The sequence below is a fragment of the Amblyomma mixtum genome, chromosome 9, assembly GCF_055824585.1.
Source record: "Amblyomma mixtum isolate Tamu chromosome 9, ASM5582458v1, whole genome shotgun sequence".
In the NCBI taxonomy this organism is placed as follows: Eukaryota; Metazoa; Arthropoda; class Arachnida; order Ixodida; family Ixodidae; genus Amblyomma; species Amblyomma mixtum.
Genome location: NC_143020.1, coordinates 123,362,919 through 123,492,336, shown reverse-complemented (window position 1 = coordinate 123,492,336; position 129,418 = coordinate 123,362,919). Strand labels below are relative to the sequence as shown.

The 129,418-nt window shown below is 48.2% G+C and overlaps 2 protein-coding genes across 4 annotated transcripts; one reads left to right on the top strand and one right to left on the bottom strand.

Annotated features, from left to right (window-relative positions):
- The first annotated feature begins 36,136 nt into the window (after positions 1-36,136).
- On the top strand, positions 36,137-85,235 carry LOC149331070 (uncharacterized). 3 transcript variants are annotated; one of them, XM_089561805.1, is made up of 5 exons: positions 36,137-36,456; positions 66,657-66,765; positions 67,851-67,961; positions 83,987-84,166; positions 84,890-85,235. In XM_089561805.1, the coding sequence occupies exons 3-5, from the start codon at positions 67,932-67,934 to the stop codon at positions 85,025-85,027; spliced, it is 348 nt and encodes a 115-aa protein (XP_089417931.1). In that variant the 5' UTR covers positions 36,137-36,456; positions 66,657-66,765; positions 67,851-67,931; the 3' UTR covers positions 85,028-85,235. The 3 variants fall into 3 exon arrangements, 2 of the variants coding, with proteins under 2 accessions (XP_089417931.1, XP_089417932.1); XM_089561806.1 differs by lacking the exon at positions 84,890-85,235 and having other exon boundaries at positions 83,987-84,254; XR_016285770.1 differs by lacking the exons at positions 36,137-36,456; positions 83,987-84,166 and having other exon boundaries at positions 66,433-66,765.
- On the bottom strand, positions 63,090-118,013 carry LOC149331069 (uncharacterized). The gene is made up of 3 exons (XM_089559547.1): positions 117,926-118,013; positions 117,007-117,119; positions 63,090-63,763 (listed from the first exon to the last, which is right to left on the bottom strand). Exons 1-3 carry the CDS (start codon positions 118,011-118,013, stop codon positions 63,623-63,625), a joined length of 342 nt encoding a protein of 113 aa, XP_089415673.1. The 3' UTR covers positions 63,090-63,622.
- Positions 118,014-129,418: the final 11,405 nt, after the last annotated feature.

Here is a 129,418-nt window from a genome sequence, read left to right as displayed (position 1 = left end):
AATGATTGTATAGATGAAGATTCACTTTGTATTTTTGTATAATCAACGAAACATTTTGCTTTTCATGTGTCACGCCCCAGCACTTTAACGGCCCCACGGCCAACAGTATTTTCAAATAAATAAATAAATAAAATTCCTCGTGTGCGCGCAGTCAGCGCCATATGAAACGTGAATAAGGCATTGAAAATGGAAACAGCAAAACAAGAATATTTTAGCCGAAGGAGAATGAACACTACTGCACTTTGTTTTTGCATTGATAGTGCGACGACCATATATCACGGAAATTTCAACGAACCCAGCCTGTGTTTCTTCTGCAGAGTATAATATTTTTGTGTTCTCGAGCTCGCTTTCCAGTTATCCTGTTCGCGTTTCATTTGACGCTGACTGCACATTGTTATAAAGCTGCCCCCTTCACTTTAAGTTTTAAATGCATTAAACAATGCTTGTTTCAACAATGCAGAATAATAAAAGCAAAATAAAATTCAATCAGTAAATATATGAAGGTCAAATGTTTAGGGGAATCCCCCAAGGTGGAATAGATTTGTAATAAGGGAGTAATTACTCATTTACATCCATTCGAGCGCAGCCATACGGCTACAAAGGAAAGCTATACAGATTTCTCAGAAAATTTGCAGTTAAAGAAAAATTCGTCCTTGTCCGGGGTTCGAACCCGGGACCACCGCTTCACCGGAGCAGTCGCTCTACCAATTGAGCTAACCGGGACGGCAAGCTTATGGTAGGGCGAGAGCGAATTGAGCGAATTGATATATGAAAATGTTCAATAAATAAATAAATAATAAAACAAACTCGAAGTTATGCCTCCCCCAGGGGTGGAAGTGCTGCGCCAATTGCGCCATGCTGCGCCAATTTGATCTCCTGCGCCAAGCTGCTCCTGAACGGAAATTTATGCCCATTGCAAGTAGTCTGAGCCAAATTTAGCTGAGCGCTATTGTCGGCTGGGCAACACTGGGCACTCGCTACGAAACGGACGCAACCGCATTCGCATCGACAGTTGAGTTCGCGTGGTTGTCGGCGCGGCTGTCACGAAACGCCTGTACAAGCATGAGTAAAAATAAAGAATTTTAGCTAATATCTGGTAATATAACTTCAGCTCGGCCAGTATTTGTAGCTTACCTTGCATAGTAAGCTGTATTTATTGTACGGACATTGAGATGCCAGGTTCACTCGCATAATTTGGGCATTTCAATAAATTAGGGCTCCAAAAAGAGACGCGGAGATTTCTCGAACACATACTAAAAAAACTCCATCAAGGTCATAATGCACAGACGTTGACCCCCCACTTGCACCCCTCACGGGTCAAAAAAAAAAAAAAAATCCATATTCAGGTCGACACAACCCCTGTCCCTGCGGGATATGAGGCCGCATGCGGAGCTCTAAGCAATAAACGTGCAATGATACAATCGCAGAGCCAGCAGTCAGGAGCCAGCGGAGATAAACGGCGCTAAAACTGCGTCCTCGCGATAGGCCCGGCTGACTAGCAGCAAATCGAACCGTGTTTAGGATTCCGGACACCTTGTCCTGGAAAGCAACCGCCATCACGAGTGGGCCGGGTAAACAGTGCGCGAATGTAATTTTCTTTGCCGGAGCTAATTTAACAAACTAGTTACGAACGTCTTACACGTGGAGCTGCCAGGGAATGGGCGCTACCCGTCGTGCTCGCACCTCGCACGCAGCAGTAATGACATTCCTTTGGCTTGGCCTGGCCAATTACGTGGTTGCATATGTTTCTCTATGGTTACATCTTCATAGCGGTATTAGCATCAGGGTAGCGTGGTCGGGCCAGAGAAGGGATGAGGAAGGCAGGAGACGGGGTTACGAGGAGAAAACAAGGAGGGACAGCTTTATACAGGAATATTTACATTATTTACAAAAAGGATAACTCAGCGTCGCCACCACGTCGCGGCTGTTTCTGCCGCTGCTGCTGCCAGCCCCCGCCGCATCTTTGGCCTTCGCCGGTCAGGGAAGTTCGCTACCTTAATCCACTTAGGCAGGAAGGGTGGGGGCATCCCAAACACTACAGTGGCCGTGGCCGGCGTCCCCTCGCTGCTTGCACCTTTCACAGCCGTACGCGGTAATGCGTTCGCACCGATCTACAGCCTGCCTGACGTGCACCCGCGTGCACGCTGGTGCATTTTTTTTCATATATGTTAGGGTAATAAATTCTGTGTGCGCATTTACGCGAGGGCGCAAGTTATGCGAGTAAATAGGGTAAGTTGATTTAACAAATCTTCTGATTGGGCTAGATGGTGCATAGCTTATTTTGAAACGAAATCAAGCGCACAACAACACGCACACAAGAGAGGAAAGACACAGGACAGGCGCTAACTTCATCTGATTTATTTGCAGGTAAGAGAGCAGATTATATACATAAATGGAGACATGCGCAGTAAAGAAACACATCGTCGGGTTCACAATGCGTGCTCAAGATACCTGTACTCTGCTCTCTTACCTGCAAATAAATCAGATGAAGTTAGCGCCTGTCCTGTGTCTTTCCTCTCTTGTGTGCGTGTTGTTGTGCGCTTGATTTCGTTTCAAAATAAAAAAAAATAGGGTAAGTTGGCCCCCTCCTTGTTGGTTTGGCTGCGGCAATTTTCCGAATTTTAAAATCCACCGGTTGGCGGCTATTGATTTTTTTTTCGGTCCTGACATCTTATACTCGAGATTCTGCTGCACTGTTTTAACGGTTTGCTTGTGGCTGTTAAAAGTTATGCAGAACTGAAAGGCTTTAAAACCAAGCAAGTCCTGTCGCTCGAATTCTCGGCGCAGTGTTATGTGACACAATCAGGCGAACAGTGCAGGCCCTTCTTCTTTATACTCCTCACTGGAATGATGCAATTAGGTGGATTGAGTGGGACGAATTTTGTATCAAATCTATTTGTGTACTTGTTACTGTGGTGAGCGAACTGACACTTGTTGCTGGTTTTGTTTTTAATCTTTAACGGTAAGGTCTTTGTATTTTATATGGCAGTAGCGAGTTCTAGTCAACTTTGCTTGTAGTCATTACATATACTGCAAGCTAATTACCACCTGTGATTCATTTTTCACTTGTTTTCTCTTATACATACAGTAGTAAACCAGCCTGAAACAGTTTACCTCCATTGTCTCGGCTAATACTTTACCACTAGTGCCATAGCCATATATGTGGTGTTTTTGCAGTCAAGTGCTCTGGATTTGTTTAATACAAATAAAACTGTCCCCATTATGTTGTTTTTTTTTCTGAACTGAAATTGATAACAGCTAATGTAATGCAGCTACTGCTTATAGTAGGTGCCACATTTTTTTTTCATGAAACCTAGCGAATATCTTCGAAACAATTGTTTAATTCATTCTGGCCTGTGGGATCCCTTGATCAATATTTATGCAGTTTTTGGACTAGTTTCAAACAAGATTGCTCTCAGTCGCATTTAAATATCGCCAGTCTGCTCCAAATGCTCTGAAATAGCTTACAAATTGCTCCAAACCTGCTCCAAAATTTAACTTTTGCTGCTCCAAAGCTGCTCCAAAATAACACTTTTGCTACTCCCGTGCCTGCTCCAAAAAGCTGGAGCCTGCTTCCACCCTTGCTCCCCCCTCAAAAAAACACGTCCCGGAGTCCCTGGTGGCAAGTAATGGTAGTGATGATGGAGGTGATCCATGCGGTGTTAATGGTGTAGTAAGTGTGATCCTCACTTGGCTTCCAAGGTGGTCACTGACGAGAACCATGTCGACAAAGCAGAGGGTGCAGTAGATCGTGTAGATGACGCCCGCCCAAGCCTCGACTTGATCTGCCGCGATGTGAAAAGAAGTGTAGAGTGCATTGCACAGCATCATCACGAGACAGGCAGAGGAGGTCAGAATCGCCGGAGCCCAGATGTCGTTCATTGCCGTCTTGAGCCTCTTTATCTTGCACACATTGGTGCGAACTGCTTCAATGCTGGCCAAGGCCATTCTCTCAGCAGTGGCAGACATTAGCGCCGTTAATCTCTGGCATTCTTCAAAGCACGCAACCTGCTCTTGCACGTACTGCGCCAGTACCTCACAGAACCGCGTCACTGCTAAATACATGAAAGACTCGTAGAATGCGAAGGAAAAGGAGCTACATATGGACATATATCTGAGGACGGGATGCCAGTCCTTGGCGCTCGAAGAGAAGCTTCTGAAGTGTACGACCACCGCGCTGCACAACGTGGTTACCAGGCTCGCTAGCACGGCCAGTTTCAACAGCATGTTAAGCCAGGAGCGCCCACGGATTAGGGACCGATAGGCAAGAACGTAGCCATTCGACCTCTCGAAAGCTGCCGCGTCCCTCAAGAATTCTAGGAGCTTCGTGCACCCGCAGGCCAAGCAAACAAAGTTCACGAGCATCTTAATGGCAGCGACTGCATGAGATACGACGCCCAGTGATTCGGTGAACTTGCAGATCCAATTTCTGCGGCACTCGGATGCTTCTACGATACTGCTTCCATTGAAGAACACGAGCATCGACAGCCAAGCAGCTGAGTAGAGCGTGTAGAAGCTCTTCAAGGTGGCCGTTGCTTTGTCCAGGGACCTGTGACTTAGGTTCCTTATGAACAAGCAGCCGAAGAAGCGACCCAGCCTGGCGTACCAAATGAAACTCCGGACCATGAGCGATTGCGATTCTTTCTCTGGTTCCGCAATGCAGTGCTCCGTACGGACCATGCTCGGGGAGTGTGCATTGTCTTCAGAGAGTATAGTCTTCACTCTGATGTCGTTGCCTGAAACAGGGTTCCGAAATTAACTCTGTGTGTGTGTGCGAACATGGCGAGAAATAACTCGGAGCAAAACGGCAAAGTACTCACAGTCGAAATAAACTACTGCATGTGCTTTCATAAAAGCCACACGACTGTGGAAACCATTGGCTGCTGGTTTCGTCCTACTTCTAGGACGCTCACGGACGCTCAATACGTGAGCAGGATTTGTTCTCTTTTTTTTGGGGCATGCCTTAGCCGAGAACGAAACACTTCCATCGAGAACAACACGCTAAATATGGCTAACAGGCTAGGCATTACTGAAAATTGTTTGGCTTGGTTTGGTTTATGGGGTTTAACGTTCCAAAGCAACTCAGGCTATGAGAGACGCCGTAGTGAAGGGCTCCGGAAATTTCGACCACCTGCGGTTCTTTAACATGCACTGACATCGTACAGTACACGGGCCTCTAGAATTTCGCCTCCATCGAAATTCGGCCGCCGCGGCCAGGATCGAACCCGCGTCCTTCGGGTCAGCAGCCGAGCGCCATAACCACTGAGCCACTGCGGCGGCTGAAAAAATTATTTCCAATTGAAAGCGCAAGTAAATAATTCAGGTAGAAACAACGGGCATTCATCTTCCTATACAAGAGTGTTCGCTGGCTCAGATGGTGTCGCAGTTCAATTATGTATTTTAACAAGCTCAAGTAAGTGGATCTTCGTGAAGTCAATTAATAATCGGTTCGTCGCCTCATGAACAGCACGTTTCACGAGCAGTTACTCTGCATAAAAGAACACTAGGCCAGAAATGCTGAAAATCCGTTGTCCTGGGCAAACAGATCGCAAAAACAATAATGGGTGCGTGTGCATGTACAGGGGCGGCCAAGATTACTCGGAGCCCGTTTCTACGCTCGAACTCTTCTCGCAAGTCACGTAGTGAAAAATGAGGTTTCCACCATGTTTTTGCACATCCTGGCGCATCTCAAAGTCAAAGTAGAAGTCAGAAGTCAAAATCTACATTCATGCCCCCCAATTTGTCGAACTATATTCGTCTGGCAGCCTCTGAGTAGTAGTATACTTATTCTTCCTTCCAGTCAAAGCCGCTCATTAATAATGCTACTTAGCGCTCCAGAATGTATGCCCCATGTCGTGTTTTCAGTTCACGTAAGTGAAGTTGCAGCGTAACAGCGTGCTCCGCAATGTTCCGACTACAGTTCACTAGAAATAAAGTGAGCTCAATTAACACATTTACTGAGCATGATATGAACAGCAAAGTGCGTTTGTACCTTCCCTGCCGTGTGCTGCATGCGGTGGCTGCGGAAAACATTTAAGGAGTTATGCAGGGGTAAAGTAGCCAGGCTATTCCCAGGAGCTAACCAGGAGAGTTTTTACTTACATTTCAAGAGCTCCATCGAGACGTGAAGCAGCTGCTTCGAAGAACGCTCCCACTGAAGAGGAAACGCGTAGGGCAACCGAAACTTGTAGCGCCGCGGAAACACTTCGTCGTAAGAAGAAACTAGGTTTGTTTTCCTGAAAATTCGACCGGAACGAGCTTCACTGAGCCGGGACAGCTAAGTTATACGCGATGACAACAGCTCCGGTAAGGTAAAGGAAAACCACGAAGCTCGTGCGTAAAGAAATTATAAACGTAATCGGACAGCGCGGTGCAATGTATCACGAGAACAAAGAAGTTTGCGCCACCTCTGTTTACGCAAGCCGCAGTGTGTGATCACTCAACTTAATAGGCAAATTTGGAGTCTCAAGTTCGCCTTCTCACGCGATGCTTTGCCTCATTTACTTCCAAGCCGTTGGCCGCTGTTATCGCTGCTTCGCATCTTCCGAGAACTGCGCTCATAATTACGCGTCTTGCATGTACTACCACGGGTTTCCGTGCATGCAGACTTCTAATATAATGCATGACTGATATATGCACGTCTATTTTGAATTCAGCTACTCGATAACAGGGAGTGTCTCTCTAAAAGAATTGCGGCTCACAATGTTACTGCCGTGTAGAAAGCAAGTCCACCTCACACGAAGGAGGCCGCGCGGTACGACGTGTGTGGGTCACAGCGGAAATTCGGCGCTTGTGATGAAAGCACCAGGCACGACAGGGGCGGAAGCGTCGCGCGCCCGCATTGTATCAAATTTCCTTCATATGATTTGGGATATGGGCGTATGGGCCCGGTTGAGAACAACAGGTCGATGACAGCGGAAGAGTAATTGGGTATTTGCGGAAATGAAAACAGCCTGCGCTGAAAAACTAAGGACAAAAAAGACAAGCTAGTAACAGCCAGGAGGCGGGACATGCACAGCGCCAGGTTTCTTCAGGCCATAAAGCGGATAAATGCAACGCATGCAAACGAAAGACATCAAGAAGATGTAAAGAGGAATATTAAGGAAAAAAGAAGAAAAAACTTGGAAAGAGCTAGAGTTCAGACTACTTCATAGCACTGCTTCATAGTGGTACGCCAGTAAACAGTTGTTTGTTTGCGCTAGGCCAGTTAACGTCGTCGTCCCGCTTAATAAGTTTTGTGTGGCTTACGGCCTTAGTCCGGCATAAAGACGTCCTAAAAAAGTATGGCACATTGCATGGATTAACAAAGAGACAAACAAAACAGCTCAGCCCTCAAAGCATAACAGTCTGCGCGCACTAAATATCGGCATGAAAAATGTAAGCGCAGGCATTTTATCTCCTAGACACCAGAGTGTACTGTAGCGACCAAAATATTACTTTGTGCATGTTCTCGGAAAAAAGTTTGTTCCAGCTCAACACCGCTACACAGTCGCGTAGTATGGTTACCAGCGGATAGAGAGCACGCTCATCCCCTCATACCTTGACACATTTAATTCGACTGGATTATATATGAATGCGCCGAAATCATATTTTTTTCGCACACTACCGTCGTGTAAACTTCTGATCGTGATAGTACGTTTTGCAACTGTCGCACATATTAGAGGCGACAATTTTATTATATTTTCTCCCTAAAGACCACATAGCATTACCTAAGGGGATAGTCGTTTCGGTGTTAACTCCTTCGAGAACTCGCGACTAAATAATATTCTTACAGGAGCAAAACCTTTGCTCAAGGTCGGTTCACCCTATAGGCGTACCAAGTCAGTTCCCGATGGCATCCAACCGACCCAACTTCCACCGCGTTCGCACTTCTACTCATTCGTCTTCGCTCGTCCGGGACAATATGTTGCATTTGCCGAATTACAAATTGTTTTCATGTTGTAAGAAGAACAAAAGATATGCCTATCGGGCGCATACTACAAGATCATATGCGTCTGGTGTCCGCAACCACGTAAAGAAAACACCTCGCAAGACCTATAGGCTCTGCCGCCACAGCACTTCTGCCACGCCAACCAGCTCAAAATTTTAGGAATAAGCAGTTAGTCTACCTTGAGGTGAATAAATCAGGTTTGGAAATTCAGTGGGCACATTCAGTGTCCAATTTTTTTAAATGTTACTTTTGGCGTACCACTGAACAACATTAATTCCGTTTGCACTTCTTGCAAGGACGCGTCATGTGTATTAGTTCTTTGTGCAACACTTGTGCAACACTTTTTTTATATATCAGGCACGTAATAATATTAGGGAGACATGGCAAGCCGTATTATTCTCATGTAATTCGAGGCGGGATCCTGTACACATTTGCTGCGGCATGCCGAGAGGAGTTGTGCGCCGATCGTAACCGCCTTACAAACGTTTGTTCAGTGGGAAATTAGGAGCAGAATATCTTCAGACACTGGTTTGCTACGAGGATTCCCCCAAATGGACTTGTGAAGAGATACAGCTAGTGTAAATATATACGTTAGCTTCAGTCACTAAAATGTTCACTAATTCATTTCATTTAATTAGGAGATTGAAGACAGCAATTACCCTCTGACTTTGTGTCCACTTGGGCGCATAATCTACGCTCAAAAACGGATTTCATATTCTCGTGGTGGTATATAGGTAAAAAAAATACTGAAATTTTAATTTTGAACACCTTGTATATCAGACCGCAGGGCTCCTTTGTTTGCATGAAGAGCTATCTTGAAATTTTATGGTCAGCTTTAGATTCTTTGAAGAGTGCTGGGTACTGAATAAATCGAAGTAAAGTAAAATGTAGATACTCAGAAAAAGCCAGATATGTAGCTTTCAAGTGCCTTTTTTTTTCTTGTGTACCCTCCTCTTTGCGTCTCTGCCGCAGTGTTTCTTTTTTTTTTTTTTAAATCGAGGTGATTAGAGCCATTAGCTAGTTTAGTTATACTATATGATGCTGGCTTCCAAAATTCGTGATCACCACTGTACTGAAAGCAATAGAATGTGACACAAAGCGAAATAGGAAACCTTAACATTTGTCCTCTCTCCCTTTATCACATTCGCATCATTTCAATGTACTGGTAAAAATGTGTTTGCCAGAGCATACAATTTCGATTTTCTCGTTGCAGCATCTGTTTTAGAAACATCACCGCAACCGAAACATCAGCGTATAACCAAATTCAGAATAAAATGAGTGTTTATTATGTGGGCAGAAGCCTGTGGGGCAGAAACGTGGAGGCTAACAAAGAGGGTTCAGCTTAAGTTAAGGACAACGCAGCGAGCTATAGAAAGGAAAATGATAGGTGTAACGTTAAGAGATCGGAAGCGGGCGGAGTGGGTGAGAGAACAAACGCGCGTTAATGATATCCTAGTTGAAATCAAGAGGAAGAAGTGGGCTTGGGCAGAACATGTAATGCGAAGGCAAGAACGGAGTGGATTGCAAGAGAAGGCAAGCGTAGCAGGGGACGGCAGAAAGTTAGGTGGGCGGATGAGATAATTTGTGGGAATACGGTGGCCGCGGCTGGCAATGGACAGGGTTAATTGGAGAGACATGGGAGAGGCCTTTGCCCTGCAGTGGGCGTAGTCAGGCTGATGTTTATGATTATGATGAGAAATCATTCACAAAAAGCAGAAAATGGGCTGCAGGCTCTCTTTATTACGCTGAAAGCTTCCATACAGGGTTATATTAAAAACACATTGATATCCTAGTGAGGCATTGTTTGGAAAGTGAAACGAACTTTTCATAATCGATAGGCTTTGCGTGCGAGCAAGAACTAGTCTGATTACCAAAGCAGTATGCCGAAAGATGTGAGAGGTCCAGCGGTGATGACCGGTGGTTGAGGTGGCCGGGATCATCCACCTGTTCCTGTGTCGTGCTTGAGGTCTGCACCAGGATTACCTGCCATCTGTGAAAAAGTAGGCGCACCTACGTGACACGACAGAAGTGCACAATTCAAGTCTCCTGCCCAGTATACGTAAACTGGTTTGAAAATTGAACCTGAAGAGAGTTATTGGCGCTGACGTACGTCACGCGCACAAATCGATGTTCAGAGCCGCCGAGATGGCTCAGTGGTTTTGGTGTTCGGCTGCTGACCCGGAAGACGCGGGTGCGATTCCGGTCGCTATGGTAACAGTTCGTTGGAAGCCAAATGCTAGAGGACCTCATACTGCTCAATGTCAGCACCGCAGGTAGTTGAAATTATCCAAGGCCCTCCACTACGGCGTCCCTCATAGCCTGAGTCGATTTGTGACGTTAAACCCCATAAAATCAAAAACAAAAATTGGCAGTGGCTTAGCTCTGGTTAAGCCTGGATACACAAGCGAGAAGCTGCAGTTATGCTTTGTTTGACGTCATGGCTGTCGCAGTTCGCGCTCAATGCACTGGGAGCACCACGATAACGGTGTAGGCAAGCGCGCTATATAGCCCTCCTTCCGCATGCGTAGTAACTGTGGTAAACACGCGGCTGCAACGAAAGGTCAAACGGTGGCGAGAAGGCGAACGCGCAGTATTAGCGGTGGTGAGGAGGCGGCGCACAGGCGCAGTAGCACGCGGCTGCGCTAAAGCTGCGCCGAAAGTATAGTTCATGATTTTAGTTTCGATACCTGGGCGCCGCCATGTTTCTTTTACTCCAGCGCCGCCTACCGCCGACGCCATCTTGGACTGATAATTTGCAGCCGGTGGGCTGCAGACGAAGCAGCGTGCGATCTCTGAAAGTGTCATTCGCCCGTTTTATTCCTGCCAAGCCTAGAAATTTTGGGTGGGCGTTCGCCTCGTGTCCATCCTCGTGTGTGCTATGCCATTAGCTCCTGCAATAACCAACTGGGAGCAAGCGACCATTCCTCGACGCAGCGAACGATCAGCATCGGTGAGTGCCATGCTCGCAGTTCACGCGTGCTTTTTTGTCGCCGGTTGCCTGTAGGGCGAATGCGGCACGGTGTTGCATGTTAGAAAAAACGAAAGCAAAATGTGTTGAAACACAAGATCGCGGAGAGCAATGAATATCTAGTTTTTCGTGGAGCGCAGTTTTTTATGAACGTTTTCGCTGCCTGCTTGGACATGGCGAGTGTGGCAGTTTAGATGCTGAGCTTGCGACAGAGTACCCCGTTTACGAACTGAACATTTTGGAAACAACGAGTACATGACCGAAACAAATCCACTTCTGATGATTAGAATGTTTGTTTGCGGAGATACGCGCGATGAAATTGAAATTCGGCCCCTCCTGCCGCTTGCGTAGGGCTGTTCGTACTAGAGCACTGCACGGGCCTCAATCTGAGGCCCGAGCCCTGCCCGGGCCCGAGACCTGGAGCCCGAGCCCGGCCCAGGCCCGCGGCTTCAAGCCCGGGCCCGGCCCAGGCCCGCTGAATTATCGCTCTAGCGAGCCCGGCCCGGCCCGTGAATCCCGCAGTGAAGCCCAGCCCGGGCCCGGCCCGGCCCGGCCCGTTTCACAGTAACGCTTGAGGGATACTGCTCACTCTGAGCAAGTAGACCGCTACTAGACCGATAAGAAACTGGCCGACATTGGTTCGGAAACCACAGTTTGGCTTGCAGAAAGTTGGTTCTTTTTAACCCAGAAGGAATTTATTAAAGGGTCAGTCTACTCACCGAGATGAGTGTATAAATAATGGCATATTCTGGTAGTTGGCACCCTATAACATCAATAACGAGGGGTCTGCGCCCGGTTTAGGCAGGAATTTATATTTTATTTCGGCGTTAAAAGTCGCGTAAAAAAGCATGGTGGCGACCCCAAACGTTCATTTTGTTCAAGAAAGTGGTAGTCTTTTTTTGTAGAAGCAGAAGTGAATATACTACGTACCATTTGTATGCCCCAATGTCAGAGAAACGCACGTTTTCTTCTAGTAAACTGTAGAAGGCGTACCGCTCGCTTTTTCTGTAAATCACATGAATATTTATAGTTACACGTACACAAAACGCAGGCACATTCCCACTTTTAGTTCAGCGTATGCTAGCAGAGACGCAAAAATAAACTCAGCCTATAGTGGCGCCATCTGGTCGTCAGGACGGGAACCATTGCTGTAAACAAACCGACTCTCCACTTAAGCCTAGGAGCGGCAGAATCATCACTCTAATTATTAAAATAAAGCAAAATTGTCTCTTATATGTTTTCTTATAGGCGAGATGAGACGAAGCGAAAGACAGGCGCCCCATTTATGGCCAGTGAACGCACTGAAAAAGGCAGCAACAACGAGAATTCAGTCCGAAGCGAGAGGTCCGGCTTCGACGGGCGCCGCCATGTTTGTCGCCGCGCTGCGGAAATTCAGATGGTTGCCAGATGAGACTACCATCTCATACAGATGTGTTCCCACATTAATAAATTCTGTTTTAAAATGTTCTACCGCACTCCTTGGCACCACAGCTGGCTAAACGGTAATTTGAGTAAAGAGCTATCGGTTGCCGCAAAGAAAATAGGGTCGATAAAATTCAGTAGACTGACCCTTTAAGAGTAATGTTCGCAGGCCCTCTTTTGGACAGTGATTTCGTGTAGGTGCGCAAAGATGAACTCGAAAGTTCCGAGAGCCAAATGAAAAGGGCTGCATACGCGCGTAATAGACTACTTTGCATTCCCCCATGATTTTAATCACTTATATTTTGCTGCCAGCGAAGTATAAACATTAAAGCTGCCTAGCAAGCAGTAGTATGACATTTTTTTAGTGAACGCGATCTCACAGGTTGGACACGTAGCCGAACTGGTCGCCTTTCAGCAGAACCGAAAACCTATAAAAGGCTTGAGTATTTCACGGTGTGTGTTTTGAAGGCTGTAAGCGTCCTAAACTAATATGTCCTTCCCGAATGCATTTCTAATAGCGTATAGATATGTTTTGGGATGACGAACGATCAATGGCCAATTAAGAGCGGTTGAATTTTACTCTTACTGGTGGAGCAGAACATAACGCGCAAACCATACGTGATAACTTACAGGGCAAAACACTTGTCATGTCAACAAGGCTGAAGAAGCGAGGAGGGATAGAGGTGGTTATGAGATGAGATTTACAAACTCTCGAGAGCTTTTTTGGCTATTTCATTAATGAGACGTTACGTTCAGCTGATCAAAAAGAAAACTAAATGCGCTTTAGTTTACGAATTTTCTCACATGAGAAAAATATAGCTATGAAATAAAAGCTATGTTTTTGGGGCTTAAGGGCCCAAAGGGAGTCAAGCTGTGAGAGACACCGAAGCAGAGGGCTCCGGATCATTTCGACCACCTGGGTTTCTTCAACGAGCATTGATACTACAAAGTGCATGGCTTTCATGCTTGGCGCCTAAATAGAAATGCGGCCGCCGAGGCTAGGAGAAAACCCTGGTACCCTGGCTCAGTAATCAAGCGCCTTGACCACTAAGCCAGCACGGCGTGGAAATAAGGAAATAAATAAGTCAATGAATAAAGCTTGGTTTTTTTCTCACCGCGTACTATAACCCATAGCTCATCCGTATCACTGCTCCAATGCCACAGTTGTGTACTTCACTCTGCAATAGTGACTGAATAGTCGGACACCACCCGTTTCTATACGGACCCAAGCCTGGCTAGCGTCCGCAGCGTCCGCAGCTTTAAGCCCGAGCCCGGCCCGGGCCCGCAACTTCAGGCCCGGGCCCGGCCCAGGCCCGGTAAAAAAGATCATGTCCCGGCCCGGCCCGGCCCGCGGGCTGGGCCGGGCCCGGGCTTTCGGGCCAGCCCGAGCCCGTGCAGTGCACTAGTTCGTACTACGAGCGATGCAAGCCAGTTGACTGAAAGCAATTCGCATTCTCGCCTTCTCCGCTCCCGCCAGTACTCACTGGTGCACAAATACCAGAAAATGTGCAGTTACACGATCTAATAGGTTGGTACGCTAATGGAACGCTATTACCACTTACATTTACAGGCAGAATCGCCGCACCTGTGTTGAGAATTCCAATCTCAATCGGGTCGGGGCACTGCTCGAGTCGCTGCATTTGTTGTATCTCTGGCACGGTTATGCATAGTGTGGATTTTTTTACAGTGCATTCGATGCGATTTAAGTCGAATAATTTATTACAATGCGTGGCAGAGTTTACCGTCCTGTGCATGCCGTGTATTTTTTCATCTTACGTTGCCATGGCTGCTGTTTTTCTCTTTATCCAGTTGGGTAAAAGTTTATGTCGCCGCTTCTATTCATGCCATGCTGTGCAAATTAAATTAGTATATTTGCACTAACGACGTGTTTATTTTTTTCAGGTGGCGATCCCCACACCCTCCCGATATTGACGATCATGTGGGGCGGCGAATTGAAGTGGCCAAATTTGTGAAGTCCTCACATAGTGCACTGCTGAATTAAAAGAACTTTGCCAAGGCCGTCCAAATACATGATCTCTTAAAATTATGCACAGATTGTAGTTTGGTAACCCAGGCGCTGCGCTTCGTTCCGCGCCCGATATTAGGCACAGGCAGTGGGTTTGTTTCTGTCTGCATTTCGTTCACAAAGTGCGCTAACGTTTAAGCTTTTTGTTGGCGCAAGTATTTTTTGTTCAACTACGCCCACTGTCAATACAACTCGGGACCGGCGGAAAAGCGGTGAAGAAATGGATACCGCAGACATGCTGAGACCTTCACATAACATGGTGCACGTAAATACTTTTTCTACTTTGTTTTTTTCTACTTTAGTCGACTATTTCCGCAACCGACAATAAAACAGTGATGACAAGAAGACGTTGGTGTTTCGTACAGCATTGCTGCTTTTGCTGTACAGACGCAAGCACGCGCTTGACCGGTAGCTAAGCAGCCGCGGACGTTGCTCCGCGCGCCGGATTATCAGCCCAGGGGAGGACGGCAACAGTGGGGTGTCGCGCAGCGCACGTGTTTGAGAGTATTTCTCCCTCTCCTGCCCGCTCCTCGTAAAATGGTGTATAGCCGAAAGGTCAGGCGGCGGAGTCGGCGACGGCTGCGGCCACCTGCGCCGCGCGTGACGTCACTCGGTTCGCGCATGCGCAGAACTCGCCATTCGCTTTCACGGCATACGCGAAGCTTGGCTCCGACCCTCGTAGTGAAGCTTTTCGCTTCAAAACAAATCAATGTTCAAACTGTTCCCTGAACTCGCCGCGAATGTTTGCACTTACCGCGACAAGGAGCGAGCGATCAAGCCGACAGAAACCAGCAGCACTGAGATACATTTCTTCAGGACTGATAACGTCGTGAAGGTAATGAACCTGCGAAACGAAAAGACAAGGTTACCGAGTTCATGATATTTTGGTACGGGTTATCGAAAGCGCCCTATACTCGCCTGGCGGGAGTAGCTTTCAGTTGAACCGAGCATGCTCAGTGCCTTTGTGGCATCTTTCAACTTCTGTGCCTGAGCCAGATATGAGAACGCAGAGCAATAGCAGAGAAAACAGCTGTTATTCCCATGCTGCAAAAGATAATCGCACATTTTCTTTGCCTTAGAATAAATTAAAACTTCAGATGCCACCAAAGAGTTGCACCGATACAGATTGCGAACACACTCCGTTTCCACAAGGTGAGACATCCAACTGGCTAATAACGTTCAGAGGATTCCTTGGGTCCGTGCCAATGGTGAGTTGTTCAGAGGAGCACAAAGTGGATACAGATGCCACTGCTTTGAGAGCGCCTCAGCAGCTATCCATGCTTCTGGAGCGCCTCACTTCTAAGCCGCCCAAACGAACGAAGGTTCGCCTTGGCAAGAAATGGCTCCACGTTCCGACCTTCAAGGAGTCCGAAATATTGCCACGTATCATTGTAGTGTCCGCGCAAGGCCGCAGGAAAAGGGTGTTATAATTTTTGTTCGTGACGCGAGAAGTGACCGGACTAATCTCGATTGATCACAGCCATGAAGAGCTGCATCTACGTGTTTTTTTAGATAACTCTAGATGATCTCGACCTGTTATCTCGAAGCTTCCTTGCCGGCTTTAAATTGAGCGATGACGCGAGCGGCGGACATTCGTAGTTCGACGACTGACGAGCACGTTTGTTGCTTACGCCGCCGCCGAGTGATTCAGTTCTTTAGCGGGCGCAAGTCAGCCCAAATAAAGAGCTTCGTTTCCAAGACTGGTTGGTGTCTTCCTGACCGCTGGACTGCCGTCACTACAACGTGACATTTAGTGGAGGTGCTAGGTACCCTTCTATGTTCCGGACACCCCCTACAAGTCGTGACGCCAGCCCTCTGAGTCATTCACCGCAAGACCTGACTCCAGTCCACCGCGCAAGCCAACGCCTGCTAGGGGACGCACCTGCATCCCCAGGATTCCGGCCCATGCGCCTCGGTTAGAGTTCCTGTATATGCTCCCGCAGAGTAACTCTAGCCTCGGTAAACCGGTCGCGCCATCTCGCGACAGCGGCGGCGCGGCGGCGCGTAACTGAATGGCGATGAAAAATAAAAAATCAATATCTCGTCACTCATAACAGTTACAAGGGAGCTCTGATCGTGAGGGGTTAAATACCTCATAAAGTTTCTTTTAATAAAGTTTCATCACTGTGGCTTAAATATTGCGTTTACCCTGCGCGATGAGATATGGTCGCATGATGCCTATGACGAGGTCGCGAAAAAAACCCCACTTGTCCTCACTTGATCACTCACCGCTGCCATGATTTACAATATATCGGACTGCTCTAGGAGCTGTAGGTAGCGAAATGTCCCATCTTTTAATAGATGTAAAGTATTTTACATTTTAAAGAGGCAGAATTTTTCCCTGGCTATTTTTCTATTCATCATGCATCCTCAGCATCGGCAAGAAACGTGTGGCGCCCTCTCTCGGTGCGTTTGGCTAGGCGCACGTCTACGCTTTTTTTGCTTGCTTTAAGGAGATCAAGTCACGCCTTGTGAATGCGCGCTTTTATTAAAAGTGTCCCAATCGGATGTAGGCACACAAACATGGGCCGCCACAAGAAAGTGCTCGCCATGTATGGGTATTATAGAGGATTATAAGCAAACTCCGGAGCTTTACAGACACATTTAGTATTGCATACGCATACAGTGGCTACTTGAGGATGAGTGATAGTGGAAATGCGTGCGCATTAACTATACAAAGCCACGAAACTTAGGTATTAGCCCATTAATCGCTACATCTTAAAGCTCAATAGCGTTCAGCTCTTCGAAAGTTTAGGCGATGCGGTCAAAATGCAGCAGGGATGCGTTGAAATCAGTGTACCTCTGTAGTCTCTTTATTGAATATAAAGCTATTTCTGTAAGGGTACAAGCCCAATCAAGCCGAATTCGTTTGGCTTCTTGCTGTACTCCTGTCATCTGTACATATATAGACGCCCATAAGCTTGTACGTTGCAAGTACTGCAGGATTCTATGCAAGAAACCTGGTGCTCCGTTTCGTGCCTGTTTCACTACCTCATTAGGCACTTTGTCCAGTGTAACAATTCGTAGTGTGGTAATTCACAGCATTTCTTCTAGGTTGTTAAAGTGCCTCCAGTTATTCGATCATTCGCCGTAGCTAAGGGCTTTGCCATTGCCGTAACCGCTGCTAATTTCCGCGTTCATGTCAAAAGTGTGTGCAAACTATGAAGCAATAACGAAGAGTTCATAGAACGGCATGTTGTGAGCTATTCTGACAAATCTGCCATTTGCTGTGCAGGAAGCTACGCCTTTTCCCAAAGCTGCAACCCAGAGGCAAATCCAATTAAAATTTTATGACTATAATTTGCATTTATTTGAGAAGTAAACGCCAGCCAAATAAGTTCTTGTAGGATAACACGACGTTTCAAAGCCGGCTCTGTTTCTGCTTTAAGGCGGCACCTGGGCGCTCCATCCGGGCCACTTGCGCAATGCGCCGCTCGCGCTGTCCATTAGCGACAGGACGCTACGTGCACGCGGCCTAGAATATGCAGTTAATTTACGCGCGTTGTAAATGTGTACAACAATGCTTAGGCACTAGCTTGCGAGCGGCGCGAACTTGATACTTTTTTGTATTTTGTGAATTGTGTACAAAGCTTCCCCGTCTTTTCTGCCGGTCGCTTTCCTCCGTACTTTTCCTCACTATCCTCTCCCTGTGACTTCCGCCGGCTCTGAATTCCGTGAATTCCACCGGCTGCAGCTCTCGTGCTTCCTTTTTGTATTTTTTTGTCAGTAAACGATTACTACTACTTCTTGAAGGTGCGACTGCGGGTGCGTTGCGGAGCCTTTTTTAAGCCCACATAAGGTCGACCGCAGGGTCACGGAGCTTAAACCGTGGATGTAGGAAAAGGGAGTGGTTCCCAGAAAACATTCAACATTCTCCTCCGTCATGACTCAGGTCAGCGCCGCTGGCCTAACGCGCCGCGCGGCCTCCGCGCTGAGTCGAAAACGACGACGAAGCGGCGGTGGGCTCTCGAGGCGCGCTTGTTCTGTTCGGTGTCCTGGAACCTGGCGCTGTAATTAAAAGAAGGCTCCCAGTCTTGGCTTCTTCCCGACGCCTATCTCCACGGCCCCTCTGGTCGTGACACTGGTGGAGGTGCGGCCGATGCTCCCTACTCCTGAGGACGACTCGACACGCCCGCCTCTTGTGACCACCCCTGTCCATCGTGCCAGCCGGAGGATCCGAGGCTTGTCCCCCGAGGCCCTCCCTTTTGTCGATGAGCCCTCGACTACCCCTCCACTCATGGCGACGCCAATACCCGCCCTGCCTCCGACTGTCCCTGCAGCCAGCCCCACCTATCTCACTCTTCAGACCCCACGAACGCCTAAGCCCTTTCGCGGTGACCTGTTTGAAGATGCCGAAGATTGGTTGGCGCACTACGAACGGGTTGCGACCTTCAACTGCTGGGACGCCGCTACAAAGCTGCGTAACGTGTACTTTAGCCTTGAGGACTCTGCGCGCACATGGTTCGAAAACCGTGAGGCTACTTTCTCGACGTGGCAGGACTTTCGACGTCAGCTCCTGAGTACGTACGCCAACAGTGACCGCCGGGAGAGCGCGGAGCGCACCCTGTCCTCTAGAATTCCGCTCCCCAATGAGGGTGTTGCCATGTACGTCGAGGATGTGACGCGTCTTTGTCATCGCGCCGATCCGGCAATGCCTGAAGAAAAAAAGCTGAGGCACCTCATGCGCGGCGTTAAAGACCAGCTCTTTTCCGGCCTCGTGCGGAACCCGCCCAACACCGTCGCGGAGTTTCTGGCCGAGGCCGTCCACATGGAGAAATTGCTGTAGCAGAGATCCCAACAGCACGCCCGGCAACTGCGTCCGTCGTCGACACTGTCAACGTTGGACCGATTCGACCATGATCCCAGGACGAATCCGGACTCCCTTCGTGAACTCATCCGTTCAGTGGTTCGCGAGGAGCTGCAGCACCTTCAAGGAACCTTTGCCCCTCGCGTCGATTCCGTCACCAGCGTCATCCGCGAGGAAGTCCGGCAGGCCCTCAGAGCACCAGACGCTGCAGTTGTGCCGGCGCCGCCACCGACTCCATACGATCCCGCGCCGTACCCGACTCCGGTCCAGCCAGTCACGTACGCGGACGTCGTGCGCCGCGCGGCCCCATCTCCTGGGCCTTTGCCTTACACCGCACCATTGGTCGCGGTGCACTCTGCTCAGCCTACTCCTTACTGGGCGGATCGGCGCCAGGCACCGCGGAAGACTGACCTCTTGCGCACCCCGGATCAACGACCGCTCTGCTATCACTGTGGTGAGGCCGGCCATCTCTACCGGCGGTGCCCCTATCGCGAAATGGGACTACGCGGATTTTCTATCGACAGCCCCCGTCCACGGCCTGGAGAGCACCCTCAAGACATCGCCGAGTATGTCACCCGCCAGCGCAGTTCGCCGTCTCCTCCGCGCCGCGAGTCGCGATCGCCTTCTCCACGCCGGTCTTCCCCCCTTGGGCTCCGTTTCGCCTCAGGACAACGCGGTTCCTCGAGCCCTCGTCGGAAAAACTAGCTCCGGCGGCCTTTGGAGGCGAGGCCGCCGAACGCCGATCCGCCGCAAAGCTTCCACCGCCGCAGCAACCGAACAGCCCCGACGTCGGATGCCGCAACGCTGCGCAGTTTTCCCCGACGCGCCTTTCGACTCGCCGCGATGCCCTAACCCCAATCGCCGACCCGCTTCCGCCGCCGCACCGACCCAATCGCCCCGACGCCGAACGCGCATCGCCGAAGAGTTTCCCTCTACCCGCCGCTTGAATCGCCCCGATGACGCAACCCCAGTCGCCGACCAGTTTCCGCCGCCGCACCGACTGAGTCATCCACAACAGCCATCGACGGGCCGCGCTGAACGAAGGGTCTCTTTGGATATCCCTGTTCTCGTCGACACAAAGGAGGTTAGCGCGTTGGTCGATACGGGCGCAGATTACTCTATCCTTAGCGGACAGATTGCGACGGCCCTGAAAAAAGTGACAACACCCTGGGACGGCCCCGACATACGTACGGCCGGCGGACATCTTGTCGCACCACTCGGTATGTGTGCGGCCCGGGTTACGGTCCAAGGCTGCACATTCGTTGCCACTTTTCTCGTTCTGCGCGAATGTTCTCGCGATGTCATCCTTGGCATCGACTTTCTTCGCGAGCACGGTGCTATCATAGACCTCCCGAATCGCTTGGTGACATTTTCGACCGCAATGGCCACAGAAGAACCTGCGCACCAGGGTTCTCGATCCGCCCTGCGAGTTGCCGACGATACCGTTACGGTGCCACCACGTGCCAGCATTCTCGCAAGAGTTACCTGTGACGAGCCACATAGGGGACTGCGGGTTGTAGAGCCTAATGTCTCCCTCGTACTCACTAAGGGAGTTGTGGTGGCACGAGGCCTTGGATCCCTTCATGACGGTTGTACAGAGGTCCTTGTCACCAACTTCTGCAATGAGCATCGACATCTTTTTCGTGGCACAGCCATCGCTTACGTCGACTATGTTCAGGAAGTGGCCGAATGCTTTGCTTGCGAGGAGGGCACACCTGGAGCTGACACCGAAGCGGTCACCAACGTAGACATCAATCCAGGCCTTCCACCCGCTGAAAAGAGGCAACTCCAGGACCTCTTGCGGGAGTTTGGTGCGTGTTTCAACACCTGGAGCTGACACCGAAGCGGTCACCAACGTAGACATCAATCCAGGCCTTCCACCCGCTGAAAAGAGGCAACTCCAGGACCTCTTGCGGGAGTTTGGTGCGTGTTTCAACACCTGGAGCTGACACCGAAGCGGTCACCAACGTAGACATCAATCCAGGCCTTCCACCCGCTGAAAAGAGGCAACTCCAGGACCTCTTGCGGGAGTTTGGTGCGTGTTTCACGTCGTCGTCTAAAGTGCGACAAACGTCGATAGTTAAACACCGCATTATCACGCATGAAGGAGCACGACCCATCCATCAGCAGCCCTATCGCGTGTCCCCTCGTGAGCGAGATACTATCCAAACACAGGTAGAAGAGATGCTCACAGACGGCGTCATCCAACCGTCAAGCAGTCCGTGGTCGTCTCCTGTCGTGCTCGTGAAAAAGAAGGACGGGACACTACGATTCTGTGTCGACTACAGGAAGCTGAACAGTGTGACCAAGAAAGACGTGTATCCGCTCCCGCGTATCGACGACTCCCTCGACCGACTTCGTCAAGCCAAGTACTTCTCTTCGGTCGACCTCAGAAGTGGTTATTGGCAGATAGAAGTTGATGAGAGGGACCTTGAGAAAACCGCCTTCATCACACCGAACGGGCTGTATGAATTTCGCGTCCTCCCATTCGGGCTCTGCTGTGCTCCTGCCACGTTCCAAAGAATGATGGACACCGTGCTAACAGGTTTGCAGTGGCAGACCTGCCTTGTTTATCTTGATGATGTCATCATTTTTTCCGCAACGTTCACGGAACATCTGCACCGTCTCAGGACTGTCCTCGAAGCCGTTCGATCCGCCAACCTCTCCCTCAAACCAGAAAAATGCCACTTTGGGTTCACCGAGTTGAAGTTCCTCGGGCACGTCATTAGTGCTGACGGAATCCGAGCTGACCCAGAGAAGCTTGCTGCCGTTGCTGCCTTTCCGGTCCCCATCCACAAAAAAGCAGTCCGACGCTTTCTGGGCCTGTGCTTCTATTATCGCCGCTTCATTAGAAATTTCGCCCAGCTCGCCAGCCCTCTGACGCTCCTAACCCGTGATGACACGTCATTTTCCTGGGGCAACGAACAGCAGGCTGCCTTCGACGAGTTACGACGCCGACTCCAATCACCACCCATCTTGGCACATTTCGACGAAGATGCCGACACAGAGGTGCACACGGATGCGAGCAACGTCGGACTTGGCGCTGTTCTAGTTCAGCGGCAAAGCGGTGTCGACAAAGTAATTGCCTACGCCAGCCGCGCACTGTCGCGCGCTGAGTTGAACTACTCTACCACGGAAAAAGAATGTTTAGCGGTAGTCTGGGCCGCCGCTAAGTTCCGCCCATACCTGTATGGCAGACCGTTTTGTATCGTCACCGACCACCACTCGCTGTGCTGGCTGAAAAATTTAAAGGACCCTTGCGGCCGCCTCGCACGTTGGGCATTACGCCTGCAGGAATTCGATTTCACCGTCACCTACAAGTCAGGCCGGAAACACACCGACGCTGACAGCTTGTCCCGCGCTCCCGTCGAACCTCCCCCACAAGACACCACCGACGATGATAGCTTCCTTGGAGCGGTCAGCACGTCTGAGCTCGTTTCCAGACAGCGTGCCGACGCCGAGCTGCGTCTGCTCATCGATCATCTCGAAGGTGGGTGCCCTGAAATACCACGATACCTCGCTCGTGGACTGTCGTCGTTCTGCCTGCGGAGAGGAGTGCTTTATAAAAAGAACTCTGCCTCAAATCCGACAACTTACCTGCTCGTCATACCGTCTTATCTACGGGATGAAGTCCTCCTTGCCTGCCATGATGAACCAACTTCCGGCCACCTTGGAGTTACACGCACCTTGTCCCGAATCCGGCAGAACTATTACTGGCCCAACCTTACTTCAAGTGTAAAGCATTATGTCCGGACATGCCGGCAATGCCAGCGGCGGAAAAAACCCGCGATCAAGCCTCCTGGACTGCTTCAGTTCATCGAGCCGCCACAAGTACCATTCGACAAAGTTGGCATGGACCTTCTGGGGCCATTTCCTCTCTCGTCGACCGGCCACAAGTGGATCGTAGTCGCCACAGACTACTTGACCCGCTACGCTGAAACGAAGGCCCTGGCGCGAGGTACTGCCGCCGAAGTTGCCCACTTCTTTATGCACGACATCGTGCTTAGACACGGCGCCCCATCGGCCATCATTACTGACCGAGGCAAGGCGTTTTCAGCCCGACTCCTACGTGACATCTTAGCGCTTAGCCATACTGCTCATCGACCAACAACAGCGTATCATCCCCAAACCAATGGCCTAACAGAACGGCTCAACAAAACATTGGCGGACATGATCTCGATGTACGTCGACGTTGAACACAAAACCTGGGATGAGGTCTTGCCTTACGTCACCTTCGCATATAATACTGCGACGCAGGAAACCACCCAGTTCACCCCGTTCCGTCTCGTGTATGGCAGAGAGGTACGCATGATGCTAGACGCCATGCTGCCGTACGGCGACGCAGAGCTCCCCCCTGAAGCAGGCCACTTCGTGGAACAAGCAGAGCAGGCCCGTCAGCTGGCCCGCTTGCACATCAAGGACCAGCAATCCGCCGATGCCCGACACTATAACCTTCGGCACAGGGACGTGCACTACGAACCGGGAGACCACGTGTGGGTGTGGACACCAGTGCGCCGGAAGGGATTGTGCGAAAAGTTTATAAATAGGTATTTTGGCCCGTACAGAGTCCTGCGCCGCCTGAACGGCGTCAACTACGAAGTTGTCCCCCATGGAACTGTGATCGTCGGCCCTCAGCGCCAACGGCCTGAAATTGTGCATGTAGTGCGCTTAAAGCCGTACTTTTCGCGTGACTGAGCGCTGTGTTCACGCTGTGTTTCTTACCTTTTTCCCCTTACCCCACGTGTGACCTTGACTCTCGCCGCATCTCATCTAGCGCACATTGTGTAGTTCACCTCACCCATATTCTTCTTGTTTTTGCTCCTCCTCCTCTCACTGTACATACCCCATTCCACATCGAGACGATGTTTGCTTTCGCGGGGAGGGAATAATGCCACGCGCCTAACGCGCCGCGCGGCCTCCGTGCTGAGTCCAAGACGACGACGGAGCGGCGGTGGGCTCTCGAGGCGCGCTTGTTCTGTTCGGTGTCCTGGAACCTGGCGCTGTAATTAAAAGAAGGCTCCCAGTCTTGGCTTCTTCCCGACGCCTATCTCCACGGCCCCTCTGGTCGTGACAAAATTTTACATGTTTTGCGATGAAATGTCTGCGTGTCAGTCTTTTATCTCTATGTACATAGCTGATAAATGTGTTTAAAATGTGCCCATAATGTTGAATAAACAAACGTTGCCGCATAAAATCAGCAGTCTGAAACTTCGTCACAGCGCATTTTTAATGTTCGGAAGGCGTACGAGGCTAGCAGACGTTAAAAATAAAAAAAAGTCTTGGGTTCAACGTAGCTTGATCCTAGTTACAGCTCTATTAAGCATGGCCTCCATTGTCTGAAACCAAATTTCATGGTCAAAGGTCAAGGCCAGGTACCAAGTGGTCAGTCATGTGATCACATGGTCATACTACCGTAGCTTGGGCCATACCACCACGCAGTCAAGTTCGGTTTGACCTTGTGACGCATTGAAGGTCGTTGTCTTATCCGCATTGAAATCGGAAGCTGCACCCCAAGGAGCAGAGTTCCCACTCTAAAACGCAGTGTGTGTGTGGTTCCTTGTGCGTGTTTGCTACACTAATTTATCCACCTTCTCAGAGCGAAGACAGCGTAGATGAAACAAAAAAAAATGACGCGCGATGATCAAACATCTAATGCGACAATTCTGGTGGGTGATGTTGCCTAAGCTGATGCTTCGGCCACCCGGGCCGGCTGTTTCGCAGAGACAGTAGCACTGCATCCGCTGCAATAAATTACTACAACGGCTTATCAACGAACACGAACAATTCAGTGAACAGCTACCCCCGCTGCTACGTTCCGGCAGATGTTTGGCTTTGCGAGCACGGCGTTCACCCGCTAGCCCACGTTTAGCAGGCGGCGGCTCCGTATACGGACCGGCCACGGCCAAGGTAGCTAGCTGGTACGGATGTTTCTCTCTTACTCTTGCGATCATCATCATCATCAGCCTGACTACGCCCACAGCAGGGCGAAGGTCTCTCCAATTAACCCTGTTCTTTGCAAGCTGCGGCCACTGTGTCCCCGCAAACTACTTCATCTCATCCGCCCACCTAACTCTGCCGCCCCCTGCTACGCTTGCCTTCCATTGGAATCAACTCCGTTGCCCTTAAAGGGCAACTGCACCACTTTGAGAATTTCGCAATGTTCAAGAATTCAAATCTGTATGGGCTGTAGGCAAATCATACTAAGTTTTGTTGCACTAGTATTTCAAAACGATGACGCAATCAATTTTGCGCTTCTCCAGAAAGCACTACAGGAATGCGGGGAAATTCAGTGGGGTGTCACGGAAGGTATGATTTCAAATTACTGCTGCCGTCAGCCAAACCCTGCCGTGCCTCGTTGGATGCTGCCAAACAACGTTCGGCGGACTGTGCCTTCGATTGCGTCGGTTTTTGCTTCAAAGCAGGCGTTTGTGCGTTGTAAATGTAGTGATACCTTCGATGACGTCATCATGCCCCCCCCCCCCCTTTCCCCTCCCCCATTAGGCGTTGTGCGCTGCGGAGAAGCTTTAAGGCTGTCGCTGTTTGAATCGTCGATGACGAAACCACTTCAAATGCTACCCCCAAAAGGACTTCGCATGCTTTACCTGCAAGTTTCGCACATTCGACCCTCTTAATCTCGTCGATTTCTAAAACCTCTGTAGTTGCCCTTTAAGGACCAGCGGTTATCTCGCCTACGTGGACGACGCCGAAGGAGCTTCACGCCACCCACCGCGCAACCTCTGCTCTGAACCGCAAAGACGAAGCAGCCACGTACTCGTGAGGAGTGTATCGTCCTTGAGTGGGACAAGAATGAACAGCCAGGTTGCCAAAAAACAGTGAACCCCCTCATTTATTGTTCGGTGTTATTTATACCCGAAGGTGGAAGGCGGTTAGTGCACGCAGAGGGCGAGGAAAATACGTGGCACTGCACAGTACTGTAATGATCGGAGGCCCAGCCAGCGGAGAATGGCGAGCCAGTCAGGCGCCGTCAGGTAAACGGCCGAAAGCGCTGCTGTTCGGAGGAGACGAAAGAGACACTGCCTGGGGGCGGCTTCTGGCGACGGTGTTGGCGTGGACAAAGGCTCTAATCCCCTTCGCCGGCGATGCTGAATGCGGCTCTGGTGCCGGACTGCGCTCCTGGGGACTGGCAGCGGAAACAGGCGAGCCAATCGGGCGCCATCAGGCCACTTTGGCCGAAGCGCTGCTGCTCGGGGAAGACAAAAGAGACACTGCGTGGGGCAGCTACTGGCAACGGCGTCGGCGTACACAAAGGCGTCTAATCCCCTTCGCCGGGGAGGCTGAGTGCGGCGCTTCTCCCGGACTGCCGTGGACCGACGGACGAGACCCAGTGGAGACGACGGCGGGGCGACGGCGCCGCCAACTCAGTGCCCGCGTGCGCCCTGAGGAGCCGACAAAGCGGAGAGGCGACACGGCTGATTTGTCCCTCCCACCGAACTGAAGAGGTCACCGGTGAGCGGTCAGCGCTCGCGTCCCCATCAATCAAGGTCATCACACAGCAGCAACGACCTTTGGGCCTGGTCGGCCCGCGGAAAACCAACAGTTCGCGACTGAGAGACGCCAAGTTCCTCCTTGCCTGTGTGTGTGTGTGTCTGTGCGGTGTGCGCGGCCACGTGAGGAGGGCGGAGCCTAGGAAGACGCTGGCGGCCCATTGGACGCTCAACCAGACATCAGATTCCCTAGCCGGATGCCTGGGGAATGTGAACTGCATTTAAGTAGCAATCTGTGGGGTGCCAAGGATCCTCCCCCATTTTCTGACTTTGGTCTCCTTGCTACTGTACATGATGTAAAATAAACCTTCAAGCTTGCTATTCCTCCCGAAGGCTTCTCTCCGTAGTCTGCTTGCTTCGCCCTAATGCGGTGAAGACCCTGGTCCCGATCCCCGAGCACATCAGTACCCAGATAACTTGCAGACCACGATCTGGTATGATACATCCTCCGGCTCAACTGTTCAGCACCAAACTCGACATCGTTGGCTTGTCTGCCGGAATCGCTGGTAGTAACGCAGACGCTCCGGTGGCCGCATTTGTTGTGTCGTCCTTCGCGGTGGTTGGACCGATGGCCGCTGAGTTATTTAAGCCGGATTGCCCGTTGCCAATGCCTCTTTATGCTGCAACGAGAGCGTCGGTGTTGTCGGTGTAGGCGCAGTGACTGTTGTCTCCAGCCCTTGTGACGAACTGATATTACACCGTTCCCTCGTTGCCAAAAGGTGCCGCCGGTTGCGCCGAAGAGCAGCACCGTTTTCTGTGCGCACATAAAAGGCTCGTGGCCGGACCGGTCCAATCACGTTTTCTTTCCGTGCCCAGGACTTTCCATTCAAACGCACCAAGTCGTTGCTGAGGCGAGGTACAGCGCACTCCTTGCGACTTATCCGGCTGCGTGTCTTCACCTGTATCACCGGCATGGGATTGAAGTCCGGCACTGGTGTGCGCAGCCGCCTCCCTTGCAGCAGCTCGCCTGGAGACCGGCCATCTTCGGTGGGACTGGCCCTGTAATTCAACATGTCCATCCAGAAACACTCATTTGCCGCTTTCGATTTCATCAGAATCCGCTTCACGATTTGCACACCCTTTTCTGCAAGCCCGTTAGGTTGGGAATATTCCTGGCTAAATTTAACATGCTTGCAATCATAAAGCCGTGCAAAAAGAAAAAACTCGTCAATGCTGAACTGTGGGAAAAATTAACATGCAGAAAACGAAAGTAATGTTCAACAGTCTACCAAGAGAGCAGCAGTTCGCAATGGGTGGCGTGGTGCTAGAAGTAGTAAGGGATTATGCCTATGTAGGGCAGGTAGTGACAGCTGCTCTGGATCATGAGAGGGAAATAATTAGGAAAATAAGAATGGGGCGGAGAGCATATGGCAGGTTCTCTCAGGTCATGGATGGCAGTTTACCCATATCCCCCAAGAGAAAAGTTTACAACCGCTGTATCTTACCGGTATTCACCTATGGGGCAGAAACTGGGACGCTAACAAAGAGGGTTCAGCTTAAGCTAAGGACAACGCAGCGAGCTAATAAAGGAAAATGATTGGTGTAACGTTAAGAGATCGGAAGAGGGCGGAGTGGGTGAGGGAACAAACGCGGGTTAATGACATCCTAGTTGAAATCAAGAGGAAGAAATGGGCTTGGGCAGGGCATGTAATGCGAAGGGAATGACAATATCACACGTGAACTAAATAGTATTATTCATACATACGCATGCTCTAACAATATCACTTTACCCACACGAGTAACTCCATCTACTGCTACTTTGCTAGACATTTGCGTCACAAATGTATTACTTCCTGAAACTGTGTCTGGTGTGCTGATCAATGACATTAGTGATCATTTGCCGGTTTTCTGTTTTCTTCCTGCTAGATTATATAAACCTAAATTTTCTGTGATAACATATAAGACTAGAGATATTAATGAAGAATCTTTAGATAGATTCAAATCACTGGTTGACGATGTTTCCTGGGACACCATATACGAGATGACCGATGTAAATGATGCCTATGAAGCTTTTCTTCATAAATTTTTGGCATGCTATGATGAAGCTTTTCCGCTGAAGGAGAGGAAGGTTAAAAGTAAGAAGTTTAGAAAACCATGGATAAATAAAGCATTGTATGATAAAATTAAAACCAGGAATAAAATGTACAATAAATTTATTGAAACTAGAAATACTGATCTCTTTGCTGAATACAAAAAATATAGGAACAAACTAAATAAAGAACTGAAGACAGCCAAATCCGATTACTATGTTCAGCGCTTTTCGGCAATACGCAGTGACTCTAAGAAAGTGTGGTGGCAAGTAAATAATTTGCTGAATAGAAAAACTCGGTCTGAATTATCAGAAATAGTTACAGCAAACGTAGTATTGACTGACTCTGATTTAGCAACAGCAATGAATCAGTTTTTTGTTAATGTGGGCAATGCTGATTGCACTGACCCAATCTCGTGTGAAACGCACTCAAACCTAATAACACCATTATCAAACTCTATCACCTTCTATTCTGTAACTCCCACTGAAGTAGCTGGTTTAATCAGAAACTTAAAAGACAACGCATCGGCAGGGCATGACGATATTAAGGCTTCTCCCGTGAAACACGTGGCAACGTCCATATGTGGTGTCTTAACGTACATTGCTAACCTTATGCTTACAACCGGCACGTTCCCAAACTACTTAAAAATAGCTCGTGTGTGTCCCGTACATAAGGGCGGAAACAGAAATGAAATATCAAATTATCGGCCGATCTCTATATTGCCAGTGTTATCTAAAGTGTTTGAGGGAGTAATAAACGTTAGGCTCGAAAGCTTTTTTCATAAATACAATATTATCACTAGCTCGCAATATGGATTCAGGAAGAAAAAGTCTACAGAACAAGCATTGTTAACCATTAAAGAGAAAATAATTGATAATGTTGAATGTCGGAAATACACACTTGGTTTATTTCTTGACTTTCGAAAGGCCTTCGACTGCGTTCAGCATGACATTTTATTACAAAAACTGGCGGATTATGGAGTGCGTGGTATACCTCTTGACTTATTAAGAAGTTATTTGTATAACAGGCTACAGTATGTGCAAGTTCATGATTGCTCTTCCACTAGTATGATTATAAAACAAGGTGTTCCCCAAGGATCAATTCTGGGACCATTATTATTCATAATATATATTAATGACATAACTAATATTCCTGATTCACCCGATCTAATGATGTATGCTGATGACACAAATGCCTTTTTTACAGAATGTTCTTTGCCTAGATTAGCAATAAGGGTCAATGATTATTTAAATAGGTTAGAGAATTGGTTAATGGCAAATAAACTTGGCCTGAATCTCACGAAAACCACATACATAATATTTAGACCCATCAACTCTACTGTACAATGTGCTGTAGTTATAAAATACAAAAACAATATCATAGCACAAGTGTCCAACCACAAATTTCTAGGTGTTTGGTTCAATGAAAACCTTTCATGGAATGTGCAAGTTTCAAATTTAGTGAAAGATCTCAGTAAAACTGTAGGATGTCTTTACAAAATTACTAACTTAATACCAACTTGGCTCAAGATTTCATTGTATTATGCTCTTTTTTATTCCAAAATATCATACTGTATTCTTGTTTGGGGAACCACTGGATCCGGTAACTTTAATAGGTTGCTTGTTCTCCAGAAAAAAGCTCTAAGAGCCATTGAAGGCTATTATGGGAGACCGCGAGATATACCTACAGAACCATTATACAAAAAACATGCTATTCTACCAGTACAACAAATTTATTATTTTCGTTTACTGCAGTATATTCACCATAACAGATTGTATGCCACTCTACCTGACAGACCTGCCATAATGTACCATCTGAGAACACGAAAAAAACTTGCGCCCATCACTCGGACTAACTACGGGAAACAGAAATTAACTTTCCAGGTACCATTTGTCATCAACCAAACTTCACTAGAACGGGAATTCTCGTCATCAACTAAGGTATTTAAAAAATGTATAAAAAATATTTGGAAGAGAATCCTGTTTAGTTTTTTGGCCTATACTTGCTATAATATATGTTTTTGACTAGTCTTTGCTTACATGAAAACGTCCTGCGGCATAAAATTTGTCAATTCATGCTTGTTTATGTCATATTGTTGTTATATTATTTGTTGTCATTGATGTATTTAATTCATGCTTGTTTATTCATATTGTTATTTTATTTGGTGTGATTGATGTATTCAATTCATGCTTGTTTGTGTCATATTGTTGTTGTATTATTTAGTTTCTTTGTCCTGCATAGGCGCTAAAGGTGTGTGCTGCCGCCTGTATCGGGGAGCCAAGGCCTAGTCAGGCCTACCGCCTTTTGCTTTGGCTTCCCCTTTCATTTTTGAAAGAAAATAAACACCAAACCAAACCAAACCAAACCAAACCAAGATAACCGCTGGTAGCTAATATATCTGTGGCATTCGGTTTGCAGCCTTCGGGCTGCGGCCGTGTATCTGTATTTTTCAGCCAGCGTCCGTTCCGGCGGACGCGGTTGTTGCGACGCGCGTCTTTGCTCTGTCCTCTTATCTTTCAACTCTCTTCTATCTGCACGTGGCAGCGGTGGTGGCTCGGCTTGAGCCAGTTGGCAGGCCCGCGCAATTTCCTTTTCATGCTTCTCTCAGTCGCAACCAACTAACCAACCCTAAGGGTAACTGAATGGATACCAAGAGAAGGCAAGCATAGCAGGGGGCGGCAGAAAGTTAGGTGGGCGGATAAGATCAAGAAGGTGCCGGGGATACGGTGACCGCAACTGGCGAAGGGCAGGGTTAATTGGAGAGGCCTTTGCCCTGCAGTGGGCGTAGTCAGGCTGATGATGAATCTCTCGATCACCGAACTGGCTGTCATGTCGGGCAGCAACTTAACACTTCTAACTTTGAAATCACGGTAGCGCAGTCTTCCTCGCTTTCTTCAAGTTGTTGAAAACGTCCAAGCCTTCCTCACCCGCAACGCTGAGCAGCAGGACCGTCTTTGACGCCTCTGATCTTGGTTTGTCATCGCATGCCATGGCTCGAAGAAAAAAATTCGTACTTCCGACGAAATAGCTTCCAATTCCGTCCTCCGTCCGTTGTCAAACGCAGGGGTTCCGACTGCCTTACTTGCTCCATTGCATCCCACTTCTGGCGCCATGTATCGTCCTTGAGTGGAACGACAAAAGTGAACAGCCAGGTTGTCAAGAAACAGTGAACGCCCTGATCTATTGATCGGAGTTATTTATACCCGAAGGTGGAAAGGGGTCAGTGCACGCAGATGGCATGGGAAAAGCACGTGGCAATGCATAGCACCCAGATGATTTGCAGGCCACGATTTACGATCTGATATGATACAAGGAGTGCTCCAGCTGGTGCTGTGACGGTAAGCTAAATTAAGTCCATAGCGGGTAATCTCAATGTAACGGCTTTTCGTGTAATGTGATCTTTCTTACGGTGTCAGTCCGACTATATCAAGTCGACGAGGGCTGCGTCACCGCCGGAAGCGGTCTTGCTGGAGCCAGGGTGAAAAAAAAAAAATGCCCGTGGACCTATTTACCTATTACATTTACCTATTATTATTAACCAATTTACATGGTTAGCAATGCGATTGCATTAAAAGCTGGTGGCGTGTTTACTGAAAGTGACGTAACTTCTGGCTGGGGACGTCACTTCTGTCCAGTGGAAATGTTCCCGTCTTGTAAAGTCAGTTTCCTCCAGCCAATAGGAATGCTGCTGTAGAAGCAGCACTGGTCTCGCGCAGCACCGGTGGCAGCGGCCGTCCATGAAGACAACACCTAGCAGCATCCTGCCTGGGCTCCCTCCTCGCGCTGGACCCTCGCGTATGTTCCTGCTGGCTCAAGGCAGCGCATTGAACCGCGACACTACTGCCACTAAATCAGTCCATGTTTTCCTCATCACGGCCTCATACTTGTTGACGCGACTCTCCCCTATGGTGACGTCAGTTCCTTCCAGCCAATTGGAATGCTGCCGTCTGGTGAAGTCGGTTCCCTCCAGCCAATGGGAATGCTCCCGTCTGGTGACGCCACTTCCCTCCAGCCAATGGAAACGCTATGGTCTTGTGAAGTCACTTCTCTGCAGCCAGTGAGAATCTTCATCATCATCAACCTTAATACGCCTACTGCAGGGCAAAGGCCTCTCCAATGTCAGTGGAAATGCTCCCGTCTTGTCACGTCGGTTCCCTGTAGCCAATGGAAATGCTCCCTTCTGACGACTTCACTTACCTCCAGCCAATGGGCATGATCCCGTCTTGTGACGTCACCTCCTTCCAGCCAATAGCAATGTTCCGGTCAGGTGATTTCAGTTCGATCTCAAAATAGGAGAATTTTTTTACCAGCGAAGCATTTTAAAACTCGCGGGCGATCATACGATGTGACGCTGAAAATGGGCGTTCGCAGTATTGTTTGTACATTTCATTTTTACATTGCCGCCTTCACATTGCGTCTTTGAACTTGACTTCGCCTCCGTTTTCGTTCCGCTTCTGCGTGAGCTTCTGGTGGGTGAAGGTTTTTCTGACCGCTCACCCATCGGCGGATGTTGGTGAGCTCCATTTACTTTTAACGCTAACGCTCCTGTTTTGTAGAAAATCCGGCTTCGTCGTTGGTGTCCTCGTCGGCACCACTTTTTCGCCCAGGCCCACGCCGTTGGGTGGGTGGGTGGCGCTTCTGGAAGGTGGCGATTTCTCACCCCGAGGCTTCAGCCCACCACCGTTTCGCAGGGAATGTCGCAAAGCAGTGGCGTCCCTTCCGGCCGAAGAGTTCTTCATAAACGTCTTCATGGACAACATACATACAGTATTTCTCAAAAATATGCAGCCCATCACCGCGAAGCGGCTGCTTGAGCCGATGGTGGCGCCCGTCTCCCACGCGCACTTGGCACCTGGGTATGGAGCGTGAGGGTGAAAGACTTCCGCGCTCTTGGGCGGGCGAGGAAGTCTGAGTCGCGCTGGCTGGACGACAGTAAGTGCGGCGTTCGCGTTATTACTTCGTTCGCAGCGCCTGTGCGGGGGCGCTTGCATTGGTGCACAGTGGAGACTGACCTTCGGGCCGCGCTTCCAAGCGGGCGCGCGCGGTGCGAGTGGCGAATCTGTTCCGGGCGCTCAAAGATAAGCCGTGGCTTCGACCTCGTGCTAGTGCCGACTATGCCTGAAGAAACTAGAAGATCGAGAATATTCCACGCGTGCTTCGCCAGCGAAAAAAACGAACCAGGGTTCAAGCCCACTTAGCAAATGTCAGCCGTCCATGCGCTGCACTCGATTTCTTTCAGGCTCCTTTTCTGTGGTTTGCGTCAGTTGTCGTGAACTTTTCATATCTTAGCTTCCCGCAGTAATCCTTTCCAACTTACTCTGGTGCATGCCCATGTGCACTGCACGCAATACAATCAGTTACTGCCGGCAGCCCGCTGAAACCAATGAGTGCGAAACTCCTTATTTTCACATATCGAATAAGCAGTGGCCACACTCCGTTAACGTAGTTGGGAACTCTCGTGCCATTTTTGCCGCGAAGATGAATGAGAACCTTGGAAGGAAAAGCGTGGGCGTAAGGCACAAGCGGAGACTGGTTGCCACGGGAACCGCCTGGAAGGCAGTTACTCCGGAAGAAGGGGGAGAAGGATGGTTACCGTAGAAGGAGAGAGGGTAGTGTGGCGAGAGGGGATGAATGTAGCACGGTCCTGCTGCTAAACCAACACCCTCTTGTCAAAATTCTTCAGAGGGTGTTGGCTAAACGCGCCGAGCGCCTATATAGCGGCGGACTGGACAGGACCGCTAGTCGAACAGGGAGTATGCGTAATAAACATAAAAGAGCGCTCTGGAGCAATACAGATATATGAAGTCACTCTCGTATTCTCTACCTCAACATATCGTAAAATATACCATCGTGCGAGTTTTCTTCTCCGTCTCTCTCCTAATGTAGTTTTTGCATTTGGAGGCTGCTTACTTAGAATCTCGGGGCGCGTAATTCACGCTAATGAGATATTTGCGAATACAGGACCTATCTGCCCAACGAACGTTGTGGAAAGCGGGCGCTCAGAGTGCACACGCAGTATTGTCGCCTCTGCATGCAGAACAGCGCCGATAACAAGAGACGATGATTATAAGTTTACAGCTTCGTGACTATTGCGCAGAATACGGTATACAGCCGCGTTTGGGCCGTGCGTGTAAATGCTGTTCCCCCCAAAATGGCACCCGGGCAACTGAAAGAAAGCAGGCATACAGCGCTGACATTGTGTATGATTTTCCTCGTCAAACAAATTCCGCATGGAGCAACAAACAACGCACTCTTCATAATATGATGAAGATGCCATATTTCCTGAGTTCCTTCATCAGCGAGCGGAAAACAGGGCCAGATGAGAGCCTCCTCTCACCTACGGCCGTGGGTCCCACGAGCGAAGCACCGATTCGAACCGTCAGCCAAACCGTGATTATGGTCCAACGACAAATCCCACCACTATACGCATATGCCTTCGCTTTAATTCTAAGTGAGAACAACTTGAGGTGACGCGACCTTCGGCAATAAAGGGATCTACCAGTCTGGTAAATTTATTGGAAGCAGTTCTGGCTGGACGTCGCACATAATCCATAATTTCAATGGGCTCTCTCCGTAAAGGGTCCCCCAGACCCACGCTGAATCGTTTTAAAACAAGGGTGGCCGCACAAAGAGCATACACGTGCATAATCTCGCCTACACTGTAATCGCTAAAAATGAGTAGAAAAATTACGCTTTCTTGCAAGAACAGCACCCCGTCAAAATCCCGAAAAAAAAAGTGCGGCCTCCACGCACGTGTCTACACACGCTTTACTCAAGGTTTGGTGCTGCTGGCAGTAATGTTCTTTCTCTTTTTTTGGGGGGGGTTAACATATTCAAATGCTCTGCCGCAATTCATTTCCGCAAGAAGAGCGGAAAAATATATGCGCATAGCTGGCCCCTAACCTTCGTTGCACTGTTTAAGGAAAGTGATCTTCACTCTAGAAAATAGTAGTTCGACCGCTAGAGGTCTGCCAAAGGTCGAAATGGATATTTTTCAACCTTCCTGCCACTGTTCTCGTGATAGTATGGTAACGCTACGGAATCCCCAGTCAAGCGGACTAGCAGTTTCGGCGACAGCCAAGCATGCTCTGTTGCCGTCTTTCCAATCGCGACGGAAAGGTTACGTGGCACTGGTATGCTCCCGTCTGCTAAAAAGCAAAGCAGTCGAGCGCGACTGAACGTGAGCTTCAAACCGAGATAAAACAGTGCAGTCTTAAAACTAAAAAACACGAAAACAAAAGAGTCGCTGCGGCCTCAGCTGCAGCACGCGCTATCAACTCTGCTATCAGGCCTCCCGCTTGTTCCCGCCCGGCGGACGATAATTAGCGAGACTAGGCCTAAGCCTACCTGGCCGAGACAAGGCGGCGGTTCGCCGTTACAGCGGTGTTCGGATGTCATTTCGTTAATTACTTGTGACGTAGTTCGAAACTGGAATTAATTATTGGACTAATGCGCCCTTTATGCATCTCGTCGTAATGTGACCCCAGCCCCTGTTTGTCATTTCTGTCAAGTTATGGCTTGAAAAATTCTGAAGCTCCAGCTACCACCGGCGCCTGACAACGTCGTGTTCGTGTGAGCTGTTCGCCTGACCGTCGCCATTCACGGTGGATATTCTGTTCTGCGGCGGAAGAAAGAACTCTTGCCAACGTGCCAGTGCCGGCTTGTCTTCGAAGTGCGGTGTTGTTGGCGTGATATCTTCAATGTGTGAACACGATCGGTTTGCGTGAACTAAGCCTTCCCCAAAGCTTCAACCTCAGCAGCAAGAGTGGTAAGTGCGATGGCATCTGGTCAGTTCTGTAATTGGCATTGCTGAATACGCGAGTCTTGCAACAATCGAGAATTTTATTAGCGTATAAAGTGCTTTTAGTGCTCACGCGAAGAACCCGTAACGACCTATATTTACTCCGTGAGATTTGTTGCCCAAATCGCAGAAGCACTGGTGAAAGAAAGTGACAGATACAGTCATATACCGCTGAGGGTGGTCGCGTGGCTGTGGCCGATGTAGAAGTGAAACTCAGGCCTTGACGCGATCACGGCTCGCCTCTTCTATAGAAAGCACGGATGGAAGTAAGCGCCGTAGTTCTTCACTCAGCGAGTACTGCAGGTTTTCAATTTAGAAGCACTGTTCTTGCCGGTGTTAACACCGGGAAGGTTAAGGATGTTTCAAGCGAATGAGTGGCGCGACGCCGCGAAAACTTTCGTACTTCTCGGAACATCGTCACATTGGCCCCTGTAGCTGTCGCGGCCGCTCGAAACACGTTTTTCTGCTTCGGGGACAGAAATCGCAAGCGTTTTCGCTTGCATGCATGTGAAACAGGCTTTAACTGTGTGAAGAAGTCATTTTGTTATCCGGTACTGAGGGAGAAAAGATTGTGTTTTCGAAAGCCATTTTCATCCACATCGAAGAAGCCTTCAATTTTAAGTTCAACCACCGGCGCTCGCTTGAGTCGCATCTGCATGCGTTCTGTTACTCACTCTTGCATATCGCTCGCAATAGCGCGCATATGTTGAGAAGCAGGGTGTTTGTTTCGCCGAGACTTGAGCGTACTGATGTTACTGCTGACTACCTGCCTAAATCTGATGTTTCATTCTAAGTGCACGCCACTGAGCACGCATCGCAATTATCATCCAATAATTAGTATGCGCACGCAGAGAGCCTTCGCGACGTTGTCCCAGTTAAGTCCTTGTCGTGAAATTTCCAAGAGTTTGGCGATTGCACACATGACCGTATCCTATGTCGCGCAAGGTGGCATTGAATCGTCGCGTTAGAAAAGATTTTTGGACTCGTAATTTTTTTTTTATTCCTTTTGAGTTCGGTCGCCTCAAGAAGCAGAACTGCATTCATGCATGTTATCGTAGATGCGATGGACTGCCAACGCTGTTGGGAATCATAAGATTACAGAGAAGCTTAGTGGCGTTTATCTTCACCCTCGGCATTCCTATTCATCGCTGCCAACGTGCGGCCTTTGCGTTGTCATTCTGCCACGCCTTTCATGCACCCGCCAGAAGAAACCAGGAGGCTGGCAAGGTATCGCAGTTCTTCGCAGGTGATTACGCTTTTTTCGGGACTGTTCGCGAAGGTGCAGAGCCTTTGTCAAAAATGCACACCCCAACGGGTTTGCTTCCTTGCCACGCAGTATGGATCGCTCGTGCAATCCAAATCTTTCTTGGGCAAGGAGGAATCTCGCCTTCGTCTACCCGAATTTCTGGTTTTCCTGGAATGCCAGGGGGTCCACTACTCGGCTTAGAAGCGCACCTTTCCTGCTGGATATTCATCGGCGTCGGCTGTACAGTATAACGAAACATGAGGGTTCGCTGTCGTTTAGGCCAAACTGCACCAAATTTTTTCTGCTTTCATGTTCACTTAAGCTCTTCAGTAAAAATGGCGCTGCAGGATAGTGCGGACCGTGGGGTGATGGTCCAGCGTCTAGCTAAGCTCCCGCGTATTGGTCAGTCTTCCTGCGATATTGAACCGCGTTAGAGTACTTTAGATTAGGCCTCGAGCAATCATCTTCGGACTGTGTACAACATTGTGTTCGGCGCGTGCATTCGGCGTCGCGACCATGCAGTGGCATGCGCTTGGTTGGTTCGCTTTTCGGGAAAGGAAATGGCGCAGTGCTTTTCTCACATCTCGGTGGACACCCGAACCGTGCCGTAAGGTATGCGGGTCGTATGCAGTCCAAGTGAACGGACTTAAGGATGTTTCAGGCCGCTCTGAATGGGCCACAAGCAGCTCCGGCGGATACTGCCGCTCGCTTGCGCCGAGGATAGAGGGCGAGAAATCGATGCCGCTCGCCCTCGGGTGGTCAGCGGTAACCAGTGAACACCAGTGTTGTCGGTAACGCGTTACAAGTAACGGCGTTACCGGTAACGCGTTACTTTTTTCGGTAACTTAGTAACGTACTCGTTGCCATTTCGGACCTGTAACGGGCAACGTACTTACGTTAACATTTTTCGGTAACGTGACGTGTCACGTTACTAGTTACTTTTTATTTCAATTGTTCCCCTCCGCCTCTTTTTCAAAAAAAAAAACGCCGAAAATGATGGTGCAAATAAACAAAATCTACCGGTGCTCTCGACGACCCTTGTTGCGGCTCGCATGCATGCCAGAAAACACCTGCCCTTGACGACGCACTCAACTAAAAAAGAAAGCACGAACACGCAGTAACCCACTTGTATTCACCCCCAAACCACCCACACACACAACTCTCTAAAGAGTGGACGCATGCCAAGCCACCAATGAACCATTTGGAGAAATCTTTAAGTGAGTTTCTGCGTAAGCTTGTTTTAGTAAGCTTGTTTTAGTAACCAAAATGTATCGTTCCCAGGTGACACTTTCGCATTCTTGGTGGAAGCAGTTCCCTCTTGTGAGCAAACTCATGAATGTCGCCAGTTCACTTCAAGTTGGCCCCAAGAGAGCCATAGAAAGAGTACAATGATACAGCACAGAAAAGGGGATTGCAGTCAACCATTTGTTTCTATCTGCAACTGCGGCTAAGTTTTGCGAGCGAAGCTGACCTTGAACACCTTGACGCAAACACTCAGCATTTTTGCAATAATTATGCAGGTTCAAGTAAAAAAAAATGGTTTATGTGCGCAAATATATTTTTCTGAACTATGACATTTAAGCATTTCGTTATTGCTACACAATTTCCGCGTAATTTCGTAAGCAGAAGCACACCAGAATTACTGTAAATTTGTTCAGTTCAGCTGTGTTTTCTTTGTGAAGTTGGAATTATATGAAGTATAAGCTTTATAAAATTGTTATCTTGAGTTCTTACAGCGAGGAACCACTGATTAAAATTTATGGCCATGGAGTAACGGCAAAGTAACGTGCGATCCTTTTTTCGGTAACGGTAACGGAAATGCGTTACCTTTTTTTGTAGGTAACGTAGGGCGGTAACGCGTTCTTTTTTTGTTAGTGTAACGAGTAACGCATTTAGTTACTTTTTTTCGGTAACGCCTACAACACTGGTGAACACCTAGTGCGGCGTTCGCTTTGCCCGCTGCGTCCATGTCTTGCGGCCGCCGCGCTATACGGCGCTTTGCGCGAGTGAACACAGTGGCCAGGGCGATGCTGCCCGGCGCTGTAATGATTTCTAGCGGCCGTGAACATCCATGTAGCCGCTGCAGCACAGATCATCGGAGCGCTATTTCATTACCTTCTCATTTTTGCATTCCGGGCTCATTCACATGGCTCGTCTACTTTTATACACTTTTTTGTTTTTCAAAAGAACGGAAAGGAAAAATTTAACGTCCATTACCTCGCTAACAGGGGCGCGTTCATCACCTCGCATCTCGTGGCCCTGGCCTTTACGCGATTCCGACTTAGCGGTTAATGTTAAGGGTGATAACTTTCACGTTACCGTGGGCCCTAATGAGGACAGTATCCACTTGTGCCTCGACAGTGTGTACATTGAAGTTGGCACTAAAGGCATGAGACAGCATTGTCGACGTCATCAAAAGAGGCCGATGCTGTGGCGCCATATGCTCTGTGTCGCTACGCTCCCGCGTAACATGGACATGACTTCACATAAAGGCAGACTACAAGCCCTGGTTCGCACGCTTGAGAGGCAATATGGATCTAAACAGGGCGTCTACTACGCAGACATCACAGGGCCGTCGGCCGCGGGATTCTGCACGGCTGTCGTAGTCCCCCGGGGAGTGAATGTCGATGGCCTATCGTTTAGGGCCCCGAATTCAACGCGAGCGGAGGAAATAGCAATAGCTCTCGCTGCCACCGATCCAAAATCGAGAACGGTTAGCACAGACATTCGCCGGGCCTGTGAACGCTACCTTGCAGTGGAAATATCACCTCTTGCCTCCCAAATTGTAAGACGGGCTCTCGCCGATCCAACTCGTTCAAATGTAATCTGGGTTCCTGGCCACCAGGGTCTACGAGGCATTGAGGCCGCTGATGCGGCCGCCCGAGCGATCACACACCGGGCTCCTCATTCTAGCTCTCCTGGCTGAGTAGCTCATAAACCGCTTCTGCGGTCCCGCGAAATCTTAATTCATTACTGCGACAGCCACCGTCTCTACCCAACACCTGCCAAGGGGCTGAGCAAAGCGGAGGAGCGAACTCCACGGCACCTGCAGTGCAGACAGGAACTCTTCTCTGTTCTGCCATCGCCAAACACTTTGATCCGTACATATGGGCGCTGCCCGCACTGTGGGGAGATATACGATAGCTTTGACATGGTGTGGCCATGTGCTCAGAATCCTCACCTTCCCCCACACCCACCTGAGAGGCATGGGAGACTGCCCTGCGTTTAAACGTGTCAAACTGCTCAGAGTGGAAAGCCTAACACACTACGCTATGGCGTCGTACACTTTTTTGCTAAGGATCCGTCGGATAAGGTGTGTGAGATCTCGGCAGTCTTTTATAACAAAAGCTTAACGGCGCCGGAGCCTCGAGAGGAGTAGCAGGCGGTTAGCAACGGCGTGCCTAGACAACGGATATGCGTCTGGAAACAGGTGGTCGCAGCGCCGAGCTCCGCGCTTGGCCGCGGAGTAGCGCCGCAGGATCGCTAGTCTTATTGCATCTAGGCGTGTACTAGTTACTGTGGTTGACCATGGTGACGTCATAGTATAGTAATGACAATACATTGGAGTAAACAATGTCCACATGTAATGCATCATTGTAAAGATGAAGTTTTGCCTAATTAACATTAATTATGCAATTTAATTGCAACAATTAATGAGTTGATATGTTTCTATAGCAGTGGATAACTACAAGTGCTAAACACGATGTGACTTTCTGCTTGACTTTGAAAAATTTAGCAAAATGTAAGAATAACAATGGGTGAATGGATGACGTCATATACCCTATAACAGAGTGCAAGTCACGTGACCTAGCATAACGTCACTCTGCGCGTTGAAAAGGTGCCTACCGGGACTGATCTCGCCGCAGACGGCGCTGACGTGGAAGGGAACGAAGACGCAGCCTCTTCGACGAGCTCCCGTGCTGGTAGTTCTCCGGAACGTTCTCAGCGTTACTGACGCCAAGCCGCTTCTAGTTACTCGATACACTAGAGCTTTCACTCTCTAACTAGGCTGAGCAGTAGTTAAACCACAGCTAATTTACTTTTTTCACTCCCACCTTCCCCTACGGCGTGGTTGAGGTGTCCATCGAGGCGTGAGACAATGACCGCGGCTTTCACTTCCTGATAACCAGTCATTAGCGTGGAGCTGCATAGGCATGATGCCACTCGCGGTCACTGAATTTCCGTTCGCAGCGCAGTAGCCCTGGCTTCAACTGTCTTGCGTTCTCATCCTGTGAAGTTCATTGCTCGAGTATCGTTTCATAAGAAGTAGTTCGAAGAAGTGCGTTTGGGCGCTGCATCAACCGCACCGTATGGTTTGTTTTCCGTGACCCCCGGTGGTCGAAATTTCCGGAGCCCTCCACTACGGCGTCTCTCATAGCCTTAGTCGCTTTGGGACCTCAAACCCCATAAACCGTTGTTGTTAATGTTTCGTGCTCCTTCAGTCATGTGGCTCACGCACTGTGCGGTACGAATAGGAAAACTTTTTTGAAATTGTACATGGTTGCAGTTTGTATTGTCGTAATCGTGTATTAGGAGTCCGAGTATTCTACACGCTGTCACCTTTGGTACCTGTCTGCCGAGTAGGGTGAGTTGTAACAGGGCGGTGGTTTGAATCCGGTTACGTGGAAGTGATCCACTATGGTGTGTATGCTTTCCTGGAGGGTCGTTTCAACGTCCCCTGGACATCCGGATTCGTTCCACAAGGTAACGGCGTAGAATGTGGGATGACGGTTTCAGATCGTGGATAGAGCTCTCAGGCATATATTAATGAGGGTTGGAGATATAATGGATCCTTGAGGTGGTCCACGGGTAATGTTGACTGGGGAGGAGAGAGAGACGGCGCTGCCTTGAAAAGGGCTACCCTACCTTTGAGAAAACTGCGTATGTAATTGTACATGTTGGGGCCGCATCGTGTGTCTTGAACGGACTTGAGTATGAGATCATGTGTAACATTATCCAGGGTCTTTTTTATGTCTGTTGCGAAAAGTGCCTGTGTCTGTGCTGTCTTTGGCTGCAGAAGCGTGCTTTGTAGTATGAGAAATACGTCCTGCGTGCCAGCATTATAGCGGTATGAGCTTGTGCGGAAAATGTTTCGTGTTTCTTAGGTGTTCTCCTTGCCTCTTTTGCGACTGAGAAATGTACGCCATGTTTTCGCAGCTAAAGTTTTCATTTGGGAGAAGGCGTTCAAGCATGCTCTGGCGTGTTTCGTTGCGTTCGTTGGCTGAGTCAAGTTTCTTTGCAGTGTCAGTCAGGCGGTGAAGTCTGTTCAGTCTTTTCAAAGCACATTAACGGGATCTCTGTTTTGTTCATATCAGATTCTAGCATTGACGGTATGTGTTGGATATGTTGTTGATATTGTGGAGCTGCGTAAATGGTAGTAGTAGTGTGTGGTTGTAACATCGAAGAAGGAGTGCTTGGCTTACCAGTCGGCGTAGCTGTGTCAGTTTTTCTAGATGCTAGGCTGCGCACAGGGCCTTTACTCGAGGCACATCGTTGCAGGATGTCAGCAGCATTTGCCGATGCCATTGGCTACGACAGTGGTGCGTTAGGCTGCTTGTCCTGTGCTTCTGAGACTGCGGCGTCTTCGCTGTTTGCGATGGCTATTCTAGATGGTAATCGGGTGGCGTTGCGTTGCTGGGTGTGCTGCAATAAAGTGGAGTCTGGTGCTGGTTGCGCATTTTGATGCGTTGTATATAGATTCATTCAGTGTGCTTATGGTTTTTATGGATCATTGGCTCTATGATCTCCGGGGCAGTGCAGGCAGAGGAGAAAGTACTGGGTCTTCAGAGTGGCCGAGTTAGATAAGTGAGACGTCACGAGAAAGAATATCGTTCAGGCGTGCTACCGGCATCATCATCATCATCAGCCTGACTACGCCCACTTCAGGACAAATGCCTCTGCTATGTCTCTACAGTTAACCCTGTCCTTTGCCAGCTGCGGCCACCGTATCCCCGCTAACTTATTTATCTGATCCGCCCACCTAACTTACTGCGTCCACTGCTACGCTTGCCGTCTCTTAGAATCCGCTCCGTTACCTTTAAGGACCAGCGATTATCTTCCATTTGCGTAACATGCCCTGCCCAAGCCCATTTCTTCCTCTCGATTTCGACTAGGATGTTATTAACCCGCATTTATCCCCTCACCCTCTCTGCCCACTTCCGGCCTCTTAACGTTACACTATAATTATTCTTTCCGTAGCTCACTGCGTTGTCATTAACTTGAACTGAACCCTTTTCGCTAGCCTCCGCGTTTCTGCCCCGTAGGTGAGTGCCGGTAAGATACAAGTGTTTTCTTTTGAGGGATATTTGTAAACTGCCATTCATGACCACAGAGAACCTGCCATATGCGCTCTGTCCCATTCTTATTCTTCTAGTTATTTCCCTCTCACGATCCCGATCTGCGGTTACTACCTGCCCTAAGTAGACGTATTCCCTTACTACTTCCAGCACCTCGCCACCAATTTCAAACCGCTGTTCCCTTGCTAGAGTGTTGAACATTCCTTTGGCTTTCTCGTTGTAATTTTTAGACCCAATTCGGGATACCGGCATGGATGTGGAAAAAAACAGAGGGGCCCAAATCTATATCTTCCCAATCGGAAGTTGAGGATAGCTTTGAATAGTTCGTACAAAGCAGGTTTTGAGACAGAAATGAGCTAGGCGAGCCTGAAGGCAGTCAGGAAGATGCGCCAACGGCAGAGGACAATCATCCAGCTTATATAATCGACATAAGCTAACATAATCAAGTTAATAAGGGAGTAATTACTCACTGACGTCCACCCGAGCGCAGCCGTACGGCTACAAAGGAAAGCTATATAGCTTTCTCAGAAACTTCGTAGTTAAAGAAAAATTCGTCCTGGTCCGGGGTACGAACCCAGGACCACCGCTACACCGGAGCAGTCGCTCTACCAATTGAGCTAACCAGGACGGCAAGCTTGGACCTCAATGAGTAATTACTCCCTTATTACAAATCTACTCCACCTTGGGGGATTCTCCGAAACATTTGGTCATAAGTTAAATTTGAGTAACTTCGTTCTGTTTCATTACCCTCACAAATTACTTCCTCGGTATTTTATGCTGCCGCTTCCAATCGCTTTTACGAGTGAAAGTTCCCATCTAGTTGTTCATCTTGCCTCATTCATACATTATTTTGTTTGTTTGTTGTTCTTTAACGTGCCCGGGGCTTTAGCATCTCGCTCCCATCACCGCAACGCCACCTTGAGTCTCAAGGTGATGGTGCTTGGTGCCACCACGGACCCATAGCCCCCTTATACGGAAGATGTCATCCGCACCGTGGCGATAGTTTTTAAGGTGAATGTTAGAAACCATGAACGGCGGCGGTTGGAGCCATGGTCAAGTTCCGGCCGACGGGCTCCCCGCCTGTTTACGAGTCAGGGGCTCCGAGACCTATCTGTAAATAAGAATGGGCAACACAGGCGACATTTCAGGAACCGTCAGCATACCTATATCGCATGAGTTCCTCTTCCTCCAAAAAGCCTGATGAATTCCTGAAAAGCAACTGCACCGTAGAAGGCTCCACTAGAAATCGACCGCACTGTGACTACTTTCCTCGTTTCCTGATATTTTTTAATTATTTATTGCAAGTACCTACAGCGCCCATGAGGCATTATGGGGGGATATTACTACATACAATAACACATGCACAGAAGATATTGGGAAACATGTCAGCAAGGATAACACAGCATACTAAGAGAAGACTAAAGGAGTTCACAAGTAGTATGAATGGTAACACATCGGCAAAGCGCTGGTAAACGCATGAGACCTGGAAGAAATACATCAGGTTATCATTTAAACAGCACTTTGGAAACCAGGTGAACAAACCACATCAATCGGAAGCTTATTCCAGTCCAGAATTGGGGTAGGAAAAACGAATACTTAAATACATTAATGCGGCATTGATAACTCTTCATCTTTTTCGTGTTGTCTAGTCTCTCTGAAATGTAATACGGCTGCTTTAGATAAGTGTTTTTATCAATACCGGTGCAATCATTGTAAATGCGGTTATTCTCACTCCCTAGTAGATAACGACAAAGTTCCTGCAGTGTCTGTTTTTGTTATTGCTAGAACCCTTGAGAGAATGATAGGAAAAAATTACAAAGCAAAAACACTTTCATCCGATGACCTTCTGGTTGAAGTTTCGCAGGAAGATCACTCTGACATCCTCTCAAGCAAAAGCAGTTTGCTCACCATCTGGTGACAGTCACCCCTCAAACGGAATCTAAACACTGTACAAGGTGGTATATCAGAATGCCATCTGACCCGCGAAACAGGGTCTGATCTCCTGAAATGCTTCCGAGATCAAGGTGCGATTGCCCTTCGCAGCATCACTATGAGGCGAAACGAGGAAGAGGCATCCGATATCGCCTTAACATTTGAACGGTGCCGTCTACCAGATACTGTGAAATCGGAATCATCCACTGTAAAATCTGTCCCTATATCCCAAACCCGAGAAGATTTTTCAACTACGAAGAGTACGGACACGGATCCAAAACATGCCGTGGAAATCTCATCAATGCGAAGAGCGTTGCCCATGAGCGCCTGACTGATAACTGCAGTGCCGGTCAAGCAGAATGTCCCAACTGTCACAGGACACACGCTGCGCATTCACGAACACGTCAGGCGTTCCAGAAAGAGAAAAAAAAAGTAATCCAGATAAAGGTTACAGAAAAGAACGTTTTCTGAAGCCCGGACGAAGCTCTAGCTTCTCTCCGGATACGCTGGCGCAGCGTGCAGAGGCGGGCGCCGTCTGGGCACGCAATACACCATCGCCAACATTCCCTGTCCCAGAGGTCAACTTTTCACAGAGCTCTGAGAAAATACAGGCACGCGAGAGAGAGTCTCTCCCTCTTGACGAATCCACATCTGCTTCCGCGTCTCCAGTGGAGGTAATACCAGGCTTCTCAGCGTCGGAGACGCTGAAGGAGTCCCCCAAATAGAGGCGGATTTTCCAAGACCGTCTCAAACCGAAGACATCTGTCAATTTAGCAGGATAATAAATGCGGCTATATGTGAATAACTCCGGCTAGTTTTCGCGTCCTCGCTTACAACTATGGCTGTCGAAAGCATTATGCACTGGAACTGCCGAGGGCTACAAAGAAGCTGGTTGGCATCGAAATACTCGCGCTGTATCAACCAAACATAGTTTGCCTACGGTAAACTCAACGAAACTTTCTGGAGAAATATGTAGTGTACCGGAAGGACTGGCAAGGAAGTACCTCCTCATCAGGTGTCGTTGCTGTTGTTTTTCAGAATTCAATTGCCTCTCAGATTTAGAGGCAGTGGCAATACGAGCACTAACATGTAGTAGAGTAATAACCGTATGTTGCCTATACATACCACCACATCATCAACTTTCCATTGACTAACTTGAAAAACTCATTTACCAGCTTCCGGAGCCGTTCCTGTTGGTCGGCGATATTCACGCACACCACCCATTGTGGGGAGGTATTAGAACCGATTCTCGAGTTGCGCTAGTCGAAAAATTCATATTGTTATCTCGGTCATGCATATTCTATAGAAGAGAACCAACATGCTTTAATGCAGCACACAGCTAACGCGCTGCGATAGACCTTGCTATTGGCAGCTACTGTGAGGGCTGTTGTAGATAATCTCTATAGAAGTGACTTCTTTCCCATATCTCTAAAATGCACATAAAATATAAACCCGAAGGTAAATAATCCTAGTAAGTTTAAAGAACGGATTGCTGATCGAAAGATGCTCCATTGTCATCTTCATCAATTTCATAACTAGGTATAGATGAATTTCAATTCTTGGTCGCACTGCGTATTATAGGCGCTGCACAGAAATCCATCTCAAAGACACCAGTTGAAATACAAAGCAAACGTAGAGCAGGGCAGGATGCACACTGCAGAAGAGCTCGTGAGAACGAAAATAATTCGTTGTAAAAGTTTCGCTATAATTCTACGGTTGGCAACTTGAACTTTAAGCGAGCTAAAGCAAATGCAAGCGTACTCGATGTATCCAAGCGGGAAAGTTAGCAGTCGTTTCTCTCCTGTGTAAATTCTTACGCAGATGCGCATAAAGTGTACTGTACACTAAAAGCACTTCGAGGGCATAGTGCACGTACATTACCTCTTGTTATCACTGCTGGCGGTACATTTCGGCACCAAGCAGATGCACTAGGCAAACACTTCTAGCTCAGTGCATTATGCAGAAAAAATCAGGGGGCACTTTGGCTCACTAAAGTGCTGCAAGGCGAAAGCGTTTCCTGGCCACTGTTTGTTTTTATTTACTTTTTTATTTTTCATATCTTGTTTCTTATTTATTTTTTGCTCCTATTCTTAATTTTATTGTTTTTATTTTTATTTTCACATCTTATTTTTAGTTTTTATTTTCCTTTCCTTGACTTTACTCCTTTTATTTTATTTATAAAGCCCATGCATTCACTAGATGCGCCTTTATTAATGCTGGAACCTTGAGCCTATTAAGCAGTGACGCCGAAAGGCGGACGAATCTGCCGACGCGTCTGTCGACATTCCTGCCGACGCGTCTGTCGACACGGCTGCCGACGCGTCTGCTAACAACAGTATGGGGCATTAAAGGCTTTCGCCTTAATAGCCGAGCGTTCGTTATCTGTCGCAGTTGTACGTGTAAATCAAACGTGTGTTGAATCGGTAAAAATGAAAGTGCTCGTAGGTTGGACAAGTCCAGATCTTGCAGAGATCGTCCTTCGATTAATATTTTCGCTTCCTACGCTGAAAAGCAGATTTTAAGGATTGCTAATTAACAAAGTCTCTCCGAGCGTCCCTGATGAGACAGGGGCCGAGCCTACTGTGTCCCTGGAAAAATCTGAGGCTGAGAACGTGCCACCCTCGGAGCCCGCGCTAAAGCCCGCGGCAAGCGTTGCGGTTTTGAGCAGGGACGCCGACATAGCTGAGGTCGACGGTGACGACAGCAGCTTGACGTCCTCGGCCTCTTCAGTCAACCTCGTCATTGACGAGACTGTCATCACGCCTGAGGAGGACCCGACGCCGCCATCGTCGTCTTCGTCATCGCTTGTACGAGAGCCAAGATCATCTCCAGACGCTGACCCTGTGCAGTCGCCGTCCTCTTCAACATCGAGGATCAGCGCTAGCACTTCTAGCGAAGAGTCGTCGGATATTGAGATGGTCGCTTTAAGTTCGAGCTTAAAGCGTCCACATGCGTCGACTACGGACTCGGACAATTCTGCCGGTCGGCCAAGGAGGCCTCGTGCCTCCTCTGGTCCGACCCTCCGCAAAAAGTGAGGTGGTTTAGCGCCGTTCGCGGCGCGCTTTGTATTGCCTAAGCATCACGACTGTTCAGGTTTCATTTTTCATTTCCAAAATGACTAACCTTCAAATTATTACTCTAAACGTGCAGGGGTTCCGCAGTGTTTTGAAGCAGGCAACGGTGGTCGCATTCGCTCGTTCCTCGGGTTGCGATATCGTCTGCCTGCAAGAAACCAATTTTTTTCGTCTCAGTGACGTGTTGAAATTCAAGCGTAGGTTTGGCGTCGATGCCTTCTTTTTGTACGCCAGCACGCGTTCTAGCGGCGTTGGCGTTCTTGTTTTGAACCGCTCACTGTTGCGCGATCATCATGTTACCTACGATGCGCTTGGACGCGTGTTGGCGTTCGACTGCACGTTTAACGCACTTCACCTGAGAATTCTTTGTATTTATGCGCCTGCGCATTCCACTTTGGTAAACGCATTCTTTAAAGATTTAGATGTGTATTTTCTTGGAGGGCGTAATGTTGTGATGTTGGGCGATTTCAACTGCGTGCTCGATACGGTCGCCGATGTGCAAGGCCCTGGTAGGGGTAGGCCAGGCTGGAATGCGCGTGAGTTGCGCCGCTTAGTGAACCATTTCTTGCTCACGGACGCGTATGAGCTCCTCTATGGCAACGTCTTTGTGTGGACTTGGCGTCGCGGGTTATCGTCGAGTAGGCTAGACAGGGCGTACGTTCCGGCGAGCCTTTCGCGGTCAGTGTGTGTCGCTAATGTACTGACGCTGCCATCCTCGCCGGTGCACATATCAGACCACCGCCCTTTTCTTCTATCACTCACGGTTCCGGCGCCTGCAGTATCACCCCATAGACCATGGCGGTTGGATGTACGCATACTTCACGATGCCAGCACTAAAGAGGGGCTCACACGGGTCTTGCGTTTTTCGGTTGTTGGGGCGGTGCCTGGTGACTGGGACCGTCTGAAGGAGCAGTGGCGTCACCATTGCGCCGCATCTGGTCGAGCCCTTAGGGCTCGCGTGTCAGATGAGGTGCGTGTGGTGACGGCGAAGCTACGTATTGCTCAACGCACCCCGTCGCCTTCGTCGCTTATGTGCGCATGGAAAGAGGAGCTTTTGGAGCGCCTACAGCGTCTTTTACGTGCCTCCTCTTTGACAGCGGCTGCATGGCGTTGTCGACGCAGTCCAACTGCTCATCCTGAGGTGCTTCGGTTGGCCCGCCAAGAGCTGTTGTACACTCAAGGTGCCCCTGCATTTGCATCTTCCGCCGGGGCTACGTCCCAACCAGGTGGCAGGAATTTCAGTGCGTTTTTTAGCCATTTCAGGGGTATTGCTCAGTCGGTCATTCTAGTTGATCGCAATGTCGTTTCCGCAGCCCCATTTTTAGCAGGCTTGCCGCAGGTTTCAACTGAACTCCATGACGGCCTTATGGCTGTGCCAACAACAGATGAAATCAAGGAGGCGTTGGACTCCATGAAACGAGGCTCAGCGCCTGGTCCAGACGGCCTTCCTGTGGAGTTCTATTTAGAATTTTGGGATATTGTGGGCCCTATTTTCTCGGAAGTATTAAAAATATGCTTTACTGAGCACGTATTTCCTGAATCATTCAAAAAAGGCCGCATTGTCCTTATTCCTAAAAAGTCTCCTATGTCGACATGTCCGGCAGATTGGCGCCCTATCACCCTGCTAAATTCAGATTACAAAGTATCAGCAAAATTACTCGTTCGTCGTCTACGAGCTCTCCTCCCGTCACTTATTTCCTGCCACCAGGTTTGCTCCATCCCAGGCCGTGAAATACACAGTTTATCTTCTGTAACGCGAGACATCCTAGCGTATACTTTACGACGGCGCGCACAGGGTCTTCTTGTTTCCCTTGATCAGGAAAAGGCGTTCGACTTCTTAGAGCACGAGTACATTTACGGGATGCTGGGTGCTTTCGGCTTCCCACCTTCTTTCGTGCTTCTCATTAAAGAGATGTACAGAGATATTTCAAGCACTCTGTTCCTCGATGGCCGGGAAAGTACCGCATTTGATGTTCGCCGCGGCGTCCGTCAAGGTTGTCCGCTCTCCCCCCTTTTGTTTGTCTTAGCATTAGAGCCTTTCCTCTTGGCAGTCAATCGCCACTCCTTTATTAGAGGTCTGGCTTTGCCAGGCAGCGAAGCGGTACGCGTCACTGCTTATGCAGACGACATCACTCTGTACTTAGCTGATGAATGCAGCCTGCTTGAAACTTTAAATGTTTTCCGTGAGTACGCCTCCTTGTCTGGGGCTGCTCTTAATTACTCGAAGAGTTGTTACTTTTTTGTGGGGTCTACCCAAACTCGTATTACATCTTCAATACCTTTGCAGTGGTGCGCGCAGATGCGCATTTTAGGTGTGACCTACGACTGTGCTGGAATATGGAATGGTGTGTGGTCTTCGGTCGTCGAAGACATTACAGCTCGTGTGCGAAGGGCGCAGACATTCGATTTGCCTCTGCTTGAGAGGCGCTACCTGGTTCAGTCCGTCATGCTCGGTGCCTTCTGGTACCTCTGCTACACTGTTAAACCACCCCTCCGTGTCATAAGGCGAGTGCAGACTACAGTTTTTTCGTTCTTTTGGTCAGGCGGAACCGAGCTTGTGGCCCGTGCTGTTCTTGGACAACCACGGGAGAGAGGAGGGTTTGCCTTTCCAAATTTGTCCGTCACGTCCTCGCTGTTAGCGTTGAAGAGTCTTCTGCGTATCCTGCTAGGAAACGCGTCTCCGGCGCGAATCCTGGCTCGGTACTTTTTGGGCCCTTCTTTACGCTTTTTGGATCCGGCGGCCCCTGTTAATCATGGACCCCAGTCAGAGCAACCTACAGCTTTCTACGCTTCATCAGTGGCCTTTTACAGGCATGTTAGAGCAGTAGCACCTGCTGTCAACATCGTTGCAGACCGTGTGGTGGACATTATGGGCACGCTATTGTTACCTGTTGTGCCGGCGTCTCGCCGCTCACCTATGCGCCGGGTTCAGTGGGCGCGTTTAGCGTCGACACCTCTCCCAGATCATCTACGTGACTTTGTCTGGAAACTTGGCTGGGCAGTGCTCCCTACTTGTGATCGGTTAGAACGGTGGGGTGTGTTACGCTCCAGTACCTGTCCGAATTGCCCGCTCCCGGAATCTAATCGCCACGCTACAGTCACCTGTGTTGTAGCGCGTGTCTTTTGGCGCGCGGTTCATGCGGGATTTCGTGGGCAGGGCATTTCGTGCTTCGTCTCCCGCGGCCGCTTCCCCAGCGGCCGTTTTGCTCGCCTGTTAATAGTTGCAGGTCTTTTTAGTTTATGGCGCAGTCGATGCGCCGCGGTCGCTAGTGGCTTTCGACGCCGCGCTGTGTGGCCAATTCTCGGCCGTCTCCGACGGGAGCTGATCAGTTTTTTGTCCGAGGAACTCTTTTTCTTGGGTGAGGAAGAGTTTCTCCGACAGTGGTCATGCCCATTTATTTCTGTAAATAACGGTCGTATTGTCTTGGTTTTTAGGCCAAACTGGCGCTAAAGTATCCTTTTCAATGTTTCAATGTCCAGTTATTGCCTTTTCGCTCTTCTGACAATCGGTATATATGCATTCCTATTTTACATCGCCCATTCCTGTTAGTAACTTAGAAATGTTTATGGTACCTCTTTAATTGGCTCGCCTTACATGTGTCATGTGTTCTTGTAAATGTGAATGTATCTAGTAACCTTGGCATGTGTACATATGTAAATAAAATTTTTTCTAAACAAAAAGAAAGCAAAGTTAGCATTTAAGAGGATTTTTGGGAAGGGGTACGCAAGGAAAAATAAAGTGTAGGGAGTTTCGCGAAAATCAGTGTCGAAGAAGTCAATCTCACGCACGATGCTTCATAAACGGCAAGAAATACGTGTACCACGGTAATAAAAGCCAGGTCGCACCGGTCATGTGAAAGTCAGCATAATGAAGCGGGGATTTCTTTTCTCAAAATTAATTTCCGATGCATTAAAAAAAAGGTTTACGAAATTGGTGTATTCGTTGATATGGTTAGGCCGTCCGTTAATCTGGTCACGGGATAATGGTTAGGTAGTGAAGTTGCTGATTAAGTATAGTCAGATCGCTTTCAATGTTACAGAAAGCATAGAAACTTGTATGGCAGAGGTGCGTTCAAGATGTGTTGTGGGTTACATGAAATAATGCTTTCTTGTCACTCTTGTGAAGCTGCACTCTTTTTTTTTGTTTCCTGTAGCCCCACTATAATGCCTTTGGCGCTATGGGTTTCTGGAAAAAAAACCCCTAGATGCCCTACAGGTGCGTCAACGTAGACGTGCTGGACCAAAACTGCTGAAGCGAGCATAACGCATTAAAAGGACTTACCGAGCGCTAAAACTTGTATTGGGAAATTGAAAGCAAGTTCCGGCATTGGCGTCGTGGCATTCGTTGGTCGCTCCGTTCGCACAGAGAACAACCGTGGATGTTTAAATCGCGACGAAAAGGAATATAAATAGGCACCCTACGTCACGTAGAAAGCACAAACAACGTATACTAGTGCACGGAGTCAGAAACTAGCCAGCTGATGTCCACGGACGTAATGCAAAATATGCTACGTTTTATGCGCAACAGGAGCTCTGTTATTGGTAAGCGCAACATGCGTTGATGAGGAATTCTATGAATGGCATCTTCATCATCATCATCATTTATTGAACCCTTAAAGATCCCGTCTGGGACATTACATAAGGGGGGGGGGGGAAGACAGTGATGTGAAACAGTCATACAAAAGCATGTAAGCATAGAAAAGCATAACAAAAGAACAAAAAATAACAAGAATAACAAATTTGACGTGAAATTAGCGTCAGTTGATTCAAATAGAACAGAATATATATGGCAAAGCAGTAGTATATAAATTACACATTAAAAAGTACGGAAATGAAATAAGTGGGAAAACACTTGGGGGGGGGGGGGGTGTCGCAATAACACAAGCAGTTCAAATTGCACTCAGAGCATCGCGAGGGAAGTAGCTATGGTTGGATCAAGTGGTCTGTTATTAGCTGCCTAAATCTGGTGGGATTAGTTTCGATGACAACGGTTTCAGGAAGATTGTTCCATTCCTCTATGGCGATGGGAAGAAAAGATTTGTTGAAAGCGTTGGATGAACCATGCAACCGCTGAATGCTGAGGGAGTTGAATAATCGGCGAGATGAGCGTAAGGGAGCAGATAACAAAGTTTGGCGTAGTGCAGGGAATTTAAAGTATAGTTTGTGGAAAAGACAAAGAATTGATACTTTTCTGCGGAATGCTAATGGTTCAAGGCCGAGAGACGATTTTAGGTTGGTAACGCTGTGTCGAGACGAATACTGCGACGTTATGAAGCGCGCTGCCCGATTCTGGATAGCTTCGAGCAGTTGTATTAAGTAGGCCTGGTGAGGGTTCCATATTGCTGAGGCATATTCCATTTTAGCGCGAATGAATGTTTCGTATGCTTGTTGTCTGATTGGTGGGGGGGACATTGATAGTGATCTTCGGATAAAGCCAAGTGCTCTGGAAGTGCTTGCGCAAAGTTTGATAATGTGGTCTGACCATGTTAATTTGTTCGTTATTTCGACGCCAAGGTACCTGTAAGAATTCGTTACTGACAGCGCCACAGAGTTCAGGGAGTACTGGAAATTAGTAATGGAACGTTTGCGTGATATGTGCATGCATTTACATTTCGAAATATTAAGCTGCATGAGCCAGTCGGAGCACCATTTCTGTATTTTATTTAGGTCGTCCTGTAATAATTCCTGGTCAGTGTTATCAGATATTCGGCGATAAATGACGCAATCATCCGCAAAAAGACGAACAGATGACGAGATTCCAGATGGAAGATCGTTGATGAAGATTAGGAAGAGAAGTGGAGCAAGGACGGAACCCTGGGGTACACCGGAGATAACTACGGTAGTTGCAGATGCGTGATTAGCGATGACGGTGAACTGCGAGCGATTAGTCAAGAAGCAGCGAATCCAGGAAAAGACTAGAGGGTCGAGTGACAGGCATGCGAGTTTACAGATAAGGCGTTGGTGAGGAACGCGATCAAATGCTTTAGAGAAATCTAGGTAAATGGCGTCTGTTTGAAATAAAGAATCTAGACTTAGATGAAGATCAGTTGTGAATTCGAAGAGTTGAGTTTCACATGAGAAGCCAGCCCTGAAACCGTGCTGTTTGGGAAAGAAAAAAGAGTTTTTATCGAGGTGATCTGCAATATTGGAGTACAGTATATGCTCAAAGAGTTTACACGAGATGCATGTTAATGAAATAGGACGATAATTCGAGGGGTCAGAGCGGTCACCGGTCTTAAAAACGGGCACAACTTTGCTTGTTTTCCAATCGTCCGGAATTTGGCCGGTCTTTAGAGATTGGTCGAAAATGAGCTGTAGGATTTGGCTAGACAGTTCTTTGGTTCCTTTGAGGATCTTGGCAGGTATGTTGTCGGGTCCTGGGGAAGTAGACGGCTTGAGATTTTCAATGAGCTTAGAAATTCCCTCAGATGTGATGGTAACAGGTGGCATTGAATGAAGATTAAGTTGCGGTAAAGTAATCATGTTGTCCGGTGGTTCGTGGGTGAAGACTGAGGTGAAGTAGGAATTCATAGTATCAGAGCGTTCTGAAAGCGGAACGTGTGTGCCATCTTGTCTTTTCAAAGAAATGTTGTATGAGCTGTTTTTGTTGGGCGTTATCAGATTCCAGAATTTCTTTGGGTTAGAGCGCATTATGTCTAGGAGATCATGATTGTAGAATTTTCTTTTAGACGACCGTAATAACTGGGTGTATTCGCGAAGACTGGCGAAGTATTTGTTCCATTTCACAGATGATGTAGAATTTTTGGCATTACGGAAGAGGCGTTTTTTCTTCCGCGATAATTTGCGCAAAGCATTCGAAAACCAAGGCTTAGTGGCGTCGCCGCGGATGCATATGAGTGGTACGTAAGCGTCAATGAGCGACAAGAGTTTGTGCTTAAAAAGGCACCAGTTTTCATTGACGGATCTCGTAGACATGGATAGGAGGAAAGCAGCGAAAAATTGTTCGAGGTCGGAGTTCACACTGGCTAAGTCGGCATTACGATAATCGCGGATGTATTTGACGGAAGGTTGGTGGGCGGAAAGTTCAATGGTTAGGTCGAAAAACAAGAGACTGTGATCACTGAGTCCACTAGATTGCGAAAGTGATTGGATTAATTCTGGACTGGAGACAAGAATGAGGTCAAGGATGTTTGAGCCCCGTGTTGGCTCATGAACTGCTTGGAAGAGGTTGAATGTAAGGACGAGTTCAAGGAAGTCTTTAGATTGGCGAGACGATGCTGTCAAAGCTTCCCAGTCGATATCCGGGTAGTTGAAATCGCCACAGAGTATAAAATTGGCGTGGGGAAGTCGAGAATGCAGGTCTTGAAGCACACAGTGAAGGTCCGTAATGAAAGATTGATCTGTGTCAGGTGCTCGATAGCATGCAATTACTAGGTTGGTACGAGACGGAAGACAGATTTTAAGACATATTATTTCGCTGCGGCAATTAATCTCGATTAGAGCGGATGGAATGTTAGATTTGACAAGAGCAAGAATGCCCCCTCCCCTGCGACCTATTCTATCTCGCCTGTAGAAATGAAAGGACCGGTTGTCTTGCAGCAGTTCTGCGTCTTGAATATCAGGTGTTAGCCAAGATTCGGTAAATACTGCAATGTCAGTGTTATGATCTTCAAGGACGGTTTCAACTATTTCTTTTTTTGGCAGGTAACTGCGTATGTTGGTCATCAGGACAGAAGCTTTCTGATAAGTTGCGGTAGGACGCAAGCGTTTGGATGGTTGAACCTGCGGTAGGAACGGGACACATGGTGCCTTGGCTAATCGCTATGGTTTAAGTTCTACAATGGAATCCGTTTCAGCGTTGAAAGTGAACTGTCTTTTGCCGATAAGTAACTTGTCGAAGCGGATCTTAAATGAGGCGTTGCTTTGTTGGCCGTAAGAAAAAAGTTTTTTCCTCGCTTGTCGAACTTTCGCGGAATAGTCCTCACGAACTGAGAATGAGGTATCTTTAAGTTTATGCCCTGCAACAAGAATTCTTGATTTATCTTTAAAATGTGCCAGTTTAACAATTATTGGGCGGTTTTTGTCTGTTTGGAAACGGCCCAGTCGATGCGCGCGTTCGATGTCTTGGCTATCTATAGTAATGCCTAGGTGTTCTGAGCAGAAGGAAATAATATGTGCTTCAGACTGTGCCCAACTTTCGCTGGGCTCATCCTGAAGACCGAGAAACAATAAATTCGAGCGGCGCAAGCGGTTTTCAGCGTCGTCGCACTTGTTTGTTAATGCTTTTACGTGTGAAGAAAGTCTGTCCAAGTCGGTGTTATTTATAGGTGCAGCTACATTTTCCGGATTAGATTCGACTGTTTTTTCCAGTGTTTCGACCCGCGCTGAAAGACGGCGGACCGAGTCTTCAATGTTTGTTTGAGCGGAACGGATCAAGGCAAGCTCTGCAATTACAGTGCTCTGAGAGGATTCAATGCGTGATATAGCTTCGAAAATTGATTCTAGAGACGGCGGAGCTTTGCTTTCGGTCGGGCCTGGGTTCAATTCGACGTCTCCAGATAATATGAGCAGGAGACAAGTCAGGTGGACGTTGAGGCAGAAGGGGCAAGCAATATACAGCAACCTTTTGCAACAGTCAATGGCGTCAATGGGGCACGACACCGCTAGCAAGAATGGGTCGCTAGAGCGGTAGGAAGCGGCACAGGGTAGATAACTAACCTGCAGTAGGTGAAGAAAGGGCGATTGCATGACGAGTTCCGATGCGGTGGCGTGCCCCAAATGGCCCCAGCGATACAGCGGCTTATGTAGGTGGCTGGTTCCTGTGTTCGTGCCCGGTTGCCAGATGACAGGCTGGTCCACCGCTGGAAGCAGCGGATGCAGGTCAGGGTGGTCGTTGTCGAAGAAGTCGTTGTCGGCAGGCAGCCAGGAGGACACGGTGGCGTCATGCGTCGCGAAAAAGCCTGAGCTTTCGGCGCTGATACTTGAAGTGGCGGGAAGCCATATCAGGATAGCCTGCAGTAGGTGAAGAAAGGGCGATTGCATGACGAGTTCCGATGCGGTGGCGTGCCCCAAATGGCCCCAGCGATACAGCGGCTTATGTAGGTGGCTGGTTCCTGTGTTCGTGCCCGGTTGCCAGATGACAGGCTGGTCCACCGCTGGAAGCAGCGGATGCAGGTCAGGGTGGTCGTTGTCGAAGAAGTCGTTGTCGGCAGGCAGCCAGGAGGACACGGTGGCGTCATGCGTCGCGAAAAAGCCTGAGCTTTCGGCGCTGATACTTGAAGTGGCGGGAAGCCATATCAGGATAGCCTGCAGTAGGTGAAGAAAGGGCGATTGCATGACGAGTTCCGATGCGGTGGCGTGCCCCCCATTCTATTAATTAATTAATTTCCTGAACATGGTCGTCTTAGTAAATTACAAACGCTACTGAAGTTTCTTTCTCAGTCTCCAGCCAGCAGTAGGAAGTTCTTTTCTCATTTTTCAATTTCTGTTGTTTGCAGTCTATTAACCAATGAGTTTTATTTCATCATCAGGTGTCAGTGTGGTGCTAGGTTCGGAGACATTCTCGCAGAAAAAGACGTTGCCTGCTACAAAGAGTACCTGAAAGTACAAAGCGTCACTACGAGCTATGCGTGCTTAACAAAGCACCCTCCGTTACAGCTGTACTGTCTGAATCGGGAAATAGTGGAACTTGAATACTTACAGTTGACGTATTACTGCCCTGCAGCCTTGGGCAGCGGGAAATGCTTTGGTATACTAATCAAGACAACGACAATATGCAGCGCATACTTCTATTTATTTGTGCACATGCCAAGAGGGAAACACTATTACACGAATGCAGGCACTGTTGCTTCTTCCGTTGCTGGGTTCATAGGGTCTTCCAGCAGCTGCTCGAGGGCTTGCATACCAAAAAGAATGGACCGCCAGATTGCGCGCAAAGAGGGAAACCATAAACATTTGAAAAAGTCCTAATTTGTAAAGAAAAAACTTTATTCCGTTATTCCAAACCCCAAACCTAACTCTGACACTGAAATGAAAGTATAGGTTGCAGCAAGACAAAGCACGTTTCATTTATTGCCCCTTCAGTCCTTCGAACACTTTGCCTCAGACAGGATCCCCGTCAGAAAATCGACAAAAGAGAAGAAAAGCAGCTCGGAATGTTGCAACGGTAGCTGTGTGCACCGCGCTGGAAACTGCGGTTTCACCCTGCTGAAAAAAATCTATGATGCAATAACCTCATAGAGGCTTCCTCATAAAATATTACACAATTCGTATAATATTCTGTGATATCTTTTTGATGATTGCACGACTTTACAGAAATGTATGACATTTGTATGATAATTTTCTATGATTTGTATGATAATTCTATGATATTTGTGTGACGAACTCTATGAGCTTATTGCATGGTACAACTTTTTTCAGGAGGACAAATCATCAGTGGCCAACGCTTCCATAACTGGCGAAATGCTGGACACGAATCAAAGTTTGTGTTTAGATGTGGTGACAGGCCAACCATTGGCCATTCTAAGGAAGGCCAAGCATGGGCAACAATTGGAAATGCCTTGACCATCATAAGGCCTTCACTCTAACACCACGTTAAATCCAAGCAGTTTCTTTGATTGTAGGCCAATCATCTTGGTCAATTAGTATTTTAGCTTTTTCCTAGAACCATTTTTTCACTAACTGCAGCTGCTTCTAGATCCCTGGACCCTTCTGTGAGATTTATTATCTGTACACATTAATTTTGGGGCCACCACTTGCCAAACACCTCAAATATATACAATCCCTTCTATAAGATCTGTCTCAAAAAACACCAATATCACCACATGACCGGATGGTGTGAAATGCAGCAGTAAGCAGCTGACAGCATTGCTGCAAAAAGACTTCTGTAAAGAAAGGTGCAAAGTACTATTTGAGCCAAGCACCTAAAGAATTACACATATTTGTAAATTTGCCAAAGGCTACACGCATGTCTTTTTTTTTTTTTTGCTTCGCATTTACAGCACATTTCAATTATGGTGAGGCACCGTAAATTCAAGGACTGTTAGATCACTTAGTTAAATCACTTAATTTCACAAAAGCCACGATGACGGTAACGCTACCAAGGCATTCAAAAATCTTACCCGAGTATAAACACTGCTAATAAGTTATCTCGGAAATGTCGTTCAAATGCAATATAAATATTATTTTACGGAAAATACCGCTTCTCTTGCTTGACAAACCGAAAAAGTAGCCGTAAACTCGCGTGTCAGCATACAAGCCGAGAGTATCTGTCAGAAGTGCTGGTAAAAATTTTTTTACTTATTTTACAGGCCTAAGATACAGGACTTAGGCAGGAGTGGACAATACAAATCAACAAATTCAGAAACGGCAAACAATTAGATACAGGACGTTGAATGATAAATCAGAACAAAGACACAAGATACTGTTTACAACATGAATGCATTTTGATGGAGGGAGGCACAAGGGCGCAGAGGAATCACGAAACCGTTGTACAGTTGACCGTATCGGCGGATAACAATTCCAATCGCAAATAGTGCGCAAGGAAAGGAATTTTTAAATGCGTTAGTCCTGCACGAAAAAACTAGGACTCTTTTGGTGTGATAGAGCGCGTAGAGCGGCGGCGCAGGCTGCCGAGATTTCGGCTTCTACCCGACGCGCTGCCACAGCTAGCTCGTTCAAGTCGCCGCAGTGACTTCTTCCGCAAATAGAGAGCAAACGTGGGGTGGCTCTGTCGGACAATCCTTTCCACTCGCTCCGCATTCGAAGCTCCGGGATCGGCGTAGACGTATTGCTCCTGCATCGCCCTGACGTTCTGGACCAGTTCCAACTCCCTCTGCATCCGCAGCATCCGCACACGAGCGGACCGGATCGCGGATGGTCCGGGCGCGTCAGCGCTGTCCGCGTGCCACGTAACGTGAACGTCCCTGCTCTGAGCGACCTTGAGCCGGCGGCGTGCACTTTTCTGGGCCCGGACCGCGGACCGAATGAAAAAGGCCAGAGCCTTTTTCAGTCCGAGGGCTTGTCGGCGGACCGGGATTGTTTTTGCTTCTAGGTGCGCTCGTCTGGCTAGCTATCCTGAATGAAGTCGGCTTTGCTCCGTGCTGGCGCCTTTCGTTTTGGCGCGCTTTTCGCCGCATTTGCAGCTCGAGTGCAGCATTGTGTGTCCTCCTTTTCGTATTTCTCTCACTGCGTCGTACTGTGTATTTGAGCGTGTGCGTAAATACCCGCTTAGCTTTGTTGTTTCTGCTTATTTGAGTGAATATGGAGAGAAGGAGCTCTGTGAGCCAGTATCTGGTAAAACTGCTCTGGACTAAGCCGCAGCAAGCGTTTGTACTCTCCGGGTCGCATTCAAGTAGGTCCTCGTACAGCAGGTCCTGCATGGCCAAACACTGTTTTTCCAACCTTTACTTTGTCCAACATAACCGTTTTAGACGCGAAAGCTTCCTTCTCGCCCTCAGACGCTTTAATGGCGACAACCAGTGTGGCGAGACGACGTTTTCGTTCGGCGTTCATGTTTAAACTCTCGGCAGCTGAGTTTTCGAAGCCACGCTAACAGCGCAAGCCCGCTGTGGGCGAGAGTATGCGCGGATTGTCCGCTGCGTTCGTGTGAATGCCCGACGTTCAGACCGACTCCCGGATGCACGTGTCACGATAACCGCGCTGACGCGCGCGTACCATCCGCGATTCGGTCCGCACGTCTGGACCCACCTTCATGGAGATACGATCACGTGGTGGGTACACCAGTAATGGCAAGGCTTTGGGTTCGGTTCAGCTACGGTTTCGGGTGAAAATTCGGGTTCTGTTCCTGTTTCGGGTTCAGGTTCGGTTCCGGTTCGACACTATGCTTTAGACAGTCAAAGTGCCCCTGAATTATTTGCTGTCCTTTTCGCCAAAGGTAGCTTCATATTCGCTACTGAGAGCATAATTAGCATTCGACTCGAAGAATTTTTTCTACTGCTAATTGCAACGAAAAATTTAGCGGCAACAACGCGGCACATAAGAGAGCGCGAAGAGTGAAAGAACATCTGGCGAGCGCGGCGCCTTGGCTTTCATGATCATTGATGGCAAAATCACCGAGGTCCTTATCTGTAGGAATGAATGAACACCGTCCTGACGTACTTCCATCTCTTGGGGACACAGCTGGAACACCTTGGTTACTCTACTTTTGACTCCGTAAATGCATCTCTCAGTCAGACCGCTATCTCATATGCGGATCTGTCCCGCAAATAATGTCACAACTTCGCCTTCAGTGCCATGGGGATTCTAGAGCACGTCAGAATTAAGCGCTCACCGTCAAAAACGTGACCGCTTTCCACAAACCAGCGCGAATTTCATCGCAAGCCAGGAACAGCAATACATTTTCAAAGCGACCAGTTAAATGCATGGACACATCCACAGACCACGTACGGACCTTTGCAAATACATCATCTTGCCCAGTGTAGCAATATATTTATGATGACGATGATCACGTCCACGTTCACACCCCTTTGCAACGGGCTGTCACGTTGTTGTGAGCCGCCAGACATCACAGTGCCCCCTTACGCTGAGTTTGCTCGCGAATAGAGGGCAGCGCGAGATGAGCGAAGAGGACAGCAGTTCCTAGAATTTTCCTTCCCTCGGTGTGTTGTCGCACTCGGCACATCACTCACGTGAACTTTTCTCCCGTGCTCCGGTCCGTCGTGTGGACACTGACGTTTTAGAAGACCGTGGTTACCGCTCCAAACAGTGCACATCTCGGAGATACGGTCACGTGGTGGGTACACCAATAATGGAAAGGCTTCATCGCTCTTTGGCGTTTTTCAATGCCAAATTAAAATTATATATTTTTGTTTCCTCCGATATGGCACTGCTCCACTCTTACATCATGGTACTTTTTTTTCGAATATAATCTCATGACACGTGTTTCAGTCAGTAATTAATATACTGTCTCTTTAATGAGCGCAGACCTCGATGTTTCATAAATGCTGCACTTACCTCCCAGTATCCAGCGACCTAGTACCAAGCACCCATTGCCAGTAACCCTGCGTTATTCCCAACACTGCTTCGTTATCAGATATGGCAGCTGGTGACTGAGTTCCAGTTCTTCTGGGAATGGGTATTCTAGCCAATATCGACGAGCAGTGCCAGAAAGGAGACAAATGCAAAACAAACCTGTTCATTTTGGCGAAAATGGTGGAGCGAGAGCTGACACGCTGCATGAGACACATTCACTCAAGGCGCAACGCTGACACAGTGCAAATGGTGAGAATTTTGTAGCCCTCCAATCTCCGAGATTAGACATGAAGGCATGCTGATGTCCTGCTGCATCCCAGTCTCCATGGGTCACACATGAAGTATTGCTGATGTCCTGCTCCATAAGGTCGGTGGTCATGTCTTCATGCAGATGATGTTAAACTAGTCGCGAAACCTATGCCGGGTTTTCTATCAGTGACCTCACCACATTGCATACCTTGAGAGCCATCCCTAAGCTCATACCCATGACATTTGTTAGGTAGTCCTCAGTAAACATAAACAAACCTTCCCTGTCAGTTAGCTGTGCAGTGAATTCTTCGACGCATCCTGTGCAGCTTGGAATTTCCGCGATGTAGGGAATAGCCTCCGGAACCGTCCAGCCACGAGGGCTTTCAGACCAGCAACGCCAGATGCTCCAGCAGGTTTTCCACTTTCTCTTCGTCAACCATGTTCCACTGAGGATCATAGTCAGCAGTCGTGTTGTCCGGGATCCAGGCAGCAGGCGGGGTAGGGGTCCTGAAGCCAGTGTACTCCTGCGTAGAGTAAATATGCCGACTCTAGATCGAGAGCTCCACATTCTTGGAACTGCTGCCGCAGCCTTTATGGCAACACATCTTAGCCAAATTATAGTGGAAATGTATTCTAGACACAATGAACAAATATTACTATGCAGACCAAATACAGCGCGTACTCAGTAGTGTTCTCCAAATTATAGTACCAGTATAATGTAAGCACTTTGAACAAATTTTACTGCACACAAAATGCTGAGCGTACTCAGCAGCGTCCTGCCCCACCGCGGTGGCTCAGTGGTTACGGCGCTCAGCTGCTGGCCCGAATGACGCGGGTTCGATCCCGGCCGCGGCGGCTGAATTTCGTTGGAGGCGAAATTCTAGAGGCCTGTGTGCTGTGCGATGTCAGTGCACGCTAAAGAACCCCAGGTGGTCGCAATTTCCGGAGCCCTTCACTACGGCATCCCCCATAGCCTGAGTCGCTTTGGGACGTTGAACCCCATAAAACCAAATCATAAACCAATCAGCAGCGTCCTGCTCCGTTGATGTGATCACGTTATCTAACTATTTCCGTGATATGAAAGAAGCCAACAGCCACAGAAACCAAGGGGCACAGGGGATTTTTTTTAATTAATTTATTTATTTTGTGGTGCTGATCAATTTAGAATATTACTGAACATGTCATCGCTTAAAGCTAATTGATTAGAAAAGCAGAAGAAAAAACAACCACTGCCGCCGGTGGGATCCGAACCCACGACCTCCGAATTACGCGTCCGGTGCTCTACCTCTGAGCTACGGCGACGGCTGTCAAATCTTCTGCTTTCATGGGTATTTATGTTTACAAGTAACCTAACCTTGAGAGTGTTCATCAGCGCCACCCACGTTCATAAGCGGCGGACGTAAAACGTCCTGAGTAACCGCAGGTAGTGACGTAGAACGTCATCGAACGGAGAGGGTGGAAGCTGCGTGAGAACCCTCTTATGCTTCCTATGGAGTCAAGGCTGCCAGAACCGAGGCCCTCGCTAAGCAATTAAGCAAACAAGGGAAGGGGAATGAGGGGCTCGTTATAAATATGAAAGAAGCCAACAGCCACAGAAACCAAGGGGCACAGGGGATTTTTTTTTAATTAATTTATTTATTTTGTGGTGTTGATCAATTTAGAATATTACTGAACATGTCATCGCTTAAAGCTAATTGATTAGAAAAGCAGAAGAAAAAACAACCACTGCCGCCGGTGGGATCCGAACCCACGACCTCCGAATTACGCGTCCAGTGCAGGACTGCGACGCTTTTAAGTCCTCAAATAGGTAAAAAATATTCTCCTTAATAATACTTAACTGGGAACGCGGGCAGAAAATTTTTTACTGAGGAGGAGCGGAGAATTAATTTTTACGTAGGCATGGTGCTTGCGTGACTGTTTTTGCCGCTGCCCGTCGCGTACCCCTGACGCCGTCACTGATGTTCAACGCTTGTTGAGCCTCGTTTTGAGCAAGCATCGCAGGAGTTAACTAACACGACTTCCCCTCAGCGCTTTGCCACCCTTCTTCCTGGAGCACAGCCAGTAATTTTTTCTAGGGCTATCTGTTGTTTTTTTTTTTTCAATACATAATGACATGACCATCGACCCGCAAGCGCTAGATTGATTTGTGATTTTGTGACTTGTGATTTTTTTTTCCTTTCAAGAACGCTTGCAACATCGAATGGCGATTCATTCCCGCCACCTGCATAGAGGCGATTACAAACCCCGCCAGCCCAGGAGAAATAAGCCGGGTGCCGCTTCCAAACCTGTCTTCCAGCTTAAAATAAATAGAATTTGCACATGGCATGCTTACACGGAGAAAAATTTGGGATTTACCTTTCTCAGCTCGAGCAGAATACGCCAACGCTTTTTCGAGGTGGTGATCCTGCTAAAAACAATCGCCGCGAGAGGCGTCAATCGTCGAAAGCACGTTGTGGGCATTTAAAGCACTGCATCCAACGCAAAACTGTCGCAAAAGTAGGCCCTCACAGCATACATGTATATTTAGCCGGGGTATGTTGCGTATTTAGCGAATGGAACATATGTGATCGTGCACGGTGGCCAAAGAGTTGCGAAGTCATCTGACCAATGGTCGTCCTATTTAGTTTCATTAGCATGGTATGCAAACCATTTCCTATCAAGGAAGTAGGCTGCTAGCCAAGTGTGATGGACATTGAGAGGATTCCGAGACGTGTCCAATGATAAATGATCGGCCACTGCAGTGTCCCCTGCGGGAGAGGAATCAACGCTGGTTCACGGGGCTTTCGCTTGTGCCCCACTAATGGATGAAATAGCATGCACTTCTTTCCATCTGTTCTTCCGAAGCGTACAACTAGTCGAATATTCTTGAGAAATTGGAAGGCCCAGCATCAGGTTTGAAGTGCTCTCGTTTCAATGATGTTTTCCGAGGGTCCTCAACAGTGTGAGACTTGTCCTGCAGCCGACGTTGACGAAATGGTCCGAGCAAAGAAAGTCGTTTTCGGAAAGTGTCTTATGTCGATCGAGATAGCTGTGCCGCACTGACCCATGCCCTCTAGAGATTGCTATCCTTTCGAAAGGGTATCACAGCTCGTCAGCGCCACACACGATGTGTTACACGGTGGAGGCACACTCTAATTAACTTTTGCAACAATTTTTATCCGAGAAAATACCCCCTGCGTCCTGTTTCGCCGGTCACAAAACTACATATTGCAATGCAGCAGATTGAAGTGGCCAGCTACCATATAGTACACCAGGTGACTGTGCTATCCGTGCTTCCGCTACTTGAAGGACGCATCGATGCAGCTGCAGCAGGGGCGCGCCGTAGGTGACACCGGGCTAACCGCGTGCTGTGAAAAAGTGTGACGTCATGGCTGCCAAGAGGCTGCTGTGTCAAGCCCCCCTAATGAACTTGCGCAGGTCACGACTGTACGCAAAAGCGGCGTTGGATGACTGAAGGTGCTGGACGCGTTCTCCAAGTGCGGCTTCGGACGGCACAGAGCTCACCGTCGCCGAGGACAGGCCCACGGTGAGCAGCTCACTCATTTCAGCCCGCGCGAGAATGCCGCACCCACAGCTATACGGTCTGTAGACGAAGCACGAGCACGTACAGTCGGACGAGTAAAAGCAGGACAGCGTAGAGTGAAATTTTAGTGCGAAACACCGACTAAAAAATTTGGCTGTGGCTTAGCTCAAAGCGAAAAGCTCTCGCTGCTTTTCAGCCAACTCCCAAGCTACCACTTCTGGATCGGTGTTGATGATGATGACGATGTCCTCAGGCTTAATGGCACATACCCATGGCGGGGGATTGGCCAGGGTGTTTCTGCGCCGTCCGACTGTTGCTTTTTCTTCTCCTTCTATGGCGAGTGTCTGCGCCTGTTCTATGGGGAAGCGCGCCTTATGTACCCCTCCTTACAAATGCGCACTGCGCACGGATGTGGCGAAAGGTGAAACGCTAAACAGAGCGTATTTCTCTTTGACCAAAAATGCCCTACATGAGGCACACACCCTGCCCACGGTTTCACTCAACTTTGTACCAAAATCTATGTCCAACCATAATTGACCAAGCCAAACACGATGGCGACCTCCAAATTTGAATTGAGGCATTTCCAAAGTATGACCCGGGCCACACCCGAAATTTGACCTTAGCCTATTGGGAGCAAAGAATACTTGGTATAGGCAAAAACTAGAGCTTTCGCACTAGTAGGTTTAACCAAGTTAAAACCCTGACATCTTTTCTTGGATGCGTTTAGTATGCGCTCCCCGTACTGTCACACTTGTGTTGTAACCATATGTTTATGAACTTTCACAAGGCAACCATTTTTGGTGTATTAATGATGGACCAATCAAGCTCTTCAGTGTGATTTTTGCAATGGAATGACTAATTTTCACAAAACTACCTGGGGCAGAGAGACGACGACAGAACGAGCGTTTTCTCTCAAGTGCTACTTATAATATACAAGCCACGAAGCTATCCAAACTTGCATTACTGGAAAGACGCGCCGACGCAGCTGCAGTAGGGGCTCGCCGTTGCTCGCACCGCGCTAACCATGTGCTCTGGAAAAGTGTGACATCAGGGCTGCTGTTTGAAGCCCCCGTAACGAATTTGCGCAGGACACGACTGTTTACGAGCGCGGCGTTGGATGCCTGGAGGTGCTGGACGTGTTCTCCACGTAGCTCCAAGTGCAGCTTCGGATGGCAGAGCTCACCGAAGACAAGCACACGGTGAGCACATCATTCATTTCAGGCCGCGCAAGAATGCAGCACAGTTTACTGAATGGTCTGTAGACGAAGCACAAACTCTGACAGTGGGGCGAGTAGCAACAGGACTGCGGAAAGCGCAGTTTTTTTATATGTCTATAGTATGTGCTCCTCATGCATACAGCGACAGCGGTGTTGCAGCCGTGATATTTACGAAGTATCACAAGGAAACCTGTTTTTGGTATACTGAGAGAGCAATCATGCTTGTGTGTGATTCTTGAAGTGAAGCGATAACCTTGACAGGAAGGCCTGAAGCAGAGAGACGACAAACAGAACGAGCGATTACTTTCAACCGCTTTATTTTTTTTGCGGGAAAAGCTTTTCTAGGAATGGCGGAGGGTGGGCACACACAGTTATGCCTGTGCTGTCTTGGTGAGCTTGACGGATAGGCTGCTCACATAGTCATCCGTCAGTGCATGTCAGTAGGACACGCACGAAGGTATACGTCGTCCAGAAAGCGTAACCCCCCCCCCCCCCAAGAGGCCATTCACAACCAACAGGCTCATCTCCACCGTCACGTACACCATATACCACTCACCAAGGAGTCGAACAATACATTCAGACAGAAGAATTCCACACCAAACGCAGTTACGCAGGAACAAGCAACCTGTACATAAAAGGGGTCATTTATGATCTCCCAACAAATCGTGGCGTTCTAGCCACGACCGTTGTTATGCATACTTAAAAAAAGAAGCAGGGCTGTACGTGGGCATTTTAGCTAAAAATTGCAATTTGAAGTTGACTCTAAGCCCCTCCCCCGACAGCGCCGCCGTCTGGTGGAAAACCGATGCAAAATCACCTTGACACATTACAGTTAAGCCGCCGAGATCGGCAGTAGACAGAAAAGGGAAGGACACGGACCTCTGTTGTCTTTGTCCCCCTGCCGTCACTGCCCCCCCCCCCCCCCCCTTTACCCTCAGCACTCCTATCCCGAACAGCGAGCCACCCACTCCCCTACGCTCGTTACGAGGAGTGCGCAGTTCACTCGTTCAGTTGAGAGAAAGCACGTGAGCGTTGGTTCACGGCGTCATGAATCGCGAGCGCGTTAGTCTTACCTGACTACCACACGGTACAGCACAAGTTTTAAAAATTCAATTACAAATTACTCGTTGCACCAAATGACCTCATTCCCAGTTGTCCCGAGAGTCATAGCGAACAAAATGAGTCTGAAAAACGCAGTCATAACCCATTTAAATGTTATTCGGTGACCCACACATCACACAGCCATCCTCACTCCTTAAACCTTACCAGTTATCAACAGTACACCGACACAAACCTAAACACACCCGCAAGAATCAGCACGTGTTACATGCGGGCCCTCGGTGACCTTGCTTACATATGCAAGCCCGCACGTCTTGGTTAAGCCACAGGGTGTCTTAGCAGATTATCTCGGCAGCAACCTCCCCATACATTCAAAACCAAAATATTTCTTCCCCACTCTTCACTTCCGTGATATGTCAGTGCACATTAAAGAACCCCAGGTGGTCGAAATTTCCGGAGCCCTTCACTACGGCGTCCCTCATAGCCTGAGTCGCTTTGGCACGTTAAACTCCAATAACCCAAAGCACTCAACTCCTCTGAGAGCGAGACAAACTTGGCTCTCATCTTGCGCCAGAACCAGCTCCCTGGGCGAGTAGGATTGAGCAAGCTTTACACACCCCCATCAAACGAGTCAAGAAGATTATTCAATTTGATCTACAAAAGACACAAAGTGAACAAGGAAGGGGAAGGGGGCTTCTGTTCACCTGGGCCATACGAAGTCTTCTTGCCGAAACGCTGGCAAGCACCCTGAGGCTTTCCTCTTCCTTGTTCTCTTTGTGATTGCGAGAACCGTCTCGCTACCTTGATCTACAAAAAGGGCACTGACATCAACCGAACTCTACAAGACATATGCACTGCGAAAACAATTCTATCGATTGGGACGGAATCACTTGTCCTGGGCCCCCTCGGCCTAATCCGAACCTCGACAAGGACAACACCCTTGATGAAGTCGAACGATCACTGATTACCATATGCCGCCCAACAGCCCCCGGACCAGACCACATGACACACAAGGTCCTCCGCAACCTTGACGACACCTCACTTTAGGAACTGATGGAGCGCTGCCCTCCACCTGGAAACATGCACACATCACTTTTATTCCCAAACCCAGCAAGGCAGTCATCCTCCGAAACCTTTGCCCTGTCTCCCTCATCAGTTGCGTGAAAAAACTGTTTGAACATGTTTTCCAGCCAGCACTATACCATCCGTCCCCATCCAGGTCAGGTATGTTGGTGAGTTGTTTAGCCAGGAACTGCACCTTGTGGAGTGTTCTGGATTGGGAGGGTTAATAAAGGTGACACTCCACAAGGTGCAGTTCTCTGCTCCCTCCTACTGAAAATAGCGTTAGCCCACTATCATACCTGACCTCCGAGCGGCACTATACACCTACGACACCACTTCATGGACGACAAAAGGCTACATAGGAGAGGCATAAAATACTTTACAATATACAATTGATATTATCACTTCGAAACTGACCTTTATGGGCCTTAAAGGGCCACTGACCAGGGTCCGGACATTTTTGAAAAACAAGCCCACTGCATAGATGAGGCATCGAAGATAACCTCTGCAAAATACTAGAGCCATGCGCGCCCCGAAAAGCTGCGAAAATTCAAATCAAAGCCCGTTCGTTCTTTCCTTCCTTCAAAAACGGGCCCGGCCCACTACTCTGCACCCCGCTGACGTCAAGGGGGGGCTACTTTCGCTAAAGGCACTCCATTGGTGCATCGTTCTGACTGACGGGAGAAGGTTGGGCGTAGCCTTGGCGTCGCGTCGTCTGCACAACGCTTTCCGCAGCGCCTTCTGTTCTGGCTCATGCCTACAAACCCGCATGAAGGAACAAAAAAAAAAAAAAACTGCGGAGGGAGCGTGCGGCGACAGCCTTGAACCCTAGCCATAAAAAGTAAAAAAACAGTAAAACTGAAGGAGTTGGCTCGCCCCCCCCCCCCCCCCCCCCCCCCCCGCCGTGATCCCGTCACGAGACGCTCTGCGTGCGCGCTCCCTTCTCAGTTTCTTTTCTTCTATGCGAGCCCCCCAAAACAAGGTTTTAATTAGTAGTGCAGCAGAGCCTTTCCCTCGCTCGCCCACATGACCGCTCCGCACACACACCCCTTATCTTTCGTGCATCTTGCGTACGCCTTGACTCCAATGAATGACATATGCTTTGGAGCGGAGAAAAGACAGAAACACACAGAACACAAACACGCATGGAGAAAAGCAAACGGGCGGTTGCCGGGTCCGCGCTTCGCCGTGTGTTTCGAACACAACCGACTTCCGCCCCTCCGCTCGTGAAACGGTGGGGAGGCCTAAAAGAAAATGAAAAGGTGGCTCGTTAACTGGGAATGACAAACAGATGTATGAAAGGATGCGCTCGCTAACAAGTCTAGGTGGTCGAGCCGATCGCGCCTCTCGATCGTTCAGTGTGCGGAGAAAATGCAAAAACCAAGAAAAGAATTCTATTGAAGGCGGGGCCATGACTTCGCCCTGTGACGCACTCCACAGACACCACGCCTCCGGCTTACACCGGAGAAGGAAGGGGTGATTTTGCCTTGCCGAGCCTACTCGACGAGGAGCGGGAGAGAAAAATTTCGAGGAGGGAATGGAAGGAGAGGAGGCTCGCTCAAAGTGAGGTAGAGAGTGTCTGCTGGCCGCGGGTGGGCAGGGGGCCTTTAAGTGTTTTCCATTCAAATGATCACTCCACGTGATCAGACAACTTCCTCGGGTTCTACGCATACACTGCGACACACCCCTGGCCAACAGACTCGGAATCCTTGGCCTCTATATATACAAGACACTTTGGGTGCCACCCTCATATAGAACTCCTAGACAAGGAAACCGAAATTAACGGCAGGCTTAATTCGCAGATTTGCTATATGCAATCACGGCCTGTCGAAGAGGGGAACCCTTAACATGACAGACGCCCGAATCACCAGCCGATTGAGTTATCACCTTTCCTACCACTTTCTCATCAAAACACAACAAGATAAAGCTGATGTCCTTATCATAAATGCGACCGCCTGAGCACTCCGCCTGCAACTGTCAGTTTGGTGCGTTCCTTATTAGATTATGGGTTCACTGTACGGTTGGGCAGGTCTGTCATGCCGTAAAAATTGGATCGAGTACAAAACTGAGGCCTAGCGCTCTCATGTGGCGCATACAGAACAACTCCCATAGTCAACCTCTGTGCAGAAATAAATGAAACCTCCCTTGAATACAGAAGAATCGCTACCAAAACATATATACTATCCAGTTGTGGCGAAATGTCGTTGTTGAATATTATTTACCCACAAACCGCAAGCTACCTTGCCACTGGTATTGCGATTCGAAGAGATATGCCAGAATCTCAATATACAGGACACATTACCTGACAAATAGATTCACAACAGCGCTACGGAACGAGGACAGAAGGAACACGAAAAACACAGGACGGGCGCTGTCCTGACATTTGTGCAGCTGCAGGAAAAATAGTAAACGAGAATCTCACGAACAGTATTATTTACACAGGCCCCCTAATGGTACTGACATCTCTTCACTCTAGAAGTGCAATCACTCCGTCACTGGGTGACACCATTCACAACATAGCAAAAGACAAAATTATGCTGGGTCCCCAGTCATGTCAGAATGAAAGGCAACGACAGAGCAGATTTGTGCGCTGCTGAAGCTTGTGGGAAGACAAAATAAACAATGTATACCATTTAAGGATTGCACGAATTTAGTACAACGTAAATTAAGAAAAAAAAAGGGCATTCGCCTTGGAAAAATGAAGTAAATAGCAAACTGCGCTTGGTAAAGATAGCTTTAGGGTGAATGGAAGTCATGTGTGCAGCAGGAACGTTTCAAGCAAGTGGTTCTCTGTCATCTCCGAATTGGCCACACACACCTTACGGACCAATTCCTGCTAACAAAACAAGACAACAAGGATAGCTGCTGAGGTGTCCAACCCCCTTTAAAGGTTTTAATATTAGCCATTTCTAGAAATTCTTTCCTATGTGATCACTAGGTCGCACTAACGTTTTAGGTCCCCTACACCACCGATGATTCTTCACTTTTCTATAAAATTCAGCGGAAAAATTTTCGTAACACCGTATGCTTGGCGCATGATGGCCTTAGTTGCCTGTGCGCCATAAAACACTACACACACACCAACCGCCCGATGCATCCCGAGGTCTGATGGCAACATCAGACAAACCGTTGCATCTCCCCCTCCGTCCCAAAGCAGAAGAAGCCCCAGCTTGTTCATCCTCAACACGTACAGCGCGCCAAAAAGCAGCGGAGCCCCCCCCCCCCCCCTTCGCCCCCTCCGCTTGCGGTTATTACAAAAGTGCTAAACAACCGCGCGAAGAACCCGAGGAGATTTTAACGCAAGAAACGTAAGCTGGGGTTACAAGCAAAAGTGCAGAAAAGAATCGCAACACTGGACATTAATGCAAAATGAGGCCCTAACCCGTTAACGATACACAACAGCGCGCAGCTAAACACCAACCCAATCCCACGATCACCAAAAACATCGCACAGTGTTTGTGAACCAACACGCAGACCTCCCTAGGCAGCGACGACTACAACATTCAAACAACTTCCGCACTGAAGTCAATCTCTCCCTCTGTAAAAAGGACACTAAAAATCACAGACTGGGATAAATTCAGGAATCTCCGGAAGAAATCCACTGCTTAGAGAACCTTGCACACTGGGTGAATGCACTCACATGGGACGTCGGAAGTGCCACATCCCGAGTAATCGGGAAACGAAAATCGTGGACAGCAGCAGACTTGTCCACATGTGGGAGACACACTCCAGTACGCAGAAAAGATGGCTGAAAAACAAACACGGCCTCTTAAAGGGCCACGGACCACCCCAGCTCAGCAGACACTCTCTACCTCTCTTTCAGCGAGCCTCCTCTCCTTCCATTCCCTCCTCGAAATTCTTCTCTCCCGCTCCTCGTCGAGTAGGCTCGGCAAGGCAAAATCACCCCTTCCTTCTCCGACGTAAGCCGGAGGCGTGGTGTCTGTGGAGTGCGTCACAGGGTACGTCATGGCCCCGCCTTCAATAGAATTCTTTTCTTGGTTTTTGCTGCTGGGGCTGAAACAGCGTCGTCGCATTTTCTCCGCACACTGAACGATCGAGAGGCGCGATCGGCTCGACCACCTAGACTTGTTAGCGAGCGCACCCTTTCATACATCTGTTTGTCATTCCCAGTTAGCGAGCCACCTTTTCATTTTTTTTTTAGGCCTCCCCACCGTTTCACGAGCGGATGGGCGGAAGTCGTTTCTGTTCGAAACACACGGCGAAGTGCGGACCCGGCAACCGCCCGTTTGCTTTTCTTCATGTGTGTTTGTGTTCTGTGTGTTTGTGTCTTTTCTCCGCTCCGAAGCCCATGTCGTTCATTGGAGTCAGGGCGTACGCAAGATGCATGGAGGATAAGCGGTGTCTATGCGGAGCGCTCAAGTGGACGAGCGAGGGAAAGGCTCTGCTGCACTACTAATTAAAACCTTGTTTTGGGGGGCTCGCATAGAAGAAAAGAAACTGAGAAGGGAGCGCGCACGCAGAGCTTCTCGTGACGTGATCACGGCGGGGGGGGAGGGGGGGGGGGCGAACCAACTCCCTCAGTTTTACTATTTTTTACTTTTTATGGCAAGGGTTCAAGGCTGTCGCCGCACGCTCCCTCAGCAGTTTTTTTTTTTTTCCTTCATGCGGGTTTGGAGGCATGAGCCAGAACAGAAGGCGCTGCGGAAAGCCTTGTGCAGACGACGCGACGCCAAGGCTACGCCCAACCTTCTCCCGTCAGTCAGAACGATGCACCAATGGAGTGCCTTTAGCGAAAGTAGCCACCCTTGACGTCAGCGGGGTGCAGAGTAGTGGGCGGGGCCCGTTTTTGAAGGAAGGAAAGAACGAACGGGCTTTGATTTGAATTTTCGCAGCTTTTCGGGGCGCGCATGGCTTTAGTATTTTGCAGAGGTTATCTTCGATGCCTCATCTATGCAGTGGGCTTGTTTTTCAAAAATGTCCGGACCCTGGTCAGTGGCCCTTTAAACTAAGGATAGCAGCCTTAGGAAAAAGATTGAGGCACACGCAGTACACCTAACCCGTCAACAGTGGGACCAGATTTGCAACTGCATGGAAGCAAATCTGGATTTGCTTCCATGCGGTTGCAAATCTGGGACTGAAAAACACGTGGAAGCTTCTACGTTGCCTCTTAGAAGCATAAAACACTAAAGACTCCCAACAACGTAACGTAAATCGCAGCGCCAAGAAATTAAATGTGGAAGACAGCGCTTTGATCCAAAACTTAAAAGACGGGTATCTCACAACCACAGCTAGAAGCCTACTCCTCAAATACTCAAGCCCTCTGAACCCCGTGTTTGACGAAGACATATCGACAAGGGAAGTGAGAGTAGGTATGCACAAGCTGCGCACCATGTCGGCGCCGGGCGCGGATAAAATCACCAACAAAACATTACTGAACCTGGACGAAAATTTGGTTCAAGCCGTAACCAAGCTTTTCGATGAACACTGGAGAGGGGCACCCCCTCCCGGAATGGACCTACGCTAAGGTCACCTTTATTCTAAAACCAGGTAAACCAGTTCAATTGGCAAGCCTCCGTTCCATGTCGGTCACCTCGTGCCTAGGAAAACTGTACGAACACGCTATCCTCGGCCGTTTCCAAACCCACATGCAAAAACACGGCCTCTTCCCCCATGCGAGGCTGGGATTTAGAAGCAAACTGTACACGACGCAGGACGTGATGCTTCAAATCTCAGAAGTAGGGGTGTGCGAATATCAAATTTTTCGAATACGAATCGAATACGAATAATCAAGGACAGACACATTTAACCACTACAAAACATTTATTTGAGCACCCAAGAACATCACAGTTCAACTATCAGTGATGAAAGGAGCACGAAAGGTGCGTGTGGCTGCACAAAAAGTATCAGTCTCGAGCACTGTTCTTAGAAGAGTGAAAATATCAGAGAAGGTGGCTAGGACACAGCATTGATCAAGGCTAGCTTGCCATAAGCACAAAAGCGCGTTGCTGGGATGAACATAAAAGGTTGTCGGCTGCTCTACTTGGTCAGGCAGAAGTAGTTCCCTTCTAGCTGAAACAACTTCTCCAGCTACAGAAAATGCCCTCTCAATTGGCACTGAACTGGCTCGTATTGAGAGGTATTTCGTGCACTGCTCTGACTATACCAGCTTCGCAGGTATAGCCACAAAAAAGTTCACCAGTGCAGTCAGCTACTGCATGGCCCAACTGTAGTGCCTAGAACCCAACGTTACGCATTGCTCTGGGCGCCGCCATGTTGTTATGTCTCTGTCGATAGGACTTGCGGACCGAAATGAACGCCGGTGCTCGCAGTAGAATATTCGGCTAGATACGAATATTCGCGTCGTGTCGAATAATCGAAACAACACGAATATGTGGATTTCGAATCGAACACGATTAATAAAAAAATAATATTTGAATTATATTCGAAAACTTCGAATATTCGCACACCCCTACTCAGAAGAAATTCTACACCTGAGACACGGCAGACGCACGAAACCAAACTAAACGCACTATCTTACTGAGGTGTAGGGGCTAGAACACACGCGTATTTAACCGCCTTTATGAGTAACAGGACGGCGGAGATATGGTTTGGCTCCACACAATCCCCCTCGTTAGCTCTAGAAAGCAGGGGCACATCTCAAGGCTGAGTTTTATCTCCACTACTCTTCGACACCACTCCCATACCCATGGGCCGAAAATTAGAGCGGATCCCACTCCTACGCAGACGACCACGGCAAAATGCCGGCGAAATGGAGGAAAGCCTCCAAGCGGAAGCGGTACGGAGTGCGTGGCCTGTATAGGCCTTGCACACTCGCTGACCGAATCCTGCTGCTCCACCCGACTGCGGGCCGTCACAAAAAGGGAAAACCCTCTATACAAGTGACGGTCGACGGCCTCCCAGTATCGGAGGTACAGAAACTCCGCATCTGGGAACGTTTGTCCGAACACACGGTCATGACACATCAAAGCATCAGGCTAATCAAAAAAATACCAAACAAGCATTCGTGATTAGCAGAATGGTACACTCACTGCCCTATATTCCACCTCACAAAGATAGAAGAGGAAAGAGTTGTGGGTTTCTAAGTGGACACAGGCCACCACCCACCGCGGGTTCGAGCTTCGCGCGAGCCAAGGGCCCCGATCAGCCGTCACCACACACACACTGGGACACCGATGCGGCGCACTCAACCTCCGCTGGGAGGAGAGCGATTCGCCGCAAAGAAATAGGCCTCCAAGTTCACAAAGGAGACGTTTATTCACGTCTTCCTTCAGCAAGTACACAAACACTCAATAGTCACCCCGTCCCGGGGGCGCGCGAGGAGCAAGGCTCCGCTGCGCGCACGAAGCGACTCGAGTAATGCGCGCCGCTAGCACGCCGCTGCAGGAGAATGTCCCCGCGGCAGTGCTGTGATCTCCCTCTCGTGTCGACCGTTGGGCCGGTTGCGAGAGAGAGTGGGCAATCAACGCAAGGTACGCCTGTCTGAGGTCGCTGGACCCCGCTGGACAGGCTCGAGCCGCTGCAGGTCAGAGGACACGTGCGGGCGAGCTCGAGTCGAGTAAGCACTGGTCCGAGCGGCAAAGGCCGGCAGGGACAAACAGTAACGTACGCACCTTTCGCTGTCTCGGAGGGATCTCTCTCTCGGCCCCGCTCGGACGGTCGCGCGGCGCGCGGCCGCCCAAAGCGGTTCCCGAATTCCCGCCAAAAGGCGCCAATGGCAAAGGCCCTTGGCGAGCCGGGGCGGAGCTGTGGCTAAATGACAGTGATTAGTCACCCAGCCGCCTCTCCACCGCCTGACCGCCTGAGGCGGGAGCAAGGGAAAGAGGAGAAACAACGCGGGAGGCCGGCACAGCCGCGCAAAGGCGACGGCGGAAAGCCAGGATTCCCACATCGTAAACGTGCTAATAAGACAGGGAGAGACGATCTCGCCTATGCTATTAACCGCATGTCTACAGGAGGTATTCCGGGGCCCGGAATGTGAACAGATGGGGATAAGATGTAGCGGAGAATACCTTAGTAATCTGCGATTCGCTGATGATATTACCTTGCTAAGTCGATCAGGGTATGAACTGCAAAGTATGATCAATGAGTTATACTCAACCGTCTAGGAAGAAAATATGGCTGTTTAGGGCAGGTAGTGACAGCTGATCATGATCATGAGTGGGAACTAACTAGAAGAATAAGAATGAGGTGAAGCGCATATGGCAGTTTACCAATACCCCTCAAGAGAGAAGTCTACAACCAATGTATCTTACCGGTACTCACCTATGGGGCAGAAGCGTGGAAGGTAACAAAGAGGGTTCAGCTTAAAGACAACGCAGCGAGCTATGCAAAGAAAAATAATAGGCGTGACGTTAACAAATCGGAAGCGGGCGAGGGAACAAACGCGGGTTAATGACATTCTAGTCGAAATCAAGAGGCAGAAATGGGCATGTAATGCGAAGGCAAGATAACCGCTGGCCCTGATGGGTAACGGAGTGGATTCTAAGAGAAGGCAAGCTCAGCAGGGGGTTGCAGAAAGTTAAGTGGGAGGATGAGATCAAGAAATGTGTAGTAATACGGTGGCCGCAGCTGGGAAAGGACAGGGTAAATTGGAGAGACGTGGGAGCGGCCTTTGTCCTGCAGTGGGCGTAGTCAGGCTGATGCTGATGACAAATCGGGCCTAAATCCGCCTCAAGGGACTTCAACCAACAGGCTCCTCCGCATGTGGGTCCGTAACACTCTACAAGAACTGTCTGAAGCCCGTTGTACTGCTGGCTATCCTCCACAAACACAGGCAGATACATCCCAAGCCCCCCCCCCTCTAGACAACACCCTCAGCAAATCACGGAAAACCTAATCGTCCACCCAACCAACAACCGGGAAAGAACTGATTTCACTTCATTTTTTGCTTGAAAGTAAAGTTGTTACTAACACCATGCTACAAATGCTTTTCCCGCCTGAAGAATAAGTAATGGAAACCGAGTGCTCGTTCTGTCAAAGGTAACGTTTACATTTCGAAAATGCTATAGCAACTGGCCCGAATAATCGGGTGAGTGTAAGTGTCAGCTCCGAACTGAATTCTCGAAAACTGCACAAGTGTGCTTTCGGTGAAGAGTGAGTGTTATGAAAAGTACGAGAGACTGATGTTATATTCCGAGGGTTGCCTTGCGTGAGCAATTCGAAGTCGAAGGCAGGATGAACGTTATAATTGTAATAAAAAAAGAAAAAGAAATGAGCACAGTTTTTGCATTGACTGCTGCGCAGACGTACAGGCCGGAATGTATTGCGAAACCTCCCCCGGTCTGGTTCCGGTCCTAGGCCCGAGCTAAATGATGCAAGTGCTCTCAGCAGGTGTGTGGACGACCGTACGCAGAAAATGTTTCAGAAGGCTAGGCCATTAGGGTGTGTCCCCGAAGACAGTACAGGATTTCTTAAAAATAAAAGTAATGAGTTAGAACACTGTTTTTCGGCTTAGAATTGTCAGCTGAGTATTACATCAGAATACAGCTAACACATTCTAAATAGCAGGCTGATTAACAAATACTCATTAGCTGTCTTTTTAACTATTACTAGTAGGCTGCTTAGTTATTGAGACCCCTGTAGCCTATCGTAATTTCTACATCAGTTTTTATAATTTCGAAAATACGCTTACCCTCGACGGTGTGGGCCAACAAATCTTTGCTATTTCGACGAGTTACGTGGCTACATTGAGGCAAAATGCACGCTCTTTCAAGAAGCTTGGTGGCACAGCAAACTCCCTAGTGCATGTAAGACGTCGAAACAGACAACGTTTGTTGTGCCACAGCGCTGAGGGTAGCCGTTGTTATTGTAAAAACTTTGGATGCTACTGTGGGCTGCAGGCCTCTTAAAGGTGCAGTGAAGCGAAATCTGAACTTGTCTTTTTGCCGCGGGAACTCAATCTACACGTTTCTCGCATTCTTAGAAACTGCGATTTATTGCCCTGTGTGGTCGATTTCCCTAATTAAATCAAATTAACGTCCGGCTCCCACCTTTTTTTTTTGTTTTGAATTCTCCCCGTACGGTGAGTGGAGTCGACCAACGCGCCACCCAGTGCCGTGGCGGCTTGCCGCTGTGCCATCGGCGGAGTAATACGTATGCTTCGTCTCACAAGATGTTTGCAGCACTACGGAAGGCAGAGCACTCTCGTCCAATCAGGGCTGCAGGAACACAAAAAATAGTCCCTCGAATATTTGAGCAGTGTAGGACTATTAATCAAACAATGAGCACAGCAATTGAAAGCATAATGTGGACTAAGCCGCCGCGGTGGCTCAGTGGCTATGGTGCTCGGCTGCTGGCCCGAAAGACGTGGGTTCGATGCCGGCCGCGGCGGCTGAATTTCTTTGGAGGAGAAATTCGAGGCCCGTGTACTGTGCGATGTCAGTGCACGTTAAAGAACCCCAGGTGGTCGAAATTTCCGGAGCCCTCCACTACGGCGTCTCTCATAGCCTTAGTCACTTTGGGACGTTAAACCCCATAAACCAAACCAAACCATAATGTGGACTGGTAGATTTAGGTGGTATAGAGTGCTTCAATCACTGGTGAAATTAACAAAGCCCGTACGAACACAGCTCTGCGGAGGCTTGCTGCGAGGTAGTGATGCATCGCCATTTTCCAACATGGCGCCGGCCGAGTCGGTTGTGTCGTCAGTGTGCCCTACACCGACAGTGCGCTGTTTTCCTAAGCAGACCATCGCAGTTGGCTTCTTGAAGTGCTTCGTGTCGAGAACGGGGGCAGTTCAAGTACGAATGCGCTCACCAAGAGGAGGGTAAAACTCACTCAGGTGAGCGAGCGAACGCAGACGTTGAAGGCGGGCCGAATGTTGTCCCTGAAGAAGCCGGCTGCGTTACAGCGATGGACAACGCGCCATATCATTCTGTGAAGCAGGATAAAGTGCGGCGGATGAGTAGCCTCAAAAAAAGACATAGACCTGGAAAACGGGTCGCGCGGAGTAGCGACATGGTGAAGGCCGAGCTCATGAAGCTTGGCAACAACGTGAACACAGGTGGGGACCGATACCGTGTGGATTGCAGCGCCGAAGCTGCTGGCCGTCTCGATGTGCGCCTGCCACCCTACCACTGCCAATCGAACCCGATAGAGTTTGTTTGGAGCGATGTCAAGGGCTTCGTCGCCAGTCAAAACAGGACGCTTAAGCTCTAAGACGTGGAGCCTCTGGTTTGGCAAGGCATCATGCAAGTGACTACTGAGAAATGGAAGAATTACGTGCAGCATGCTATTAGTGAGGAAGATGGGATGAGGAAACTGGACCATGTCATTGACGATGCTGTTGACCAAGGACCATCTGTTGTTGTCAACCTGGACGACGACACAAACCAGCAGAGTTGAGTGGAGTTGTGATGAGCCCCATTAATGTGCTAACGTACGCGCGAAAGTCGGAGTACCCTCGCAGCGTCGCTCATGAGATATTGCAGACACCGTAGCAGACGGCTCCGGATTAATTTTGACCGCTTGTGCGTTGACTTTAACGCAGCGCATGGGGTTTTGCATTTCGCCAACATCGACATTCGGCTGCCCCGGCCTGCATTTGACCCTTGCATTTGCTTAATAGTGTAGTGGCCATGCTGGAATAAATAAATTCATTTAAACATAGCAGGAACATTGAAAATAACTGTGACGTGACAACAGAGGAAATGATACAAACAGGTGGCGACAGAAAAAAAAAGAAAAAGTGGGGCCAGTGCGTCTGGAACGGGCGTCTGCCTGTACAAAAATAAACAGACATCAAGCGCCCCCTGCTAGATGTAGAAAGAAGCTAATTAGCAGTACGCCTTCTTTTATATGGAACGAGCCACCTGATGTCCAGCCAGGTGGATCGAGCAACAGGCGCGTAGGAACACACTAATGTAGTGCGCGCCATCCTGATTGGACGAGAGAGCTCTACCTTTCGTAGTGCTGCAAACATGTAGTGAGACGGAGTATAGTAGCAAATAGTCCGCGCGTATTTTGCGACTATATTATCTGCGAATGAAACTATTTATTCGCGGAAACCAAAAAGACAAAATAAAGCGAAAGCAAAGCTTCCACGGGACTGGCTGAAGGCACTCCACGCATTGGTCGACTACGCCCACCGTACGGGGGAGCAGTCAAAAAATAATGGCGGGAGCCGGACGTTAATTCGATTGAATTAGAGAAATCGGCCACACAAGGCAATAAGTCGCAGCTTCTAACAATGCTCGGAACGTGTTCAGATTTTTCTTCACTGCACCTTTAATAATCAAGGTTCGTAACAGTAACAGTTTAGAAGATAGCTATTGAATATTGGTTTATCGTCTTGCTAGATAGCACGGAGTAGCTGCATTCTGATGTACTACACCGCCGACAGTGCGAAAAAAGTGCTTTGTGGACACAGAAAGAAAGTTTTAGAAGAAAAAAAGATGTGTAAAGTCTGAAGTTGAACACTCACTATATACATCCTTCGCGGTCGCGTTTTGCTAGTTTCCCGGCAGCTGCGCACCACTGCCTGCAGGCTTCTCTAGAGCGAAGGATTTGCTATGGAGGTTAAAACATGCAGAAAGTGCAAAATCGAAGCGGCGGAATGTCGGCGCGAGAAAAACGGGTTTCCACGGGCCAAACCAAAGACACGTTGTACGCGAGACGACTGCGCTGCATGAGTAAATTCAGCGGGGAACTACTGATTGCGACCGCAGGACGTTGATTGGCACGGTGCTGGAGGTGCCGTGGAGGACAGCTGCGAGCGTACATCGACCGGACATCCGGAAACGCGACGTACGCGTCTGGTTTTTTGTTCCTGGATAATTGTTTTAGCATCGTCTCATATCCTGATGTCCCGTAAAAAAAAAAAAAAAGGTCTGCCTAGTGTCTTTCTTATGTGTGCTCGCTGCGGTCTATTATGGTATTTGCAGCGGCATGCCTATTAGTATAACGATATAAAATGACCATCATAAAAGGAAATTGTTTACAGTGGCTGCGGTCCTCATCGACTCTCTCTGCACTTTCCCCATGTTTGTGACATGCAATATTGCTGTAGCACCGCGTGAACTGCACAATGTAGAACTACGTAGCGCATTCAAGACGGAGGCCAGTAATTAGAGAAGACTCGCTAAGTGTTAACGGTTCCACTTACCGGATTCTCGCAGACTTTTGTGGCAAGTGGCCATCAATTCGGCAGTTGCAACGGACTGTGATAATTGGAAGTGGTGAGCCATTCGCACAAGGAGAGTAAATTCCAATGATTGTCTGCAGCCTGCACTTTACGTTGCTCAGTTGTAGCAAGGCGATATGGACCAGCTGGCAAAGCAATAACTAGAGGCAGTGAATTTTACGTTGTGCAGTGCGCGCGCTAATACAGCAACAATACAAGACACGAAGATGTTGACAGTGCAGAGAGAGACAATGAGGAGTGCAGCCGCTGTATTGTGCGTACTTTCATGAATGTGCTAGATATTATGATACGAAAGGGCACGCTGCTGCAGGTGCCTGAAAGACCGCAGCAAGCACACACTGGGCAGAAATACGAATCACACTGCGTACGCCCTTTTTCTCTTTTTTTTATGGAACATCAGGACATGACTGCATTAAAAAAAAACTGTACGTAGCGTTTTCGGATGCATTTCAGTATCAACATGCTGCTGCAGGTACCGTAGAAGTCCGCAATAGCAACCAAACACCGGCCAGACATCGGAAAGGCATCACGTACCCTTCCTTTTTTGTTTGCTGGACGTTTTGTTTTTCATGAACGTTCATGGAACAAAACGTCCAGTAAAAAAAAAAAAGAGCGTGTGTACGTGGTGTCTCTCGGACGGCTCGTCAGTGTGTGGTTGCTGCGGACTTCTGCGGTGCCTGCAGCAGCGTGCGCACTCCTCCCTTGAATGCGGAACGATGGGAAAGAAAAAAAGAAACTTCCTCCCCTGGGGAAACCTCCGCAGGAGCAACGGGCATCCGCCCTCTGGATACCCGGGGGACAGCGAGAAGAAGAGCTGTGCGAAAAAGCACAGATCCTCCCCTTGTCCTCCACACACGGCGGCCGAGCTGTGACGCTGGTGGGATCACCAGCCGCAGTTTTTTCGACAGCGATCCGCTGTGCCTGCGCTGGGAATCGAACCAAGGTCGGTGGGGATATTCGCCCAAGCATTGCCAACTGGCGCGCTAACCACTCGGCTACCGTGCGGCTCTGTTTCTTGTCGGCGTCCGCGAGTGCTGATAGAAGGGAAGCGAAGAAGACCGAAAGCGAGCATGCGCGGGGGATGGGGTTATCTCGCCATCGGGCGTGGAGCGGCCGCACTAGGGCGGAAGTGCGATAGCGCGTGGGGCACCAGCCCCGTCATGGTGGTTCGTCCGTGCAGATAAAAGAAAGGTCGGAATGCCAAAGCCGCAACTTTAAACACGATCGGTGCGATTGTTCGGCGGTGAAAAAGGTAGCCGCGCGGCGAGGCAAGATGGCCGGGAACCTTTTGAACGGGTATGGCTTTGTTGTAGGTGTAGAAGCGCAAGCCAAAAACTTGTGGGATGCTTTAGCGTACGTATACAGTAGCACGCAAAAGCGTTGGAGGGTTGTTACATGTGGGATTCCTGGTGCCCCGTATCGGTGAGATTGACAGGTCGGGAAGGGACCTGTCGGTAATGGCGCGCGCAAAGGAGCGTTGTTTCTGGGAGCGAAACGTATGTAACCTCCTGGTAATTAATGATTCGTGAATGGCAGACAGTTTCTGGCATGTGCGTGGCCTACCGCACAGAGATGCTGCCGTACTAAAAATGGCAGTGTCACGTGCATTGAATGAGGAATGCGTCATCGGAGTTGCAACGACCATATGTAATCTCCACCCTCGCAGGCAGTGGCACGGATGGGAGGAGCGGAGATTTCAGTCCCAGGCCGAGGACAAGGAGGTGCGTGGACATTGGTCGCGGTGGGGCCACTACCCAGCGTGGAGTGCTCTTTCACACCTGCACGAAGGGACAGCAGGATATAAGTTACTGCAAGAAACACAAGGTTACAACGGCAGTGCCATCGCGAGAGACCACTTCAAATTCGCAGGAGTTCGTAGGATTTCAGGTGCTAGACAGAGTGTGATGCGTTTCATTTATTCATTATACACTGTTCACTTTCCATTTGAGACACTAGACTGTGTAACTGGTCTCTTTCGTTCAGTATGCACTGTTCATTTTCCATTTCAGGTACTAGACAGTGTAATGGATATCATGTATTCGGTATACACTCTTTATTTTCCATTTCAGGTACTAGACAGTGTAACTGGTCTCTTTCGTTCAGTATACACTGTTCATTTTCCATTTCAGACACTAGACTGTGTAATGGATATAATGAATTCGGTATACACTCTTTATTTTCTATTTCAGATACTAGACTGTGTAACTGGTCTTTTTCGTTCAGTATTCACTGTTCATTTTCCATTTCAGACACTAGGCTGTGTAACTGGTCTCTTTCGTTCAGTATTCACTGTTCATTTTCCATTTCAGACACTAGACTGTGTAACTGGTCTCTTTCGTTCAGTATACACTCTTTATTTTCCATTTCAGACACTAGACTGTGGAACTGGTCTCTTTCGTTCAGTATACACTCTTTATTTTCCATTTCAGACACTAGACTGTGGAACTGGTCTCTTTCGTTCAGTATACACTCTTTATTTTCCATTTCAGACACTAGACTGTGTAACTGGTCTCTTTCGTTCAGTATACACTCTTTATTTTCCATTTCAGACACTAGACTGTGTAACTGGTCTCTTTCGTTCAGTATACACTGTTCATTTTCCATTTCAGACACTAGGCTGTGTAACTGGTCTCTTTCGTTCAGTATTCACTGTTCATTTTCCATTTCAGACACCAGACTGTGTAACTGGTCTCTTTCGTTCAGTATACACTCTTTATTTTCCATTTCAGACACTAGACTGTGGAACTGGTCTCTTTCGTTCAGTATACACTCTTTATTTTCCATTTCAGACACTAGACTGTGGAACTGGTCTCTTTCGTTCAGTATTCACTGTTCATTTTCCATTTCAGACACCAGACTGTGTAACTGGTCTCTTTCGTTCAGTATACACTCTTTATTTTCCATTTCAGACACTAGACTGTGGAACTGGTCTCTTTCGTTCAGTATACACTCTTTATTTTCCATTTCAGACACTAGACTGTGGAACTGGTCTCTTTCGTTCAGTATACACTCTTTATTTTCCATTTCAGACACTAGACTGTGGAACTGGTCTCTTTCGTTCAGTATACACTCTTTATTTTCCATTTCAGACACTAGACTGTGGAACTGGTCTCTTTCGTTCAGTATTCACTGTTCATTTTCCATTTCAGACACTAGACTGTGGAACTGGTCTCTTTCGTTCAGTATTCACTGTTCATTTTCCATTTCAGACACTAGACTGTGTAACTGGTCTCTTTCGTTCAGTATACACTGTTCATTTTCCATTTCAGACACTAGTCTGTGTAACTGGTCTCTTTCGTTCAGTATACACTGTTCATTTTCCATTTCAGACACTAGTCTGTGTAACTGGTCTCTTTCGTTCAGTATACACTGTTCATTTTCCATTTCAGACACTAGTCTGTGTAACTGGTCTCTTTCGTTCAGTATACACTGTTCATTTTCCATTTCAGACACTAGTCTGTGTAACTGGTCTCTTTCGTTCAGTATACACTGTTCATTTTCCATTTCAGACACTAGTCTGTGTAACTGGTCTCTTTCGTTCAGTATACACTGTTCATTTTCCATTTCAGACACTAGTCTGTGTAACTGGTCTCTTTCGTTCAGTATACACTGTTCATTTTCCATTTCAGACACTAGTCTGTGTAACTGGTCTCTTTCGTTCAGTATACACTGTTCATTTTCCATTTCAGACACTAGTCTGTGTAACTGGTCTCTTTCGTTCAGTATACACTGTTCATTTTCCATTTCAGACACTAGTCTGTGTAACTGGTCTCTTTCGTTCAGTATACACTGTTCATTTTCCATTTCAGACACTAGACTGTGTAACTGGTCTCTTTCGTTCAGTATACACTGTTCATTTTCCATTTCAGACACTAGGCTGTGTAACTGGTCTCTTTCGTTCAGTATACACTGTTCATTTTCCATTTCAGACACTAGGCTGTGTAACTGGTCTCTTTCGTTCAGTATACACTGTTCATTTTCCATTTCAGACACTAGGCTGTGTAACTGGTCTCTTTCGTTCAGTATACACTGTTCATTTTCCATTTCAGACACTAGGCTGTGTAACTGGTCTCTTTCGTTCAGTATACACTGTTCATTTTCCATTTCAGACACTAGGCTGTGTAACTGGTCTCTTTCGTTCAGTATACACTGTTCATTTTCCATTTCAGACACTAGGCTGTGTAACTGGTCTCTTTCGTTCAGTATACACTGTTCATTTTCCATTTCAGACACTAGGCTGTGTAACTGGTCTCTTTCGTTCAGTATACACTGTTCATTTTCCATTTCAGACACTAGGCTGTGTAACTGGTCTCTTTCGTTCAGTATACACTGTTCATTTTCCATTTCAGACACTAGGCTGTGTAACTGGTCTCTTTCGTTCAGTATACACTGTTCATTTTCCATTTCAGACACTAGGCTGTGTAACTGGTCTCTTTCGTTCAGTATACACTGTTCATTTTCCATTTCAGACACTAGGCTGTGTAACTGGTCTCTTTCGTTCAGTATACACTGTTCATTTTCCATTTCAGACACTAGGCTGTGTAACTGGTCTCTTTCGTTCAGTATACACTGTTCATTTTCCATTTCAGACACTAGGCTGTGTAACTGGTCTCTTTCGTTCAGTATACACTGTTCATTTTCCATTTCAGACACTAGGCTGTGTAACTGGTCTCTTTCGTTCAGTATACACTGTTCATTTTCCATTTCAGACACTAGGCTGTGTAACTGGTCTCTTTCGTTCAGTATACACTGTTCATTTTCCATTTCAGACACTAGGCTGTGTAACTGGTCTCTTTCGTTCAGTATACACTGTTCATTTTCCATTTCAGACACTAGGCTGTGTAACTGGTCTCTTTCGTTCAGTATACACTGTTCATTTTCCATTTCAGACACTAGGCTGTGTAACTGGTCTCTTTCGTTCAGTATACACTGTTCATTTTCCATTTCAGACACTAGGCTGTGTAACTGGTCTCTTTCGTTCAGTATACACTGTTCATTTTTCATTTGAGGTACTAGACAGTGTGATGGGTTTCATGTATTCAGTATACACTGTTCATTTTCCTTTTCAGACACTAGACTGTGGAACTGGTCTCTTTCGTTCAGTATACACTGTTCATTTTTCATTTGAGGTACTAGACAGTGTGATGGGTTTCATGTATTCAGTATACACTGTTCATTTTCCTTTTCAGACACTAAGCTGTGTAACTGGTCTCTTTCGTTCAGTATACACTGTTCATTTTTCATTTGAGGTACTAGACAGTGTGATGGGTTTCATGTATTCAGTATACACTGTTCATTTTCCTTTTCAGACACTAAGCTGTGTAACTGGTCTCTTTCGTTCAGTATACACTGTTCATTTTTCATTTGAGGTACTAAACAGTGTGATGGGTTTCATGTATTCAGTATACACTGTTCATTTTCCATTTCAGACACTAGACAGTGTGACTGGTCTCTTTCGTTCAGTATACACTCTTCATTTTCCATTTTAGACACTAGACAGTGCAACTGGTCTCTTTCAATCAGTATACGTTGTTGATTTTCCATTTCAGACACTAGACGATGTGATGTGTCCCATATATTCAGTACACACTGTTCACTTCCCATTTCAGACACTGGACAGTGTAACTGGTCTCTTTCGACCAATTTGCCCTTTTCCTGTTTTGGTGCCTCTTTGGGTTAGTGCAACAAGATTACGTGTGAGCGTTCATTTCTCGCGATATTTTTTCCGCTTCGGTCCGGCTGCAAGGGCCAGAAATCTGTATTATATTTAATAAACAGTACACAGGGCTTCAACGCTTTGGCTGCATGTGTACAGCGATGTACTCCCTGCCATGTTAGTCCCATCAACGCTTACATGGCACCAATCGAGTTTCAGGTTGCGGCTTTCGCATTCCCAACTCTCTTTCATCTGCACGGACGAAATACCATGACGGGGCTGGTGCCCCACGCGGTATCGCACTTCCACACTAGTGCGGCCGCTCCACGTTCGACGCGTAGCATGTTTCTGCTGGCACGCCCGATCTCGAGATAACCGCATCCTCCTCCCCCCCCCCCCCCCCCCCCCGCATGCTCAGTTTCGGCCTGCTTCGCTTCCCTTCTATCAGCACTCGCCGACGCCGTCAAAAGCCAGAGCCGCACGGTAGCCGAGTGGTTAGCGCGCCAGTTGGCAATGCTTGGGCGAATATCCCCACCGACGTTGGTTCGATTCCCAGCGCCGGCACAGCAGATCGCTGTAGAAAAAAAACGGTGCCTGGTGGTCCCACCAGCGTCACAGCTCGGCCGCCGTGTGTGGAGGACAAGGGGAGGATCTGTGCTTAAAAGCACATCTCTTCTTCTCGCTGTCCCCCGGGTATCCAGAGGGCGGATGCCCGTTGCTCCAGCGGAGGTGTTCCCGTGGGAGGACGGTTCTTTTTTTTTTTTCCTCTGATCATTCCGCATTCGCGGGAGGAGTGCGCACGCTGCTGCAGGCACCGCAGAAGTCCACAGCAACCACACACTGATGAGACGTCCGAGAGACACCACGTACACACGCTCTTTTTTTTTACTGGACGTTTCGTTCCATGAACGTTCATGATAAACAAAACGTCCAATAAAAAAAAAAAGTGTTCGTGGTGCCTTTCGGATTTCTTGTCAGTGTTTGGTTGCTATTGCGGACTTCTACGGTACCTGCAGCAGCATGCTGGTTGATACTGAAAGCTAACACTCCGATGCCGAATAAAATATTGCAGAGGACACTTGAGCTCCACCTTGAAGGTGGCGCGATAGCATACCGGGTGTTTTTTTTTAGAGGTTCAAAATTTTTAAAGAAAGGTAAATTCCTTTAGATTTATTTTAACCCTGGGGCTATACCGAGGGCTACGGCGGACAGCAGGTAAGAGGCAAGCTACTTTAATTAGTTCGCTGATTAACTGAATACGCTAATTAACTTTTATTTTAGGGGATATGTTGTATTAGCAGAATTGTAGATCGTCTTGCAAACAGTCCAGCCAAGAAAAAAGATTTTCATGCAAAAATTTTTTGCGCGCGTAACGAAGCGAGAAAAAGTCACCCTGGTAGGCAGCTTCACACTGTAACACAGCGTCTGTGAGCGCCTGTGACGTAGCTCGCTCCGCCCTGCACTTTGTGTCAATGGCCGCATTTGTTTTTCCAGTCCCGGACTACTTGCTGGCAGGTCTCGGCTTCCGCTCGGACAGGAAAAGCGTCATGGTCACATGACCTACTTGCCATAGGCTGCTTTCGAACACGGCGCCAGAGTCGGGCTCCCCCTCGGTTACCGTACAAGGACGCTGTCATCTGCTAGCAGACGATGCAAGCCACGGCCACTACGACGCCGAAGCAACGCCGTGCGCTCGATCATGATACTGAGTCGATTTAAAGACTGTACTGTCAGCTTAGCGTAGGTGCATTACAGAACTCAGCTTCGGAGGTATGCTCGCCGCTACTGCTTGCGGCGAAGTTCGCACAAAGTAGCCCAACTCGTTGCGGAAAGGCGGATAGACGAAAGCCTCCGCAAAAATGTTGACAACAAGCTCTATAGCTGCTCCAGTATACGAGTGGTTCACCTGCGATGCTTTCAGGTAAGCGTACAGACAGCATGTGGCAAAACAAGCGAACAAGAACCTCTTGACGACACGAGCAAACAATACGCGCTCGCAGCTCCGAACGCGCGTCCGTGTGCGGTGGATTTCAAGAAAATAAACGAAGATGCAAGAACAAAAAGTCTTGCGATGGCTCAGAGAGGAGCTACGGAGCTCATGTGAAGGTTTAACGCATGATATCGACCTCCAGGGACACGAAAAGCACTCAAAATGCACACGGAGTTTAACTTAATATGGCTGCCAGCGCGGCGCGCATCTCTCGTCTGCTCCCTTCTCAGCAGCCCCAAGCAGCCCGCGGACTGCCATAGGCTAAAAACGAACGCGTTGCTATGGCGATGCAAGCAGGTGGGCGGAGCTTTCGGGCTGCCCGAGAAAAACAAATACCGGACTCGAGTCCGCAAGTAGTCCCGGACAGTCCGGGACTGAAAAACAAATGCGCCCAATGCGTTTTTGTTCCAGCGCGGCATTCCGAGAGGCCGCGGAGCGAAGCGAGATAAGCAGCGATAGCGCAGGGCGCAGTGAACTACGTCAGAGGCGCTCCCGCCGCTGCGTTACGGTGGGAAGATGCCTACCAGGCTGAATTTTTCGCGCCTCTTAACGTGCGTGTAAAATTTTTAATTGAAATTGTTTTTTCTCGGTTCGACTGTTCAGAGGACGATCTCCAATTCTGCGAATACAACATAGCCCCTAAAACAAAAATTAGAAATGTTAATTAACATATTTAGTTAATCAGCGAACTAATTAAAGCAGTTTTCCTGGCGCCCGCCGTAGCCTCCAGTATAGCCCCAGTGCTAAAATAAATCTAAAGCAATTTACCTTTTTTTTAAATTTTGGGCCTTCTAAAAAAACACCCGGTATAGTTGGTTAGGCTTTCCATTCTGGTCAGTTTGGCACCTTTGAACAGATTTTGCATTTTTTTAAAATTGTTTCAACTGCTTAATCGATCGATACTGATAGTAATAATAGTGAGTTTATGCTGCACGACGCGCTGAATCCTATGACACCACCCGGAACATTCCGCGGCAAACGGCTGGCATGACACGATTTCTTTTTTTTTTTATGCAACCCCCAATTATTGCCGGCACGAGGTGCTGTCGGGTAGAAGCCCTCCTCTAGCTTAGAGCATATTCTTAAAAACTGTGCAGAGTCTTAGGTGAAATACCCTTATTCACAATCTGCAAGAATGGCGGCCACGCCTCCGAAGACAAGATTGAGCGATGATGATGATGAGAGGGAAACGTACCAAACGGTTTGCGGTTGCAACTAACCCCGCTCTTAATGCCGACGAGAAGCCTGAGTGGAGAGGTATTCTACGCAACCGTTCAGTATGCATTGCAGACCTACTTATACGGCACAGTCAACGAAAAACAATCGAATTGGAGCATACCCGTCGCTAACCGGATCTCACGGCGACAGAAATAATTAAGGAAAAGAAATTCGAAGAACGAAAGTACTTAGGAAACCCAGGCAGGCTGGTGTCACAACAGTGCCCCGTTCCCTGCCTCCTACTAGAAACACGTCAGCCCTGAGAAGAACTGCGCGACTATTAATAGCGAGTCTTCCATTAGATCTGATAACATGGTGAACGTATCCAGCCTGGCACTCAAATCATCGGAATGAGTTCCTCTCTACGTGTCTAACCTTCTACCCCATGACGGGAGAAATTTAGTCAGTTCCAATTATACCAGGATCCAGATAAGTTCGCATGGAACTTACGCTTGCGTGAGTGTTTCCAAAACCGCGAAACAGACCATGAAATGAACGTACCAGGGACACCCGGCAAATCATGGATTCCAGCCAAACACAGAGGTAAACATTTACATATGTATACATCACTGGTATTCAATAGCATTTCCTATCATCATATTCAAAATCTAAACCAAAAGCAGCCCACAACAACCCCTTAAGTCATCAAGCCTGTGGACCAAGGCGACACTATCGTTGTTAAGGACAAGACCGATTACTTAAAGGAAGGTTTCTGACAATTCCAAAATAAAAACTTTTACACTGAACTCACTGGCGACCCCATAGGAGACTTCGAAGTCGAAGTTAACAATCAGATAACATCTCTCCTTCAAAAACAAAAGATGTCCCAGGATATGTTTAAAGCAATGACACACCGGCCAGACCAGTCCCCGCACGGTTCTACCTCCTCTCGAAAATTCACAAACCAAACCGTCCCGACCGTCCCATTGTCTCAAGTAACAGCGAAAGAAGCTCCGAGGAATATGCACTCGTCCCACTATGACCAGCGCCGCAGAACACGTGCGATGGCACTCCATCGAGCGTACGGCTCCGAGCCAGACGCCGTATGGGTGGACGCTGCCTGCACGGATGATGAAGCGACAGCGGGTGTGGTGGCCTCCTCACACTACCTCTCCCTCCAGACACTTCCCCAGAGGCTGCAGAGGAAGCCGCCACTGCGCTTGATATCACCCGCACGGAAGCCCGGTACATTTTAAGTGACTCTAAAACTGCGATTCTAAATTCTGCTCGATACCGAGTCTAAGTCCCTGCTTTTGGCATACTGGACTCGCCCGATGCACCCCCACCCCGCCAAATGGAGCTGATATGGGTGCCTGCGTACTCCGGGAATCCCGGATACGAGGCCGCCAACCATTTAGCCCGAGGTTCTTTAGACCGGGCTCAGGTGGTCTCGGATCGGGGATTCACGGAGAAGCGCATGCACTCGTTCAGCGTGCTGACGTAGGCCTACAGGGCCTCACGCCAGTTCTGCCCCCTCCCCACCCCTCCCTAGATAACAAACAAGCAACACTCTGGTACAGACTACACACTCTCTCCCTTCACTCCTTCCCTATGCTCAGAACCCTTCGCGTCTGCCCGGCGGACCCTCCCCCGTGGGACCTAGAGAACCTCAAGACATGGCAGGACTGGGAGACCCGGCTGGGCTGCCAGTGTTATCGACCTTAGGATCATAACACTTGAGTGCAGTGGTGTCGTGCGGGGACCCTGGGGCGTGCCCCGAATTTCTCTTACAATAAAGTTTTTTTTTTTCATTTATCTCCCCCCCCCCCCCCCCTTGTCCGTGTTCGTTCTTCGTTCGTCCTGTCCACCCTTGCGCCTTGTACCAATTGGGATTTCGTAAACCGCCATTCATAATCTGAGAAAACCTGCCATAAGCGCTCCACCCCATTCTTATTCTTCTAGTTATTATCCACTCATGACCCGTTCTACACTGACTGTCTAACTCATTGATCATGCTTTTCACTTCATCTCCTGGGTGACTTAGGAAGGCAGTGACATCTGTGGATCGGATACTACTTGCATACACTCCACTCAAGGTTACCGCTTCTCAGTCGCAAGCTCCCAAATGCAAAATGCAGTTAGTGTGAACGTCTCTAAAACAGCTTATCTCTTTCCACAATCATTTGAAAAAAGTTTAACTCTTCCACTACTGTTGCACTCGCTCGCTGGTTCCGTATGGCTCATCTTTTAAATGTTCGGATGCCTTACTTGACACTGAGTTCGCCTGGAATGACCGCCTGATTTATGTATGCTAATGACTTACGATTCTCAAATTTTAACTTCCTGCTCACAGAACCGTATTCTGAGCCATTTTTGGTCTCATACATCCTCATCATCAACCTGACTACGACTACTGCAAGGCAAAGGCCTCTGCCATGTCCCTCAAATTAACCCTGTCTTATCCCCAACTGTTCCCAAATCAGGCATCGGAATACCTCGTGCAAACAGGCGGTGAATAGCATTTGCGGAATCGTGTCTCCCTGCCTCACACACTTCCTTATTGGAATTTTATTGCTGACCTTATAGAGGAATGCGGTAGCTTTGCAGTTGTTATAGATATCTTCCAATATTTTCACATAACACTCTTCTACACCCTTAATCCACAATTGCTGCACGACAGCTGAGATTTCCACTCAGTCAAACGCTTTCTCGTAATCAATTAACGCGATATACCCGATATACCAGCTAAATGTAACCAAGCTTTTAAAAAACACACGGTGGCCTAGCCGTCTGAAACCAAATGAGGGTTGTTTATAGTCGCGTGACCTAGTCTGCAGTATTTTTTCGTTCTTCAAGGTTGACGAATTAGTTAAGCTTAATTAACTAACTTTTTAATTATTGACTTGAGGATCACGGTGTCAATGGAGAAGTTCTAGATCGCTTTGAGAAACAGCTTACTGAGACATTTGCAGCAAAGTAATATTTACGTAAAGCAGTTTTTTTACCAGCCTTTAACCATAACCCGCACAATAAGGAAAAGCTTCCACATGACAACTGTGCCACTTCAACGTCCCAAGACGCGCCTTAAAGAATAAAATCCATTTTTTCTGAAGTCCTCTCCTCGATGAGACTTTGGGTGCACATTGGGGCAGAGAAGTGAGCGAGCAGCTGGTCACGTGACAACTTTCTTTTAATGCCAATAAATGAATCTACGTAAATCGTAACTTGACAGAAACAGCACTACTAGCGGTTTTTCGAGGTGATCTAAAACTTTTGTATTGACACTTTCTTCTTGAAGTCAATAATTAAAAAGTTAGCTAATTAAACTTATCTAATTAATTAACTTTGAAGGGCGAAGAAATACTCAAGACTAGGCCACGCGACTTATGAACAACTCTCAGTTGGTTTCACTAGACTATGACACTTCGCCTTTTTTAAAAGTTTGGTTACATTTAGCTGGGACACCCGGTATATATAGGGTTTGGTTATATTCTGCTCATTTCTCTATCACCTGATCAATAGTATGAATATGGTCTGTGTGAAGTGTTCTTTTCAAAAGCCTGCTTGATCATTCAGTTGACTGAAATCTAAGGTTATACCTACTAATAGCGATTACTTCAGTAAATACCTTATAGGCAACGGACAGTAAACTGACCAGCCTGTAATTTTTCAAGTCCTTGACGTCTCCTTTTCTATGAATTAATGTTCGCTTTCTTTCAAGCTTCTGTTTCGACGCTACCCTATTCTTCTTGCCATTGTTGGGAGTTTTCGTACCATGTGCCACTGCACACACACTAATGCATTTCTATACATTACCGACTTCCCTAAAAATGTAACATCTTCAATAGGACTCTTTGCAGACGACGTTCCATCACTCCAGGCAAAGCTAATACCTATCTCTAATTGGTGTTCGCAATGGCAAATGACGCTTAACGCGGCTATGTGTAATGTAATGCACATTTTCGTCGCAGAAATTCATGCTACGTTTCCTATTTTATTTCTTTTTCTATTCTGACACCCCTAACATCTTACAAACATCTCGGCGTCATTCTAACCGCATGCTTGGACATCTGAAATTTAATTTTTATTTAGCACCGGCACCTGTCAAGCTTCTTGTGTACAAGTCACGTGTCCGCGCTAAATTCGAATATGCTAACTCTGTTATGCTAATAGGGTCAGGACAACCATAGACTTACATCAACCAAATTGTTGGTTTGGTTTATTGGGGTTTGACGTCCCAAAGCGACTCAGGCTATGAGGGACGCCGTAGTGAAGGGCTCCGGAGATCTCGATCACCTGGGGTTCTTTAATGTGCTGTGACATCGCACGGTACACGCGCCTCTAGAATTTCGCCTTCATCGAAATTCGAACCCGCGTCTTTCGGGTCAGCAGTCGAGCGCCGTAACCACTGAGCCACCGCGGCGGGGCCAATCAACCAAATGATCAGGCAGGCTTTCGTAAAGGATACTGGACGGTAGACCATATTCACGCTCTCAATCAGGTGATAGAGAAATGCGCAGAATATAACCAGCCCCCATATATAGCGTTCATCGATTACGAGAAAGCATTCGACTCGGTAGAAAACTCAGCTGTCATTCAGGCATTGCGGATTAAGGGTGTAGAAGAGTTTTATGTGAAAACATTGGAAGATAATTATAACGATTGCACATCTACCATAGTCCTCCATAAAGTCAGCAATAAAATTCCAATACGGAAGGGTGTCCGGCAGGGAGACATGATCTCGCCTTTGCTATTCACTGCCTGTTTACAGGAGGTATTCTGGGGCCTGAAGTGGGAGCAGTTGGGGATAAGAGTTAATGGAGAATACCTAAGTAATTTATGATTATTTGAATTAATTGGAGAGACATGGGAGAGGCCTTTTCCCTGCAGTGGCCGTAGTCAGGCTGATGATGTTATTGATGACCTTGAAGCAGTACAGAGCCGAGCTGCCCGTCTTATCACCCGTAACTATGACGGGCTGTCGAGGGTCAATGAAATAAAAAAAATAATTGTCCCTAACCCCTCTTTTCCTTAGCAGGGCAGTATCACTCATGTGTCTGTTTCTTCAAAATTTACAGGATGAATTGAATTCTTCGAGATGCACTGACGACGCACATATGGTTCACCCCACATTGATCGATCATGCAAAGTTGGCGTTCCCCGGTGCTGTACAACAATATGCATTAATTCTTTCATTCCAAATGCATCGTCGGCGTGGAACCACCTTCCACCACAAGTTTTACTCGGAAATGAGATTGAAGAGTTCAAGAGGAAGATGTCAGTATATGATTGCTTACCATAGTCATTTTTGAATTTTTCTATTCTGCGTTTCATTTGGTTGTACCCATGCATTCTGTTACATTATAGCCTTCTATAACGTGCCCATCTGAGTGTTCAACATTTGCCTCCTTGTGTGAATTTTTTCCTCTTGGCATATGTATTCATTCTCGTGCTTCGGTTTATCGACTGACATATTTCCGCCAGTTCATCATCAGCCTGACTACACCCACTGCAGGGCAAAGGCCTCTGCCATGTCTCTCCAATTAACCCTGTCGTTTGTCAGTTGGCGCCACTGTATCCCCGCAAACTTCTTAATCTCATCCGCCCACCTAACTTTCTGCCGTCCCCTGCTACGTTTGCTTTCTGTTGGAATCCACTCCGTTACCCTTAAGAACCAGCGGTTATCTTGCCTTCGCATTACATGCCCTGCCCAAGCCCATTTCTTCCTCTTGATTATCTTTCATTGTGTCACAGTAGTGTTTTTTTTTTTTTTGCTGTATGCGTTATGCCCTCCTGTAACCAATGAATTTTTTGTTTCTATGTATCGCTCAAATCAATAATGCCCTGTGGGCCATGGGAGTATCGGAACTGAATAAAAAAATATACGCCGCCCGTTTTTATCGTAATTGAGCTAGTAAGGCTTTCGATTGAAAGGTTCCTCGCGCTAAGCTTGCCGGCTTAGCGCATTAATCTGCGAAAGCTGATTGGCATTAGCGGATTTGTGCTCAAGTGCACACTCGGCCTTCTGCCGCTCGCGGATTTCCCAGCACACTTCACGGACTCAAGGGCCAGCTTACACGAAAAAACTGCCTAGTTTCCAGTGTTACTTTTTCCGCAGCATAAAAACATTCGTTTTTGAGGAACGGAAATGCCGCTCTAACTTCCTGACGTCTCGATAGACACCCGAACCTCGCCGAAATAGAAGTAATAAAGGAGGGAAGAAACGTGTACTCTGGTAAGGCAATACGTCTACCTAGGTCACGTAGTGACCGCTATTCCGGATCATGAAAGGGAAGACAAATTTTTATCTCCTGGCTTGTTATATCTATTCTCAGAACAAATCCCATCAAATTCTGGTGTATCCTCTACCCTATAGACATAAATCTAATCGGCTCGATTAGATTTATTAGATTAGATTAGACGTTTAATATCTACCCCATCATTGCACACGGGAAGTATTCCTGATGATCGTACGATAGCCCAAATTGTTCCCATCTTCAAAACAGGTGATTGCGCATGCCCAGCTATCATATAATATCCCCTACTAGCATAAATTCTAAACTTCTAGGGAACATTATAGCATCAAACTCAATGTCCCACCTAGATTCAATTAACCTCTTTTATCCGCATCAGTATAGCTTCAGGAAATCGCTTTCACGTGAAACACAGCTGGCCGTGTTCACCCAACACATACTTAAGGACATGGACCATAACCTCCAGACAGATGCAATCTTTTTAGACTTTTTCAAAGGCATTCGAATGCGTATCTCATCATCGTCTGTTTGCGAAACTTTCGTGCCTCGGGATTCCTACCAATCTAATTATGCTGGCTTGAACATTTTTTTAAAAGAGCGCTCGAAGTTCAAATCCGCAAATGACATCTACAGTAGTCACCCTTACGAGATGTAACATCACGTATCCCTCAAGGGGCCGGCCTATCACCATTACTTTTCTTAATATACATTAACGACCTACCCTCTAACATTCAATGCAAATTACGAGTCTTCGCGCATGATTCGCCATTTATAATGCAATAAATATCCCGACTGATAACCTTGTTTTGCAACAGGACCTTGACGTTATTGCATCATGGTGCGAAAAATGGCGAGCGCCATTACATCTATCTGAATGCACATCATTTTCCTTCACTCACAAACCAACCATATCGCATGTGCACACTAACAGTATCTCATCAGTGCCGATCACCGCTGCAATATCTTATAATCACCTAGGTGTACATCTCGCACCATCATTTTCATGGGTCACCCACATTACAACTATTTGCTCCGATACTTCACTCACACTTGGCTGCCAGAGAAGTAATCTGAAATCTGCATCCCCTAACATAAAACAGCTGGCGTACGAAACATTTGTACGGCCAAAATTATAGTGTGCATCATCCATCTGGCACCCATGGCAATCATATCTCACCGTCGATTTGGAATCGATCCAAAATCGTGCAGCTCGGTTCATTACTTCATGTTACTCAAGAGAAACCGGCGTCACCGCCCTCAAGCAGTCCCTCCGAGTCACGCCCTGTCGTTTCCCGCCTATGATTACTCAATACATTTGTCATAGCACGAGAACACGACACACTCTATTAACCACGTCACTACGAACGTCCTTACGGCTCAGTCACGGAAACCCGATAGCACGCATAGGGTGCCCGCACGAATGCTTACAACAACCCATTCTTTGCCAACGCGAGAACACTCGAATTCACAGCCTAACGACATCGTTTCATGCACTGATCACAAAACATTCCGGGAGAAAATAAAAATTCATCTCATACAGATCCTGGTCGCATAAGCGCACTTTGCAGCAAATATTGTTTAATCTGTCTGTTGTGTCCCCTTATTGCTTTTGTGTGTGCGCGCCCCCGCATCCTCCTCCTAACGACCACTCGCATCCTCCTCCTAACGACCACTTGCCCCTCGTCGCACGCTGTCGCCAGATGCCCCCCCATGGTGCGCCCCCGCATCCTCCTCCTGTTTTGGGAAGCCACTCCCTCCCGTGGACGCTTCTCCGCTCCCTCCTTTCTTCGGGCGGCCAGTTCGGCTCCTGCCTCGGTCGACGCTGGTCGCACCCTCATCGGCTTTAAATAAACGAAGTCTTAAAGTACCGTGTGCGTCTTTCGCTGCATTCAACACAGCGACCGGACACGACAGTGGCGACGAGAAAGTGGATTCGACCCGCGCTACGCAACGCTATTGACAAGCCATGGCTACGCGAGGGTTTCCCAATCAGATACCAGAATTCAACGGCTCATCGTGGTCATCGTGGGTTGGACGCCTTCAGTTCTACTTTGAAGCTAACAACATCACAGACCCAGCCTTGAAGAGGGCCAACCTGCTGACGCTGTGCGGGGAGCAGACCTACGATACTGTCTGCGCCCTTATTCAGCCAAGCACACCAGCGGCAGTGTCTTACGACGACATCGTAAAAGCGCTGCAAAAGCACTACGACCCAAGGCCATCCGAGGTCTACAGCCGGGCTCGCTTCCAACGACGAGATCAACTGGGAGGAGAAACTGTGAGCGCCTACGTAGCCGCGCTCAAGAAGCTCGCTGCCGACTGCAATTTTGGAACGCTGTCGACAACAGCTACCGGGCAGGAGGGAGACGCAGCTTCTTCTGCTAACACCACCATGCTTCCCTTGGACGTGATGTTACGCGACAGATTTGTGTGCGGACTGAGTGACGAGTCACTGCAGCAGCGCCTGTTCGCTGAGAAGGACCTCACATTCAGCAAAGCTTACGACATCGCCGTTCGAGCGGAGAGCGCCGGTCACCAGCAGAGAGGGATTCGCCGGAACACCGAGCCGATACACCAGACAAGCAACCAGGTGCGCAAGCCTTCTGTTGTTGTAAAATCGGTCAAAAAGGCACAACGCTGCTGGCGGTGTGACGACCAACACAACCCCCAGGGATGTCGATTCCAGTCAGCCACGTGTAATTTTTGCCACAAGCGAGGGCATATCGAAAGAGCATGCATTACGAAACGGAGACTTGCCAAGATAAAGTCACCTTCCCAGCCTAATCACAGCGTCAACGCCTCAGAGAATACGCCGCTATCTGATCTCCATGGAACAACATCAGCAACACCATCTGTGTTGTACGACCTGAACACCATGAATCTCGGCACGCGACCGAAGATTTTTACAGAAGTAAGCGTACATCACCAGCTGATTAAGTTCGAGGTGGACTCCGGCGCAGCCTGTACTCTGATCAGTGAGGACACGTTCCGAACTTCATGGCCATCTGACGCACCCGCCCTGCAACAAGACGACACGCACCTGCGAACGTGGTCAGGACAGAATCTGCCACTATTGGGCTCTGCCAACGTGCAGGTTAACTACAACGGCCAGACCCATACGCTACCTCTGCTTGTTGTGAAGGGCACAGGATCAAGCCTTCTAGGGAGAAACTAGTTTTCTCCACTAGGCGTGATGATATGCGGCATACACCAGACGCCGAGCCAGAACATGGTTGAGCAACTGCAAGAGAAATACGAAAGAGTATTCTCGGAAGAGATTCCAGGAAACGAAGGGCCCCCGGTCACACTGGAGTTGTTGGACAACGCGCAACCCAAATTTCTGAAGGCCAGGCCGGTGCCGTTTGCTCTCCGAGATTCAGTTGAAAAAGAGTTGGACAAACTGGAGCAGCAAGGTGTCATCGAGCCGACGCAGCATTCAGAATGGGCCACACCACTTGTCGTAGTTCGCAAGAAGAACGGAACCATACGCCTCTGCGGAGACTACCGGAGCACCGTCAATCTTGCGACTAAAGCGTCCTCTTACCCGCTACCGACACCTGAAGAAGTATTCAGTGTACTGCGTGGCGCAAGAGTCTTCAGCACATTGGACCTCACCCAGGCGTATCAGCAGCTGAAGGTGAGCGAGTCAACTGCTGAATTATTGGCAATTAACACACTGAAAGGCTTGTACAAAGTCAAGCGACTGCCTTTTGGCGTAGCTGCAGCCCCGGCCATATTTCAAAAATTCATGGAGACAGTGCTTCAGGGCATCCCAGGAGTTTGTGTCTACCTTGACGATGTCATCATCAGTGGCACTTCCACTGAAGAGCATGCAGTGCGCCTAGAGCTCGTTCTCGAAAGGCTAACAAACGCTAATTTGTGCATAAGCAAATCGAAGTGCTGTTTTGCGGTGCCAGAGGTGCAATTTCTGGGACACCGAATTGATGCGGAAGGCATTCACCCTACCGAGGACAAAGTGCGAGCGATCACAGAAGCACGAGCTCCAACAAACAAGCAGGAGCTACAGGCTTTTCTCGGACTCTTGACGTTCTACGACCGGTTCTTGGAACAAAGAGCTACCGTGGCCAACGACTTATACCAACTCCTTCGGAAAGATGTGACATGGACATGGTCGCCACGCCATCAGCAGTCATTCGATGCCCTGAAAGACCTGATTCGAAGATGTACAGTCCTCCGCCACTACGACGAAAGGAAGCCTCTGCTTTTGGCTTGCGACGCATCACCGTACGGAGTCGGCGCGGTTCTATCGCAAACTGACGAGCAAGGAAGGGAAGCTCCCATCGCCTTCGCCTCACGTACGTTGTCGCAAGCAGAACGCAACTACGCGCAACTTGACAAAGAAGGGCTAGCCATCGTCTACGCGGCGACACATTTTCACCAGTACATTGCCGGCCGGAAGGTGACCTTTATAACCGATCACCGACCGCTATTGGGCATTCTGGGACCACAAAGGCCTATGCCACCAACTTTGTCTCCGCGAATGACACGTTGGTGCATCAAACTCTCAGCGTACGACTACGCTCTGGTCTACCGCAATGGGAGTAAACATCAAAACGCCGATGCGCTAAGCCGTCTGCCACTAGACGCAACTGTTGACGAACCATTTCCACCAGGAGACGTTCTGATGTTCGAAGCACTGCCAGAACCTCCGCTTACAGCAGGCACAGTTGCAGCATCTACGCAGAAGTGCGCAGCTCTCCGGCTAGTTTACACAGCTGTTCAACAAGGCAACGTGCATAAACTCAAAGGGGACAACTTCGACGCTTACCGCAGGCGAGCTACAGAGTTGAGCACCCATCGCGGCTGCATCATATTTGGGTCCCGAGTTGTGATGCCGAGAGAAGTACGCGCACAAGCTATGTCTCTCATCCACGCCGGACATCGGGGCATCGTTGCAATGAAAAAGTGTGCCAGAAGCTACATGTGGTGGCCTGGCATTGACAACGACATCGAAACAGTGGTGCGAGAATGCAAGCCTTGCCAGAGCAGCCGGAGCGCCCCGCCGAAAGCTCCTGTCCCAGAATGGGAAAAGCCAGACACACCATGGCACACACTGCACATTGATTTTGCAGGACCAATTGAGGGCTGCACTTTCCTTGTGGTCGTAGATGCCTACACAAAGTGGCTTGAGATAAGGCAAATGGGACAGACGACTTCGGCAGCAGTCATTGACAACCTCCGATCACTATTTGCAACGTTCGGCCTGCCGCGCAAGGTAGTGTCGGACAACGGAACACCGTTTGTGTCTGCGGAGATCCTCAAGTTTTATCGCGACAACGGGATCTCATCAGTTACATCGGCCCCCTACCACCCAGCGACAAACGGACAAGCCGAGCGCTACGTAGCCGAGCTAAAACGCGCCCTTGAAAGAGATCAGACAGGCTCGCTGCAGCGCCGCCTTGCGCGCTTTCTCTTCAAGCAGCACACGACGGTTCAGAGCACAACAGGTGAGACCCCCTCGAAAATGATGTTCGAGCGTGAAATGCGAACCCAGCTCACAGCCATCCTCCCCGAGCCAAAGGCAGAGACGTTCCGGGAAGAAAAAGCAATTCCGCGCTGCGGCAAGCTTAATGAGGGGCAGCGCGTCCTCGCCCGACAGTTTCTGAAAAAGCCACGCTGGGAGGAAGCTACAATTGTCAGACGCATAGGCCTGCGCTCTTGGCTCGTCAACATACATGGCACAGTAGCACGCCGACATCTCAACCAGCTGCGTAGATTTACGACGCCGTCTGAGAGCTGTCCGCCAGCGGAGAGAACACGTGCACCATCTTCCCACATAGCCTGGCACCTCTTCCCGGAAGAAGAGACTTCGCCCAGGACAGACCTAGGAGACACAGCGAACAACAGCCAGCCTACAAGTGTTTCTCCCCCGAGCGCACAAAGCCAGCGCGCCTCCACGCGTGAGCGCCGACCCCCTGCACGATACCAGGCAACTTTCTAAGGGGGAAGGAAGTGTTGTGTCCCCTTATTGCTTTTGTGTGTGTGCGCCCCCGCATCCTCCTCCTAACGACCACTCGCATCCTCCTCCTAACGACCACTCGCATCCTCCTCCTAACGACCACTTGCCCCTCGTCGCACGCTGTCGCCAGATGCCCCCCCATGGTGCGCCCCCGCATCCTCCTCCTGTTTTGGGAAGCCACTCCCTCCCGTGGACGCTTCTCCGCTCCCTCCTTTCTTCGGGCGGCCAGTTCGGCTCCTGCCTCGGTCGACGCTGGTCGCACCCTCATCGGCTTTAAATAAACGAAGTCTTAAAGTACCGTGTGCGTCTTTCGCTGCATTCAACACAGCGACCGGACACGACACTGTCTTTCAAGAGTGGTGTATCACCTGTTGTCGAATCCTGTCATGGTTGGAGCCCTTGCCATGTGAGTGTGCACGTTTGATTTCCTGTTTGTTATGCATGTTCACATCTCCTTACGCCGTTTCAACAATACGTCCCCCCTTATGTAATGCCTTCAGGCGTTTAAGAAAACAATAAATGAAATGAATTAACTGAAAGAATAAGGATGGGGTGGACCGCATATGACAGGCTCTCTCAGATATCATGAATGGTAGTTTACCAATATCCCTCAAGAGAAAAGTATACAACGGATGTATATTACAGGTACTCACCTATGAGGCAGAAACATGGAGGCTAACGAAAAGGGTCCAGCTTAAGCTCAGGACGACGAATCGAGCTATGGAAAGAAAAATCATAGGTGTAACGTTAAGAGATCGGAAGCGGGCGGAGCGGGTGAAAGAACAAACGCTGGTTAAGGACATCCCAGTCGAAATCAAGAGGAGAAAAAGGCCTTCGGCACGGCATGTAATACGAAAGCAAAATAACCGTTATGAGAACAAAAGTAACTGCGCAAAAGGACGGGACAAGAGAAAGAGAACCACACGGGACAAACGCAGACTGACAACTGATTTATTCCACCTACTCCTCTTTCCTTCAGCAGCAAAGCGCATGCGCACCAACCACAAAAACAAAAAAAAACAAAAAACAGAAGCGACACTCATCTCGTGGAATCAAGGAACTCGAACTCCTTGCGGTACAGGTGTACTGAAGCATCGCTAATGCACTTATCAGGCCCTAACCTCGCGATTTCCAAGGCCTCGATAATTTCTCGTTCTTTCTTATCCCTCGAGCGTCCGATAATCTTAGTCCTATCTAAAAGTGGATTACAATCTCTGTCATCATGCTTGCAAGTGTGACAATGATTAGGCAGATGCTGCCCCCTTGAATCTTCTAAGGAATTTGCGTGCTCTAATAATCTAATGTTGACGCAGCGGCCAGTTTGCCCTATGTAGAACCTACCACAACTCAGGGGAATCTGGTAAATTACATTGCATGTACACTGGACGAACTTATTCCTGTGGTTAATGCCACACTCAACCTTCTTTTGCTTATCTTTTCTCGCCAAATTGCACAAACGCGACAACTTGCAAGGTGCAGAAAAATGACGTCAACGCCGAATTTTCCGGCGACTCTCTTGAGGCCGTGCGAGACCCTGTGAACATAGGGGATAACTTCATACTTCCGCCTCTCCTGTGCATCCGCCCCCAGAGGTTTTGAGTTTGGGCGGAAGGACTTCAACAGGGACTCAGCGACAGCCTGAAGAAGGGCCAGCGGAAAACCAGCAGACCTAAGGCGATCAACCTGAGCCTCAAAGCTAATCTGAACTTTATGTGGACAGGACTTGGCTAATGAAGCCCTGAGGCAAGTTGATGCAATACCCCTCTTGACCAGCTTCGAATGGCACGAGTTAAAGGGTAAGAGTGCCTTTTTCGACCTAGGCATGTACGCCCAGAAGGAAAGAGGAGTAGGTGGAATAAATCAGTTGTCAGTCTGCGTTTGTCCCGTGTGGTTCTCTTTCTCTTGTCCCGTCCTTTTGCGCAGTTACTTTTGTTCTCATAATGTCGTACCAACTAGCCCCTCACCGCACTCTTCTAGATTTCAAAATAACCGGTTGTCGTTAAAGGGCAACTGCATTGGTTTCAGAAATCGATGAGCTTAAATGGGTCGGATGTGTGAAACTTGCAGGTAAAGCATGCGTAGTCCTTTTGGGCTAGCATTTGAAACGGTGAAGTAATCGCCGATTAAAATCGCGACGGCCTTCGGGCTTCTCCGCAGAGCACAACGCCAAGGGGGGGGGGGGGGGGGGGCATGATGACGTCATCGAAGGTATCGGTACATTTTCAATGCATACACGCCCAATTTTAAGGAAAAACCAACGTCGCCAAAGGCAATGCCCTCCGAACGTTGTTAGGCAGCATTCAACAAGGAACGCTAGTGTGTGGCTGACGGCAGCGGTAACTTGAAATCATACCTTCTGTGACGTCACGCTAAACTTCCCCGCACTCCTTTGGTGCTTTGAGGAGAAGCGCAAAATTCAATCGTCGATTACGTGACCATTTTAAATGCTAGTGCAAAAAAACTTGGCATGCTTTACCTACAGCCTATATAGATTTGAATCCTTGAACATCGCGAAATTCTCAAAAAGTGGTGCAGCTGCCCTTTAAGCTTACGTTACGTTATATGGGGTTTTATGGCGCATAAGCAACTATGGCTATCATGCGCCAAACACAAGGTTAGATGATGTTATGTCAAGTGTACAGAGGTTACATTATAATAGATTTAAAACATTGGCTTTCTTTAGAAACTTACAAACAAGTGAAAACTCGACAAGTGTTTGCTCGCCTAAAAGCAATGCGGGATGAAATGGAATGTGTTCATTGTAAAATGCCGTAAAAAAACTTTTTTCTAAGTACTTCGAGATGCGAACAAGAAATTAAAATGTGATTTACTGTGAGCTCCTGACCACACATTTCACACAGAGGTCTGTCTTTTTTTGTTAATAAGAAGTTATGGGTGATGTGTGTGTGACCTATGCGTAAACGACATAAAATTACTTCGATAAAACGCTCTTTATGGCGGCATGATTTCCATTCTTTTAAAATGGGCTTTACAGTATGCAGCTTGTTGTTTCCTTCATTTTCCCAAGAGGCTTGCCATTTGGCTCTTAGTTTGCTACGTACTAACTTCATGTAATCCCTAGGAGGCAAAATCACATGTTTTATTTCCATGGTTCCGGCTTGTGCAGCACACATGTCGGCTCTCTCATTATCCCTAATGCCAACGTGACTGGGAACCCAGCAGAATTTTATAACATGTTTTTGTGTTGTGATCTTTACTATGTTGTGTATGATGCTTCCTATCAGTGACTCCGTGGCATTTTTGGATTTTAATGCTGTAAGAACGCTCAGTGAATCTGTATAAATGATGCTGTTTTTGATGTTTTCATTCGTTATTTTCTGTACTGCAACACAAATGGCATAACACTCAGCGGTGAAAACTGTAGCACAAGACGGCAGTCGTACTGCATTTTTATTTTCTCCTTGTATTACTGCGCTTCCTACATGAGCATGAGTTTTTGACCCGTCAGTATAAAATGACGTGTAATTTCTGTATTTTTCTTGTAGTGCTAGATATTCTTGTATTATATGGTCGTGTGGTGTACAGGTTTTCCTGAGGCGTGTTAGTGTGACGTCACACACTGTGGGGAGAGTGTACCACGGTGGTAGCGCTTCGTGTCTTGGGGCAATATTTTTGATTTCGTTTAGTATGTTCAGAGTTTGACATTTTTCTTCGAAGCGCAAGAGCAACGGCTTAATCGCATGGGGCTTGTTGTTGAAGAGTATTCGGGATGGGCATTTCGTGACAATTGGGTAACAGAGATGCTTGGGCTGAGAAAGGATTTTGAGGATGTATGTACAAGTTAGTGCTGTTCTTCGATCTTCTAAGGAAGGTTCATTAGATTCCACATACAGACTTGCTATTGGTGAAGTTCTGTAAGCACCGGAAGACAACCTTAAACCAAAATTGTGGACAGGATCCAGTCGTTTTATGTAGGACGGTCTTGCTGAGCCATATACTATGGACCCATAGTCTAACTTAGAGCGAACCAGAGAACGATATATATGTAACAGGGAAGCTCTATCAGACCCCCAGCGTTTTTTTGATAGTATCTTCAGCACATTGAGGGCCAGGGAAGCTTTTTTCTTTAAGCTGTTTATATGTGGCAAGAAAGTGCGCTTTTTATCGAAAGTTATCCCTAGGAATTTATGCTCTTGTTTGACAGGTAGTGGTGTTTGGTTTAAATATAGTGTGGGGTCGGCCTGTAGGCCTCGTCTCAAAGAGAACAGAACCGCTACTGTTTTCTGAGGGGAAAATCTAAATCCGTTTCTATCTGCCCAGGTAGCCAGTTTATTTATTGTTATTTGTATTTGCCGCTCACAGGTAGGTATGCTAGAAGACGTGCATGCTATTTGGAGGTCGTCTACGTAAACTGAGTACATTATCGATTTTGGGATTACTTTTCCTATGGAGTTCATTTTGATGACAAATAAGGTCGTGCTGAGGATGCACCCTTGGGGCACTCCAGTTTCTTGGATAAAAGTCTTGGAGAAGGTTGCGCCTAGGCGGACTCTGAACGTTCGATTGGTCAGGAAGTCGCTCAAACAGCTCAGCATCCTGCCGCGGATACCTAGGTCCGCTAGGTCACGGAGGATACCGAACCTCCACGTGGTATCGTAAGCCTTCTCCAGATCAAAGAAGACTCCGATACAGTGTTGGCTGTGGATGAACGCTTCCCGGACTGTGTTCTCAAAGCGTACAAGGTGATCGGTTGTGGAACATGTCTTTTTAAAACCGCACTGGTGTATATCTAAAAGTTGCTGGGACTGAAGTATGAAGGTTAGTCTGATGTTTAGAATGCTTTCGAATGATTTTGCTATACAGCTAGTTTGTGCTATTGGCCTGTAACTGGTGGGACTAGTTTGTGGTTTGCCAGGTTTTAGAAAGGGTACTATGATTGCTTCTTTCCATGCTTGGGGGATTTCTCCACTCATCCATATTTTATTGAAAAATTTTAGGAGAGCCTCTATGGCAGCCTCAGAGAGGTGAGCAAGCATGGCATAATGTATATTGTCTGGGCCTGGTGCTGTCATTTTACCGGATGTTAGTACTGTGTTTAGTTGCTGCATGGTAATAAGCTGATTGTAGTCTTCATGCATGCATGTTCCAAAGGGCAGGCTTTGTTTTTCTACTATTGTTTTGTGCTTTTGAAATGTGTGTGTGTAGTTGGATGCGCTTGAAACTGTGGAAAAATGCTCACCCAATATGTTGGCCTGCTCTTCTAATGTTGTTTGAGTACCGGGTGTTGTTAGCATTGGAAATGTGAACGGAGTAAAATTTCCTGTGAATTTCCGCACCTGCTGCCACATTTTCTTTGATGATATTGAGCTGTTTATGGAGGATATGTACTCTTGCCATGATGCCCTTTCTGCGCTGCGTCTAATGTATCGTGCTTTGGCTCTAGCCTTTTTGAAGATGAGCAAGTTTCCTGCAGTGGGATATCTGCGAAGGTTGCCCCAAGCCTTGTTTTGCTGCTTTTTAGCCATTGAGCATTCATTGACCACCAAACTTTATGTGTTTTTCGTGAAATTTCAGATGTTTGTGGGATGGCTTCTATTGCTGCAGATATTAAGCATGTGACAATTTTTTCATTTAGTTCTTCTATAGTAAGGGTTTCGGCATATTCTTTTTCTAGTGTGGCCTTCGTTCTGAAAAGTGCCCAATCGGCGAGGTGAATTTTCCATCGCCGTGGCTTCGTAGGGAGGACGAATGCAGCTGATGTTAGTTTTAAAACTGTAGGTAAGTGATCACTTCCCCGGGAGTCATCTAAAACATCCCAAATAAAATCATTAAAAACAGATGGTGATGCAAATGCTAAATCGAGGCAGGTCATTTTTCCAGAGCTGGGGCAGCAGTACGTGGCTTTTCCCGTATTCATTAAACATATGTTATTCGAAAGAATAAAATCCTCGATGAGCTGACCCCTGGAATCAGTATGCTCACTTCCCCAGAATGAGGAGTGTGCGTTAAAATCCCCTATTATTACATATGGCTCTGGCAACTGTTCCAGAAGTTCTTCTATGTCATGCATGGCTATTGTGTTGTGTGGTGGTATGTACACAGAGCATATTGTTATTGTTTTACGGCTAATGATGTTTACTGCGACCGCTTCTAAGTTCGTCTTTAATGATACCACTCTTGCAGGGACATCGCTTTGCGTTATGATAGCGACGCCTCCTGAGAGTCGGCTAGCTTGTACTCGGTCTTTCCGGAAAATATTATATTTTTTAAGATGCTTGTGTGCTGTGGCCCAAGGTTCGTTTCTTGCAGGCACACAGCTGTAGGTGCCATTGTTTTGAGCTTATCAGTTATGTCTGTGTAGTTTCTGTGTAGACCTCTACAGTTCCATTGTATTAGATACGCCATTGTGATAAGTTGGGGATTGGGGAAAGTTACTTATTCTCAGGGGCAGTGATTCGTGGTTTCCCTTTTTTCTCTAGGGAGTCTCGCCGCCGCTGCAGCGGTGGCGAACCAGGAGTTGTATCCATCGCCACTTTCGTGGCGCCGGATTTCCGCGGAGAATCCGCGGATACGTGTGTTTTAGATGTCAGCGGACTTTCGCTGACATCCATCTCCTCCACGGTGGACGTGGAGGATGTTTCTTGTTTGCGATGGCCCGTGGCCTTCGCATTCGTCTTTTTTGTTGGCAATAGTGAATCATGCTCTGCTCCAGGGGCAGAGTCTCTTGGGTCAGCAGTTGCCTTCTTAGAGGGGTGGGGCAACAGGTCCAGTTCAGCAGAGCTGTTCTGGGTGTCTGTCGCCGAGGATGCCGCTGCTGAAAGTGGGGCCTGAGGGCCTCCGGCGAGGATCGCGTGGTCTTCCCGCGAAATTTTCAGCCCTGTGGACTGTGTCACCGACTTCTGTGGTGGGGACTTGGTTGTCGTCTCCAGGTCCTTCGGATCGACCTGTGTGCCGACAGAAACTGAAGGCGGCGGCGGTCCCCGCGTCACCGCTTCAGAGTATGTCCCTTTCTGTTGGAAAGAGACGCGTTTTTTTGCTTCAAGGTAGGACAGGTTTTCTGTGGTCTTCAAAGTTATGATTTGTTTTTCTGTTTTCCAGACTGGGCACGACCTGGAGTACGCGCCATGTGCGCCATTGCAGTTGATGCACTTTGGTGTGCGTTCGCATCTTTCTTCTGTATGTGCGTCTTCTGTGCATGTGACACAAGTGGGTTTGCCTCGGCAGGCCAACATGCTGTGTCCAAAGCGCTGGCACTTGAAACATCGTCTCGGATTCGGTATGTATGGGCGGACTTTACAATGGAGGTATGCGGCATGGATGGAGTCAGGCAGAGTTGTGCTATTGAAAGTTAGTACAGTATGTTTGGTCTTGATTTCAGCATTGTTTCTCCGGATGGTTATTCGTCGGGCTGCTATTACTCCCTGTTCGGCTACTTCTTCCATTTCCGCATCGGTACTCGGTAGGAGTTCATATTCAGATATGACGCCCTTTGAGTGGTTCAGGGTGCGGTACGGGGTTACCTGTATGCTCATTTCTCCAAGATTCTGTAATGACATCAGTTTGGTGCTCTGTTCTCTTGTGTTTATTTCTACAAGGAGGTCTCCGGTTCGTTGCTTTTTTGCTTTGTAGTCTTTGCCTACACAACTTTTTAGGGTGTTGGCGATGACAAATGCAGATAGGTTGGCTACCGGTACATTAGTGTTTGAGTGCAGCATAAAAAACTTCGCAAACGTTTCTGGCTTCTGTGGACTCAGTTTCTTCACATCGGTGCGACCCCTTTTCGGGGGTCGATCAGATTTTTTTGCAGATTTTTCCATACGGCATGTATAAACTAAGGGTTCCTGATACTTTGTCGCCTCTGATTCACCCTTATACACAGAGGAAGGTCCCGGGACTTCCCGCCTGGTAGACAGACGAGGAGCCCATCGGCCGAGGATTGACCACTTCCTCGACCGCCACCGTTCAAGGTTTCTTCCCTCCACCTTTCAACCTATCGCCACGGTACGGATGACAGCTTCGGTATGGGGACTAAGGGTCCGTGGTGGCGCCAAGCACCAACACCTCGTTACACAAGGTGCCCTTGTGGGCTGCCCTTTAAGGGTAACGGAGTGGATTCCAAGAGAAGGCAAACGTAGCAGGGGGCGGCAGAAAGTTAGGTGGGCGGATGAGATTAAGAAGCTTGCGGGGATACGGTGGCCGCAACTTGCAAAGGACATCGTAGATGAAATCAAGAGGAATAAATGGGGCCTAAGCGGAGCCGCGGTGGCTCAGTGGCCCTCCCTTGCCTGGCGCATACTGCAATTTAGCTGCCGATGCGAAGATCCAGCTTCACGCAACCTGATTTGGGCATACGGTCACCAGGGACTCCAGGGAAACGAACAGGCCGATCAGGCCGCTCGCGCACTCTCTCCCCGGGCTATCTCCCTGTCCTTGGAAGCCTACTCCGAATCAGACAATCTGGCCCTTACATTCAAACAAATCACCGATTACTACAAGGAGGAGCACCGGCACTACCCGACCCCTTATAAGAGACTGGACGCGCTGACGAGCGCCTCCTCATCAAAACTCTAACACTGTACTGTGCCCGGCGGGGCTTAAGTATTTCAACACATCCTTTGACGGCGCGTGCCAGCTCTGTGGGGAGGTGGTTGACACCTCCCGCATGGTTTGGGAGTGCCCATCTATTCCCCCCCCCCCCCCCCCCCCCCGCCTCAACCCCACCAGAGAGGACTGGGAGGCGGTCCTGTTCGGCTGTCAAGACCTCAAGACCCAAAAAAGGTCTCGGTTCAACGGACGAGGATGGCGTTGCTTGCCAATGCGATTACGGAATAGGGGCTTCACCTAGTATTGTGAGGGGAAGGTGCCAATAGGGCCCTACCCCAATCACATCTCTGTAATTGTTTAGTTGTTGATAAATGTTTTTCGCCACCGCCACGACGGCCCCTCTTCCTTTCTTCTACCAAATTCTTCACCATAGTACTCGCGACGGCGATCCAACTCATCGCTCAATCATATGGGTCCCCGGCCACCAAGGCATGCCATGTAACGAAGCCGCCCATGAGGTAGCCCGCGCACTCACTCACCGGGCACCAGGCATTCCTTCGGAGGACCTTAACCCAGATCACAGCCCTCATTTCTTCTCAAGACTTTGCTGAGCACTAACGTGCCGCACGCCGGCGCTACCCGGTTCCTATGAAGGGACTGGGTAAAGCTGGCGAACGAACTCTCCTCAGGCTCTTTACAAACATTAAAAACACGCTGCTGTGTCCGGCGGTTCTCAAGCACTTTAATCCTTTTTGAAGGCCGCTGCTCATTTTGTGAGGAGGTGGCCGACACCTTCCACATGGTTTGGGCATGCATGAAAAATCCTTCTCTCCCCCCATTACCCCTTCCCCTACCCGCGAGGACTGGGGGCGGCCCTGCCCGGCTGCCAGGAACTATCCGCCCAACAGGGCCTGGTTCGGAGGACGTGCGCAGTGGTCATGACCAACGAGATCCCGGAATGAGGGAGTCCGCCAAGTATTGCAAGGGGCGAGACCCACTAGGGGCCTCTCAGGGGCAAGCACCTCTCTGTAAATATTGTAAGGGAAGACTTCACGTAAGACGTTTATTCTAGCCCTTTCGCCAGAGACGTCTTCCAAGCGAACAGCCTCAAGCGATGACGATGGGAATCATCAGGTGAAAGAGAATGAAGTCGCAGCCAGAGAGGCGACGACGACGAAGGCGAATAAATTGCTTACAATATAGCCGAATAAATGCTTTTCACCACCACCACCCCCCTTTCTTTTTTCACTCCCTCCTTTATCCCTTTCCCTACGGCGCGGTTAGGGTGTCCACCGAGATATGTGCGACAATTACTGCGTCATTTCCTTTCCTCAAAACCAATTTTCATTTTCAGGCAATGTATTGCGAAGGCAAGATAACCACTGATCTTTCAGGGTAACGGAGCGGATTCCAAGAGAAGGCAAACGTAGTAGGGGGGGAGGGGGGCATAAAGTTGGGTGAGAGGATGAGATTAAGAAGATTGCGGGGATACGGGTGCCGCAGCTGGCAAAAAGAAAGGGTTATTAGATAGAGAGACACGGGAGAGGTCTTTGCCCAGCAGTTGGCGTAGTCAGGCTGATGATGATCAGGAGGAAGTACGTTGCTACAAAAAACTGAATCGATTCGTTCTAAACCCCCTCTACACACTTAACAGAACGCACGTGCCTCTAAAGTGAGTATTAGGAAACTTGCTTAATTTGATGCTTAACTAATTAAACAGAATTTTAAAGATACACTGAGGAGCGCCACACGACGGGAAACAATATGTCTTTGGTTGCACCCAAATCCGATTCACCACTTTTTTTAATCACTGGTTCAAGTTACGTGAAACACCCTGTACAGCAAGCTTTCCAAAATGTAAATAGACGAGGAGGGAGAGTATAGCCTAGGATGTGATCATAGATGTATTATTCTGCATATGCGTGCCCTGATCAAAAGAGAAATGTATAAAACACAAAAAAAAAACGAAAGCAAAATTCAACGTCCAACAAATAGCGCTAATAGCAGCAGGCGTTGAGAAAGCATAAGATTAACGCCCCATGGAAAAGTGGGATTGTAATTAGAACTACTCAGCAGTATGGAAATGGAACAAGCAAAGTTACAAACCGCTGGGAAGGAAAAGGAAACCACGAGGCTGACGCAATAAGGAATTTAAGGAGGTCCTTGAACAACTACGGGTGGCTTCAGGGAAACGGAGAGGAAGGAATAGACCGAAAATGGGAATCTTATCGATGATAGAAACTGCTTGTATAGGTCCTCGTCCAGAGTAAAATAAAGTAATCCCCTGATCGCGCAGCTAAAGGTGGGCCAAGGAAATTTTGGAACCATATAAGTTGTTTGGGTGAAAAAAAAGCGAAGCGCAAGAGGACGCTGCTGCAGGTATCGCAGAAGCCCGCAGCAACCACACAGACTTTTTTTTTTATACTGGACGTTTTGTTTCATGAACGTTTATGAAACAAAACGTCCAGTAAAAAAAAAAAGAAAGCGTGCGTGGTATCTTTCGGATGTCTTGTCCACGTGTCCTTGCTGTGGCCTTCCTCGGTACCTACAGCAGTGTGCCGATCGATATAGAAATATAAAGGTACAGTCGGGGACAAAAGTCTCCGGACCACGTGTTCCTCAAACAAAGCTTATAGCTCTACTATCAGACAGCAGCTGGAGACCGCACTTGTGGAGATGAAAGAACAAAAATTTAACTTTTGCCTCCACAAGGGTGGTCCCCAGCCGCCGACTATTAACAAAGCTATCGGCTTCGTTAGAGGAACACGTGGTCCGGAGACTTTTGTCCCCGACTGTACCTTCATTAAACAAAGTTATAAGTCGGAGTCCCTCCTGTCTTCATGTTCACGATATGGGCTATGCCTTAGTTAATGTCTCCGAAGGTTTTAATCGCCTGAGGTTCTTTAACGTGCACTGACATCGCACAGCACATGGGCCTCTAGCATGTCGCCTCCGTGGAAACGTGATCGCCGCGGGATCGAACCAGCGTCTTTTGGGCCCAGCGGCCACAGCGCCGGCTTTCGTCATGTTGATGTCTTGTAATTTTGCAGTAGAAGCGTGTGAACTAAACAGTGCAGAACGAATTGGTGGTAAGTGCTGCTTCGCTAGCCAGTTAAAAATTACTGTGGGCACTTCGTTTTCGCAGTTTGTACGTGTCTTCGTCTATGGTCCCCAAAGCGACAAAGCGAATAATTTGTTCCAGTGAACCATGCCGGCAGCCGCCGAACAACGTGCAAAACCCGACCGAAAAGGCGGGGAGAACACGATACCAGGAACCACCCTGATGGCCACCATTGGACGCTAGGGCCTAACCTTCTTGTAAGCTTTCCGCGTATAATGAGGCCATTACGTTCATTCACTTCATAAGCGGTTACAAGCCACATTATTTTTTTTTAGCCTCCAGCAGCAAGGAATTCTTGTTCCGCGGAATCAATGCAAGGATGAGCCTGATTGTAAAGGAAAACGTTTCCGTGGGGCCGTCGCTATCTCCAAACGATTCTGCAATGTCTCTGCGCGTCGTCAACAGTCCGCGCGAAATCCGCGTTCCTTTCCACCCCCCCCCCCCCCCCCCCCCCCTCTCTGATTATGATGTTCATCCTGTCTCACAAAAGTAACTGCTCGGGCGCTGTCACCCTCGAAAGAGAAGCTAGGCCTCTTTCTCCTCACATCATGGCGCCTTGTGTTTCGCAATACACTCCAGAATGCGTGTGGTGCGGAGAGATAGCCACCCTCTACCACTCCACATGGGGCTGTCGGGCGAGCCCGATAGAGCCCAAAATTACAAACCCGTCAGTCGAGCAGCGGGAGGAGCTTCTGTCCAGCTCCGACCCGCAAGATCAGCTTGCGCTGGTTGAGCGGGCCGAGGAGGCAGCAAGAACCAATGGGATTCTGTACCTAGGAACACCACCTGCTGCTCAAGACCCCAACCCCTAAACCCCGTCCCATTTTGCGGAATGAAGTTTATACTACTACTCAATAATGCTCACAGTTGAGCAGTCATAGAAAATGCAGTTCGAAATTCCCACTGACGAGCATGATTGGTCCGTTCATATACCGAACATCATTGCCTTGAGATATATTATAAACACCCTGGCTACAACACAACTGTGGGAGTGTGGGGAGCGCAGGTACTTTGTGCAGCCAAGTCAAGTTTGCAATTTCCACAATCCTGCTGCTTCTACAGACCATCTCGTTGACGCTGCGGCATTGTCGCACGGAATGCAATAAGTGACGTGCTCACCGTGTGCCGGTCCTCGGAGACGGTGAGCTCTGCCGTCCAAAGATTCTCGTGTACGTAGAAAACGTGTCCTGCACCTCCAGTCATCCAACCACGTGTCTGCCTACAGTCGTGACCTGCGCAAATTCGTTATGGGGGTTTGAAACTGTAGCCCATTGTCAACTTTCGTCACGGTTAGCCCGGTGCCTGCTACGGTTTTCTTCAGGTATTTTCTTTGTTCTTTTCTGTTTCTGGAATTTTTTTCTCTTTTTATACATGCGATCAATTAGCATGCCACTATAGGGACCTTAGAAGACAGGAGTAGTGCGATGTTTAGGGAAATCCCCCACGGTGAAGTAAATTTATAATAAGGAAGTAATTACTAAATAGCAGCCATACGGCGTCACTGCTGATTTGCAGTGACGCCTGACATCGCACCCAATTACTCAATCATTCTCAGCATTTTCGCAGCGTATCCGTGACTCACGCATCATTCCAATGTGTCATCACTAATTTCATTTGCAACTAGTTCAGCAGGCCCCGGGGTTCCAAATACTCACACAGCACCCAGTCGTCCGCGTAGTTCATGTATATGTAGTTTCGCACACGGATCCGCGCCTTTTTTTTTTCCCTGATGTGTCACCTCCTTGCTTTTGCACTGCGCGTATATCTTCTACTATAGCGCGCTTGCAGCAGTGCACAGGTGCCAAACAACATGTAAAGCAAGACTGCAAGCATGACCAGTCCTTCAAATATACCAAACGCAACTGATCTTTTATAATTCATGAACATCATGGCCACAATACAACTGTGACAGTAAGGGGAGTTCATATACTCTAGACATCCAAAAAAAGTTCGCTTTCCTTAGTCCTGCTCCTGCGGACTATGCATTTAGATGGTTCCGCAGCATTTTAGCTTTGGCTGAATTGCGCGATGTGCTCACCGTGTGCAGGTTCTCGGAGACGGTGAGCTCTGCCGTCCAAGGCTTCAGGCGCAGCAACGTGGACAACTTCTCCTGTTCCTCCGGTCATCCAGCCCCGCGCTCGGTACAGCACGGACCTGCACAAATTTGTTACCAGGGGGGGGGGGGGGGGGGGGGGTAAGGGAATTAAGGGCAAGATAAGAAAAGATCCAGGCAACCCCTGGATCAGCTTCAGCTTTTATAAGGTGACAGTGCTACATGCTGTGGTCAGTTTAACGTCCCCAAACTGCTCATGAGCTATGAAAGACACCGCAGTGAAGATCTTCACAATAATCTGGACCACCCGACGTTTTAACGCGCCCGGACAGTGCACAGCCCATGGCTGCTGTTGCATTTTGCCTTAGCCCTGTGGTAAGGGTGTTCGGCTACTGAGCCGGAGGACTGGGGTTCAATGCCGAAGAATGCCACTGTCTTCACACTAGAACAGCTTATGAAGGGAATATTGGAAGCCATCATATTGCTGAATTATTGTAATGAAAATCATGGTGGCGGATGGAAAAGCATGGTGGAGGGTAGAGCAGCACGACATTGGGAGAGCGCCCAGGGCTACTTAGTCGGCCAGCTGTGCCGATCCCAGCCAGGCACGCTAGGTGGATTTTGAGAGAAGTATAGGTATTGGGAGGGCGATAAGACAATGGAAGTGGCATTGTCCTAGGTCGGCGTATGGAAGGGGGCAGTTTCTATAGGACGAGTCGGAACGCGCCCGAAAAAACTACAACGGGACTCCAGAGAGCAGTGGGCCCAAATTAATTTTTCGGGGGATGGGGATGCGAGTAACGGAGGGGATGAGGTCGAGAGAAGGAAGTGTGTGCAAGCGAGAGTAGCACATGTTCCGTGATTTGCTTATTTTAGAGGAGGGCTTCGCCCTCCGAGGGTGCACTTGACTAGAGGATCGCAGGTGTCCTCCATAACCACCGCAATAAAATTGCAGTACGGAAGGATGTCAGACAGGGAGGCACTATATTTCCAATGCTATTCACCGCCTAGTTGCTGGAGGTATTCGGAGACCTAGATTGGGAACGGTTGGGGATAACAGTTGCGAGCATCCAGTCTACCCTTCGACCGCCCTAGGCGGCGCATATCCTGCCGAACTCTCTCAAGTGGCCTACAGCGACCCTTACCCTCCCGGCTCTCCCGGGGTTGGCAGAGAAGAAAGCTGGGAAGCAGCATCCACATCGTCACGTGGGCGACCCTCCTTTCCCCCTCGTGTATTCGGTGGCCGCACGGGCAGCCCACCACGGGGAGAGAGTAGAAGGAGCCATGAGACAACGCGTGACGGGATGGACGGGATGGACGGAGCCATGAGACAAACGCGGCTTTTCCAGGTGACATCGAGCTTTCCCCGTGTCCGTTTCCTGCTGCCTGCGCTACCGAGGGCGGTTATCGTATTTTGGAATCACCCCAAATAAACGATTTGCCTGCGGGCTATACCTCGGTGTGTTGGTCCTGTCGACCTCCACAGTGTAATCGGGGCTAGCGGAGTGGCATTGGTCCTGAGTGCTCGCTGTGTCGTCCTTAACATAAGCAGAACCCTTTTCGTTAGCCTCCTCGTTTCTGCCTCGTATGGGACTACTGGTGGGATACAGCTGCTGTACAGTTATCTCTTCAGGTATAATAATGGGTGGAAAATGATCCATTCCGCGTGGGTTGTCCAGAAGATCTCATTTAACATCATTAAAAGGTGATGGTGAACTAAACGATAAATCTAAACTGCTAATTTTTGCAGTTTTTAGGGAGCAGTACATGGGCTTTCCTGAATTCAGTAGGCACACATTACTGCACAGAATAAAATCTTCTAAAATGCAACCTCTGGGATTAGTTTCTCCACTTCCCCAGAAAGAGGAGTTCTCCGACTAACAGATATGGCTCTGGTAGCTTTTCTAGAAGTGTTTCTAAGCATCTGAGGTTGAGGTTTCCATTAGCGACCTCAAGGTCGGATACCGGCTTCAAAAAAATCAAAAAATAAATAGAACAAATTTGAGTAGGCAAATAAAAATCTATCGACCGAGAATCATGTGAGAAGCTTGGTAACAACTAGTTACGGCACCTTAGATATGTGGTGTACTGTGATCGAAGGAGACCGTTTTGATCCAGAGGCAAGTCATTTTGCTCGTTTCGATGAGTGGCGCTCCAGCTTGGCCTAAATGCCGAAAATGGCCGCAAAAGCAGCAAGCCATACAACCTCTAATGTTGCGTACCACTTTTTGCACCCGACATTGCATACACTATCCAAAGTATACGCAAGAAGAAAAGCCGGTATTCTGGCATGAGAGCTCGGAGCGTTTATGTATGGCTTCTATGTCGACAGCAACTAATACCGCTTTTTAAGGTCGCTTTTGAGGGATATTTGATGATACGTGTTATATTACCGGTTTGATAAAAAACACAATCATGAGCAAACATACAAATTTTGCAGGACACACGCGACAGGAATAACGCTCATTAAGGCACGACAGAACCAAGTTGCATTCATTTATATGTATTTGTAAGCGGCTTCGTTGTATATTTGGCTGTTATTTTTTATTATTTATCACAAATGTCCACTTTCTTTAAATTACACTCGTGAAAACAGGTAGGCCACAACGGCGCATAGGTTGGAATGCGCGTTTTTTACATCGGCTCGCCCGTCAAAGTCCACCTGAGCGAAACCTCTCGCTTCTCTGCAAGGCATCTGAAGCCCCTGCAAAACGCCTGAAGAAAAGTGTAGTGTGCTGCCGATCCTTACGAAAACAGCTCGCCAACCTAACTTATGTCCTATGATAGAAGGAAAGGGAAAGAAAAGAATGATGACGAAGCCATGCCCACGAGAATCGCAAACTAAAAACAGGACTGGTGCCGGAGAAATTAAAAAGGAGAGGACAACTGCGCGCCTATGCACTCCATAACGCCTCTTTGTAATCGATTCGATTCACTAACTGTGAATGAAAAGAATAAATTGAGTGAATAGATTTGTGCGACACCGACCACGAATTTTTCACCATGATCAGCCCAATGCAAAATGTGGCGAAAAAAAAACACGTGGTAGGTGAACTATTCGTGATGTAGCATCTGGAATATATTTGTTCAGCGTCTAAATAATAGTTCCCAACGCAAATTGTCCGGGAAAAAGTGACGCTGCTTACGAAGCAACCGAATAAGTCAAAGCTTATGCATTCGACGTGTATGTCAGTCGCATGGTATTGGCTAGACCGTCCCTTCATTCCTTCTTTATTCATTTGAGTTGTTTTCCCACTAGCCTATTTTAGCACAACGCTATACTATGTATTCATCAAACATGGCACGGCGTTTCACCCTCATCGTTGTTCGGAATTATATATAGTCGTACCTCGCTAGTACGGACTTCGTTATGTATACGTGGAGAATTTTCGCAAGGACCTAACTTTCTCAGTGTGTTTACGTCTTCTTTGCATGAAAACAAACTTTGGTCAATGGAATAACAAAGCTAAGAACCTCACAGCGGCGTTCATAACGCTGTACTTATCCGCCGCATCAGCACCCGCCGCAGAGGTATGAATGAGGATGACCTCTGTCGGCTCACGCAAGCTTTCCTCATTAGCAGGATAGTCTACTCCTACCCCTACTATCACCTCCGCCGGAAGGACGAGGAAGCTGTGAACAGCATTATACGTTCAGCGTACAAAGCGGCACTGGGGCTACCTCAGTACGCCAGCACACAGCACCTCCTCCAACTCGGCATCTACAACACGCTCACAGAACTCATAGAGGCACACAAGACCGCCCAAATCCACCGCCTCTCCCGCACTAAACACGGGCGGCTCATACTTGACCGTCTCAACATCAACCCCATAGGCGACGTCCACCCCACGACGCCCATTCCGATAGGGGTCTATAGCCGCCTAGTTATAAAACCAATCCCCAAAAACAAAAAGCTTTCTCTGTCCCGTGTCCGCTGCGGTGTCTAGCTCCTTCATGTCTCACCAACTGGCCCACACATCTACCCTCCCAAAAACATGCTACCTGGCCGCCATGATACGCGCCGTCAGCTGAAAGCCCAAGCACTAGATGCCACATACCTTGCCGACGAACACGCAATATACGTAGATGCTGCACGGCAAAGTGCAAACACATACGTGGCTTGTGCAACCACGCCACAATCTACTCTCGTCACCGCCGCCACAGTAGTAGCTCACTCTCCGACAGCGGCAGAAGAAACCGCCATCGCGCTGGCCATCGCTGACCCACGTACCCGCACAGTCCTCAGCGACTCCAAAAGAGCAATACAAAATTACTCGGCAGGTGTTATCTGCCACACCGCTGCACGCATCCTTCGCGGCTGCACTCCCGACCATAAGACCAACCTGGTCTGGGCACCCGCCCACGCGGGAAACTCTGGAAACGAAGGGGTCGACCGACTAGCCCGAGGACTAACCAACCGGGCGGCCGGCCCCACGGACCCAGACGCTCTTGCCGAGGCTCCCCAGACCTTTGCCGAAATTACCAACCTCCACAGAGAGATGAGACGCCAGTTCCCGCCTCCACACCCCGACTTGAATCGAGCGCAAGCCACCTTGCTCCGCAGGTTGCAGACACACTCCATCCTTAGCCATTCTAGGCTTTCACTCATCACAGACGGGGAATACGACCCCGTCTGCCAAAATTGTTACCAGGGAGAAATCGCCACCCAGGCGCACATCCTCTAGGGTTGCGCTCGAAATCCGCCCCCTAGAACATTACTGCCAGCTCCCTCCGAGGAAGGATGGAACCAACTCCTCAGAAGGCGAGACAAGAGCATCCAACTGGCACTCATTTCGTGGGCCCAGGAAGTCGCCCCCACCTGGGGTCCACACCAAGCCCACCTGCCCTAAATCCCGCCACTCTATGGCAATAAAGTTCAATAACACTTTTTGCTGGGCGAGTTGGTTCATTTTGCTTGAGTGGATGCTCGTAGCGCGACAAAAACAGACAAGGGACAGAAGACGAACGGGACAAGCGCTAACGGGACAAGAACGGGAGCGCTTGTCCCGTGCACTGACATCGCACAGTACACGGGCCTCGAATTTCTCCTCCAAAGAAATTCAACCGCAGCGGCCGGGATCGAACCCGCGTCTTTCGGGCCAGCAGCCGAGCACCATAGCCACTGAGCCACCGCGGCGGCTGCTTGTCCCGTTCGTCTCCTGTCCCTTGTCTGTTTTTTGTCGCGCTACAAGCATCCACTCAAGCTATGGCAATAAAGTTGTTTCTCTCTCTCTCTCTCTCTCTCTCCTGCGTTTCAGTAAGCATTTCGACCAATGCAAAGCAGTAACCTCGTCTTTGTCGCAGCGCACGAGTAAATTTTTTTTTCTCTCGATCCCCTACTCTTAATTTTCCGGAGGCTGACGTGATTTGTGGCCGATGAATTTCCTCACCAGGGAGGGAGCTTGCTAGATAGAGGCAGAACGGTACTGGAGACCAAGAACTTAGGTTTACGTACAACCAATATAAAATATTCGAAAGAAAAACAATAGCTGTCACGTGGTTGGGCCAAATGAGCAATCCGTTCGCTGCTGTCTCCCGTGCGGCGGTTCTTCCAAAAGCAAAAGGGAGAGAATGAACGCCTACAGCTTCCTTGCCTTCGGCTAGGCAGGAAACTACGACCACGCCTTTGCCCTCTACTACATGCAGAACTCGGGAGAAGCGCTCAGTAATTTCTTCGAAAAGCGAGACAGCCCTTGCCTCCAAGTCATAAGTATCAACAGAGCAGCATGGCTGTCTAAGCGTCTCTCGGGTTACTCGCACGGTCCACGGATCCGGAGCCCTCAAAGCACCCCGCTGCAGCCCGGCCGCGGCTCTGAAACCTTTAACGGCTCGTCAAGGAGACCTGAGCTGATCTGCTGATAAATTCACGCCTACTTGTGGGTTGCCCCTCCACTGTTCTGTTCTCCAGTCACCGCCCTAACAAGCGGAGGGCAGGCAAGAATGCACAAGGCGCGGGTATTCAAAGGCAGCAAGCTGTTACGTCGTCTCGTGGCCTGCTAAAGCGGCGTACAGCGCATTCCGTAGGTCGACGTGTCCACGCAGAAAATTTACAGCAATGGTGAACAAACCTCAGAATACAGGCTGGTGGGCTCGTTACTTGGGTCAACTGAGAATGCCGATGGCACACTTTTGAAGTCAACAAGGCGGTACGAATGCGCGCGGCGATGATCTCGTGGCACTGAGCTCGTGGCTACGTAAACTCAGCACCTGTTTGTGCCCCGGCCACGGTCACATCTAGTATAGGGAGGTATACGGGGACACCGGAAACGAGCAGGGCGCGAACACTCGTCCAGGGAGTTGAACTCTGACGCCACCAACGCTAAAAACAACCTGCGGCATTCCTCGGAGGAAAAAGGAACGCAACCACTCGCGTAGACCAAGCTGCACAACTTCGTTTTTTTTTTGTTTATTTACAATATTGTAAGCTTATCTTGTAATGTTGCACTTCGACCCACTGATGCACATCGACGGTGTCAGTACACTAGCTACCACTCTTTCTGAACAGCCAGAACATCCTACATCTCAACCAAGCAAGCTGTTCATGAATATGTAGAAAATTCTTTGGAAGCTGTCTAGTGAAGGCGATGCGAAGCCAGTCGAAAGCCTTACAATGGCCAGCATGAAGTTCGGAAGAATGGAACTGAATGTCCCCAGTGCCGCCGGATGCCCACCGGCGATACAATGGGCACAAGATTCCCCTGGCCTGGTGCTCGGCTTCTTTAGGGTGAAATACTTGAGAAATGGGTCTTTGACCCCACCTTGTGCAACGAAAAAACCTTGTGCCGTGTCGCTCTTTGACCTCTTATGGCCTTGCGCCATAAGAATTCATGGTCATCATCAAGAATGGAACTGAATGCTTCTATGAAGAGCAAGAGTGGCGAGTACACATGCGAATTTAGTGCGCTTATGAAGAAAACAAAAAACACTTGGATTAAATCTAGCCATCGAAGAGTGCTGCCATAGCTTGAGTCTCCACAGAAAACGCTTCAGTATCTTTGGGACAATGGTGACCGAGAGAACGCCCTTCACGTAGCTCAGCTTTGTCTGCATTGAATAATAATGCTCTCCTCGGTATGCACAGAGGCAAACTCTCGTCACCAACTTCTTTTCGTAATAAATTGGCTTGTTTTTCCCGGATATTCGTTTCTATGAATAATCAACTTTATGGACACATTCACGGGGACATTATCATCACTATCAGCATCAGCCTGACTGCGCCCACTGCAGGGAAAAGGCCTCTCCCATGTCTCTCCAATTAACCCTGTACTTTGCCCGCTGCAGCCATCGTATGCCCGCCCACCTAACTTTATGCCGCCACCTGCTACGTTTGTCTTCTCCTGGAATACACTCCGTTACCCTTAATGACCAGCGGTTATCTTGCCTTCGCATTACATGCCCTCCCAAGCCCACTTCTTCCTCTTCATTGCAACTAGGATATCATTAACGTCCGTTTTTTCTCTCACCCACTCCGCCCGCTTCCAATCTCTTAACGTCACACCTATCATTTCTCTTTCCCTAGCTCGCTGCGTTGTCCTTAACTTAAGCTGAACTCTCTTTGTTAGCCTCCACGTTTCTGCCCCATAGGTGAGTACCGGTAAGATACACCTGTTATATACATTTCTCTTGAGGGATAACGGCAAACTGCCATTCATGATCTGAGAGAACGTGCCATATGCGTTCCACCCCATTCTTATTCTTCTAGTTATTTCCCTCTCATGATCTGGATCAGCGGCCACTACCTGCCCTAAGTAGAGCCATTCTCTTACCACTTCCAGCACCTCGCTACCAATTGCGAACTGCTGTTCCCTTGCCAGACTGTTGAACATTACTTTGGTTTTCTGCATGTTAATTTTAAGACCTACCGTTCTGCTTTGCAGCTCATCTCTTGAGAGACTGAGCAAGGCAATGTCATCAGTGAATCGCAGATTACTCAGGTATTCTCCATTAACTCTTCTCCCCAACTGTTCTCATTCCAGTCCCCGGAATACCTCCTGTAAGCAGGCAGTGAAGAGCATTGGCGAGATCGTATCTCCCTGCCTGACACCTTTCCTTATTAGAATTTCATTGCTGACCTTATAGAGAACTATGGTAGGTGTGCAATCGTTATAAATATCTTCCAATATTTTCACACAACACTTTTCTACACCCTGATTCTGCAATGCCTGCATGATTACTGAGGTTAAATTAGAACTAGAATCATTATTAAGCTCTCACTCCTGTCAAAACTTTATAACGTCTCCTACACGAATAACTACACAATCAAGTACACTTTTAGATCTGTTTGTCACCAATATTGATCCTTCCCTTGTTAGAGCTGGCACTTTGATTTACGATATCAGCGACCACTTGCCTATATTTATGTTTGTCAGCCAAGTCGTTAACACGCCTACACGAATGCGCTCTGAATTTTCATACAGACGCATTACTCCTGATACGCTCTCCGCTTTTAGAGACTGCTTAAGCAGAGAAAACTGGAACGATGTGTTCGCAGTCAGCGATCCTAACTTAGCGTATGAGTTATTTATGAGCAAGTTCTCTAAGGTATACCTTGCTTGTTTTCCTATCAAGACGTTTAGAATTTGTAAGAAAAGTAGGAAACCTTGGGTGGATAAAGAGTGCCTCAAGCTTATTAAAAAACGGGACCAGTTGTTTAAGGCATTTATAGAGAGTAAGTCCCTTGAAGCCCTCAAAGTGTTCAAGAAGTACAGGAATTCAGTCACAAAACATCTTCGTAATGCAAAAAAGCAATATTACTCTAACCTGTTCGAAGCAACACAAGGACGCACAAACAACGTTTGGAAGGCACTAAACACTGTATTTGGTAATGATTCAGAAGCGGTAACCACAATCGTAAAAGATGGCATAGAACTTCAAGGCACTAAGTTAGCTGACGCATTTAATGACTTCTTTTTATCAATCGGTGGTGCTACCAGTAGAAACCCTGATTTAAGATATATGAAGGAGCGAAGTAATCCAACTATATTTTTAGACCCAGTCACTAATAGTGAGCTTGTAGCGACATTTTTAACCCTAAGCAATAGTAGAGCTGCTGACGCGGACGGTATTCAAGTGAAACCTGTAAAATTTGCCATTGATGTATTAGCACCTTGTCTTACCCACATTTTTAATATGTGTTTGTCCACAAGATGCTTTCCTCAAAAAATGCAGCGAGCAAAAGTGACAGTTGTGTTTAAGAAGGGAAATAGAAATGACATGTCAAACTACCGCCCCATATCCGTTTTACCTGTATTCTCCAAAGGTTTAGAGAAAATAATTCTGAAACGCTTGACCTCTTTCACTGAACGTTACAGCTTAATAACGTCTGCTCAGTTTGGCTTCCGCAGGAACAAATCTACGGAACTCGCACTGCTGGCCCAAAAGGAGTTCATTCTCGAAAACTTTGAGTGTAAAAATATGGCACTTGGGCTGTTTCTGGACTTTTCCAAAGCCTTTGACCTAATTAATCATGAAAATCTCCTTCAAAAACTCGATCACTACGGCATAAGAGGCAGTTCGCATCAATTAATATCGTCTTACTTACAATACCGTACTCAGTTTGTCGTCATTGAAGGAAAACACTCCACATCAAAGTCAATCAAAACAGGTGTCCCACAGGGAAGCATCCTGGGACCATTTCTTTTCATTCTTTATATTAACGAGATAGTTCGCGTTGATGCAACGGCACATTATATAATCTATGCTGACGACACAAGTTTATTCTTTTCAGGCAAATCGTGTGTTGATCTAGGTATCCGAGCGAATAGAACGTTGTCCGAGATTAATGCCTGGGCTCAAATTAACTGCCTAAAGCTAAACATTAATAAAACGAAGGCTATTTTATTTCACCCCCGACACACACATGTCCAGCGACCTTCCATTTTTTTAAATAACACTGAAATTGAAGTGGTAAGGAGCTTTAAATCACTGGGCGTGTATTTCTCAGAAAACATGACATGGGATGATCACGTAAACTATATCGTTGGTAAGCTATCCAGGACAGCTGGCGTTATGCGCCGTTACTGCTACAATTTTCCCATACCTGTTAACATGCTCATATATAACTCTTTATTTTCCTCTTTATTAAATTACGCGTTTTCTGTATGGGCAACAACAACAGCTGGAAACATTAGCAAACTTACTGTCTTGCAAAAAAGGGCTTTACGCCTCGCCTGTAAAGTTCCATATCGCTTCCACACAGCAGGCCTATTCAAGAAGTACCACATAATACAAGTTTCATCGATGAACGATCACAGACTGTGCCGCTTATATAAACTCAGTTTAATAAAAAATAATGATGCCATCACTAGCCTAGCAAGGCTAGAGAAAAACATTTCTGCTTATAATGTGCGCCATCCTGAGATGTGGTATGTTCCAAAATGCAGAACCAATTATGGAAATCAAATGATAAAATTTAAATTGCCTACACTTCTGAATCACATGATAAAGGATGCTAACATTGACATATCAGATATAACACGAAAAGAACTGCGTTTATTGTTTGTATAATGTTGTGAAGTGATTTTCTAGTTCTTCTTGCCTGTTTTATACTAACTTTTTCAACGATGTTGCCATATCCGACTGTGTTCTCTTGCCGCACGCTTCTGTCCTAGCCCGTGTGTTGGGGGGTCAGGGCTTTTCAAGCTGTTCACACAGCTTTTCTCCTGTCCTCCTCGCAGCATCTTTTTGTTGTGGAATAAATTTCAATTTCAATTTCAATTTCTACTGAGTCGAATACTTTCTCCTAATCAATGAAGGCTATATATAGGGTTGATTATATTCTGCGCATTTATCTATCACCTGACTGATTGCGTGAATATGGTCTATTGTCGAGTATCCTTTACGAAAGCCTGCCTGATCATTTGGTTGATTGAAGACTAAGGTTGTCCTGACCTTATTAGCGATTACCTTAGTAAATACCTTGCAGGCAACCGACAATAAGCAGATCGGTCTGTAATTCTTTAAGTCCCTGACGTCTCCTTTCTTATTAATTAAGATAATGTTAGCGTTTTTCCAAGCTCTAGGTACGCTCGAAGTCACAAGGCATTGCGTATACTGGGTGGCTAGTTTTTCGAGCACAATCTCTCCTCCATCCTTCAACAAATCTGCTGTTATCTGATCCTCACCAGCTGCTTTTCCTCTTCGCATTGCTCCTAAGGCTTTCTACTTCCTCCTTTGTTACTGATGGGATGTCCCATTGGTGTGCTCTACTGCCTCTCCCAGTAACATTCTGATTGCAATCGCTACTGTATAGATTTGTGAAGAACTGTTTGGCTACTTTAACTATCTTATCCATATTGCTAATGACATTGCCCTCTTTGTCTCTTATCGCATAAATCTGGTTTTTACCTATGCCTAGAATTTCTCTTCACTGCTTTTAGGCTACCTCCGCTCTTCAGAGCATGCTCGTTTTCTCCATGTTAAACTTCCTGATGTCGGCTACCTCGCGCTTATTTATTAACTTCGATAGCTCTATTAGTT

What these genes read in the sequence shown, in the direction of transcription:
- LOC149331070 (XM_089561805.1), top strand. Translation starts at nt 67,932, where the DNA reads ATGGCAGAGCTCACCGAAGACAAGCACACG. An exon ending in TCACCGAAGACAAGCACACG is followed by an intron (nt 67,962 to 83,986) that starts GTGAGCACATCA and finishes AAACCTCCGCAG; the next exon opens with GAGCAACGGGCATCCGCCCT. An exon ending in GCGCTGGGAATCGAACCAAG is followed by an intron (nt 84,167 to 84,889) that starts GTCGGTGGGGAT and finishes CCACCCTCGCAG; the next exon opens with GCAGTGGCACGGATGGGAGG.
- LOC149331069 (XM_089559547.1), bottom strand. Translation starts at nt 118,013, where the DNA reads ATGACCGGAGGAACAGGAGAAGTTGTCCACGTTGCTGCGCCTGAAGCC. An exon ending in TCTCCGAGAACCTGCACACG is followed by an intron (nt 117,120 to 117,925) that starts GTGAGCACATCG and finishes GAATTTGCGCAG; the next exon opens with GTCACGACTGTAGGCAGACA. An exon ending in TCTCCGAGGACCGGCACACG is followed by an intron (nt 63,764 to 117,006) that starts GTGAGCACGTCA and finishes TACTCTACGCAG; the next exon opens with GAGTACACTGGCTTCAGGAC.